Here is a 143,484-nt window from a genome sequence, read left to right on the forward strand (position 1 = left end):
ACGATTATTATAGCGTCTTTAATGCTGTTTTCTCAATCCTGACACGAGTTTAAAATTCTTTCATTGCTGATTTTATTTTTTTTAATTTTTTTTTCGATGAAATATTGTCACTATATTTCCATACAAGTATTCTAATCATCAAATATTCATATTTTTTAAAAGATTTTGAAATTTTGTCTAAAAAATGGTATAATTTATAAATTGAAAAATTCAGGTCATTTTCTATTTTTGCTAATTTTTTGGTTCTGCAAAAAAAATGGGTAGACCGATTTTGCTGAAAATCTAATCAATTTCAAGTTACATAATTACGCGTCGAATGCAATTGGTCCCACATCGATATCATTTTTTGTTCTCGAGATAATCGAGGCGAAAAATAATTCCAAACGCATATGAGTACATACGCACACACGCACATACGTACATACACACATACAGACGTCTACTGGAAAACGATCGTATTCGACTCTGGGGACCTTTAAACGTGGAGATATGTCAAAATTTAGGATTCGCAAAATCGAACCCATCACTATAACTTCCCACTGGGAAGTTAATAACTGGTAACGATTAACCCTGCCACTTTTGTGTATTCAATATATGTGCGGCTGAATTCTATGCCAATATCGACATCCAACACTGATCGAAGTATCACTTGAAGTTCAGACTTGGAATGACATAGAAAAATTACAAGTGACACTAATCGACTCAGGATTCGTCAAAGTTTACCCTTACTAGCATGTAACATTTCCCACTTCTAGCTTGAAATGCCGGAGTTTTTACTGCCGATCTCTTACTGTCATTGCATGACCTTTTACAATGGTTTTCTAAACTTTTCGTTTTCTAAAACTAATAGAGCTAGGAATGTGATTTCAAAGCCAACCTATAAACAATATTACATATATTTATCTTAATTATTTTGCCAATAATAAATAAATTTTTTAATAGTAATGTATTTTTCTTGGCTATAATTAGTAAGTTCTAACAGAGTGACCACTTTTAAAAAAATTCTGAAAAATAGTACTTAATCTGTAGATTTTATTGTTATAAGTTTTATCAAAATCGAATACCTGCAACATCTTCAAAAAAAATTTTTTTATTAGTCAAGTCCCCATTTGTGACTCTACATATTAAACTTTTGAATGATACGTTTAATAATAATAATAAAACAAAATAGAAAAAAGTTACGCTCTAGCCACTCTGCTAACCTCGTAAGAGTCTGGCATGCAGTTAAGGTAGCTCTTTCGCTTCGGGCTGTATCAAAAAATAAGTACAGGCCCTTCAAAATATGGTAACGATTAAACATAAGTTAATAGTGAGATCGTGACAACGTTGCATTTTATACTTCAAGCTGAATATAGTATTCGTTATTAAGTTACTTGTGAACTATACGGAAGAAAGCATTATCAGAGTATTATATGAAAAAAATATGCAACAGAAACCAATGATTACTAAAGATAAAAGAGTTTTAACTAAAATAATTCGTTGTTTTAGAAGTTAATTATAATATTATTTTGGAGTTTGTGATGAAAAGTATTTTTAAAAAATATAGAAAAGAAACCAATAGTTACCAAAGGTAAAATACTTTTAATTAAAGTCATATGTTGTTTAAGAAATTAATTGTGATATCATTTGAAAATTTGTTTTAAAAAATATTTTTAAATAATAACGAAAAATAACTAATAGTTACTAAAGATAAAAGAGTTCTAACTTGAAGAATATGTTGTTTAAAAAGTTAATTAAAATAGTATCTAAATTTTGTTATTGAAAGTATTTTTTTTATAACATGAAAATGTTATTCTCTACTTTTTTGTACCAACGAAAATTTTTTTTACTAGTAATAAATGAAACATATTATATATATTCGTATATTTTAATTTTTCACGCTTGAACTTCGCACCGAATACAACGTTGGCAAGTCATAAACACGTGAATGTCCCGTATTGGGAATAGTGAAAAATTTGTCATAAAAAAATTTTTAACAGCGTATTGACGCGACAGAATAAGTCATTCATTAGTTTAATATACGTGCCATAATTGTGTGTCCTCCCTGTAATTTTTTAAAATAAATCTATAGAACCGTTCTTAAATGAATGGTAAAAAACCTCGCCATGTGCTGAATTTACATTGACTTCAATGTGAAATACTGAAATTTTTAATCGTTAATAACTTCAATTTTAATCGATAAATAATTTTTTTCATTTGAGGAAAAGTTTTCTTTTCTTATTATCTTTATTTCTAGATTGGTTAAAAAAAATCCTAAGAAAATTTTTATAGCAAACGAACTACCTTAAGGCTGCTGGGACAGTAGAGGTTTTATTGCCCAAGAAAATTTTTTAAAAAACTGTTTTCAAGTACCAAGTTTCAGGCCTTTTGAGCAGTCCCAATATTCTTTAAAAAAGTGTATTCTTTAAAAAAATTTTTGTTATATTATTAAATATTATTTCTTTCAAAATATATTATTAATATTATAAATATCATTATCGAAGCCTCTGATTCATTATCATCATGCATAATTAAATTCTCTTTTTTTTCCTTATAAATATGGTTATTTGTTACAAAAAAATTGTTTCGGTCGTACATCATTTTTTACTCTTTTTTAATGTGATTGCGTATAAAATTTGTCCTAAAAAAATTCATTATTACAATTAATTAGAAAAAAAAATAACATTGATAGGCTTGACCACAAAACCTCCGTTTCTGTAGACGAGTGTGTTACCTCTGAGCTGTTACAAGAATATCAAATCGGTTTTATAGCTTCTATCTATGTTGCGAACAGTGCTGGACCTTTTCTATTTAAAAATTTGTGCTTGACAATAAACTGGCTTAGGATTCTTGTAATGAGAGTAAAAGAGAACACAAATCTTTTCTCTCTTAGATTAAGGGGCGTGGCTGAAATAAACCGTTGCAGCGCCATTGCTCGATGGATATACAGAAACTTTCATGTTGTGACCTGAGATTACCGACATGTTGACCGAAACTTCGTCCGGATTTTTAACACAGCATTGGACTTCTATACTGGTCTCTCTTCTCTGTAACTGTGAAATAGTTAGCAAGATCTTTGTCATTTTTTGAAATCGACTATCCCAAAAAATAGGCGGAAAAAAAGTAAAGTGACAGAAATCTTCGTTAGACGAGAGAGAACAAAAAATGTCCTATGAAGTATCATCGATTTCTGCATAACTGCAAAGTTATTAATGAAAATGTGCGGGCTTAAGCAGGCAAAATTTATTTATAACAAAAAAACTTAATGACACATACATTTTTTTTGCCTGCGAATAGTTTCTTCATAATCCTCGTGCAATTCTACATATAAATAACCTCGGTTCAAAATGGGAGGTTGAGTTCGCTAATGAAATTGCACCGCTACTGGACTATATATAATTTTTATCCACAAATCGAATATTTTTATAAAAAACTATGGGATCATTTCTCACAAGATCCTACTTCATCAAGTAAAATTTTACTATTTTCTATTGCGTTATTGAGTAATGCTATAAATAGTAAACTACATTTCTATAACGACTATAAATAATAATTTATACAATACCACTTAAATTGTCCTTGTAATTATTAAATACTAACCAGTGAATACTATCTACTGTGGATTACTAGTTCTTATTTATTATCCTAAGATATTATAGCATTAAAAATAGTTTCACATGATCCGTACAAGTAGTATTCGTACAAATATTTACTTAGAATTAGTAAACAATGCGAAAAAACGTTTCGAATGGGCAAGAAACACAATAATTTTTTAATGAGAGAAATTTCAATTGAAAGAGCATAATAAATTACGAGTTACGCGTCCTAGTAATTTTTAAAATAACAGTAACGACAGTAAACAAAATCAGAATTCAAAAAATTCCAATTGTTATTGATATATCATTCATAGTCACAATAATCACCGAATAAAATATGTTGTAATCAGAGGCTTAATAGTTCACGATTAGTAAAAATATTATTTTTTGTTATCGTTATGTGGGCAAACATAAATATAATTCTTATCAAAGTCACTGATAAACCATTTTTGAGGAAAATTATTTCTGTAATTGTAATATGCGGATTATCCAATGCTAGCATTCTAAACGAATGTGACATATATTTTATCATTTAAAAAATTGTAACATTTTTTTCGCATTCATCTTTAATACTGCGGGAATGGGTATTTCTGCATCTTGAACTCATTTTAATTATGGCTAATAGTCATTATTCTATAGGTGTATAAAATAGTATGCTTGAAAAAGAGAATGTTTTTTTTGGCATTGATTTCGATGTTGTTGTAAAAATTGCAAAGACACGTATCTCGTAATTTTTTATGCTCTTTTGATTGAAATCGGTCCTATTAAAAAAAATAAATAGTTCTTGAGTTACAGTTTTTTTTTGTAATTTTTAATGAAAAAAAAATCTGTATCTGCAAGTTTTATAAAAATGTAAATGAAGATTTTTTCTATTATTTTTTAAGTTGTTTTTATTGTATAGGGTCCGCAAAAAAAATAAATACGTAGTTTATCATTTTCGACGTAGATTATTATATAGATGCCTCAGCTAAATCGACGGTAATCACCTTGCAAGGTTTCCTTGTAAGGCAAGTTGAGAGTGTAGTTTTCACCACGACGAAGCAGTTGTGTTTAAACAAAGGTATAGGATAAGGTACTGTATATGTATAACTGATATTCATCATGTATTATGTGATAAAAACCAGACATCTTATACTGTTCGTCAGACCGGAAAAATTTCAATAAATATCGACTAACATAAAACTTATGAAGGATTTTTCTCCCAAATGAAATAAACTCGTATTGGACAGTTGGTTCTGTAGGACAATATCTCTTACAGTGTGACGAATACTTTCTATCAAACATAATCGTATTAATATTTCATATAAAATTTTAATCAAGCATTTGATCAAAAATGTTCTGCTTATACTTGTTAGGTTCTTTGTATTGACCAATTGCGAGTAAACAACTTTATGATTTTACGATCATGAAAAATAGAACTTAGTGCAATATCATTATTTTGATCATTTTTTACATCTTGAGCAATTTGAAATTATAAGACTGTCAAATGAAGGTAATGTTGGCGCTGTTTTTAACAGATATCAGGCAATATCTGTTTGTTGCGGATAAAAAGTATGATTGAGAACCTCAGAAATTCAGCTAGTTTACATTTATTTTTTTTTGATTTTCGATACTGTATAAACAATGACTTAACCGATTCTGCGGAAAACCTAATCAGTTTTGAGTTGCGTAATTCTGCGATTGTTCTTACGTGTATATCATTTCTAGTTCTTGAAATAGTCAAAGTAAAAAAAATTCTGAACGCACATACGTTTATACACACGTATAGACGTCCACTTGAAAACTGTTGTATTCGACTTTGAAGACCTTGAAACGTTGGGATATGTCAAAGTTTAGGATTTCCAATATCAGACTTATTACAATAACTTTTAGCTGGGAAGTGAACAAGATGTACCTATGGTTATTACTCACCTTAACTCATACTCAATTTACTCTTAACTTACACTCCCAGCTGTATAGTACAATTTTTTCAGTAAATACCTCTAACTATTGTAGTTTTTCTCGATCTCAAATACTAGAAATATTCATTCATAACTTGAAGATCTTCTTCCACAGTTGTTTTAGATATGTATTTGTTATATCTTGATCATCTTTATCAACCCAATAATTATAGATAACTTTCGTAAATTGATATCTTGATCCAGAAAACCACTTTTGATTTTTATGAAACTAGAGGTAATTATTTATTACATTAAATATTTATTCTTATTTCTACTAATTATGAATGATTATCACAATAGATAACACATTAAATTAGAAATCAATTTTATATCCAATCAATAAATCATGATTCATCATTTAATATTTTAAATGTAAAAAATGAGTTCAGGAATTTGTCCATCTTCGATTGTAGTTCCGTTATTATCACCCGCAGCAAAACTGAACTGAAATTTCACTTCTCCTTTTCCAGAATCACCTTCTACTGTTACTCGTCTCATACCCTTTGTTCCGTAATAAGAATCAGGACCTTTAAATGTTGCCGATGCCGTATAAATAGTGCTTGCTATCAATTCGATTGGTTCTTTAAACATCAATCTATAAGTATAATTTGATCCGTCACAACTAAAACTCGTTGTATTTGTTGCTATTAATTTCCCAGACGCTGTGTGACTTAGTTCTATCAGTACTTCATATTCAGCCGGTCCATGAACACTTCCGTAAACTCCATAACCGACTAAAAATATTCTTCGATCAACACTGAACCTGGAATGAGTAATTTTTTTTCAAAAACTTTTCGTTTGTAAAAAATCATAAACAAAAATTTAACTATCGGCTTAGAAACAAATTATCGCAGAAAAATGAGTTTGAAGAAAAATGTCTGGAAGCGACCTTTTTCAAAGTGGTATATTTTTGTTCATTTTGAAGCTAGAAAAAAAAACACTTCCAGTTGTAATGGTAAACTTTACAGCTTGTTTTATAGATTTCTATCAGATTGAATTAAATTACCACTTGGAAAATAATATATCATAGTTGTCTATACCTTAACCAACGGCGTGCAAAGTTTTATCAAAATTCTTAAGGTGCAACATGCTAAGAAAAATAATGAAAGTAAGCCGACCATCTTATGACCACTTTGTTGAAGCTTTCAAATTGTATTGAATCAGACTTAGCCTGCACGTCAGCGTTACTAATAACCAGTGAATACAACAGTAACCTGAAAATATATGAACTATTTCTAGGAAATGTAATAATAGTGGCTCTTTATTGCGGAGGACGACAACGAAAAGAAACATTGCAAAGATGAAGTGCATAAATACAACGTTTTTCAAATGGAGCTATTTAAAGTTGGAAATATTCGGTATCACAAATGTAGTATACTCAATCACCTGCTACTGATAACACATGATTAGAAACTCCCCATATTGATGTAGAAACAGATTGACGTGATATTTCACAATTTGAATTAGCAGACAAAAAAAAAATTATTGTTATGATGAAGATAGAGGCCTTCTTCTAGGCATTAGAAAGTACCTAACTTAAATAGTTTTTAGTACTTATTCCAGAAATAGGGTTCTACATTTATTAATTATTAATTATTTTTTTTTTAATTGTACCATGGAATTTTACTTCGAGTATTTGTTTTTTTTTTGGAAATTACCTAGAATACACGTCATAGTTCTAATAAAGACTTGATAATACTTTCGTTAAAGACAGTAATTTCAACTCATAAATACTGTATTTCGAGTAGTTCAAAATCTAATATCGTAACGATACCAATAAAGGGTCGATATCAAGCTTATGTTAAATGAAAGATTTTCATTCTGAGTGGAAATCGTTGTTGTTCACGACATTTTAAAGAAAACAAGTTTTTAAAAAAGAACTGAAAGATGATTTTCACATGCCTGACGTAAAACTAAAAGTATATACTGGACTAACCCTGGTGAACTCATGTCAACTGTTAAATGAGAGTTGCAATTAGGTTAATAGTAAACTTAATGTTTACTTTGAGTTATTTTAGGGTAACTTTACCTCAAAATAACTATAAATCAACCGTTCGAATGTGCGATTTATAAACTCTAAGTTAACCATATATAAACGGTTGCTTGAAAGTCAATTAAGGGTTTATTGAACGTCACATCAACTTATTTTTTTACAACTGTTGCTTTATGTTCTTTCAAAAAATGAAATGTGTCTGTTGTTTTAAAGTTAACAATTAATTGCCTCAAATCCATCAAGGAAGTTAGGAAAACAACATAGAACTGTCGAATCTTCTAACATTATTAGAGTCTTATCCTTAGCGTAATGTTGTTCAAGCAGCAGTGATTTTCTTAATGAAATTACGATAAGGTATTTCAAATAAAATGATATTTTCATTATTGAAATTAAAATGAAAGCGGCAATTTATTGCGAGCAAATAATATAAAGTTTTGCAGAAGATATTTTATCATTCCATTGTAGTGTCTAGTGCACCAAGCATAAATCGTCGCAATCTGGCCATTCCGTCACGACAAAACACTACCGTGTCTCCATACAAATTATAAGATGATTTTTGCAGGTTGAATTTTTCAAAATTAAAAGATTTTCTATATTCTAACATGAGCATGCGCTGAAATCAAGAATTTGATAAGGAAGCCAATGCTGACTTTCGATTACACACACTGTTAAATATCATTATTGATTTTTTTATAATATATGAAATTGAAAAAAAATTTCTTGCGCAAAAATTGGGTAAAAAGAGTGTTTATTCTGGAGTAATCATACGTTTTTTTTAACAAGTTGGTGATCCGAGTTTTTGATTGCCATGAAGTTCTCCGCCTAACAGATTGTAAAATTGGTAACAAGTTATTCTGATTTAAGCGCGAATTTACAAATAATTAAAATATTTTCTAAATTAATTGGTATTTTTTATACTTATTTTAGTTGAGATGTACGAGAAATCGTGAAATTTCGTCAAAAACAGCCTCCTCCTTCTGGGCTGTACAAAAATGTGCACCAAGCATAAATAATGCAGTAATAGAACTACAAAAAGTTCTCGAATCATTGAATGCTAATTATTTAAATCTAAGAATCAATAATATTAGAAATCAATTGTTTCCTTAGGTTTTTAAAAAAAAAATACGCTCTATTACTCTTATGACTTCGATGAGCTGGTGCAACAAGATGGAAACGAGATTACAGGGTGCGCCTTTGAATTGTCTGTGTACAGTCTTGAGTTCACCGAGATTTGTGATATAGCATTCACTGATATTTCATACAAAGAGTTTACTGATATGGCTAATAATGAGTTCACTGATGAATTATCTAATGAGTAGGAAATCATTGAAAAGTCGTAAGTTTTCTAGGACTGGTCCCTAGAGCAGAAGTAGTCTGGATTTTGTGAATAGTCTGAGTTTTTCTACGTTGGCGTCAGTCACAGAGGCACAAGCGAGTTATTTGTGTGTGGACCTCATGTGTGTGTCTGTCTATGAGGCCGTGAGGCGTCGAAGCTGACATCGTTCGTGCCTTTTGTTAGGAAGGTGCTGATTCGGACCAACTTGAGCTTACTGACCATGTCTGATGAGAGTTAGGCTGATTGATGAGTTTACAGTTATCACTGTAGATGATAGACTGTTAACTTATTCTATGTCTAAGAAATATTCTGTGGAGTTGTCTGGGTTTTCACCAAAGAGTTCGACGGCATGAGTTCTTTGCTAATACGCACGTACCGAGTTAACTGTTATACTGAGTTGTCTGTCTATTGGCATCGTCCGATGATACGTCCGATGATACTAAGAGTCGTCTGAGTACGAGCTACGTACGAATACCAAGTCAAAACAATGACACATCTAACATAATAACCAATAACTTGGCGTGACCGCTACTTATTAATTTGCTTTAATATTTTAAACATGATCGACATTTCATGCTTCTCTAAAATCTCAACAGTCACGCCAAGTCATTGGTTATTATGTTGAATGTGCCATAACGAGTATTTTTTTTTTTTAAGAAAAACCTAAGAAAACAATTTATTTTTAATATTGTTGATTCTTAGATTTAAATCATTAGCGTTCAATGATTTAAGGACTTTTTGTAGTTTTATCATTGTCATTATTGATGCTTGGCGCAAATTTTTGTGCAGCCCAGAAGAAGCCGGCTGTTCTTGATGAGATACATAAGAGATTCCGCAGATCCCTATTATAGAACACAAAGTGGTACTACAATAATAAAAATCATATTAGACGAGTCCCTTGGTTTGAAAAGTCTTTTGCATCAAAATAATCTTATAATTGCAGACCGTGGATTAACGGACGTTGAGTCATACATAACTAAGAAAAGCTACAAACTGCTCATGTCAGTACTAAAAAAAAACGACATAAACTTACAGCTTCTGAAGAAGAATTAGAAAAGTGATGGGTTAACAAAGTGATTCACAAACATTCCGACTCTTAGACATATTTGTCGTATTACTGCGCACATTAGGCTAGATGTGTGTATCCGCTACTTCTAAGTAGAATTATTCCCAGAATGCTCTACAAAGCAAAGTACTCAAATAAAATGTCCTTTTGAGGACAGGGAAACATGTCCGGCTGGTACCTACCAGCTTTCACAAGCCATTTCATATTTAACTGAAATTATGGATGAAGCCACGAAGACATTCAGTATTATTGCTGTAACTCTGCAAATTAAAATTGGCCGGTTGGGCGTTGCTTCCACGTTGCGGCAATTAAATATTTTTTATCAAACACAATATATAAATCTTATATAGTTTGCCCATCACGAATATTATGCAGTGTTTTTCCGGCAAATAACGATTATGTTATAATTAATGAAAATAGTGACGATAACTAGACACATTTTTTTTTTCTTATCAATATGGATTCGACTGTTAGTCAGAAAGGATCATTCCATTTTCTTTCTAACTTTTATGTCCAATATTGAGAAACCAAATATGTCATACAATTTAATTGAGTACTATATTATTAAAAAAAATAAGAGCTGAAATCGTCAACAAGGTTATAAAATGGTCTACTTGTTTTCATTTTTTTTTTATCATTTTGTACCCTATGGATAATAATGAAACTTGACATGTTGTTGGTATAAACAATTATTATATATTTATTTCAAAGTGATAATTCAATTCTATATGATAGAAACTGAGAAAAAATATTATTTTTTTTTTTCATATCATTAATCCGGCTTCTTTTATTAAAGATTGCTATTAAATAAGCCGTAGAGTTTACCATAATAACTAGAAATCGTTTTATTTTCCTAATTCCAGCTACCTTATTCGATCACTAGTGCCATTATATCCCCATCTTTGGCTCGTTTGTTGAAATCGACACACTGTCAATTCTTTTCCCATTGACCTACATCGAGGCATCGCTTCAAATCCAATCGCAGGTTTTGGATTTACAGTAAAATAAAGAAACAACGATACAACCTAAAGATATGTTGCGTTATTATAACTGACTTTTCACACATTTTAATCATGCGCAATTATGATATAATTATTGTAATCAATACTTCTCTGTCAGTAAGAAGACCAGACTGAGCCGGACCTACGGCAAATTCTTCGACGGACATTAACGGGAATCGAACAAGAGAAAGAGCACGTCCTAGAACGGATCGTTGATTTTCTGGAGTTACAGGCAATTGTTGTCTCACACACTCTGCATCAGACCATCTGAAAATGAAGTATCATGTATTTAGTAATTAATAGTTTAATTTTTATTAGCAACAAAGAATCTAAAGAAAATGAACAACGAAATCAAAATTTTTCCACTCTCTTACAATACAAGAGTATTATAGAGACCGCACTGCAAATCGTAGTGTTTCACAAATGTTTTATTTTAAACCACTTTTAGTGATTTCAGACTTGTAGTCTACTTTTAAGCGTTTAATAGTGATTTAGGTTCAAAAACATAGAAAATGTTTCAAATTAAAACATTGCAAATGATTTATTTAAAAACGTTTGTAGTATTTAGCACAGCAAAATATTTTATTAAAATTGTTTTATGTGTAATATAAACAATACAGAAATAATGATATTTTAGAGTAATATAATAAAAAAACATTTCATTCCTTTTTTCAGTATTCATGCTGGCTTTGACAGCTTCTTTCTTTCAATTGTCAATTCTTGTCAATTAGAGTCCCAATCACTTCTTGATCTGAATATTCTAAAATATTCCGATACGGTTTGGGATATGCGACATCCCATACATAATATGAAACCAATAGCGATATAATTATCTTCCCAATTGATGGTTCTTCTATTTTCATTGTAATTTCACTGTCAGCAACAATGTATGCGACTGCAACATTGTCTTCAATAGTATATATAACACTGCGTGGCGATTCTCCTTCAACTGCAGTGAGGTGGTCATCAGATGAACATACCTATGCATAAAAAATATTATATTTTTGATCGAACTTTCATAAATTAGTTAAAGAATCTTTGTAAGAATATTTAAAAAACAATACCTCTTCAATGATAAACAATGGTTTCATTTTCTTTTTTCAATGTTGTTACACGATTATATAGAAGCCCTAAACAAGCTGCTTTTTCTTTATCATTATTTTCTTCAACATCCAACAGTTTGGTTAATTTATCGAACATCTGATCGATATTCTTTGTTAAAAAATCTTCTGTAAGGTTCTTTAAATTACAAAAATCAAAAATCACTTACAATTTAAATAATGAAAAATAATTATTTAATTTATTGAAAGGTTTAATTTTATACTTCGAACGTGTAGTAACGATGTTAAGGAACAGCTAATAAAATTGATTGCAAAACACTTATCAATTCATCGTTTGCCAGTTGGGGATATTTTTTTGATTTTTCAATTATAGAATTTGCACTCTTTTCAATCCATGTACGTCGTGTCGATAAAGTGATCTTTAAGTTAAAAGTACTCGTATATATAGAACGGGTCCCTATTTTTATTGTTTATAACAATTTAAAACTTATTATTTAAATATTACTATGATCAATAATCACTTGTTAGTAACAATGTTCAATTGTTATGAACACAATTTCATATTATTGACTATTATAGCGTCTTTAATGCTGTTTTCTCAATCCTGACACGAGTTTACAATTCTTTCATTGCTGATTTTGTTTTTTAAAATTTTTTTTTTCGATGAAATATTGGCACCATATTTCCATACAAGTATTCTAATAATTAAATTTTCATATTTTTCAAAAGATTTTGCTGAAAATCTAATTAATTTCAAGTTACATAATTACGCGTCGAATGCAATTGGTCCCACATCGATATCATTTTTTGTTCTCGAGATAATCGAGGCGAGGAGGCTTGGAGGTTTTAAAGAATCAGTAGCTGCTAACCGCCCATGTCGGTCTTGTATGATTGTTAAATCAGATTTTCTACATCATTCCAGTGAAAGAACGCTTACTATGAGACGACTAAATAATCATATTGATCAGTTGAATGCTATTGAAAAACCGAATCTTACGAATGCTGCGAAACAATTTTGGCAGAAAACTTATAGAATCAACAGTCGTAGTCCTTTAATGAAAATTTCATATTTTGATATCACAAAATGTTTACCACAAGACTGCATGCATATTTTAATAGAAGGTGTAGCTGAGATAACTTGTAGAAGATTTTTATGGTACTTTATAGTGGAAAAACATATGTTTTCAATTGGTGAATTCAACAAAAAAATTACAGCATTTGTTTTTGGAGAAATAAGTAGAGATAAACCTAGAACAATAGATTCTACTGATTTCAATGTCAACGAACTACTTCGTCAGAGTGCAGCACAAATGATAATTCTTGCTCATACACTTTTGCTATTGATTGACGAATAGTTATCAAATAATACAGATGAAGACCTTGCTGAAAGAGTTGATCATTATGTTTTATTATTACAAATTATGAATCTGAGTCTGGCTTACGAAATTTCTCAACGATCAATTAAAGTGTTAACCCGAATGATAGAAATATTTATAATCCAGTATGTAATTTTTTATCCTGATACTATGGTACCTAAATTGGTTCCCGTGTTTACATAGATGTTTCTGTCCTTTATGATATGCTGCGTAACACGAAGGCAGATTATAGTTCGTCGTACCCCATTTCGTACTACTCTATATAGTAGTCTGAATATGAATTGTTCTTCAAGTGTTTGAAGTATCCAATATTTAAGAATTATATCCGGAAATCTTCTATCAATAGAGAACATTACAAAATTTGGGCCACGTCTCATGACATTTTTTCAACTAACTACTTTTTCAGGTTAAGTAAAATTTGATTGCAAAAAAAATTTATCATAAATTTTCATCGACAAAATTATTTTTTAAATTGTATCAAGAAAATTCGAAAGAGTATTTTTTTACACAATCCATCGAAAGTAACGGAAAAAAAGACTCAGTTTTAGAGAATTTGGTTATTTGTAGAGTCATTTGGAACGTGTACATAGCGTAAATTTTTACTTTCATCCGATGATGGCAGTTTTAGTAGGATACGTCAAACACTTTAAGAAAAATTCTAAATAAGATTTATGCTATCAAATGTTTTTTAATATATTGATCAAACGATATCTGTTTTTGGCGGATTAAACGTACTTTTTTCAATAAGTTTTCATATTGAATTAGATAATATTGATTTCATTAGAAAATTAAGAACTTACAATATCGCGGAATTGCCGTGGTAATTTAACCTTACACGAAAGATCAATAGATAACAATGAATGTTTTTTTTAAAATTGATTTTCTTTCGTCGATAACTTTAGTTTAATTGAAGCTCCTATTTACGGTAAAACAATTCAAATTTTTCGTGATGATCTCGAGTTCGATTTTTTATTACAAATTCTATTAGTATTAGATATAGACGTTTGTCCAAATTTATTTTTCTTTTTTAGCCATGATTACAAAAGGCAAGTTGATTTGAGATAAGTTAAACGAAGTCAAAGTGATACCAATCTTTCCACACTGCAAACCAAAAACTGTCATTCTTGTAGACACTTTTAACACGCTAAGCCTCGTCAATGTTAAATGCCGTAAACAAACTATAGATTTTTCACACACTATGAAATGTGTAAAAAGTGTCTACAAATAATGTATAGTTTGTTTATGGACATTTTACATTGAAAACGCTTTATGTGTGTTATTTGAACACGTTTGTGGAATCTTGGGATTTGCAGTGCACCAGGGTAAAGGGATTAAGTCTGACAAAAGATACAGGATGTATTGGTTTTTTCCTATCTATGCTATGATACGAGCTTATTCTCACAAATTTGTCCGCGTAAATGCTGTTTGACTGGTGTAAACAGTAATGAATTAGGAGAATTGATGAACGGAAATAAGAAACCATTTATTTTTCGCCGAATTAATAGAATCTCTTATTCATTGTAAATAATCGATGTGGTATGATTGTGTTACATAAGAATCGATTGATTGAGTAAAGTTTTGAGAAAGAATTTCGACGTTTAAATGTCCTAATTCTAGATACGTAATACTTTGAGATAACGTAAAAGAAAATGTAATAAATTTGTGTGTATAAATAGAAACAGTAAAAATTCGAATTTTGATGTAAGATTTAATAGATGCTCATTTAAAGCGATTACAATCGTAATTAATAACATGTTCGATTACATATATTCAACATGAGTGATAACTTTTTATCAGTTGAAAAATGAAAAAAAATCCCGTTGAAAAATTCGAAATGATTTCATTTCATTGAGTCATTTTCCATCTATGTAACATAGTTAGTAGCTTCCTTTCAATAAAAGAAAAAAAATCACGTTGAAAGAATTCGAATCAATAGCATAGATTCCGTTTTTAATTATTTATGACTGATTCAGTTGTCATATTCTTAATCTTTTCCAGTTAGTTATAAATAAACATTAGTATTCATATCCAAAAATTAAATAAACTTTCGTTTCACATAATTCATATTTAAAAATAATCTTTAAGTAAATTATATAATTTATATTTTTTATCAATATTAGCGTAGGAAATATATAAACCATTCATTTGCTATATTTATACATTGGGAGTATACCTATATATATCGTAGAAAAATCTTGGCTCCAAGAGAGACGTTTGCGTTAAATGGCATTTAGATAAGACCAACAAAGAAGAGGATAGAAATTGAATTGAAATGTACGGAAAACGGAATTAGGGGCGTGGCTTATTCTGTACCTCAATGAGTACTCACTGAATGAAACTGATTTTGGATTCAAATGAAAGTTAACAGTCATTATCAATTGTACATTACGAATTATTCTGTAATTTTGATTAGTTATCGAGACATTTACAATTAAATATTCCGTCGTGACGACACGAGAGATTTTTCAGTATAGAGTAGCATGTTACTCGGCACTGTAAATGTAAGCCGCTAGAGCGCGTTAGTTTGACGAGGGGTAATAGTTGGATGGACGAAAAGTGCTGGTGACTTGGCGCCGAGTATCTACCGTTACTCTAGATCGTGTGCTTGAAATAGAAATTTTATTTTTTTCTTATTTATTCTAAAAATTGTGTAACACTTAGTAGTTGAGAATGAAAGTTAACTTTCTTAATGCTATTCGGTCACTTTTAACAATATTTCAAACTATGAAAATTATGGAGACACCTATAAATGATGCTGAAAAAAAATTGAAGAATCACTTTGAACAAATCGTTTACGTAGTCAGAAGAAGCTCAGAAAGCCTATAAGAATATCAAATAAGCTCTGTGGAACCATCCTGATCCTAACAAAACCTCTATCTTAGGTACTGGAGGATCTCCAACAGGCATCGGAGCTGTGTTGAGCGAAGAAGAAAAAATGGAGAATGCATAAGACAAAAAGACACAGGAACTACGCCATGTGGCCTTCGCCTCTTGAGTTCTCCAAGACACAAAACTCTGAAACAAAACGAGAATGTCTTGCTTTGACCTATGGGGTGAATCACTTCCGACCGTTCCTTCGGCTGTTATAGTTATAGTTTACACTGATAATGGTTGCATTGCGTGGCTTAGAGACGCCGTCAATTTGATCACTAGAATGGCTAAATGGAAGGTTCAACTCAACAATGTTAGATTCACGGCGGGTTGTACGAGAAGAGTAGGAGATTCATATGCCGATGAATTATCTCATAACCCTCCAAATCGACCAGAACCGGAGGAGGACACGACAGCCTCTAATCTAAGCCATCTGTGGGGACTAGGGAACATTCCCATATATTATTTATTAACGTGAACAATGAATTATTATGTAATTATAAATTTATTCATTTAAGATACGTAGAAAATGGCCGGACATACCTCTGTGATATTATCATATAAGTACTTCAACCACTAGGATGAGACAGGTTGTGAAATGTATCATAGACTTGACGACGAAATTGTTCAGGAACGTGCGGTCTGATATCGTTTGTAGACATATCGCAGTATATGACCTGATGATCTTTTCCATAGGTGAGTTTCTGGAGCTTGAGGGATGACTTTTCATCAGCTAGAAGTTCTTGAAGTTCTTGATCTGTAGCTTGAGCTTGAGCCAACTGGTTAAAATCTATCTTTGTAGGAAATCGCAAAGCATCTATACGTGACAAGGCATCTGTCACACTGTTAGATGAACCGTTGATATACTGGATGTCTGTTGAGGACTGGCTGATAAAACTTAACTGTCGAAGTTGAACTGGTGTAGTCGATTTATCATTCTTACGTCGAAAAGCGTGTATTAACGGTTTGTGATCTGTTCTGATAACAAAATCTCTTGCTTCCAGCCAAGGTCGGAAGTATTTAATAGCTTCATAGATAGCTGTCAGTTCTCTATCATATGTACTGTATTTTTGTTGACCTGGTGATAGCTTGCGTGAAAAAAATTCTAATGGTTGCCAAGAACCATTTGCTGATTGTTCAAGAACTGCACCAACTGCTGAACTGGAGGCGTCTGTAGTTAATCGTAGACTTGCTGAATGAACTGGATGAGCTAACAGAGTGGCTTAAGCAAGTTGACGTTTCATTTGATCAAACGCACTTGATGTTATCGAGGTCCAAGGAACTGGACGTTTATCACCTTTCTTAGAATCCTTGAGAAGGTCGTTCAGTGGTGCTTGAGTTGCAGCTGCATTCTTGATATGTCGTCTATAGAAATTAATTGTGCCTATGAAGCGACGTAGTTCAGCAATAGTTTCAGGCTTTTTGAAGTTGACTAGTGCATTAACTCGATCAGGTAGAGGTGCAACACCATCAAGAGTAATGCGATAACCAAGAAGATCAATTTGATCTGAACTAAAAACACATTTATCAGCGTTGTTACATAGTCTATACTCGTTGAGTCGCTTGAAGACAGAACGAAGGTGTTCTCCATGCTCTTCTTGAGTTGTAGAAGCGATGAGTAGATCGTCGATGTATGCATAAACAAATTCTAATCCTGATAAAACTTCGTTGATGAATCTTTGGAAAGTTTGCGCAGCATTCCGAAGACCAAAAGGCATACGGAGAAATTCAAAGAGACCGAACGGTGTAAGCACTGCGGTTTTAGGCACATCTTCTTCTGCAACGGGAATATGATGAAAAGCCTTCTTAAGGTCGATCTTTGAAAAAATTTTCCTGCCTGCTAAGATTGATATATAATCTTGAATAAGAGCGATAGGATATCAGTCTGGAATTGTCTGGCTATTGAGTTGTCGATAATCTCCACAAGGTCTCCAGTCTCCATCTTTCTTTGCTGCCATGTGCAGGGCATTAGACCAAGGACTACTACAAGGTCTGATGTTACCTGAGTTAATCATGAGTTGGAACTCTGCCTTAGCTTGTTTCAAACGCTCTGGGCGAAGTGGTCTAGCTCTACAAGAATATGGCGAACCAGTTGTTGGAATGTAATGTTTCACTGAATGTTTCTTTGAAGCGTTGTTGAAAGAATTGCCTAAAAGACCTAGAAATTCTTGAAGAATGGATGAGTAACGTGAATTACTGCTTAATGATGTAATTGTATTAAAAAGTGCAAGTGCAAACGTACCTGATGATTCAGCGCCAGTGCTAGTGTCAATGATTTTACTGTGACTTAAGTCGACTGCTATATTATATTTATACATCAAGTCGGCTCCAATGATTGGATGTGGTAGATCAGCGATGGTAAATATCCAGTTAATTGGTCTGCGAAGTCCAAGGTTGAGTGTAAGAGCTTTTTCTCCAAAAACTTGAATAACTTCTTGGTTAGCTGTGTATAAAAATTGACCAGTAGGCTGCTTTTTGTCACTGTGAGCTGGTGGAATGACAGAAACTTGTGCTCCAGTGTCCATGAGAAATTTGATCTAAGATGAATAGCCGGCGAGGACTGTTTACACCATCAGCAGTCGCCGAGTCTATTAATGGCTGGCCTCGTTTTCCTGGTTGCTTTCAAATGAACATGGTCTCAAACATTTCTTGGCCTTGTCGCCAAATGATCTGTGATAAAAACAGACTCTTTCACTAGAGTTAGGAGACTTAGAACGGCTTCTAGACGAGCTTGAATTTGAACTATGTGATCTACCACGATTACCTCCCTTATTACTCACTGAATCTACCCTCAAAGACAGCTTGCGTACTTCATCAGCTAATGCTTGCAATTGTTCAGCAATTTCACTCAGAGGTTCAGACTTAGATACTGCTGCAATTGTGCTAACTTCAGTTGACTTGGGCTTGAGAATCTCGGTCATTTTATCAGCTAGGAGAGCTAGGTCCTTGTTACTTAGAGATTCAGCTGCTGTCAAAGTGATTTGAATGTCTTTAGGTAGCCTATCCAACCACAATGTCCTGATGGATAAAGCGTCTAAAGCGTTGTCAGCAAGACGACACATCTCGGTGTAGGGCTCTGAAGGTTTTTTACCAGTAAGAGTTAATCCTGAGACCAATTTTCTGAAGCTACTCTCTTGAGTAATAACATATCGAGAGATGAGTGCGTCTTTGATGGCTTTGTATTTATCTTGCTCAGGTAGCCTGCTAATTATGTGCTCAATGGCAGTGAGGTGCTCTTGGTCTAACCTGCCAATGACTGCTCCATATTTGCTTTGATCATCTACAACTTGCTTGCTGTTGAAGGTTGTTTCAATTGATGTGAACCACAGCTTGACATTCTCAGGCCAGAAGCTTGCACGAGGAATCACTGGATAAGCATATGGATTAGGTGGTAGATAAAATGGCGGCTGACCAGGTGGTAATGTTGGTGGAAACCTCATTCTCACATCCCCTGACGTGGCTTGATTTACTGCTGGGTTGAACATACCGCATTGATAAGGTGTATGACCTTGTGACACATGAAAATACCCTGACTGTGACACTAATGGTCGTACACTATCTTGATATGTTTTAGTAGATGTTGGAGGAATACCTTGAGCAAGATTAACTTGTGATGATGCTGCTGTTGTAACAATCATTTCCTGGTTCTGAGATCATGAAGAATCTGCTGTCGCGGTGTCAACAAGTAAAAGCGAGTTTAGATTATCTTGATGCGATTGATCAGCTTCAGTGGTACCCGGTGCAGGTGGTTGAGGTGAATGTTGTAGATTAGGCATGATATTTTATCAGTTCTGTACGGTAAACAAGTATTTTTTTTGAAAAGTTAATTGTCTACGTGCACGTGGAAAAAATCACAATGGCCGCTCTGAACAAAGAGTATCTTGCACACAAAAAGTAGATCACGTCGGGGTCACCAATATGTGGGTACTAGGGAACATCCACATATATTGTTTATTAACGTGAACAATAAATTATTATTAAATTATAAATTTATTTATTTAAGAAACGGAGAAAATTAATACCAAATACAAATATAATTGCAAGTGCGTGAAGCGTCACAAGCCTGACAAATACTGAATACTCTCACGCCCGTACGGCGATTGCGAGAACTCTTGTGCTTGTGGGTGTGCCGCGCCGGTAACTTCCCAATTTACCAACTAGCGGTTCCCCACACATCCACAACCACAACTGACCTCTCTTATAATCAACGGAAAACAAGTTTTCTCGGCCTTCCCGGACCATAGCGGATAGGTACTTGCAATTACTTGAAATTAGTATCTATCCAGAGGTCTTAGAGAATTTGATCACTCGATTATCGGAAGCTCGGCGCATGGCGCAAGAAAACTTAATTAAAGCCAAAGAAACATCCAAAGAGTGTTCAGGTAAGAAGATGAGCGAACTCCACTTGAAGAAAGGTGAATACGCATATGTTTACAGAGAACTCCGGGAGGGTAAACTTGACGTGTACTGTACGGGCCCCTTTGAAGTGGGGGTAAGGGGGCTAAGGGGTAGCCGAATGGTAAAGTTCTTTTCTGCTAACTTGTATTTAATATAGCTATACCATAAAATCTGTATTTACATGCATACTAAATATTACTGATATGTGCTTCTACCTATCCGCAGCTACACTTTCCTTGCATCCTTCTCAGCTGCTTCACTATTCAAGGACTTCTCTAAATCGAGTCCAAACCTCAGCCTATTGAGCACATTGATTTTGGCCTACTATGCACTTATTTAAACATTTCCATTATGATCTGGTTCATTTGGTTTTTTTTTGTTGTAAATAGAAATGAGACAGCAGGACCCCCTGCTTCAGCTCAACCCTGGAACAGTGAGGTCGACGAGCGCCGAGGAGGAGGCCAGCCAGAGGGAAACGGGAGCAGAACTATTATGTATCCCCTGCCCTCGCATCTTAGTTGAACTGTCACTCCCTCGACGGCCTTTCTCTTCCAGCGGTAGATTCACTAAGGCTGACGTCCCGGCCCTTGCCATCCGAAACGACAGACCGAAGAGAGGCGGCAGTAGAGGCTTGAACAGGGACCGCCTCAGGTGAATCGGAGGGTGGCCCCTAGCGGGCCAGTCCTCTCTTTGTTCGAGTAGTTACTGCTCTCATCATTCTTCCTCTGCACCACCTAGAATTTTGAATATTCACCAGTCTTATTGTTTCCAGAAACTACTCACTAGCTCCAGGTCAGCGCTGCGTGGGTTGAAGGAGCCTGCTGCCGACTGGGACCTCAGTCATTATTATCCTTATCATTACTTTTATAGTCATCTGATTATTTACGTTTTTTTTTTATTCTTTATGCAATATTTTTTTTTCCATTACGTCATTGTGATCACTAGTTTTGTATTATTATTTTTTATTTTTCATGTATACATCATATCATTATTGTTATCATAGATTGTTATAATTTTTTCTTGTCATCTCATCCATTAAATTACATAATTTATATGATCATGAAATATTTTATTATTATAATTTAAAGTAACTCCTTAACTTTGCTTACTATCATTACTAGTGACCACCATCATTTCCGTTCTTTTATACACGTAGATCCTCTTATAACAATCTAGGTTTTTCTCATTCTGGGTCCGTTTTTGGTTTTTGCTATCAGCTCTATATCCCCCTCCCTTTTCGTTTGTCAAAACTTAAGACAATGAGTCCGAGATACTCTGTCTCTCTTCGTGTGTCGAATACTACAAAACTGATACTTTATATCATTTAAATGAAAATTGCGATATCATGCGTTCCAGGATCGAGTCTACCTAGTTTCATTACATTACCTGAAAAGTTTTTTTCGGCAGTAAAACAACAGCAAAATCATGACATTAAAATATCTATTCAATCATGATCTTTAAATTAAAAATAATTTTTATTAACATATTCCTAGTAGACAGAATCCTTTTTTCCTTCGGTTCTATTGCATTCCAATTTTCAGTATTTTAAGACTCTAATTTAACCATTGTTTGTTGGGTAGCATTCATGGATTAGTTTGAATACTCTGTATTCTTGATAGAACCAAATGTTTAATAAATATTCCCAAATTAATATATATTATTTTAAACCTTTTCTTGACATTCTTCGCATAATCAATAAAAAAAAATAAAATAGATGGATATTTTCATATAATCCGATGAAAACCACTGAATCGATCAATAATACTATCGACATTTCTGCAGAAACAGACAACTTATGCGACTGCTGCAAAGTCCGTTGTTCCTTCGTAAAATTACTGTATAGTCTATATTATTCCGTTTTACTGGAAATAATAGTTTTTTATTTTCAAACTTAAGTTAAAAGAAAAGTGTTTTTATGTGAAATAAACAAAAAAAAGTTTTGATAGAAACATTGCTATTTAAACTTTGTAAACTAGGAGTCGAAAAGGGGAAACTCCATAGTTGGTTAAGTAGCCGCTAGGCGACGTCCTTAAGTCGCATGAGAATGCAAGAACACTCAAAAACATTAATGCCTGGTTGATATCTTATGAGCAATTATTGACGGTGAGAATGATTTTTATTTGTATTAAGTACTAGGGAATGTTGCGCTAATTAATAATTGTAAATTTGTTATTTCGTCGACCGAGTGGGCATTTTATACATGATTTTTGTTTATTAACCTAATAGTTTATTCCTCAGCTATTTTAACGATAAAACAAATTGTAATTTTATAGATGGCTATTGACATCACTGTAAATACTGAAATTTACTCTAGCTTTAGTGTTGGACATTTTTAATGACATTGTTAATTAAAATTCTCGTTTTGAAATCTGTCTAGAGTAACGTTTGAAAGTACTATCGTGAATTACCATACGGACTAAACTTTACTCTATTGCTAGTTGTGCCTTTGGAGAGTGAAGTCATTTTTCAAATAATATTTTTTTGAAAAATTGTCTCTTTTAGAGCAAACCGTTGCGAATAATAATATATTATTTTGTTCTATATCTTGTTCCATATAATTTCGTGCTTGATTTTTGATGAATTTATAGTTTGCTTATATCAGGAGACACGTTTACTTTAGTAGTGTCTCATGCGCCAAGTTCAAATGGCGGTGACGAAGGAACTACCGTGTCTCTATTCTGCTTGAATCACAGTCTGTTGAGGTTATACACTTAAAAATTGCAATATCTTTATTATAATGACTTAAACATGCCATAAAAACTTTAGAAAACCTTATTAATTTACTTCAGAAATAGATTAAGTACGTTATTGTCTTTCAAAATTAATTATTTTTAATAATGAAATTGTTGATCCTGATATTTCTATTGAATTAAATTTTTATTTAATTAAATCTGTCTCATTGTCTTCCGTTGGAAATTCGTTATCTTTCGCGAAACCAGCAAAATATGATGGTTCTCAGACGGGGAAATCTTACTCACGTCAATTTGAGACTATCGCTCGATAACATAATTGGTCGAGTGAAGTTAAAGGTTTAATTTTAGTGTTCTGTTCAAAGGACAACGCTCAGGAAATTTTAGAAAATTTGAACACTGATGATTTAGGAAATTTTAGTTTATTGTCGAAATCTTTCGAGAATCGTTTTGGTAAAGCTTAATTTTCCAGAGCTTATTTCAGTCCTTTCCGAGCTAGAAAACAAATTGCAAACAAAAGTTGAATTGATTTTCCCAATGATCTAGATAAATTAGTTAAATATGCGTATCGGAAATTTCAGGTGATCAAAGAGAACGAATGGCCGTATTACAGTTTATTGCAGGATTAAATAATCCAAAATTTAAATATTTTTTACAATCAGAAAGTTTAAAATTTCTTTAATCAGCAACTCAACAGGTTGCTACACCTACAGGGACTGATAAATTATATTTCGGACCGGAAAAAAAGTTAAAAATAATCTTATTTAAATAAATGATGATCATGAAGATCATAAAAATTGGAACTCTAATAAACAATTTGATAGTAAAAATTATAATAATAATAATTTTAAAAATAATAATAGAATATTCTGAAATAGTAATAATAATAACAGAACCTGTATGGAGCCAGATAAACGAACAACGTGGCAGCAAGCGTGGCTTGACAGGTTGCAAGGAGAACTTGCTAGTAGACCGATGCGTCACAATGGACACACACTACTACAAGTGCAAGTTGTCAATGGCCTGGGTGGATTACAGAAAGGCATTTGATACAACATCATACGAGCTTCTCCTCTACTTGCTCGAATGCTTTTCAGTACCACCACAAATAGTGAGATGCATCGAACATCTGATGCCGCTCTGGAGGACACCGTAACATCTGGTGAAACAAGAGTGTCTACCAGAGCAGTGCCATTTAGGAGAGGCATATACCAGGGAGATACCCTGAGTCCTCTTTTATTTTGCATCTCACTGCTGCCATTATCTGTCACTCTACGCTGAACGCCTGGATATAAAGCCGGACGAGTCTCCAACCGCGTACACAAAGTCACACATCTATTTTATATGAATGACTTGAAAGTGTACGCGGCAAGTCCTGAGAAACTCCGAATAGCCCTAGAGGTTGTGTCCGAGTATACAAGTGCAATCGGCATGGAGTTTGGGTTAGACAAGTACGCAGTAGCCCACTTAGTAAAACAAATATCGCCGAACTGGAGTGATAATGTCGAGCTTACAGACGGGAGCATCATAAAACATCTGGATGCTGGAGAGTCATACCGATATCTTGGACAGGCACAATCTCCTTTACAGGACGTGTCTGTCATCAAAGATACTCTCCGCAGTGACGACAAGTGGCGACTTAAGAGAATATGGGGCTCTGAATTATCAGGCCCTAACAAAGTCAAAGCCACGAATATGCTCGCTGTCCCAGTCTTGCTGTACTTATTCGGAGTTCTTAAATGGCTTCGGAAAGAGCTTAAAGATCTGGACATTATCACAAGGAAAGTGATGACATTATATCGAAGTCATCACCTGCGATCTTCTGTCCAACGCCTATACTTTCCCCGTGATCTGGGAGGGCGTGGACTACTAAGTTTGAAGTGTCTACATGACAGGTTAGTGATAGGCCTGGCTTATGACATCTATGAGAGCTCTGCTCCTCTTCTCAAGTTCGTTAACAGCTTTGAACTATTGTCTACTGGTGAAGGTCCATCGAAAAAAAATTTCGTCAAAACTAAAAATTAATTCAATTGATTTTTTTTATTCTTCTGGTTCTTCTAAACCGAAACTTTGGAGGAGAAATGGATGGTAAAGAATGGATCATGACAGTTGATACTGTCTACTGATATTATGGTTGTTAATTCTTCTTTGTTAAAAGGAAAGATAACTGTTTCGAATAATTCTTTTGTTTCTTATTATATTTATACAGTTTCAGGTGATAAATATGATTTTGATTTTATCGAGACTGTAGAAATAAAGATATCCAATATTAAGGTTAATTTAGAGGTTGTTTTCGCTCAAATTGAAGAAGAATGTATTCTAGGATTAGATTTCTTAATCAAGTCTGGTTTATTTACTGATTTCAAAGATCTTCTTGATAAAAAATTTTCAGAAAGTAATAAAGTTGTTTCAATTAATAAAATTAGTTCTTCTTTGAATCAACTTCCAGAATTTGTTTTAGATATGTTTAAAAGATCTTCAAAATTTTTGGATGTCAATGATAAATTTCGTTTTGAAGAATATGAATATTTGTGCGAAAAATTCTTTTGATTTAGGAAAGTGCAAAATTTTACAACATAAAATTAATGTTGGAAATGCACTTCCTATTAAACAGGCTCCTCGTCGTATACCTTTACATTATAGGGATAAAGTTGATTCAGTTATGATAGAAATGAAAAAACAGGATGCAATTGAACCTTCTTATGGTCCTTGGGCATCTCCTGTTGGTCTTGTTTTTCTAATACAATACATTGGTTATTTGTTTAACACTATTACTCTATACTACATGAAAAAAACAAATTGGACAATGAACTTTAGAATTAAAAAACAAGAACAAAATCAATTAGAAAATAAAATAGAGTATGGGGGATATTGTTATCGAGCAATCTACAAACATGATGAGATTCCTTCATAATCACAGAATCATAATCAGGACAAAAAGACATATGACTGAGAGGAAGGACGAAAAGAATTTCATGGTTTCAGTAGAGAATAAGAATTCTCATCCTTCTGAGTAAAGGATTCAGAGGTCAACTCAAGTCTCAGTCAAAAAGTAGAGATAAACAAACTCTCCCCTCGTTGCTATAAACAATCTAATCGTCAAGCAATCGTCGTCAACTAACAAACTGTCGTTAGTCTAATAGTCATTAGATGGCGACAGATAAATATTTTACATTTCTCCCGATCTTCTAAAAATTGACACTTAGCAATTCCTATTAGTTGAGTGAAGTATTGGATTAGGCTAAAATTAAATAAAGTTTAAAATAAAATCTCAAACTAAATGAACTGAAATTTTAATTCAATATGATTTTAAGAATTACTAAAATTAATATTCAGCCTACCTTCCTGTCTGCTTTGAAATAAATAAAATAAATAATCAGGAGGAAAAAATCCTGCGGCAGGTAAAAACCTCCAAACAGACCAAAATGATCTAAATTAAACTAATAACGTGATTCTATACAATAAAAGATTCCTTAAAAACTAATCGTCCGTTAGTCAAATTAAAAATCTAAATTTGCATCTTTAATTCCCTTTCTTTTCTTTTGTCTCACCAGGAGGAACCACTGGGAAGAACCATAAGAACCCACAGAGTGTAACAACAAAAAGTAGAGAACTGGGACTGTAGTTTGATTAATAGAAATGTTGTAAAGATAGATGATTCAGAGTCAGTTCAAAATTCAGAAGATGTATATACTAGTAATCCTCTAGAGAATAGTAATAATTGTGCATAGTCATTGAATGAAGCGATGTTATAACATGATAGACTAGGCAATACATCATTAAATAAAAAAAAAGAAATTACAGAAGATTAATAAAAAGATAGTGGAAGTGAAATTTAATAAGGCTGTATTAGAATGTGAAATCTGTATGAAGTCAATGATGCAGAAATTACCTTTTCGAGAGAGTTGTAAAAGAGCTGAAAGGCCACTTCAAATTATACATCTTGGCACGATACGTCTACCTACATCACATCCTGGACAAAAGAGGTTCATCAATGTTTGTATTGATGATTATTATATATGATTAAAACAAAATACGAATCTCGACAGTCGTTAGAAAAATTTTTGATTTCCACTCGTAACTTATTAGGAAAAAATCAAAAAGTATGCTACATCAGGTCAGACCAAAAAACCGAATTCACTGAAGGAAAGTTTATAGAGATGATGAGAAGAGAAAAAATGGAGGCAGAATTCGCGCCACCCTACACACCTGAATACTATGGAGTAACTGAAAGGTTTGATGCTACGACTCAAAGAAAAATTAGAGCTTATATGTTCATTTCTGTTTGTCTAAGAGCATGTGGGAAATAGCTTTTGATGGAGCGGTATACGTATACAACAGGACTCCACATAAATCAATCAACTATATGGGTTTATAACCCTTATTCTCAATTACTATCAAACTTCTTTTAGAAACAAATGTTTCTCTGGCTGAACCTAATCGAATTTTTCGCTTCTCATTAAAATCTTCTGGAAAATCAATAGAATTCTACATATTTCAATAGGACAACTTAAACAGGGTACTTTAGTTGAATAAAAATGTATGAGTACTTTTCTTGTAGATGAAATTTACTTTTTTTTAACACTTTTAGGATGTCTTCCTATCGAAATGAATAAAATTCTTTGTAAAAATACTTTAGTGAAACTATAATTTTTATGTAGTTTTTGCCTGTAGAAATAGTATAATTTCCTATTGGAATTGATTCAATGTCTTCTTATAGAAATTAATCGAATCCCATTGGAAAATACTTCAACTACTGAAAAAAAGAAAAACAAATGATCTGTCTTCCTATGAAAATTACCAATTGCCTGTTGAAATGTTTGAACTATTTTCCTTAGAATATTATAAAATCCGATTAGAAAGTTCTACGATTATGAAGAAATTTCGGTCTACCTTTTTCCTTATTAAATTTTTCATTACCCATCAAAGTTTTTGATTTGCTCCATGTACAATTAAAACAGGTCCTATTGGAAAAGATTTTTGACGAAAAAGTTTTTTTTCCCTGTTCATTTATCTACATTCTGTTTGGATCTTTTCGATAGGATTTTCTCTATAGGAATAAAACTTTACTTCCGAATTCTTTTTAAAAATAATATTTCTATATTAATTATTCTCCGGAAGCAAAAGATTCCTCGGCTACCCCGTTATAATTCCTCTTTTCTCATTTAGATGTTATGAATATTTTATAGTATTGGCTTTTTTTTAACAACAGAGTTGAGACTTGAGTAAATCCAACCATTAGAGAACTTAAATTAGGATTAATTATATCTAAAATACGCCGATATCTAGAACAAATTTAGTTTTTCATAATTGAAACTTATTGTAGAAGTAATTATTTCTGTATTGTATCTAATTTGGAAATTATCTTTATAACTACTACCATTAATCTAGTACCGAATAACAGTATATTTTTGTGAATCAATATTAAATCGAAGATCCTGAATAGCATCATAATCTAGAGGCTTCAAGATTATTATGCCACCAGTAACTGATTTTGTCACATGACGGATAAGCGTCTATCTCTTTCTCATTAAATGGCGACCTTTCATAACCTCTGGTGAACATAATCAGTTCTAATGCACCTGTGGAAGACAATACATCGGTTACAGATTCCTATCATAACCAGTAAAGTCACTGAAAGAAAAATACATTTGGACCAAGAGCCGCGCAGAAGGATGGCCTTTCTTGCCGACCATACTATGAAGAACTTCCGCAGAAGTGACTGTTATTAAGGGGCAAAGTCTGTGCGAGCATCGGAAGACCGCAACAACCCGGATGCCACGCGGAAACAGTCAGTCGACGTAGCGTCGAAAACCGACACACACGAGAATCTTTATCTCTCTTAATTGTTGAATACTGCCAAAAGTTGGTGTGGTTTGGTATCAGTCATTTACAGTCGTGGAGGCTTCTGTAAGGAAGTGAACGATGGCACAGATTTCTGAACACCTGTAGCAGATTATTGGTTCATCTCTTACCTGAGAAAGGAGTCCTGGAAGCAGAAAGAGTCTTTGGTACTGAAGCAGGGTTCCACACACTGGAGTTACAAGACAACGGCCCGGACAACATCATCAAGATAAACTCGTCGTCCTCTTTATTATAATGGTCATATGAGTGATGCGCGAGTTATTTTGTAACTTTTTTTTAATCAATTGAAAAATCGACCATTTGAATTTTAATGAGGGCGCTCCTTGATATTACCTATCATGCCCTAGTCAACGATCAAATTTGTCGAAACATAAATCATTGTCAGAAGCATTGCCCGCAAAAATGTTTAATTAGAAATTTAAACAAAACGAAAAGAAATAAATGTTTATTTTATTTTAACCAATCGAAATCAATTATTCAATTAAAAATGTAAAAGAAGGGTAAAGAAGTGAACCTGCTAGCAACAACCGAAAATGTCCTTTAAGTGACACTTTAGTTTTGACATTAAAAATATTAAGACGGGTTAAATTGTTTACATTTAAAACTTCAAATTGGATTCTAAATTATTAATTGGATTCAAATATTAAACATAAATCTTAATATTTATTTTTATTTAATTTTGCCTAGAAAGTGCAATCTCATATTTGTATTATTACAGAATTTTAATTTGATTATTGATTAAACAAATTATTAATTTGCTTTTAAATTTATTTTCAAATTTTTTAAATATCATTATCGATTCTATCCCATTTATTAATTTCTTTAAACTCAAAGATTATTTCATTATTATTTTTTAATCCTAATCCAACAACCTCTTACTCTATCCCAGCTATTGCACTAGGTGTAGGCTAAAAAGAAATGATCTTTATGATGTCTTTTTAATAAATTATGATATCACATAGATAACAAATGTAAAATTTATCATATTATGGCGTCATTATGACTTTGAGAAGTGGTAAACGCAAAAATGATCGTAAGTGACATTAATTATAGATAATTTTACCCATCAGATAGAACTATAATAAATGTACATTTAGCACAGAACGTGCAAACAGTTAAATAATGCTTATGTATTCATGAACACTTATATAATAAACACCTTTTAAAAACTTGTTTTTTAGCAACAGAAAAAATTCTCCCTTGAAAAAAATCGAATTGATAGCGTAGATTTTTTTTTTTAATTATTTATGACAAATTTAATTGTTTTAAACAACTGAGTTCGTTTCTATTTATGTTACGTGGTTGGTAATTTTTTTTCAGTAAGAGAAAAATTTTTTGTTGCAAGTATCTAAATACATTGCATAGATTCTGATATCAATTGTATATAACAAATTTAATCGTTATGAATATTTTTTGGTTGTTAGCAGTAATTAATAGTATTTTATCATCATCTTTACAAAATCATTTATATTTACTTTCTTTTTTTTTGCGTTAATAAAAACAATTTTTAATTATTTAGAATTATTGTCAATTGAGTTAAAATATTCTATTAAATGATTTTCACTATAAATTTATAGAATTTTTGTACTTTTTATAATTATTGATAAGCAACTTTTTCAATTTTGTCATAGTCGCCAATTTGATAATAAAATTGCTGGTAAGTTTATTGATTAGTGAATCGACAAAGTAGTTACCAGACCATATTAATATCATTAGTGTGAAATAGAGTGCAATGTCAGAGAAGAGAGACGTAAATAGAATCACAATGCCGTGTTCCATTTGGGGATCACCCCAGATCACCCCAAACCACAAAGTTATCACCCCAACCGCCAGACGGCGATACTGTACATGTAAGCTTCTGTACCCTAAAACCAGGTGGCGACAGTGTTCTTGGCACAGTCACGCCTACTCCCCTCCAAAGATGCGCACGCATAGAAAAAATGCTTCGCGGCAGAAAGAGCCAACTTGAATTCTCAGATTTTCCGAAATTCTTGGAAAGTTACAACTCAAAATTATCGATTGAATTCATTGCTTTCATTTATATATCAGTATATAAATTTGTTCGATTTTTTTCGAGAGTGCAAACAGTGTATAAGTGATTGTGCATTGTGTACGCAAAAATGCCAGCTACAAATGTATGTGCATTTTTCAAATGCGAAAATGTGTCATCGAGGATGTCGCATCTCTCGTTTTATCGCTTTCCTAAAAACGAAAGGTAAGTTTTTGAATCACTTTTCATTATTGACAGCTTCCGTCTTAGTTCATTGATATATTAATCAATCGATATTGAAAAATATTTGTTTCTATATATAAATACTTCTTTGCGTGTCTTCAACGACTTTATATATGCTGAAGAAAAGAATATTTTTGAAAATTTTTTTTTAATTAAAAGGGTAGTTGGTTAGTTAGATATAAGTCGATCAACTTTTCAGTTAATATTTATTTTTTACCAATAATTCATTGCAGCATTTGAGTGTTATTATATCACGATTTTCTAAGTTTTTTGAATCGAGTTACTTTGATAAAAGTGAAAGTAGTAATATAGAGAGATTTTATAATCAATCAACTTTAATTAATGATATTATCAACCCTCTTTTTGTCTATAGATAATTTTTAAAATAATTGTAACGTTTCTATGAGACATGGGCTAAGCTGTTTTTTTCATTTAAACTTTTTTGTTCATCCCATGAACATGTATGTACATTTTTTTCTTCTCTACATTTGAAGATTGATTGATATAATTATGTGGGAGATATAAATTTTTTTTCTTAGAAAATTAATTTTTTGCGTTGAAAAATCGGAAAAAAGTACCTAAAAAAATATAGCTAGATCAACAGGAAATTAAATTCTCTATCGATCTATATATATATGATTATTGGACCTAAAATTGAAAAATTTTCTCTAACATCTAAAGCGCGTAGAACTTAGAAAAATTCTCGCGCTAATAAAGTTGGAGCTTGGAAAGACTTCTGAAGTAACTAGCATGAGCCCAAAACATCCCCTCTTCCCTCACCGTATAGTGTCTTTGTCACACTTACGGTTCAAGTGATCATTTCACTCGCACTTATGCTCTACTATACTCGGCGCGTGCGCAGAAGTTTTGTGTGAGTGCGAGTGAAGCAGAGAGATATGTATTGCTCTCTGTCACACCCGTTAGCGCCAGAAGAGGAAAAGCGCGCTCGGGGGTCTAAATATTAAAACCTTTGACTAAAATGAGAACGATTTAAATAATATATTGTTCATAAAAATAATGAAAAAATTGATAAAAAAAAAATTTTTTTTCTGAAAATGTACTTAAATATCTCATTTTTCGGAATAAATTGCCACAAAGTAATATTTGTAGCGTTAAGTATTTTTTATTAATTTTCTTAGACGCGACTGGAGCTTTCGTCATTAGTGAAGCTTCAGTCGCGAATAACTTTTTATCTATCATAAATATGAAAAAAGTGTTCAGTACTTTTTTCATTAAAATTAAATTCTGAACAACTTTTATTTAAAACATTTTTTCATATCTATGATAGAAATCGAGAAATTCGCGATGGGGGGTGGTTTTTCGCGATTTACTCCCCCCCTATGCGTGCCAAACATTCTTGACCTACACCATCGTGTTCCTCGCAAAACTTTCGATCTAGTTATCTATAAATCATCACTTTGGCCGCAACAAACCAAAATTATTCCATTTCCCTCATTTGACTGGACTATGAGTCTAGTTTTAACATTTTTACATCTGAAGACGAACAAGTGGTACTTTTTTATGTAGGTTGTGACGTTATTTTTGGGATAACGTCCCATTGACACCTTAAAGAATAATTTAATGAATATTGGAAGCTAATCGTAGCCCATGTGGGTTGCTCTAGCTATTGTCCACGTCATATTTCATTATTTTGAGTCCTCAGGGGCTATTTAACCGATGGTTACAGTGATGGTTCACGTTTTGGTTTATAAACTATTTTAATCTAATGAATTGTAGTTATTTTTATTATTACTTATTTTGAAATATTAATGTAAAGAGAGGTAGCAAGGTTGGAAGATTATGTATTTAATTTTGGTAGTAGAAAAAGACTCAATAGGATAAGGAGGAGCTAGTAGAGGAGAAGTAAGAAATATTTGAGGAGCTGTGAAACCATTATGAGGAGAAGTGGGTCGCTAACGTGGAGATGAGGGCCAAATGAAACGTGCCACCCGTTAGAGGATCCATGCTAGAAGACGTTCTAGCCCTGTGAGTGATCATCACTTGATCTGGCCCAGTAATATGGCACTCCAATGGAAGAGATGGAGGTGTGGAATGGGCATTGTGGAGATGTTGTGAAGCAATTAGTTTTAAGTTGAAGAATTAGATATAAGTTTGCAGGCCTTGTGGGGGGAAGCCTGATCAACCTCACCTCCAAGGAAGCACCTAGGTTAAGTCGCCCTTCCACAATGAAATCTAGGAGAGATCGCGTGATGAAGCTACTAATGGAGAAGTGGTTCTGCAAATAAGAAGATTGATTGTGAGATTGGAGTGGGGATAAAGAATGCAGAGCGTACAATTTTGGAGTTTGATAAAGAGAGAAGTAGTTTGGAGCTTGAAGAGAGGAGTTCGTTTTTGGAGATTGACGAGAGCAGTTCGATTCTGGTAATCGAAGGAAGCAGTTAGAAATTGGAGTTCGAAGATTGAAGATGGCGAGAATTATTGGAGGTTGAAGACGAGAACAGGTCCAGGAAGAGGAAGAAACAATCAAGTAGAGTTATGGCAGACTACAAGGAGGTCCCTGATGCATAGAGGAGGTTCCAGAATATCCAGGAACGTGTCGAGCCCAGTTTACGACACCTAAGTATCCTCTGCAGCTCCTGTAAGTCGTATTGAGTCTGATATTTGGTAATTTTTGGTAGTTTTGTTACAGTTTAGAAGTAGAATAATGAAATGTAGGGAATCTTCCACCCTTGGCTTGCTTTCGTGATTTAGTTAGTTAATAAATTCAGTTTAGAGTGTTATAGTTTAAATTATAAGAGATATTGATGATTTTGCTTCGGGTTTTCGAGTCAAGATAAAAATCAGTGTATTTGAGATTAGGGCCGTTAGATTGAGGTTAATTAATGTTTAAATTTTTGAAACGATAGGTAATTATTTAAAACTTGTTCCAGAATTCGAGTTAGAATTATTTGTTTGTAAAATATTTTTCTTTATTGATGATGCAGAATCGTTACAGAATGATTTATGATTTTTGTTAATTGAATAATGAATAAGAAAATTGATTTTGTTTTAATAAATTAAGCATTAATTGATAATTGGTATTTAAATAATTAGTAAAGAAGAGCCTTCAACTCCAGTTTGTTTATTTAACAATTTTGAATACTTTTGTGGGGTTCAACCGAGGATTATTGCCGGCCCTGACCCTCTCTCCACAACCCACATAACTGAGCTCCAGGAGATCCCCTGTCAGGACCTCTTTACCAGCAGCATCTTAATTAAGTTTAGTTTAAGATTTCGTAATTAGTTTTAAGATTTTTGAGAATTGTGAGAGTTTGGTTGGATTTTGATCTAAGATTAGTTGTAAGCTTTGGTCTAGGTTTAAGTTTTTTTTTTGGATTTAGATGTAAGTTTTGCCAGTTTAGTTATTCTGGCGATAAAAATAACTTGGCGCCCGTCGTTTATAATGATTATAAGCGAACCAGGGATGTTAGCTGATAAATTAGGGTCCTGGAGGAAGGTGAATACTGAGTACACCTACCCCAGTGGAAAAGTATCGTCACAAGGTAATCCGATTTTATGACTGATATGGGTCTACCTTTTTACAATAGCGTTATTTACGTCGAAAAACCCACGGGTTAAGTGGTCAATGTTTGGCGCGTGCTCAATTACTTTTTGATAATTGAAACTCCGCACCCTCATCATTGTCTTCGTCTTAATTTTTCGTTTTATTTAAAAAAAAATTCGAAACAAATCTATCAACTTCTTCGTTTTTTTATTTTTTTCTCTCCTGTTAACATGAAAGAGAAATTTCCTCAGAGAACGATGTTAGGAAACCGTTCGTTTCCCACCACTACATGTCAGAACTTGAGCTCCGCCCTACGCTCAGAAACGTCTCTGAATCGAGACCATTCTGCCATCTGACAGCAACAACACGTATCAAAATTTCCGGCCACATTGTCCCATAAGAAATAAACTTCTATTCACGTCTCTCTTCTCTGGCAACGTACAGTTATTCAATCAACAGACTGACTGATTTCCTAACCTCTCTGGTTAGGTTAGGCCCTTGAGTCAACTTTCTTGTGGCAGGGCACTACTAATAGTACATTTCACACCTAGGAAGGAAAAGTAGACTAGCTTAAACCACGTGTAAAATTACAACCTGAGTCGAAGGCAAGGGTAGTATACACGTGGTTTAAGCTAGTCTAATTGTCTTCCCTAGGGCTAAATATGATTTTGCGTCATACCTGTGTGGAAAGTTCAACCCAGTGCCGTAGAAAATTCCCGAAAGCCCCGCATCTATCCTTTAAATTTCTCCTTCACTAATTAACATACGAGTTACTATCTAGTGACTTAAGGAGCCAATCACCTTTCGAGACGTCATCAACTAGAGAATTGCCAATGAACATTAACTGAGTGACCGGTCAAATTTTGGGGGTGATAGTCCAACCTTCATTTTTGGACTTTTACCCGTTGCTTTCTACATCTCGAGGAGAGAGTACGCTTTATTTTTGTGACATTTTTTACTTGAGGAAAACAAGAGTTTACGAGCATTAAATAGTTTCGAGTGAGTTTAATCATGTTCAGAGATTTATAAAGGGTTCAGTTGAACAATCTGTTCCAAACCAAAATGCAATTTATTGAAATTAAGAGTGATTTTGCTAAGTAAAGCCAGAACGAACGTAATTAAGAATCAGACATCTTGAGAGTGAATTTTCTAGAACAAAGCAAGTGTGATATTTGAACTTAAAGACTAAGTACTGTAGTACAACATAAATTCAATGATTTATTTTAGGTTTAGTGAGTTTATATTCTTTTTGTGTGTGGTAAATCCTTATTCCTCCTCATATTCCATCAATCGAGTCTACTATCTTTCAAGCAGATTTTCAGGGCTTCAAGCCACAATAGTTTTATCAGCTGTTGTATGTAGATATATTAAAAAAAACGACTGATTTCTATTCAGTGATGATAAATGTGTACATTCATCATGCAATGCGGTACTGCCAACTTGTGAAAACAGAAAATGTTCAACTTTCGTCTACGGTGGAAATATTTTATAGAAAACTTGCAACTTTCAATCTTTAGAACTCAATATCTTCTAAATAATAAATAACGATTTTTTTGCGTACGACACTAAGGAGTTATATTTTACAAATTTCGTGAGTGACTCTGGTAACTGTTAAATGATTTTCTAACTTTTGTTCATTTACTTAAGTTATTCAATACATAAGCATAAAACATTAAATATACAAATTCATTCTCTTATCACGTCAGTAAGTCAACTGTCTTTCCTTTCAAAACTTGTGAGTGAGATTTCCGAACGTCAGAGGAATTGTAGCCAATCTTATAAATTGAAATGTACAGACATGTAGGAGAGAGTGGGGCAAATACGGACTCAGAGTATTTGTGAACACCCATGTTTGACTACGTTAGAAGAGATGGAGAGACACATCCCCAGTGATTCAATCAGAAGTTGATCCTGAATGCAAAGCCTGACAAACAGTAGTCAAATGACGAGACGTTCGATGATCAAAATACGTCAAAATACTTCATTGTTTTTCAAAAATCTTCCATGATTTTTAAGTAATATAACAAATGTAATCTATGGGGCCTACGAAAACTTTATGAGTAGTGTAAATTTATGAAAAGGATTCATCTGTAACATAAGTAATGATAGGATCCACGCCATCCGTAATTACCTCACGTGCTGTGAGGTAATCCCAGGCACAAAGGTTTTATGAATCAAAAAATGGTAAACTAGCTAAATGTTATTATTCTTTTCGCTGCGATTTTAGTCGTGTGGACCTTTCGGGTTGCACCCAGGCCACTGAAAATTAACTTCGAAAATAAAATATTGAGCACTACAGAAAAATAAGTGTTTCATTTGGTCAATTAATAGGCCCAAGATTTCGTTAACGAAATGCTGGGATTTACGGGGTGGGTAGCTTTTAACAATATTCTAAATCAAATTTGTGCAATAAAAACAAAAGATAAATAAGAAATCATATTTCAACCAAGAAAACAAAGTAAGGCATCTTCTATCGAAGTTATTTTTTCATATTAACGGCTCCGTTTTGTTTGCAAGATCAAGACACTTATTTTCATCATATTGTCACGGAAAGTAAACTTTTTCAGCAGTTTTCAAACTAGAAAGCTGACGACTTTTTTCTCTTAATGAAGGACGATGTTAGACTACCATGTCTTTTTCAGGAAAAAAATCAATTGCTTTCTTCTTTGAGAACAGAAAAAAAAGTTAACTTTCGGCTAAGATTTAGGAAATAATACTTTTGACATAACTTTAATGAGAAAAGACATACCTGACTACTGCATGGAATAGTTTTGACTCTCTAACTCTCAAAGTATCCCTTTCTAGCACCACCATCAAAGTGTCAATGTCGATGTCTGTAAAACCATCTGCATTGAAAGCATCAGTTGTAAATTTATCAATAGTATCAAGACAAACAGCAGCAAGTTGAGGTTCGTCGAAAAGCCTAGCTTGAGTTAACAACAAAAATGCATTATCACTTGTTAAATTGCTTCTTAAAAAATCTACACAGTGTTTTTCTAATGGAGAAACAGCGTATTTTTTCGCAGTATACAAAGTAGTCATTACAGTTTCAGGATCAATTTGGATTTCATCAGTGTAAAGAAATAAAAGAACAGCTAGAAACGCTGTTGGTTCAACATCGGGAACTTCTATTTCAGCTGAAGCTGTTGCTAAAGTTCCATTAAACATTGCATCGAAGACAGCACTTCCAGATGATAGAACTAGTTTGTGTGCTGGTATTCTTTGTTGTTGTGCTCCTCGTCCAACTACAAATCTTACATCTGATAGAATTTCATTGTTGAATAGAAAAGCAAACCTTTCTTTCATCGTTGTTTTACTTCCTTGCCAGTTATACAGTTGAGGAGGTGGATTGTGATTATTTTCAGATACTGATCTATCATACAGACAAGGTTCAGGATGCGAATTACTGGCCGAATTACTTGGGAGTCTGAAAACATATTTTTCATTTCATTAAAAGCTATAAAATATTTAATATGTTGTATAATGTATGAATAAATATGAATATGTCTTGAAAAAAAACATTCAATATTATCAAAAAGAATTTACTAAGAATACATTTTTTTAACCCTTAACTTAAAGTAATATGTTACTACCTGAAATTCGTATTGATTTGTAATACAAAAGGGGAATAAATTGTATGAGATACGTTAACTAAGAAGAGAGGCTAATGAAAACCAAAGAAGGGGTAATATTCTATGAATTGTTATGAAAGCTAAAGAAAGGGAAAATGCCTAAGGAAAGGAGGTTTCGTAATAGGAGAAGAGCATGCGTGAAGAAACGAGTGATGTGCGTGAGGTAAACTTGTGTTGAGAGTTACCAAAAAGAGGGCAATTTTATTGAAGGAAGCTAAGAGAGGGCAATAGGTACAAGGGCAATATTTGAAGAGTGGAGGTAAATTAGCCAAGAGTTGTAGCAAAAGAATGGTAGCATATAAGCAAAAAATCTGTATAAAAGATATGCGAAAATTGAGCAAAAATGTTAGTCTGAATCGAACACCAGATCCTTGTTGGTCGAAGCTTGCTCTGTTTACACATCTTTTGCAACCGACATTTTATCAATTGTATGCAAAACTTTGTATCAATTCACTCTACACATCTGATAGATCAACGAATATTTATAGTTGTGTCAGCATTTAAAAAGCCAACGTGAGTGATTTATTCATTTACAACTGATCTGTTTGTATCTTTGACCTTGATATTGTCTTTTGTGTGAGTATGCGACTGCTGTAGTAGTGAATCAACATCCTCACATATCCCATTCTTCTACACTAGCTAATCTATGTCGTAAATACCACCAAACTATGAAACTGCGATCCAGTTACGGGACGTAACATAATTTTTAGTATCAGAAGTTGGATATCTCTCAAAAATAAAATAATAATGATGAATAACGGAAATCGGTTAGCCCGAGTGGTTCGAGAAGGATAGAAGAATTATGCCTGATACACTGTTACAAGACGAGTGGAATCATTGTCCATTTCGGACAAGTGGCGCCATCCATGCCGGACAGAGCAAAGTTACAAGACAGAAACTTATGTCGCCCTCTCGGGGAGAACACTAACTGTTCCAGCAACCACGCCATCTATCGCCGACAGGCACGACCCCTATGACCTATACTCCAGGGACCTGTTTTACCAGCCAAGGTCGAATGACGGTCAGCTTCCAACAACATCCGGCAGAACAGCGCTTCGGTCGAGCCAAGAGGGCGTAGTCAACGCATGGTGGGGGTCCCGCCAAAACAAGACTATTACCTCGCCGCACGACACGGGAGCAGCCAGTTAGCAGTTAGTCGCTTGACGGTCGCGAGTTAGTCGCAAGACGCCGACTAGTACGTAACGACGCCAAAGTATAGAGCGCACGCAGTTAGCCGTGTAATCACGCTCTAACCACAGTCAAATAAGTACATTGTTCCCGAGAACGGTGAATCGTGTCTCGCGCACAGTTCCGATCGCCGAAAGCATCGCAGCTGAATCCAGGTGAACGAGTTGGACGGACAAATTCAGGTCGAGGCGCCAGAGCAGTCTCCCGCACAACTTCCTTCATCGAGAGAGTCGCAGTACACATCGCCGCCGCAGAGAACTGGAAAGAGGCAGTCGAAGGTCGTCCAAGGGCAACAGCAGCCGACGGCAGGAATCGCTGCGGTATCCCTGGATTCTTCGTTTGATATCACCACGGTGAGCTCGTACATAATTTTTGTACCTTCTGTAAGGGCATAGGGCGAGCTGCGCCATGATTAATTGTAATATACGATTATAATTACTATCGATATCACTTGGCCCTTCTGGCAACTGTTACGTTCTTGTTCCTCTCGTGCCCGGCTAGTATTCCAGAGATTGTACGTTTATTATAATCTATTTGAATTATTTATATTTATTGTTATAATCTCAATTAGACTGTTAAGTTATATACTCTGTAATTCATGCGAAAAGCAGGTCCGCTTCAAGTCGCGGATTGGTAGAATCCTGCGTACAGGTGTATTAAACAATAAATAAACAGATTGTTCATATTACCTATCGTGGAAGACAATTCCCAAGGGATAACGTCCTCCTGTCCCTTTTGCATGTGTACTTGCAGGTTTTAGCTGACGGCTAAGGAATACTGGAAATAACGTACATTAATTGCATTAACACCGCGTGCCGACGGATCGGTGTTACACGCCGACGCTGCGTGGGTCTTTTTGTCGCTTTGCCTCGTCGTTATCTCGATCAACTTAATTTATATAATTCGATTAATATCAATTAATAATCAATTTAATTATAATCGCTACTTCTTTTCCTCTCGCTCATCGTTGTCTCTCCTTAACCACACCAGCTCTACCACCGAGGGAGATAGAGGTAGGTGAGAACACGCATGACTATATGCATATTATACGCAGAAATCACCAATCAAAAATCTAATTGACTTCTTTGCCCGCAAAGACCCTGGAATACCCAAGCTATTCCTCATTCAAATTCATAAGCTCTCGAACCTGGCGAGGACAGAGACAGATAGAGAGAGAGAGACCTCATACGACCTTTCCCGCGCTTCCTAGTGCATCCCCCATTCCCTAAATTAACTATCCCTTTTCCCTAGAGATCCTTCCCAATCTCCACAATATCCAGGAATTCCCTTATTCACTGTATGAGTATTCTATTTATATTCTCTCCCTCAGATCTCTCCCCCGACTACCTTTACACCCCCTTCAACCATCTCCATCTCTTTCTCCTGGCGCGGAAATAAACCTCTTCGCCAGGAGACATTTCAACACATAGCACAATAGCTAAAAAAGCAAAAGAGCAAGTAGGATTAACAGAACAGCAAAAACAAGAATTAGAACAACGTCAGCATAAAATTTGGAAATTCAAATTATTGATTTCTTATGTAAGTATCTTTGTGATATTCATTATAGAATTAGTAAGAATTCATCAGAAAGTAACTGATGACAGCCGAGGCTCGCATAGCAACAATAAAAGGAATAGAAATGGAAGCACCGAAACGTGTAATTAGTGGCTTGAGACCAGAATACGAGTTGAAGGCACCTAAAGACAAAGATTTAGTAAGCACAATTCAAGATTCAATACCGTTGGAGAAAGAAACAAAATTGAGGAAAGAGCTGCATAGAAATTGTTTTAAGAAAAAAATGATAAGGAGAGGTAAAGCCATCAATACAACAAGGAGGCTCTTGCGGAAACAGAATATACAACGTTGCAAGTGAGGATACACTGATAGGCTAAAGCATAGAATACACACAACCGATGATGTACCTATAAATATGAAGCAATAATGATACCCACCAGAACTAAAAATGAAATCAATAGATAAGTTCAAGAACTGATAGATAATAAGATAATTCATGCATCACATTCACCCTACAATACACCCTAATGGAAAGTTCTGAAGAAACCAGATGCTAGAGGAAATAAGCGTTGGCATATGGGATTAGATTTTTGAGCTTAGAATGAAAACACGATTGGTTATGCATTTTCTTTACTACAGATAAGTGACATATTTGATCAGGTAGAGCATGCAGAATATTTTTAACTTCCCAGTGGGAAGTTATAGTAATGGGTCCAATTTTGCGAATGAAAGGTCCCCAGAGTCGAATACGATTGTTTTCCAGTGAACGTCTGTGCGTGTGTATGTACGTATGTGCGTTCGGAATGATTTTTCGCCTCAATTATCTCGAGAACAAAAAATGATATCGATGTGGGACCGATTGCATTCGACGCGTAATTGCGTAACTTAGAACTGGAAAAGTTTTCAGGAAAATCGGTAAAGCCATTTTTTAGGAGAATCAAAAAACTGGAAAAAAAGGAAATTACTTGGATTTTGCAATTTATAAATTATACCATTTTTCAGACAAAATTTCAAGATCATTGCAGAAATATGAATATTAAATGATTGGAATACTTGTATGGATATATGATGACAATATTTCATCGAAAAAAAAAATTTTAATAAACAAAATCAGCAATGAAAGAATTTTAAACTCGTGTCAGGATTGAGAAAACAGCATTAAAGACGCTATAATAATCGTCAATCACATGGAATTGTGTCCATAACAATTGAACATTGTTACTAACAAATGATTATTGATCATAGCAATATTTAAATAATAAGTATTAAATTGTAATAAACAATAAAAAAAAGGACCCTTCCTATATATATGAGTACTTTTAACGCATAATTTTTTCTTCTACTGAAATGAAGTAACTAACCATATCAAATGAATAAAAACAGACTCATTTCGTTTATACCAATTCCATTTGTTATAAAAAATGGAAACGGGTTTTATTCGAATTGTTTTTTCATTTTTTCCACTGGGAAGTTGGTCGTGTGGACCTTTCGGGTCGCACCCAGACGACTGCAGAGCACTGATATTTTAATTTTTGATTTGGCTTCAGAATTCCATCAGATTAAATTGCAAGAAGAAAATAGACACAAAACTGCGTTCTCGACAGCTTTAGGTCATTATGAATTTTTAGAAATGCCATTTGGTTTACGTGCAGTTACAGCAACATTTCAGCGACTAATGAATAGAGTATTAACTGAGTTACTTGAAACAGTAGTAATTGTGTATATAGGTAACATAATTGTCTTCACTAAAGATTTAAATGAGCATTAAGTTAAACTACATAGAGTAATGTCGACATTCAGAGAAGCAAATTAAAAATTACAGCCAGAAAAATGTGAGTTGATGAAAAGAGAAGCATGTTATCAGGGACATATATTAAGTGAAAATAAGGAAAATATTTTCGTACTCCTAAAAACTACGACAATTTCTTGGTTTAGCAGGATATTATAGGAGATTTATATTTAGATTTTCACAAATATTGACCGACCACCGGTTGATTTGATAAAAAAAGAAGTTAAATTTTAGTGGGGCGAAGAACAGGAGATGGCTTCTAATGCTTTAAAGGAAACATCGTGTACAGCACCAGTGTAACAGTATTTTGATATGTCTCAACCATTTACAGTTACCACGGACGCTTCAGGTGTAGCTATAGCAGGAATATTAAGTCAAGGAACTTTAAGGAGAGATAGATTAATAGCATCGCCTCAGGAGTATTGAAGGATGCTGAGAAAAAGTATAGTACATATGAGGGGGAAGCACTAGCAATTCTTCATTCAGTACAATAATTCTGACCATATTTGCATGAAGAGAAATTTATTTTTGTTACAAATCATAAGCCTCTAGTTTGGTTACAGACCGCAAAGGATCCGGTGTCAAGACTGACACGGCGGAGATTAAAATTAGAGGAATATCAATTTAATGTTGTGCATAAAGCCGGAAAGACCAATGTTAATGCTAATGCATTGTCACGCAATCCACCCGAAGAGTAAAGAGAGATCAGAAGAGGTTACCGAGACGTTAAATCTATTTCAAAACGACCATTAAGTCAGGGAAAGAGTAAGGAAAAGGTAAGATTCTTGAAGGAGACTCAAAAGGGGAACTCACCATTAGAGGACTCGAGTAGTTCGAGTGAACGTAGTAATTCTGATGATAAAAATGATACAGATTTTTGCCCAAAAGGGAGACGTGAATAAATTTTTCCCAAGAGAGAGGGCATTCTAGCTCAGGAGCAATGTGAATCTGGTGGAGATTCTAGTGAAAATGAATTTCCTAAAGAAGAAATGGTTGCTAAAAGGCAATTCGAATCAAGTAATCACTCTGATATTATTAAGGCTGTATCAAGTGCAGAAGATACAGATATAGAAGTTTCTAAAGAAAGAGACAGTAGCGATCAAATTTACATGTGTAAAGCTAATTATTTGAATTTTATAAGTGAAAATAGTGAACCAAGTGATGATGGGTCTAAAAGGTTAAAAGAAAAACAATTGTTGCCAAATTATGGAAAATGTAAACCGGAAGTGATTATAATCCGGATAAGAGATGCGTTGAGGAGTGCGCTGATAAAACTGAAGGTGGGGGACAGAAAGAATCAATAATTTTACGTGGCGGAAAGTGTACGAGCAGATAGAAGGAAGCATAACCGATACAAAAACCAAGCTATGCGTATGCTTAGGAAGATATGTGCTATGAATGAAAAAGAAGTCATCATAAGAGAGGCACATGCTTCATTGATTGGAGGCCACAAAGGGGTGACGAAAACTCATAAGCGTATTAGGCTAAGGTATTACTGGAAGAAAATGAAAGTTACAGAAGAAAAAAATACGTCTGACGTGCTAACACTAAAAATACGTTGTCTGTGCTAACACGACGAACTTTCCATTAGTAATTCTTTATAAGAAATTGATATTCTGATGAACAATGTGTAATTTTTACGAGTCATATTTTATCATTAATAATATTATTTTGTTGAAAGCCTTCAAATTGGTGTGATGTACGCATTAGTTAATCAATAAATTTAATTTTTAATTGTTTATAACAAATTCGTATTGTTACAAACAATATTGAATTGGTGAAAGTCATATTTGGTTGTGAACAATAATGTCTAGTCGATATTGACTTTAGTTTCGAATAAAATTGTTATTCTTTCGCTTAAAAGTATTTTAAATAGTTAATTTTTTCATTTATTTATTACTAGTTTTTTTGTTGTATAAAATAAACGCTCTGACTGAATTTTTCCAATTTCACTCAGGTCTTCTTTATAATAAGAGGGTCGCTCAAGGTCAACCCGGAACAACGAGAGAGATTTCCTGAGGACTTCCCAGTACACTCCGCTGTAGTATCATCAGGGTGAGCTCGAAATCATTCTATTGTACCTACAAAAGAGCGAGCCCCCGTAATTATTATAATTGTAAAGGATCCTTATTGGCTCTTTTGGCAATTGTCTTGTTATGTTAACGCCACCTCGTACCCGGCTAGTATTCCAGTAATTATTGTAAGCTATATCATTAATTACAATTGGACCAGTACGATCAATTGTTGTAACGCGTGTAATTACAGGTCCGCTTTAGGTCGCGGATTGGTGAATCTTGCGAGTTGTACGCAGATATCTTTGAATAAATTTTCTATAATTGTATTACTCGTGGAAGACAATTCCCTAGGATTAAAATCCTCCTATCTATTGCATGCAAATTTACAGGAATTGACTTCAGAACCTCCAAGGAATACTGGAAACCTCCGACGAATATCATCAGCGTGCCGGCGGATACCTCTCACACCCGCATTCTGCGTGCGTGGTGTAACTCATCGTCGTTGCCGAAATTCATAATATTTGCTCGTAATATTATTCTCTTGCTTCGCACATATATTCTCGTTATATATTCCTCTCGCATAAATTACTCTACCACACCAAATCGAGGAATAAGGTAAGTGAGAAACTACCTATACATATTAAGCAGAATCATGAAAAGTTACACTTCATTCCATTATCTACTTTAAGATCCGAGACCCTGGAATACCCGGCTATTCCGTATAAATAATAATAAGCTTTCGTTACGACGAAAACTTCTCTGAAGTAGTTAAAAAGTAGATCCTGGAGGAGAGAGTCAGAGAGAAACTCCATCAAACTTTTCCCGCGCTTTTCCCGGCGCGTTTCCTCATTCCACAAATACCTTCCAGTCCACTGAGGACTTCCCTCCACCTTCAAAATAGAACAGGAATCCTTCAATTCCCTAAAAATCCTAACCTTAACCAATCTTCACCATAACCCCCTCGCTTCTCTACGCTCCTCTCCCATCCATCTATATATATATTATACTATATATATATATATATATATATATCCCCATCTATCTTTTATTTCTTCTCCTGGTGTGGAAATAACCCTCTTCGCCAGGCGAAACCATTTCAACTTTAAATCGTAAGATATGTTAAATGTTTTTTTTTTCTGATTGTGAGTGAAGTCCGTGTATGATTTTTATTGCTCAAAATTATACGTTTTAGAATCACTTTTGTTTTGTTAGGACTTTCAGCGATAAAGATCCACAAAATAGACGGAAATCTATTCCAAAAGCGAAATTAAGAAATTGTAAGCTGAGCTGCACATATTACTTGTATATCAACGAAAAAATTGTTACGGTTGTAAATAACTCTTCAAACTACAACTTTTCACTTTATTTGAAAAAAAAAGTCCTAAATGAGGTCGTGGTAGGGGCTGAAAATCAGGAAAATTTACAGAGACAAAGCAACAGCTTCGTGGATTTCTAGACATACTACCAGCTTAAGAAAGCCATTACAATAGACTTAAGAGTAGAATGATATATTTAACATTTGAACTAAATGCTGCTAGACTTCTTCAATTATATTACAATTCTGTTTTAAACAATTTAAGGATTTTTCTGTTTTATCAGATATTTATTACTAAAAATAACTAAATAATATTGATGAATAATATTAACTTAATAAGTAGAGTAGAAATGTAGAAGAAATATTAATGATATTTCCTGTACGTAGCCAGAGTTTTCTGCCAGCAAACAAAATATTCGTAAGAATTGAAAAAGATATCAGAAAACAAATATTAATTTAAATGATAGTAAAGTATACAGATATTACACAAAAACTGGGAAATATTGCAAAAATCAAGACCGATGGGTAACTTTATGATATTCAAAAATTGGAAGTATATTATAAGAAAATTTAACGTATTTAAAAAATTAAAAATAAATTCCGACTTCGCATCCTTTTTTTTTTTTAATGAAAATCCGACTCTCAAATAAATGATTCAATATCATTAAAACAATCAATTCAATTCCACCTTGCGCAAGGAATTTTCAAAAATAAGTTCAATAGCTTCTGCTCACTGTGCGAACTAAATTAATAAAAATTGGGCTCACAGTTACGCATACTATCCGATCAAAAATAATAGGATACCATGGACATCTAGTACCGCACTTTGCTTCACTTTGGCCAATAAATGGAGAAAAGGATTCCGGTACAATGACTCCAACCGTGTATATCCCACAGTAACTCCACGAGAACGGTCCAGGACAGACATTGTGAATTTAAATCAACAATCAAATGATCAATGAAAGCCAACATTCTCAGACTGGAAGTTACAAAAACCCTGAATTCAACAGAAATTAGGAATCTAGAAAGAGTCAAAATAACTAATCATCTTCATAAGGAGCGAGTCTATTCACATGGACAACTTTCAAACGACCATTCGGAATTTTATGAATTCGAAATACAACATCATTAAGTTTATTTTTGATAATATATGAACCTTCCCACTCACATTGAAGTTTTGGACACTTTCCTTTAACTCTTTTAGGGAAAAATATACATTTCTTAGGATTTATCTTAAGAGAAGCTTGTAAAAGTCTTTCAAAAACATTTTGAAGATGAATAAAATGTTCATTTAGACTTTTACTGAAAATAATAATATCATCCAAATAAACTCAACAAATTTTACCGAGAAGACCTTTTAAAACTATGTTCATAAGTTTAACGAAGGTAGCAGGAGCATTACACAAACCAAAAGGAAGAACCTTAAATTGCCAAACCTCATTCCAAATACAAAAAGCAGTTTTAGATCTATCCTCCGGTAGAAAACCATTGAGCACCAAGAACCATATTTAATATGTCTTCTTGATGAGGAATTAGTGTTGAATCCTTAACTGTGACATCGTTTAATTTACCATAGTCAACACAAAATCTAATTTCATCACCTTTTTTGGAACAAGAACAACAGGAAAAGCCCAAGGACCATTACATGGTTCTATTGCATTCTGTTGTTTCATTTCCTCTATAACTGAATCAACTTCATCCCTATAATGTAAAGGAATACGACAAGGAGCCTGTTTAATAGGAAGTGCATTTCCAACATTAATTTTATGTTGTAAAATTTTGCACTTTCCTAAATCAAAAGAATTTTTCGCACAAATATCCATATTCTTCAATAAAAGTTCTTCAAAACGAAATTTATCATTGACATCCAAAAATTTTGAAGATCTTTTAAACATATCTAAAACAAATTCTGGAAGTTGATTCAAAGAAGAACTAATTTTATTAATTGAAACAACTTTATTACTTTCTGAGAATTTTTTATCAAGAAGATCTTTGAAATCAGTAAATAAACCAGACTTGATTAAGAAATCTAATCCTAGAATACATTCTTCTTCAATTTGAGCGAAAACAACCTCTAAATTAACCTTAATATTGGATATCTTTATTTCTACAGTCTCGATAAAATCAAAATCATATTTATCACCTGAAACTGTATAAATATAATAAGAAACAAAAGAATTATTCGAAACAGTTATCTTTCCTTTTAACAAAGAAGAATTAACAACCGTAATATCAGCAGCAGTATCAACTCTCATAATACATTTTTTGCCATTAACTTCTCCTCTAAATAAAAGTTTCGGTTTAGAACCAGAAGAATGAGAAAAATCAATTAAATTAATTTTTAGTTTTTTGGATGAACCTTCACCAGTAGACTCATTAGAATTATGAATATTTGATAAACGAGTTTGAACAGCTTGAAGAACTTGACAATTCTTCTTAGAATGTTCTTTTTCACCACAAATCCAACATTGGACAATTTGCAAAGAATTTTGATTTTGGGAATTTGACCTAAAATTTCCTTTAAACGAATTATTTTTATAATCTTTTTTAAAATTATTTCTAAAATTATTATTTTTATTGAAATTATAATTATTTTTACTAAAATTATTATTATTCTTATTATTAAATTTATTTTTATTCTAACCTCCAAAGGTCAAATCTTCAATCGACTCAAGCTCTAAAGCTCTCTGAGTTGCTAATTGAAGAGACTCAATTCTCTCTGAACGAAGAGAAAATTGTAACTTTAATTTTTTTAATCCAGAAATGAATTGCAAACCAGCAATTCTATCTCTCTCTTCAAAAAAGACCGAAGGATACGCAAAGTTGACAAGCCTATCCAAATCATTTGAAAAGTCTGTTAAATTTTCATTTTCAGACTGTTTTCTAGCCTGGAAACGACTAAAATAAGCTCGAGAAAATTGAGCTTCACCAAAACGATCATCCAAAATGTTCTTCAATTTATCAAAATTCCCTAAATCTCCTAAACTCAAATTTTCTAAAATGACTTGAGCTTTGTCCTTCGATCAGGACACTAAAATCGATGCTTTAACTTTATTTGTCCACTTATGCAGACGAGCGATTGTCTCAAATTGACGGAAACAAGATTCCCACGTCTGAGAACCATCAAATTTTCCCGGTTTTGCAAAAGCTAAAGAACTATTAACTGAAGAAGTTAAGACCGATTCAACCAAATTATTAGAATTATTTTCTAAATTATGAATTTCCAAATTCATTATTAAATTATTATATATTAAATAATGAAATTTCTTATTTCTCGAAATAAATTTTGAGTCTCTCTTCGACCTTCATCGAAACGTTCCTCCAAACGAATCTGATCACGTTTTAGTCTTTTTTCCAAACGATTTAATCTCATCTCTAAAGCTAGAAGTCCTCCATTAGTATCGTCTTCGACACAATCGGCATATTGAGTTCTCCTTCCAGCTCGAGTTTGTCTCCGACTTGGACTCTTTGGCATGATTTTTAAATATTCTTCCAAAAATCACCAACAAAAATATTCACGGCACGCGAAACGAACCACTTTCTGACACCAATGTAAAATAAGATCCAATAACAACTTCGGCAAATTAATAAATAAATAAAAATGTTTATTAAAGATTGACAGCAATTAATTATAAGAAAGAATCCGTGCGGTCAACTCAAATCTTAGTCAAAAACTGGAGATAAACAAAATCTCCCCTCGTTGCTATAAACAATCTAATCGTCAAGCAAACGTCGTTAACTAACAAACAGTCGTTAGTCTAATAGTCATTAGATAGCGACATACAAATATTTAACAATACATAAATCAATCCAATATATTATTTGGGGACAGGGAACTACTATCCCCCTTTCGATTTTCACGATTCTCGGCCGCACGGAAAAAGAGAAAAAAGTAACCTTGCAAGTACCGCGTATGCAATGACAGTGTACCTTTGCCCTTATTTCACCGTTTTTTGTCAAAAAACAAAAATAAATTCATCAGAACGTGGTGACGTCGTTTCCTCAAAAAATACTTTATATATAAACCAGTGGCTCAAAAAATACGTTGGATACATGATTTTTTTTGGGGACTGTCCCTAAACTGTACAAATGTCCTCAAATAATACCTTGTACTTAAGAAATGTCCCCAAATGACACTCTGATTAGATTTATACATATATATTTTGCTGATTGGTAGATGGTGGCGAATAATATGTATATTCTTGTGAAATTCCGTTCGTAAGAATATTAATTATAATTATTGTGCTTAACGCAGATCAGGCCAACTGATATATATGTACATTCAATTTTTAGTTTTTTACTGTATTTCTTTTTTTAAAAGTAATTTTCGGTAATTATTTAGTTTAGGTTGCATACGCCCGATTTCCTTAAAATTTTAGTATGTTGTAGAGAAAATTATGCTGATTAATTTGATACACATATATGGGGCGCGGAAAACATTCTTTCACATACCTAATCAAGGTTGAAAGTTCGGTAATAACGTGCATTAGATTTTATCTCAGTAGCACTTTATTCGATCATAATGATGTCATCACGCAAGAATTTGCACAACACATCGATTTCTTTGTTTACATTTTTTTGTTATTGTCTGCTTCTATGATTTGCTTCAAAATTTTAGAAATATGATAAATATCGATTTTTTAATTGATCAAAAAGTGCTAAGAGATGAAATAATATGTACAGGGTGTGGTTCATTGCTTTCTATAAATCGCAAGTCTTTCCGTTGTACCAATAGTTATTATCAAGTACATCAAAAACAACGGCGTCGCAGTCCACTTTCTTTAAGTGCACTGACAGGTACATGGTTCCATGGAATGCATATTGACATTCAACATGCGTGCAGAATAATTGCATATTTTCTGGATCACCGACCTCCACATCAGGCCAAATTAGAAGAAGATTTCAATGTTTCATCAGCTACCGCTGTTGATTGGAGTTCATATTGTCGATAGGTTATATCATTCATTTTATCGAGTTGAAAGGACGATTATGTTACCTAAGATTTGTGTTCGTTTTTCAAGGTTTGTGAGTTTTGGGTAAACCGGACGTCAAGAAGAATTGGTGGTGAAGGGCACATTGTGCAAGTGGATGAAGCGCATTTTGGTAAAAAAAAATACCACAAGGACCGTACCATTCGAGAATCATGGGAGTTTGAAAAAATAGATCCGGCGACCAAGAAGTGTTTTATTCAGACTGTTACGAATATATCCGCTAAGGTTCTGCAGGAAATCATTACGCGACGCATTGCTCCTGGAACTACGATTATTTCTGATTGTTGGCGAGGGTATAGCGGTCTTTCAAGAGAACGGTGGATACACCTAACCGTGAAGCACCGATATAATTTTGTAGATCTTGTAACCCGGCTCACACTCAAAATATTGAGCGACTTTGACAAGATGTTCGTAATAACATACCACGTTATGGAAGAAGTAGATTTCATTATCGTCAGTATTTTAGGGAATTTTTATATAAGAAAAATTATTTATATTCGAAAAGAATTGAAGCATTTATAAAAAAATTTCACAAATGTATCCAAAAGAAATTTATGATTATTTGTACTAGTAAATAAATGATTATTATTGGAAAATAATTTGTGTCATTATATTAGTCGTAACTAATTCTATTTGATGTTGGAGAGGATTGAGAGTAGAGCGGGGGCGGGGGGGTGAAACCGGCCTAAATTTTTAACACCCCCATTCTCGCCTCACTCTCAATCCTCTCCAACATCAAGTATTTGCAAAATACCAACTATTCAAAATAGTGTACATTTCCCAATTTTTAAACCTTGAAAACTATGTGAAGGAATGTTTTCCGCAACCAACACATATATATATATATTCTTATTCAGCATAAAAAACTATGTAACATACTGTTGAAAAAAGTCAACTTTTAAATTAGCCAAACCGTTTAAGGATAGGGATAATTGTGCCGGAACAATGCAAACGGAAGTCAGGTTTTATAAAAAATATATATATAATCTTTATTTTCAGCACTAACAGGTACAAAATATACACTGTACAACTTTTTTGTCACTGAACAAAAAGAATGAATGTCTCTAGAAATCATTGAATGTCAATTGTGGTTACTGAATTTTTAATCGAATGTCTAAAAAATGCTCAACTTGGTGAGTTCGGTATTATTGACCTCCCACACGAGCTCAACACGCTTCTCAAGTCAAGAAAATATGATTATGCACGTGGCGTTAGCCTATTAATGCAATGCAAAACAAATTTATTATACTTCCGTGAATTTACTGTGAAATGTCTTGAATTATTAATTTATTTAGTTGTAGAATGAAAAAATGAATATTTCTGTCATTTCAGAATGACACTAGTACTAATGATTGACTCGAATAAGAAAGATTTTAGAGAAAAGAATTCGAATGGCGTGTACACGTGAACGAGAACAGAGAAAGAATGGCGACAGGAACTTCATTAGTCAAAAGGGACACTGAAAATTAGTCAAATAAGTGATTAGATTAAGAAATATTGATTATTTAGTCGATTGGTTATCGACCCAGTCCTAAGATGGCCGCCGAAGTTCCTGTTAGCTGGCAAATTCAAACTGAGAATTGATTAATTCTTAACACATACTAAAATTTCAAGAAATTTGGGCGTATGCAACCTAAACTAAATAATTACCTAGTTTCCATTCGGAAATAGAACTCTATGATCAAAATGACTATACATAAGTCTTTTCAATCAGGATATTCTAGAATTAAGACTTTTCGATTGCTCACTTTCGGAAATATATTTTTTTGACTAAAATATATTTTAATTGATAATAAAATCATGTTATTTCATTTAGGGGTTATAAATACTGGTTATAAGAAATACAATCAACATTATTAATATATTTAATTAATTACACATAATTAATGAGATGTTACACTCTTGCTTCTTCAAAATCGGGTTCTATGCATGTGCATTCCTCATCATCATGATCCTCATGATCTTCATCATCACCAACAGGTTCTCTTCATTGAGAAGGATGTCCTTATAGCAATAAAGTGGTTCTTTTGCAACTAACTCCTTACCAAATTGTTTGACAAGTAGTGATGTAACATCTTTTTTTTTTCATTCACACCAAGCCCTCAGACAGTCGGTCGTAGTTTTATTCTTTAACAATGACGCTTGGCACGTTTTAATAATAATTGCTACTGATCGTGACCTAATTCAAATTGACAGTTTTTATATAAAGAAGCTATTGTATCATTAAACTGACCACCTGAACCTTTCTTGATTTTTAACTTCCCATTAGGAAGTTATTGTAATTGGGTCGATTGGTGAAATTTGAATTTTCATTAAATCTCCACGTTTCAAGATATTTGCAAGCATACTGACATATTTTTAGAATGATGTGTGTGTACGCATGTATGTATGTATGTACGGACGTCAGCATTTTTTTCGTTTCCGATATTTTCGTATATTTTCTTGATGGGCACCGGTCGCATTTGACATTAGAGTTGAGCGATTTTTGTGTGAAAAATAGAATTATTATGTACAGTCTTTATCGTAATTCAACTCACATAACACAACCATATGATTTTGCAATATTTCGAGCATTAAAATATAAATGGAAACAAGTAGTACAAAATCATAAACAAAAAACTCAAAAATCAATAACAAAATCAAATCTTGCACTCTTATTTGAAAAAGCCTTCGAACAGCTTACTAAGGGGACGATAAAAAATTCATTTGAAGCTTGCGGATTGTACCCTTCAGACGAAAATGCAGTCAATTATGACAGGTGTATATCTACAGAAGAGAAAACATAAAGAGCGATGAAAATGATGATAGCACTATAACACATGATGACCTACTATCTACTCAGGAATTTCTTCATCGATTTCTTGGGAATGAACAATTAGCAGAATTTCAAGCTACGAAAAATAAAAATCGAGTTTGTAGTAATCCAGTATATAAAAAATGGAAGACTTGTGTTGATAATTTGGCAGCAAATTTTATTCATATATCCACTACGGCCGTTGTTTCTATGAGTAAAAGTATAGAAGAAAATACTATGGAAATTGAAATTGAGTCGGTGCCTTCCGTTAATAGTACAATGTATCAGTTAATACTGGATGTAACGGCAATAACTTTGATGAATTTTTTTAAATCGAAAATACTCCTTTTATGGATATTAGTTGTTCTGACTTGGTTGGAAGTATTCTACCGACGGCCTTACATTTTTCTCCCCACCGCATAATCAGATAAATCAAGGTCTCCCCTGCCAACTCACTTTCGCCAATCAGACAACTCTAATTAATTCCTAGGCGTATCCCTTCTCAAAGGGCCTAGAAGCTTCAAGAACCAAGATTTTTCGGGAAAAACTGTCTGTATCAGTCAGTATTCTTCGGTTACTGCCAATATTCGTACGGAGTTCGTACTTAGACGACTCTTGGGCATCATCGGATGATGCCAACAGACAGACAACTCGGTGTACACGCAGAGAACTCACGCAGTCAAACTCGCTAATGAAAAACCAGAAAACTCTCCAGGATATTACGCAGAAATGGAATAACTCACCAGTTAATCATCTATAGTGATGATTATGAACTCATTAGGCAGTCTAACTCTTATCAGATTTATCCAGTAAGCTCAAGTTGGTCCGAACAAGCATCTTCGTTGCAAAAGGCACGAACGATGGACGCCTCAGCGGCCTCATGGACAGTCACACACACAAGATCCATCAGAACAACTCGCTTGTGTCTGTGTGACTGACGTCAACACATTGGAAATCAGATGACTCCTGGTGCAGAGACCAGTACAGGAAAACTTACAATTTTCCTATGATCTTCGACTCATCAGTGAACTCTACTGTCATTGGCTCGAATGGAGAAGAAGAGCTAGGATTTGCCGAGCGCTGAAACAAGAGCTAGTATAGGGCGAGCGGATCGGCTGAGCTCGACTGAGCACGAGCTGGGACGAGAGCCAGTCCAACCGACAGGTTGCGATTAACCTCTCGCAACATACTTCCCGTCTACCGCAACGTCCTTGCGGTACTCGTCCACTGGTAGAACAATAAGCTTGGTAATTGGTCTGGTGAGGGTGGTCTTTGAAGTCGTGATTGAGACCATCCGAATGAGTCCATCTTGTCCAGGATGAACATCGATGACTCGAGCTAAAGGCCATTGAGCTGACGGGAAGTTATCTTCAATGAGCAGAACTAGAGAGCCGACTGCAATGTCGCGAGCTGCTTTTCTTCACTTAGAGATTGAGAGATATCTTCGTAAGCACTTTTTGGACCACCGCTTCCAAAAGTGATGGAGCTTTTGTTGGATTAACTCCCGTAGAGCAAGTCGTGACTCAGGGAGATGAGTTAGAGCAGTTTCAGGAAGCACTCCTTGAGATGTTCCATGAAGAAAGTGAGCTGAAGTCAGAGCTCGTAGATCGTCGGGATCATCAGTGAGTGGGGAGAGTGGTTGAGAATTTAAAACCACCTCTATTTGAGTTAGTAGAGTGTTGAAGTTTTCATAGGTCAGTAAGGTTGTCTTTAGAATCTTTACTAGGTGACTCTCCACCGACTTGACAGCTGCTTCTCACTTTCCACCAAAGTGAGGAGGACTGGGAGGTGAGTAGATCCATCTTGTCCCCACCTGAGCTAATGAGCTGAGAAGCTGAGCGTTTTCTGATGAGCTTTGACGAAAAAGATCTTTTAGGAAGGAATCAGCTCCCTTGAAGTTGGTTCCACAGTCATTATAGAGCACAGAGCTTGCCCCTCGACGACTGACAAAGCGTTGGTAGGCTTTCATGAATGCTTCTGTGGAGTAGTCTGACACCAACTCCAAGTGAACAGCTGAGGTCACGAAGCAGACGAAAACAGCTATCCAGCCTTTACATGTTTTTGCGCCTCTTCCCTGGAACGTCTTAAGCGTAAAGGAACCAACATGATCTACCCTAGTAGTGTGAAATGGTCGAACTGGTACCACACGATTAGCTGGGAGCTGGCCCATGAGCTGTTGAGCACGTCGAGCGCGATATCGAGCACAGATCACGCATCTCAGGATAAATGAGTGAATAGGAGCTCTTCCTCCTAGGATCCAAAACTTTTCTCGAACATGAATGAGAGTAACTTGAGTTCTTTCATAGAGCGTTTGTCGATGAACTTGATCAATAACGAGCTGTGAAAGGAAGGATTTTCTTGGGAGTATTCTCGGATGAATTTCATCTTCTTCGAGCTCAGAGTTTGTTAGGCGACCACCAACACAAAGTATACTTTTTTGATCAGTGAAGGCTGCGAGCTTAGAGACAAAATGCGATGATGGTAATTAAAGACCATCTCGCAGAACTTTTAATTCAAATGTAAAGTGAAGTCGTTGTATGATCTTCACCCAGATAAGCTAAGCATCGAGCTGTTCTTGTGGAGCTAGAGGATTATGAGCTCACGAGCTAGTGGTTTTTCCTCTGAGCAAGGCAATGAAGGGTCGACAGAGAGCAGTAATGCGTGAGAGCTTGTAGAGCAATGAATATCTTGATAGAAGGTAACACAATGGATGATCTTCTTCAGATAGAACTTTAGCTGCATGCAATAAGACGCCTGATCTTTCTTCTTTGTGAGCAAGAGCTGAAGGTTTGAACTGTTGAGCTGGCCAAGAAGAAAATGAGCCTTCAAGCCACTCAGGTCCTTTCAACCAGAGCTTGAAGTCAGTTAGTTGGGTTGGAGTAAGGCCACGAGCAGCACAATCCGCCGGATTTTGTTTTTCAAGGACGTAGAGCCATTTAGCGGTTGGATTAAGCTCTTGGATGGATGAAACTCTGTTGCGCCCAAATTCTTTCCACTTGGATGGATGGCTGAGAATCCAGGTTAGTGCTACAGATGAATCAGTCCATAGATAGGTAAGAGCTTGAGCTAATTCGAGCACTTCTTGAACATATTTCACGAGCCAAAGAATCCTCTGAAGATCCCAATCTACTGGATGAACGTTTATCTGTCGAAACATTTTCATTATATCAGAGCTAAAGATAATTTTGTGTCATCTAATCCATAACAAGACGTCGAAGACGTCGACTTGAAGCTTGGCACCAGTATGAAGAACATCATTGAGCGAGAAACTAGAGCTTGTTTGAGCTGATCCATTGAAGATGACTCTCAACTTTGTAGTAATACTCTGCTTACGTAGAACTCCATGATGAGGCAAATAAAAATGAGGCAGACCATTGGGTTGCACCGATGACCCCTCTACCGAGACCCTCAACCCTCCTGATACCGAAGTATCATGTGCCAACGTCATCTCATTCGAGCGATCACCACATACAATACCTGGACGTCCTCTTGAGCTTGATTGAACTTCTGGAGCACGCCTCATATGTCCTAGAGCTTGATATTCGTTCATAAATTGCGTGTAGAGCTGATTGAGCTCAGAGTCATTTGAGAGTCGCTTGAGCATTGATCGAAGACATCTGAGAGCTAGAGTTTTGGATTCTCCAAGAGCTGGTGGTGGTGGAACTATTGGAAGTCTCACAACATATCTTCCGGTTGCATCCCTTAAGTGAGTTTTGATGAAATGAGCTTCACAGTGTTCCTCATCTGGAGTAAGCTTAGAAGAAGGAGCTCGAGCTGTCTCTTCTTGAACCCAAAACTTGGATAGTAGTTCATGAAGATCGTGATCGTGAGCTAATGGTATAGAGCCCAGAGAAACATCAATGTTACCTGGTGTTCCATACTGAGGATCTGCGAGCTGTAAGCCCTTGAGATGAGACCACGATGAGCTGTCGATGTTGTAGGTAGGCAAGATTGTTGTTATCTTGCTAAGCACGTGAACAGGAACTTGTATTCGGTCATCTGAGTAGAGAGATTTAAGCGTGATGATGCTTAGACCCCGTGTACGACCAGCAGCAGCGTTGCCAATACCAGTAAGCAGGGTCGATGATCGTTGTTTTGGGAGCTGGAGTTGACGAGCTAACTTATTTGTTATGGAAGAGAGCTTTGATCCTGAATCCAACAACATTCTTACTGGTTGACGAGCCAAAACAGCAGCAATTAGTTGAGCTTGAGCTATTGCAAGTAAGGCTGTTGGATAGACAGACAATTCTTGAACTTGTTTAGGAGCTGGAGAATAACAAGAACTAGTAGAGCAAGATAGAGCTACTAAAGAGCTTATCGGAAGACCAAAGATCGAGATTAGAGATGATTTTGGAGCTGGAGCTGAACTGGAGCATAAATCAGGAGCTGATGGAGAGCTGAGCTGGAGCACGAATCAAGAGCTGGTAGAGAGCTTAGAGGTGAGCTGAGTTGTTGAGCTAACGAAGGAGAGCCACTTTAAGCTAACAACAAAAGAAACAAAAATTAATTCTTGAGCATAACTGTCAAAATTAATTGGAGCTATTAACCTGATGTGGTTGGAGGTTGTTGAGCTGGAGCTGGATCGGATGAGCTTGAGGCGTTTGGAGCTGCAGGAGCTGGAGCCGAGCTGATTTGAGTGGCCTCGCCTTGATGTATTGTGGTATGATGCTTCATACCACAATGACGACAATGCTTCTCGCTTTAACAAGCCTTGATATCATGTCTGCCAAGGCAATTGCTGCAAAGCCGATACTGCATTGCGAGCTCAAGCCTGTTGGGTGGAGAGAGCTTCCTGTAGTCTGGACAGCTGGCGATGATGTGATCTGTGCTGCCACAAAAATCACAGACGTGGCCCGGATCGGTTGGACCTCTGTACCTTGCCATCCAGGGTCTGAGCTTGTTGGCCGAGCTTTGCTTAGCTGCTGGCTTTGCACTAAAGCCACGACGTTGAGCTTGAAATGCAGGAGCTGGAGATTGAGCTTGAGCGGGGGCAGCATATGACCGAGCTGTTGGTTTTTTAGGTTGAGCAGAGCTGGACTTCGACGGAGACTTGAGCTTTGATGGTTTTTCTGAGGTGAGCTCAATACTCTCAAGAGAAATGGCTTCAGAAGTCAGAAACTCCTGAAGCAAGCTGAGTGATGGATAAGCGGTGTTAGAGCCGAGCGTTCGCTCCCATTCTCTCCTGATGGAAGGATCGAGCCGACGAACTAAGTGGTAGACAAGTGGCATGTCCCACTTGTCAACTTCGGCATCTAGAGCTTTTAGCGAATCGAGAGCTTCTAGAACCCGATTGAGCAAGTCGTGGAGACCCTTAGAGGTTGGTTCTACCACTGGGCTATCGCCGAAGAACTTGTCGAGCTGTGTTGATATCAAGAGCCTTTTGTTCTCATAACGAGATGTGAGCAAGTTCCACGCGATGGCGTAATTATTATTAGTGGTCCTTAAATTTTGTAGGAGCCGAGCTGCATCACCCTGAACTGCACCTTTGAGCAGCGTCATCTTGTGGACGTCGGTGAGCTTAGCGTTGTTGCCAACCATGGTCTGAAACAAGTCCTCAAACTCCTTTCAATCCTGATATTTCCCATTTAAGGGTTTGATCTTAATCTTCTCGAAGAGATGAGCACCAGGAGAGCTAGTTGTACAAGCTTCAGGCGAGCTTGATAATTGAGCTGAGCGAAGAAAGCTGATGAGATTGGTCAGGATAGACCGAGCTTCGTCATAGACCTCTAACGTTACAAGGTAAACTTTCTTCTTCTTGTACGAGGAGCTAAGATAGAGCTGAGAAAATTTTGTGGCGAGGTCATTGTTCAGCTAAGTAAACAACTGCCACGTCTTCTCAAGAACAGAGAGCTTGGATTTGAGCTGAGAGAGAGAGCTTGTTCACATCTCCTGAGCGACAAACATCAAGAGCTCTGGAAAGAAATTCCTTTCTTTCATCTTGAAGAGCTAGTTGAGCTGTGAAGTGAAGCTCGACGTCGGCCTCGAGCATTAATACGTTGGTCATTATTAATGACGAGCTTAGAATCTTCGAGCACCAGCACAAAAACGAACTTTTCTGTTGACTAGCACCAAAGATCCACACAAAAATGTAAATAAGTTCACTGTGTTTATGTGAAGACCTGAAGTTAGTCACTTCTACGAACCACACTGAGCTAAACTCACGACCAATGAGTGTGAGGGAGAGAGCTTCTAAAGTTAATGAGCGCGAGCGAGAGAGCGATACTTCGTTCGAGCGGAAGAGCACAAGAACAAAGAAAATGTCTTTTTTACGAGCACTTTTCAATTCACTGCTGACCACATCCGACTCGGAGGACCAATTTGTATTCTGAGAGAACCGAAAATTATTGATTTAGTTGATTTATTGTTATTATCTAGAGCTAAAAGATCGATAGCGATTGAGCTACGCCGTAGGATGTGGTCAGGAGAGGTGCACACACACAAAAGACAATTTTCTTGAGCTTATTAATCAGTTTTATTACAAAAATAAAGTATTTTTCACGTTAACAATGACTTATTAACAATGTACGAGCTCAACTGAATTTTATTGAGACTGAATAGAATCTGTCAAGAGCTTGAAACAATTAGGTTTTGCGAAATTAGAAAGAGCGATAATCGAGCACGTGTACTTGAGCGTCGCTTGAGCGTTAATGGCTGCAGACACGTTGTAGCCGGCGTCGGTAGACCTAGCACAATGATAGAGTAACTGCCAGTGGCTAGATTGGAGAAGAAAAGCTAGGATTCGCCGAGCGCTGAAACAAGAGCTAGGATAGGGCGAGCGGATCGGGTGAGCTCGACTGAGCACGAGCTGGGACGAGAGCGAATCCAACTGACAAGTTGCAATTAACCTCTGGCAACAAGAAGAGAAAAATCGAATTTCCTGAAACCGAAAAACCATCAACCATCAAAAGTAAGATAAATATACAATTAGGTACTCCAATTGATCTTACTCTTAATAAAAAATAATTTATGAAACTTAATCAATAATGATTTTTTTACAAATAACTTAATTTCAAGCAATTATTATTAATTCAATAAAATTTTCATTTAGTCTAATCAGCTTGTCCATTTATTGGACACTATGTGTCCATCTACTTGTTCTACTCTCCATCTACTGGGATTTATCGCTATTTGATATTTATTATGTAATGTCTGAATGTTTTCTAATTATTTTACATAATCATTTGAAATATATTTTAAAAGAAGCTAAAAATGAATAGCAATAAAACTTAAGGATTGAGGTTAACGATGATTACTCAAGTTATTTTTTGAGTGTTCCTAAGATTTCGTTAAAATAAAAAGGATTTCGAGGAATAGTTGAGAAAATCATTTTTTAGATATTTTATTATCAAGCAAGGGACTTGTAATTATGTCACATTCGACTAAATAGATACGTAAGGTTTGATGCATCAGTCAGTTGTCGAAAAAGTAAGATCGAGATCAGATCGTTATAGAACATCTCTTGAAATCGTAAGTCTTGTTTTGTCTTGAACATTGTATTGATAATATTTCAAAGTTTGTAAATTTTTGTATGAAGTTTATTTGACCGTCAAATTATTTTTAAATTGATATTTAAATTAATTCGCGAGTATAAGTAAATAATTGCGCTGACTGGAACATCGACTAAGGACCGATTATTCCCTCGCGGTTTCTATGAACTGAAAAAAACCAGTTAAATTCCGGTTAAATAATCGAACCGAAATTCAACCGTTTTTTCTCGGTTAAAAAACGGTTCAAAAGCCGTGAAATCACTCGCATATTTAACTGAATATTCACGGTTGAATCCCGGTTAATATAAGGTATTTAACTAAATAAAACAAATTGAATATAGGGCAGGTGACCCAGTTTTGGCCATTTTAAGAATTTTGTCGACTTTGAGGCTTTCTTAATTTATAGTTTTTGTTATCACGAACATATTTCTTGTAAAAAGTCATTTAACATATATTAACCTTGCCTAAGAGAACCCTTCTTTTGAAGAACATTCAATAGAAAAATAATTGTATAAAAAAGAAAAAAAAAAAGGGAGTTTGTGCCATTTTCGGCCAGATTCATGCCATTTCTGGCCACGGTCGTGTGCCAGTTCTGGCCATCAAAAAATGAAATCAGATGAAATCAAAGTAATCAAAATTTATTAATTAAATTGCACATTTTACAAACAATGGTTTTTATTTAGTTAGGAAAATATGAAATATTATAACTTCACTTGAATTTAACTTACAAATAAAGAGATCAACATTTATATGAGGTTGGTAAAAGCTGCAAAGGGAACTGACCTTCCCTTTATGTTAAAAACTGAGTTTCGTCATGATTTATTGGATATTTTTGTTTCGTATTTTAGTATATCGCAGACTTATTATCTAATTCCAAAATTTTATTTAAATGACACAAACACTTTTTCAAAAAACTCAATCCTTACCAATAAAGAGGGGTCTGTTTACTCTGCAGCTGACTTGTACTTTTGATGACATTTTTTTAAAATATTATCATCTAATTATTTCTTATTACTAGCAATAAATATTATATATTTATTTATTCAAAAAAAGGAACTAGTTGTAGCTACCTAGGTACAGTGATCGCTTAACATTAAAGAATACTTTTAGTACCCATTTTTGCAAACTATCTATGCAGTAAAATAGAAAATTAAACTGCTTATCAATTTAATAAAATCATTCTTCTTATTAACTTTATCTTTGGATAAGGTGCATTTATAATAGTAATTGTAGGTAATCATTTTTACTTTTTAACTTCCCAGTGGGAAGTTATAGTAATGGGTCCGATTTTGCGAATCGCTAATTTTGACATATCTCCACGTTTTAAGGTCCTCAGAGTTGAATACGATAGTTTTTACGTGGACGTCTGTGTGTGTGTATGTACGTATGTGCGTATGTTCGTATGTGCGTTCGGAATTATTTTTCGTCTCGATTATCTCGAGAACAAAAAACGATATCGACGTGGGACCAACTGCATTCGACGCGTAATTACGTAACTTAGTACTGATTAGATTTTCAGCAAAATCGGTCCAGCCTTGTTTTATGCAGAATCAAAAACCTGAAAAAATAGTGAACTACCTAAATTCTGCAATTTATAAATTATACCATTTTTTAGACGGAATTTCGAGATCTTTTGAAAAATATGAATATCAAATGTTTAGAACAATTGTACAGAAATATGATGACAGTATCTCATAGGAAAAAAAATTTTTGAAAAACGAAATCAGTAATAAAGAAATTTTAAACTTGTGTTGGGATGGAGAAAATAGCGTTGAGGATAATAAAATAGTCAATGATTATTGTTAATAATAAGAAATTGTGTTAATAACGATTGAACATTGTTAATTACAAATGATTATCGATCATAATAATATTTGAATAAAAAATTTTTTAATTGTTATAAACAATGAAAATAGAGATCTATACAATATATTTGAATTCTTTTAACGCGTAATCTTTTATTTTTCTAAAAAAAAGTTACTAACCGTACGACATGAATGGAAGCTCATTCTTCTTGTTCATAACAATTAAATCTGTTATAAACAATGAAAATAAAGATCTATGCAATGTATTTGGATTCTTCCAACGCATAATTTTTTTTTTATTTTTTTCACTGGGAAGTTGGTCGTGTGGACCTTTCGGGTCGCACCCAGACCACTGCAGAGCACTGATATTTCTTTCTCCTAACTAATCATCATCACATAACCAATCGTCAAAATCTACAACTTTGCAGTAGTCTCACCCATCATTATAATTTGTACTTAAAACTAATTCAGTCACAAAATAGACCTAGACAACGAAATATATAATTGTTAGGTATTCGGCCGTAAAGTCTTAGGTTCAGTCTTAAGAAAATAAATATTGAGGTTTTATATATAAATGTTAGGCAAAAACTTTTCCATTCCAGTGACTTTGAAAAAGCCTTTGTTATTAAGCTTAGCAGGTGAATTTATAATTTCCACAATATCATTTATTTTATACCAAATTTTATCTGCTTTTTCTGGCCATCAGAAAGTATTCTTTGTAGATAACACCATTGTGCTAATTTCATAAGAGCCTCTATCGTTATTTTCGACCCTTCCAGGAAAGTATTCTCCTTCATATTTAATAATAACATAGAATCCTACTTTTAAGTTCTCATCACACTTTTCAGTATTCACTGAGTTTGCTAACTGATTTAGAGGTAATTCTGACTCGGAACTTGTGTTAGTCTCAGATCTTTTCCTTTTTCTTTGTTTCAGATCTTTTTTTAGCATTTTATTTCCTTTTTTCATTTTTTCACTATTCGAATCACTCAAGTCATTCCATTCACTTTCAGTGTGGCCGCCCTCACTGCTATCTTCAGAAGATGAAATTATTCTAGACACTTTTTTCTTATTTGGTTTGATTTTTTTGGCTTGCTTACTTTTCTTTGATTTTTTTTATGTCTTTTCTTTCTCAGCTGCCTTCATAATATCCCTCCATTTATCCGACGTAATAACTGAAGGGACATATATTGCCCCTCTAGTATTTTTAGGTATTACTTTACCTGGGTATAATACACAATCTTTCACTAAATCTCTCGCTGTTTGATAGACAACATGTGTTAATGTTGATTTACATTTGTTTTCGTCAGTGTCAACTGCTGTGATATCCTGTTGATTACAGATTGCTACATTCTTTGAAGACATGTTTTTATTTAGTGTATCTTTATGATGACCACAACGCGGAGAGTCTTGAACACAGCTAGCAAGATAGACGGAAGATGGACCAGGCTCTTCTAATATCTCTCATTCCACAAGAGAAGTATTGCATGAGTTGTTTTCAATGTCAGTTACGTTATCAATATACGTTTGATCCCTTGATATATCATGAAGCGATGGCGAAGGAATTTCTTTGACAGCATTTTCAGAGTTACGAGATGCCAAGATAGGCAGCGACATTGTATCAGTATTTTCTTTTTTAAAAGCTAGCCATATATCATATAACATTGTTGCCTCCTTTTTGCCTTCCCAGTCTTTGCCAGAATTGAATGAAATATAAAAGTCTTTCAGTAAGTTTGAGTCAATTTTACTTTCCAGGTAAGAAATGTAGCTAGATTCAGAAATGGTAATTTCCCTGCGGCTTTCTATCGTTTTTTGGGTCACTATTTTTTATAATCCTCTCGTAGTTAATAAATTCAGCACCAAATAGATATAAACCACACGTCTGAAATCCTGCTTTCACATTTTATGCTAATTTATCTTTGTTATCAAGAAGTAAACTTTGTAGAGCCGATGGCAAAATAAATTTTGTAATTTCTTGTCCATCGTTTTCAATACCCCACTTCTTTACCAGCTGACGCCAATTCTGTTTTGAAGGATAAAACACAGCAACGTCCAAAGGTTGTAACATATGAGTTGTGTTTGGGACAAGAGCGATTACGATAATACCATTTTCAAATTTAACTTAGCTGCATAGTCAAATGTGACTTGTGGCCATCAAGAAATAAGATCACTGGCAATTCTATCTCTTTTTCTTTTAGGTAAGGAATGAAGACGTTTGCTACATATTCGTAAAAAGACTCTCCAGTCATCCATCCTTTATCAGTTTTACCAACTCCATTTGGTGCATTGTCAAGAACTTCAGTACTCATTCTTTTGTATTTGAAGATAGTTAAAGGAGGTGCATACTCACCAGCAGCATTTACAGTAAATAGGGTCGTTACATTTTCTTTGTCGCTGTTTTTTGATGTGTCGTAAACATGTTGTCCTTTTTCTGCTAACACAAGAGTTCCTTTTGGTGCGAGAAAGAAAGCAGTTTCATCACAATTCCACACTCGCGTAGGGTCTTCTAGAATCATTAAATTATCATCACCGAGTAACGACGAAATTTCCTTGAACCAGTTCCGAATTTTTTCCTCAGTAATTAAGGCACGAACTTTATTAATATATTCGGCATGTTTTTGCCTCAAATCAGGATGCCTTGCCATGAATCCGTCAAACCAGGATCTTGAAGGTCTATTATTTATAAACGGTGTGTTAATTTGGCCTTTTACTACTATCTTCTTTACAGAATCTAGTAAACCTTCCTTGTTGATAGGAAACCCAGCACGAGCGCAATCTGTGATCCATACGACAAGTTAATTCTCTATTTCACTTCCAAGAACAGCCTGGGGTCCTACATGTCCAGAAGTTTCAGGTGCTTTTCCAGAAATTTTATGTCGCAAAGTCGTTCGAGGTACATTAAAATCTCTACTAGCAGTGGAAACGGGCATCCCATTCTTAATTGCGTTCAACGCTAAGGTAATTTTATGCGGTGAGTACTGAAATAATTTTCTTTTCGCGACATCTATTTTGTTACTATTTGATTTTGGTGAAGGCATTTTATTGCATCTCTGAAAATGAAAAATATGTATTTGTTGATATGTAAAGCCAAGGAAAAAAAGCCACGATAAAATAAATAAATACGATAAATGGCCAGAAGTGGGGGCTATGTACATCAGTTTTGGCCAGCCATGTGGCCAAAGATGGAGAAATTCATAATTTTGTCTCTGTTAGTGGCCACCTTCTCACAACCTCACTTCAGAAACATATGGCGACAAAATAACTTTAGTTCCACTTAGACAATATATTCTTCATGTAGTATTAACATAAACATCCAAAAAATAAGCAAAGATTTAAAAAATAAAAACTGATTACTCACCCGCTCGCCTTAGCATTTTTGTTAAGATCTTAACAATTTCACGCTCAACTAAAAAGAATGACTTGTTGCATCGAAGTGAAGTTGGACACATCAAAGCTGTCAACGTTATCAGTGTTGCCAATATTCAATATTTTAAATACTGTACATCACAGAATAATTTATTTGTCTATGCCTTAGTTATAAATATTTGAAGGCCCTAATGGCCACAAAGGGGTCGATGGCCACAACCGGGTCACCTGCCCTAAGTTAAAAACTAGTTAAATAACTAAAATATTTTTTATATATCCCGACGTATATAACGGTTGAGTACTGATTAAAAACCGGCTAAATATTCGTTGAATAATGGAAATAGATCTCACGAATTTAACTGCAAAAAATATTTGTAAAAACAAATCAAATATCCTGTAATTGTTATTGACAATAATAAAATGTCAATAATTGTTAGATTTCAGTTTTTCCGGCGAAATACGTCAATATCGACTATATGAGGTCACTAATGACTCTATATCTACTCTCGTAAATTTATTTGTTTACAACAGCCTGTAATTGTTATTGACAATAAAAAAACGTCAATAATTGTTGGATTTGAGTTTTTCCGGCAGAATAAGTTTAATATCGATTAGATGAGGTCACTGATGATTCTATATCTACTCTCGTGGAAATTATTCGTTCATAACAGCCTGTAATTGTTATGAATGATGAAAGAACGTCAATAATTGTTGGATTTGAGTTTTAAAGGCTGATATAAACAAATAAAATTTACGAGAGTGAAAACAGAGTCATCAGAGACCTCGTCTTGTCGATATTAAACAAATTCCGCTAGAAAAACTAAAATCCAACAGTTATTTACGTTTCTTCATTTTTTATATCAATTACAGGCTGTTATAAACGAATTGAATCTGCGAGAGTAGATGGAAATTAATTATTTACCGAAAATTTTTTTTTTTTTTCCAACTGATATTTCATTTGTTTTTATAATCGATCTACAATTTCTTACGCACACTCATGTGATTTGTTTATTAAACAATTGATAAAAACAATTTTATGATTTTGCGATTAGGGCAAGTCAAACTTGGCGCAATTTTATGATTTCAAACATTTTTTGCATGTAAAACAATTTGAAAATATCGGATTTTCATACAACAGTGCCGTGGCGCCATTTTTTTTACAGATATCGAACGATATCTGTTTTTGGCGGATTTTACTTCCTTTTTTCGATGAGTTTTTATGTTGATTAGATATTATTGACTTCAAAAAAAATTTAAAACCTACGGTATCGAGGAATGGCCGTGGTAACTTAATTTTACACGAAAGATCAATAGATGTTTTTTTAAAAATTTATTTTCTCTCGTTGGTTACTTTACTTTAAATAAAGCTCGTATTTACGCTATAACAACTCAAATTTTTCGTGATGATCTCGAGTTCGATTATTTATTACAAATTCTATTAGTATGAAATATAGACGTTCGTTTAAATTTATTTTTTATTGTTATTAATGAATACAGCAAGACAAGTTGATTTGAGATAAGTTGAACGAAGTCGAAGTGATACCAATCTTTCCCCACCGCAAATCCAAGTGTGTTATTCTTGTAGACACTTTTAACACGCTAAGCCACTTCAATGTTAAATGCCGTAAACAAGCTATAGATTTTTCACACACTATGAAATGTGTAAAAAGTGCCAACAAAGAATGTATAGATTGTTTATGGACATTTAACATTGAATACGCTTTATGTGTGTTATTTTAACACGTTTGTGACGTCTGACAAAAGATACAGGATGTATTGGTTTTTTCCTATCTATGCTACGATACGAGCTTATTCTCACAAATTTGTCCGCGTAAATGCTGTTTGACTGGTATAAGCACCAATTAATTAAAGGAACTGATGGACGGAAATTAGGAACCATTCATTTTTTCAGCCAATTAATAGAATCTCTTATTCATTGTAAATAATTGATGTGGCATGATTGCGTTATGAACAAATGGAGTCAATCTCCATCTATGTAACATAGTTAGTAATTTTTTTTTAGTAAAAGAAAAAAAAATCACGTTAAAAGAATTCGAATTAATTGCATAGATTTCGTTTTCGATTATTTATGACAAATTCAGTTGTCATATTTTTTATCTTTTTCAGTTGGTTATAAATAAACATCAATATTCATATCCGTAAATTGAATAAACTTCCTTTTTACATCATTTATATTTCAAGATAATCTATAACTAAATAATATTATTTGTATTTTTATCAACATTAACGTAAAAAATACATAAACCTTTCATTCGCTATATTTATACATCGGGAGTATACCTATATATATCGTAGAAAAATTGTGGCCACGAGAAAGAGAGGTCCGCGTAAGATGGCATTTAGGTAACACTGACAAAGAAGAGGCAGAAAATAGAGTTGAAACATGCGAAAAACGGAATGAGGGGCGTGGTCTCATCTGTATCTCGATAAACACTCAATGAAAAAATCTCATTTTGGATTTAAATAAATTTAAATAAATAAAAAAATTAAATAAATAAATAAAAAAATAACAGTCATTATTAATTGTGTATTGAAAATGGTCCCGTAATGTTGAATAGTTATCGAGATATTTACAATTAACCATTGCGTCGTGACGTCACGCGCGAACTTTTTAGTATAGAGTAGCGTGTTACTCGGCACTATAAATTTGAGCCGCGAGAGGTCGCTAGTTTGACGAGAGACAATAGATGGATAAGGAGCAGAATGTGCAGGTGACGTGGCGCCGAGTATCTACCGCTACTCTGGATATTGTATATAGAATTTATTAGTGATGTATATTATAGCCTAATTTATATTGGAAATTACAAATATTGCAAAGTTCGAACCAATACTACATCCTATACAAAAGTATTAAATTTAATATTTGTTTTTTTTTATTATTCAAATGATTTTTTCGTTTTAAGAATTTTAATTGTTATTTTACATTGCTCAAAAAGTATTTTTATCGTAACAGATTCCTCTACGAACTATTCAAAGACTAGAAAACAGAATAAATTCCAATAGTTCTTTACTTAAAAAAGATATTGAAAAATTATCCAACGTGTATAGTGTGAAAGAACTGAAACATCGTCAATAGAATTGTCTATAGAATTGTACATCTATAGAGAAACTATAGATGTACAATTAATAAATATTAATGGAATTCGAAAGATGCATCACCAAATAAGAGTGTATGATTATGTATGTAAGCGTCCGAATAAAAAAAAAGTTACGTAATATACATGTAAGTTTTTATAAAGTGTATAAATAAATTATTCTTCGTATTTATAATAATTATAAAATGAATAACTTTTTGAAATAAGTATTATATAATTAACATTTTATAATTGTATAAGATCGGAAAGTTTAAGTGAGTTCCATAAAATTTACAAGAAAATCAATGTGGCTTAATTAATGTTCTATTTTAATTATCAATAATGCTACGATCTATTAAACATACTTGCTTCAAGTATATATGGCCATATAAGGCCTCATGAAGATCATTGCTTTCGGGCAGAAAAACGATTTTCGTTCACATATAAGTGTATACGGCTCATATAACCTTAAACGATTGTTTTTTCAGGCGGGAAAATAAATACGATGCATATACAGGCTTATATGTGTCATATATGATCTTATAAATGTCATATGACTTTATACGTTCCTTATATAAATCATGTATCAAGAGTGATCTGCTCGTCACTCGCGCCAAGTCTACGTCCCACTTTCTGTTTCTCACTCTTTTGCACATTATCTCTCTCTCTCGCACTCCCTCATGACAGCGCGCAACAGCAGACACTCTATGCAAGAAATTTTACCCTCCCTTTTTCCTCTCAATTCTATTTTTTCTATTAACTGTTAAAGTACAGCACATACGCATAATTCATCAATAGATTTACCGTACAAATCATCTATGAGCTTTTATTTGCAGCATTAATCATAATTTTTAATCTATTTATTGAAAAGATATTCATCCGTAAAGATTGAAAGTCTGAACTTTTCTGAAAAATATTCGACAAAAGTCTAGATTCTCAGATTTCTTGAGTTGGCAACTCTACATCAATAGACTACATATGAGAAAAAAATTCTATCCGCCATATTGTATTTTGTCCACAGCCAGAAATTTACATTTTCAAACTTTTCAAGTTGGTAATCGGACATAGGTCTAGAGTAGCGGTAGATACTCGGCACCAAGTGCACATTCACCTTCTTTCTTTCTTTCTCTGTTTCTCACTAGTGCGCTCTTTCTTCCATAAGCGCCGAGGCAACCGACTACTCTATACACGAAAAATTTTGTGTGACGTAATCAACGCATCTTTATATGCAAATATCTTTATAATAACTACATACAATGCTTTCATATTTAATAGGTAGTTATCTTATATCATAAGCTTCCGATCAAACGTTAAACAAGCATTTTTCGTTAATTATTGACGGAGTTATAAATAAGCCACGCCCCTAACAGCGATATTTCTGCTATTCAAGATTTTTTCGCTTACTTTTCACTCTACTTCATCGAGCGTTCTATCATGTGTTATCTCTTACTGAATGTGTCTGTTGTCACTCACTTTCACGTTGGAGTTCCTACAGTGCCCTCTTTCTTGTGATGTGTTCTTCTCTCTTGCCTAACAAAGAGACATCTATGTTCTAAAAAATGAAGAATGTTTCCCGCGTGTTACATATCGATTTAAATGATTTTTTTTGGAATTATTGATAAAAAAATGTTTTCAATTTTAGTAGTGTCTCGTGCGCCAAGTTTAAATGGCGGTGACTTGGCCCAATTTTGATGATGCTCTATTTTTAAAATACTTCATGAGCATTTATGATTTAAAAAAATGTACAAATATTCCAGTGAAAAAGTATACGATTATCATCATAGTTCATATTTTCTTCCCGGAATTTTTAGAAGATTGGGCCATGTCATCAATTTGTTCACAAATAAATTTTTTTTTCGGTTAATTTAAATCACTCCAAAAATTTTTGTTAATTCTTAAAATTTTATTCGAAGAATTTTTTTGTAAATAAGATGAAAATGATTTTTAAAAAGTCCTTAGTTTTTCATTATCAGTTGGAAGCAAAAAGAGTCTATTCCATTTAATAAATGACTTGGCATTCCATGTGATTTCAATTATTTTTGGTATCCAAACATTCCAATAGTCTTTCACATATGAATGTTGTTATATTAAAGTCACTTAGGACGTGGACTTAGCACAAACTTTTACCGACATCTGGTGAAGTTGGTTTCGGTAGGATAGAACATATACGATCATATATGCGTCATATATGTTTGTATATGATTCATATATTATTGTATGCGATCCCATACAAAAATTTGTTCCCGGGTTGTTATATATATGGCATATATGATCTTGAAGGCTCCATATACAATCCATATAAGATCATATACGTTCCATATATGAATTATATAAGGCCAATTTCCCATATACGATCATGTACGACAAATTTCCCCAGGAACCTATTCGCTTATAATTATTTCACGTACTTCTGGATTATTCTTGATACGCATGTGGGTTTCCAAATAATAGGTTGAAGTGTGTTGTTCTTGTGGTACGATGAGGTGTTTCGCTGAGATATTGTTGGGCAACTTAAAGATATTTGCACCATTCATTTGCTTTGAGTGGGTTATTAGAGGGATGACAGTTCGATTGACGCGCTCTACTTGCCCATTACCTCTTGGGACTCCTGTGGTGATCTTGATATGTTTGATTTTCTCTTTTTTGCAGTAGTTAGTGAACATGTTTAATATAAGTGCCGTGTCACGATCCGAAATTATTCTGCGTGAGTTGCCGAATACTTATGTTTGTTTCTTCATTCTATCGATGACCTCAGCAGTATCGATGAATCGAGTCACTTACAACCATAAAAACTTTGTGAATGAGTCAATAACTACAAATACATGTTTATAAAGTTTCTTAGTTGAGATGGTATTGGGCCTAGATGATCGATATGATAAGTGCCTTATAGTGTTCTGCCCTTATTGATTAGATTAAGAAATCCTTCATGTTTGCCGTGCTTTCTTTCACTCAATATGCATTTCACACAAATACTTTTCACTTGCTCAACTTTTGCACGCATATTTTTTTAAACCAATAATCCAAAAGAATTAGTGCTTCAGTATTATTTATTCCGAAGTGGTCACGTTCGTTAGTACGTCGAATTATCTGCATTTGCATTCAATCAGGGATGACAGTTAATGGTTCATGTTTAATAATCTTATACAATAAGTTTTTTTTCATTATATATTGTTCATTGAGTTTATCATTCTGTATCAATTCAACAATTCGTTTCATTTGTTCTGTATACATAAATCTTTTTTCCGCAATGTCATTGAAAATGCTTGACAGTCGGTGATAAGTTTAAGCTGGACGCCTAATAAGTATACTCTGAACTTTTTTAAGGACTTTACGATTGCAAAAACTTCCAACTCGTAACTGGAGTATTTTTCTTCGGCTCCGATAGTATTGCCACTGGCACTATAAACTGGGTGAAACTGGTCACCATTCGCGGCTTTTTGCATCAAAATCGCACCGTAGCCTTGTCTTGATACGTCAGTATGCAGTTGCGTCTCATTTTTTGCGCAATAAAGTTTAAGGACCCGAATTTTACATAAAGCAGCTTTTAAGTTTTCTTCATGACCGAATTGAGATTTGCCCTCAATAGATAAGATAAAGGGCGGACTAAGAACGCATATCCGTATATAAATTTTCTGAAATATCCAGGTGGGTTCAAAAAACTTCAGATATCTTTAATATTTTTAGGTTGGAAAAAGTTTACAACGGTTTTTACTTTATTGCTAGATGCTTTTAACGTCCTTTTTTCTACCACATGACCGAAGTATCCAATTCTATTCTATAAGAATTGACATTTTTCCCAGTTGATAACATGACCGAATTGACCTGCAATTGTGGTCTTTTGTAAGTATGATTATATCATCCATGTCAGTTAAAACTATCCGTTTGGCTATAAATTCCTGATAAACTTGCGTTGATAAACTTCTAAAAAGCCGACGGTGAATTACAAAGGCCGAAGGCCTTATATTGACCAATATTGTTACGTCTTGTAAAAGATCCAATTGCTCCTTTATTAATGGTAATGGATGTCTGTCTTTTATTTTTTTCTTATTCAATGCCCGATAGTCAAGACAAACTCGCGTTTACAGTTTTTGTCCTTTACAAGGACTATGGGTCCGTGATATTCGGAAATTGATGGGCGAGCGATTCTCTCTTCGATCAACGAATTTACAATTTCGTCGACTTCTCAGCGTTCAATAGGCGACAGTCCTCACGGACGGGAATCGACTGGGATTGCATCCTTGAGAACTAGTTTCATCTTGATACCGACTTCACGCGATTTTTCTGGCTCGTAACTATTTATAGACTCTAATACTTTGTCACAGAGTTGGTCGTCCTCAAGATGCAATAAGTCAACGATTGGAAAGTTGTTGGTAACATTAATATGAAATATCTCTAGACATATAAACTCAGTAGTATTTTCATTAGCATTACAGCAAGAATTTCTTCGATTTGAGAATACCTAACTTCTGCTGTACATGTTCCTACAACAGTCGATTTATATATGTCCATGCGAGTATCGTGTTCCTCTTCACTTTTAATTTCTTGTGTAAACTCACATTTCGAACACTGCATTATGACCATTGTTTTTAATCCATCTCGTTTGGATTCAATAATATTCAAATGCTTCAATTGACACTAAACGTCTGGAGAATGATCATCAAACTTTTCGTGCAGTTGATCAAACATATACATAAAATCAACAATTCTGCGACCCTCAATAAGTGGTCGTTTTACTTTTTCTTCATCTTCGGGAGTAATTTTATCATTTTCTTCTGAAGATTTGTTTACGGATGCCTCGTAGTTTTCTTTCAAAAATTTTGCAACACGCTGAATACGCACTCTTCAATTAAATGATGTATAATATCATTTTTGTAGTATTCTTTAAAATCATTATTTAAATATTTGTACTTACATTTTTTTCAATTTTTGTTGTCGACTTGGTGCTTTTACGCCAGCCCACATCTTGTAACTTTTGCCACAATGGTTTTTACGCGTTAGTTTCGTAATATAAAAATTAACGAGTGCTAACTTTAATTAAAACAATGACATTAATTTTATCGCGATAAACTTTAATTTCAATAACTCAAAAAACTCGAACAATATATAAACGTTTTTTAAAATATGCACTTTAATTGTTAAATATCAATGTTATCATAACTAATTTTTCAAATTTAGTACTGAATTGAAAAAAAAAGTGTTCAGACTGTGTCTCTATTTAAAACTTTTATTGTTGCCAATATCAACAAACATTATAAATAATAAATGACAGTATATATGTGAACGAAAATAAGAATCATAAAATTCTTTTAGGCAATAAATACCTACTATCCAAATTACTGTGTCTGCAGTTACAGATGTCCGATATGAAATTCATTAACTTCATATTAATTTGTAATAAGCTAATGAATAGCTAGTAATAGCATAACTAGTAAAAAAGAATTACTATGATCTCATGTCGGATAAAAGAGTTCATAAAGATTTAAAGGTCACTATTTTTTAGTCTTCAGAGAACTTTGAACTTTATTAACTCTGCCGAAGTGCATAGAGTTGTATTTTTCGCCACTTTAAAAAGCTATAGATGTCAATTACATGACTGATCTAGTGCAAAAATTATTTTGCTATTTTAAAATAATGTGATAAGTTAATAAAAAATAATGTTAATTTCTTATATTTGTTTATTATTCTTTTTTTTTTGCAACTTAATGAAAAAAAACATTTTTTTTACGTATATCGTCTACGGATCGTACATTCTACCTTTTTCTAAAATTTCATGCAGATAATACCACCAGAACATGGAAATTTGAAGACTCCTTATTTTTGGCCAATTTTCAATTGCGCGTTTCACTCATTCAAGCTATCTCTCTCTCTCTCCCCGCGTGTTTGTCACTATGGTAATCTTTTATCTCTTTTAGTTTCATATCTCTTACTCTTACAAAATCTGTCAAGCCGCTTTAATTTTTTAATCTCCAATATATCTCGTCTCATTCCATGGTTCGTTGTTACGCGAATCTTTTTCTGTAAGTATTTCCTTGTTTTATCTATTTATTCACCTAAAACTGGTGCGCAATGATTCATATGCTTCAATATATCTATATGTTTCCGCTCGTAACGCCTTGAATTTAATTTTATTTAATAGTTTGTTTTTAAGCTGTACTACTTTTTTAAATATTTTGTTTCTCAAATAAATATATTACAATTTCCATTATGTTTTTTACTTTACTTATCTGCAAGATTTTACGAGGTTTTTAAATTAAGTGGGCCTTAATTGGCGCCTGTACCTGAGAGTTAATGTAGCAATTTTTGGTTAATATTCTTCAAATGAGGTAGTGGATTTTTTAAATGTAAATATGATCTCTGTAAACATACTGAAAGGAGGAGGAAAACTTAAACCTTCCGATTTCAGAAGAATTAATATTAATATGTTGGTTAATATTTTAATAGTTAATGTAATCAGGTAATTAGTTTAATCAAATTGAAGTTATGAAATTTTATATTTAATATTTAAAAATTTTCGTATCAGGTAAATATTTCTCTAAATAATTATATAATTTATCTGATCACATTCACATTTTACTACGAAATTTTGAACTATTAATGTTTGCAATATTTTGTTTATATACAATTACCCTATTTTTCTTGAATGTTGTATTATATTCTCTAAATTGAAGTAATTTTAAAAAATGTATGCGAATTACTATGGTGATTTTATTTTAAAGAAATTAATAATTAAATAAATTATCAGACATTATAACATAAAATATAATTAAATGATCGTTATATAATTACACATTGTTACATATTCAATCACCTCTCTGTATATTCTCTTCTTTCGTTTTCCCAGTTATTTTATAAAATTCTAATCTTCCATGTGCTCTTTCAAATTTTTTCAAAAAGACACCTTGTCCGTATCTTTATTTGTCATCAGAAACACTTTTTAAAACTTGTAAAATTCAGTTTTCGTTAAAGTGTCCCAAATTAGAGTAGAAATCGTTTTATTCGATCTAGCAACTCAATTAAATTTCAAGTAAATCTAATTTAAAAATGAAAATAGTTCATGAGGTAATAAGTTTTCACCAGTAGATTTTTTATGACATTTTCAATCAACACAATTTATATTTTTATATAGCTTATCCAATGAAATTATTACTTACAAATCACTATTAGAGACTAGAATATTGCTGGAACTTGCTGAAGAAGAAGCTTGATCATCACTAAAATCGAAATTAAGAGCACGTCGAGTGCATGAAAATGATACGTTCCCAACATTTTGCATATTTTGAGGGGAAGATGCATTATTTTCTTCACTTAAATTTTCATTACTTTCAATATTTATATCTTGTAATCTTCTATTAAGGCTTGTAACATCATCAGACATATACATTTTAATACATCAATAAGATATTGTTTTCAGATTCTCATTTGTTCACATCACGTTAAACTCTACCGTAAATCATTGATAAATTTATTCTTAATTGTTCATTATCAAATAATCAACTCAGGAAATGTTTAAATTATTATTTTTGTGGTGTCAGAATTATCCTCTATATTTTTCTAAAAAAAAATATCAATCGTAGGTTATGAAACAAATTTGATGTTGACATTTCATAAAAAATTATCAAATTCCAACCTGCTGAATTTACTGATAAGTGAAAACTTTTAAGAATTTTAAACCGTGAACTATGCAAAAAAATTCTCACTAATTTTGAGATAATAAAAGTAGAAAATTTATTATTTTATAAACTTTTTCCATTTAATACAATAAAACAACGCTGCGGAAGGTGTAAAACTTCGGTCACAGGAAACGCAGACATCTGTGTATGGACACTCAACGCAGAAATGCCTGTTCCATACTTTAAAAGCCACACCTATACCAAAGAATACTAAGGTATCCTCGTATTCTTCGCCTATACCGGGTCAGCGACATTCTGCCAAAAACCGGGTCAGGAATTTTTTGTTGTTAAGTTGGTAGTTTCGAATTAAAAGTATAAATATTAAAGATAGTATGCTCAATATGAACTTTTGTACCGAGTATGGGTTTACCGGAAGTGAGAATATAGACTAGTACGAAATTTTACCACATGTGGCGCATAATGTTGGAATTTTACCGCTTTGGCACAAAAGTATAAGGCACAAATGATCGCTTGCCAAAAAGAAACCTGTTTCTCAAATCTTGTAGAATCACGACCTCCAATAATAAATCACTCAGATAATCCACTAGATGGCAGAAATATGACATGATTATAAACGAAAAAAATGACTACAAATTAAGTATACAAACTGAAAAATAAATGTACCCAAAATAAAAATTTTTTTTATTTATCCTTAAAACAATGAACATATGTAATGAAATCGTAGCTCAATGTTAAAACCAGCATTAGGGTAAGATAAAGGCGAAAATTCACTCGATTCAACATCACAGATCAAATGTAAATATTTGCAACCTTCGCCTAGACCTAACTGACGCTAAACGTCGTGGCTACGGTATTTAATAATCTTTTTCATTATCAATGCAGTCTAATAGCCGTTATTTAATTGTTTAGTAATATTAAGTAGAACATTAAAAAGAGTCAGGGACAATAATTAACTCGGTCCACCATCATAGACTATTATTTTTAGTATGTACTATTTTAAATTTATACAAAAAATTATTTCAAGAGTATTGGAGACCAATGCCTTCATACTTAACAAGGAAGGTGTTAGATACTGCTCTCATTATCCTAAGTTTATCGAAAATAACTAAAAACCTGATTTCACTGGATTTTCTAATATTTGTCACGAACTTCCTTTTTATACATCCTGTCATAAAACAGCCCTTTCAAAACCTTCCAAAAGAAATCGTCCTAACCTTTTCTTTGATATTGATACAGGAGATATATTTTTGTATGAAGCCTAACGCATCAAGTAATCGTTGACACTTAGTGATTTTTTTACTCTTTAAAATATGTCATTAAATTTTATTTATTTCTCGATATTTTATTATTAATTAATAACATACTTATATAAATCAAATTCTCGAGAATGTCCTCTACCAAAATATGTATTTTGGTTTTTTTTATTAATTATTGGCAGGGTTTTCTTGCTTTAGAGTTTTTATAAAATGAAAATGTACATTCTATTTATACATTTAAATAATTATAATCTATTGTGTCTTACATCACATCATTATATGCCATTTTTAAATCGAAACAGCAAGAAATTATTAAAAAAATGTACATAGCTGGACTCAAAAGCAGGATGCACACGTTTTCACACTGCTCTTGTACTATTCATGATTAGCATCATTTACTACTCTATATTATTTATCATATTTATCAAAAGTAACTATTATCAGCATTATAAATAGTAGTTTTATAGCTTTGAGCTATCAGTTTACAGCTTAGAAATTTTTTATTCAAAAATTAAATGTATTTATTAAATAGTACACATGACATTATTACAAATTTTTCTTAGATAATTATTTATTTTTTAATTAGTAATTTTTTTGTTATAAAACAATCCGATTGATACTAATTAAGAAGAAATTCAATCAAGATCATGAAGATTTTCCACGAGCAATTGCCACATAAGAAAAGTAATGTTAATTTAATTTGAATATAAAAAAAAATCATCTGATTATTTACTATCCATTTTTAAAACTTTTTTGTGTTTTTTTTACTTATTTTTATAATGATAAAGTTATTTAAAGTAAATTGTTAGAAAGTACTTATTTTTTACCGAGTAATCTGTGGAGAAAAAATTGTATGTTGTGTATTCTAGCATTAGAATAAAGTTTTAATTATTGAATATTGAAAAAAAATGATTAAATATTTTTTAAATGTTCACTATTCAAATCCAGTTGTAATTATAATTAATTTGTATACCTAAAACACCATATGACTTAAATCTAATTACAAATGAATGAGTGAGCAGAGCCATCAAAGATAAGTTTAAAAAAACTTGTTTTATTATTTAAATTTACAGGGAATTATACAAATAAAAATTTCTTCTTAGTATTTTTTATAAAAAAAGTGAATAAACTGAAAAATTTTTTATACTGGTATTAGATCACAGTTTGAGTTTTAATTTGATATTATTTTAACTACCTTCTACATATTTTATAATGATTTTTAGATTAATTATTAATTATTAAATAAATTTTTGTATTGTATAAACCAAACAGAATTTATTCTATTTTTATTTTTATTGGAACAACTTACTTTTTTCTAAACAATTCATTATCACTGGCTTATCAAATTTGAATTCTAGCCAAAATGGAGACCGATAGTCAAATTCGCTCATTTCACTATTAGATTTCCTTGGGGTCAAAAGAGTAAATGCTGAATAAATTTCTGGGAAAGTATCACCTGTAATATAAATATCAAATAAATTATTTAGAAATGACTATAGTTTTTTAAGTCTGATATTCGAAATAATCAAAGTGAATTTTTGATTATATCAAATTCAGGGTGACTGCACAAATGGATAAGCAACACCTAAAAGGTTAGTTTATTAATAAAATCATATGAGAATGATAAAAGTGAATTGAGCCGATTCAAATTTATAAAGTTTTATCGATAAATAAGAACTATCAACATAGAGATAAAAACAAAGATGAGAAATTTTACTTTCTGAGATAAGAGGGTCAATACTCACAATTTTTCGGAAAATATGAGTTGTTAAAAATAAAAATGATTAATAATAATTGCGGAATCATAGTAATCAAGTACGTGGTAAGCAAATAGTAAAGCAAGTTAATTAGTTTTGAAATCGAAATCAGACCAAAAAGCAACATTGCCAATTCACAGTTAAATATTATAGGCGTCAAATAGAAAATGAAGGTTCCTTAGTGTAAACATTTGTAACTACCGTTTAATGTTAGTTTGAATGTTCAATATTATGTTGCTCAGTACTTTATTAATCTAAATTATCCATAATTATTTCATCAAGTGAATTTATTTTTAGAATTATTAATCATACTAGTTACCAGATTTAAATTTCCATTAGTGCATTTTATAAAGTTTATTATTTTTTTTAAATGATATAACTCTACTAATTTCTATTGGCATACTTCATTATACCTTAATCACTGAAAATTTTCTGAGAATTTGCTGAGCTCTGATTAAATCAACACTCTGATAACAAGCATTAATAGTAAAAATAATCTATGACGATTTTCGTTACAATACAATTAACAATGTTTGCTTAATAAAAAAAAAATATAAATTTTATACATATTTACCGTTTACAGGATGTTTGGATACTTTAACAGTCTTGATCGGAATAGAAGTATGAGGACTTTCACTCAGCTTTTTAGCCAAAGTCGAAGGAGATTTGGTTATTTTATCATCAGTTGGTTCTCCAAATAAATTGCGCTTTATTGGCACTTTTATTAAACTTTTATCACTATTACTACCTTTAAAAGAACTTTTATTGTCTAATTGACGTCTATTACGTATTGGTGATGTATTAGATAAGCCTCTTTTTCCCTCAAATGTTCCAAAACCCTAAAACAATTTATTTCAGTTACTAGTCATAAATAGATTATTTTTTAATCGTTCAATCATTCAAGTCTTTAAATGTGAATTTTTCGGCGTAACTAAAAGTCCTAGGAAATGTTCTTGAATTAAAAATTTTAAGCAAGGAACAAAATTTTTTAACGATGTGGCTTCGAAAATAAGTATATCTCAACTATCTCGATAACTATAAAAGCAATAAAGAAAAATTCGTAGATTTCCTTTTCTATTTTTCGTAGTTATGCAACGCAACAATAATAAAAATCTTTAAATTGGTTCCTAAAAAAACTTATAATATACATTGAAAACTTTATTTAAGGATGTACGAGCGTTAATTTTTTCACGGTAGAATTTTTTGAAATTTTGATATTCGATTCATTTTTTATAATAAAAATTTTATGAAAATTTCAGCACAATTGTGCCGCTAGTTTTCGAGAACTATTAATTTGAAATTGATTTTTTTACACAGGCTCTTATGGAGATCACGTGATATTTTATTAAAACTGTATTATCACTTAATAGGTCAATCACGTGATCTCCATAAGAGCCTGTGTAAAAAAATTAATTTCAAATTAATAGTTCTCGAAAAACTAGCAGCACAATTGTGCTGAAATTTTCATAAAATTTTTATTATAAAAAATGAATCGAATATCAAAATTTCAAAAAATTCTACCGTGAAAAAATTAACGCTCGTACATCCTTAAGTCTCTTTTAGTTTGCAAAATGATCGCGAAATTGGTTTTCGGAGTAATTCTTTAAAAATTTTACCCTTTATTTGAAGTGGCAATACTGTTTTTACTATTCCTATCTACTCTAGTATTTTCTTAAATTGTTAACCATGCCGAAAAACCTTAATTCTATGTTTTTGCTGACCGAACCTACTTGATAATTATACATCTTACTTGTAATGGCTGTTGACGTTTATTTTTAGATGAAAGATCAACATCACCCAGAGATTTACGCCGATGCTTTTTTCCAGAAGATTGCTTATCACGCTGCAATTTTTCTTGAACCCATCGTTTCATTCTTCTGTAATAAGCAGTATTTACAATGAATAAGGGGAGTTTATTCATTATTATTATATGAAAATTCGTACTATAAAAAATGATTGATTACTTGACAAAAGGAACAACCATGAAGAAAGCATTGGGTCCAACTCCCATTTTAACTTTTGGAGTCATATCTCTAGCCGTGTTTGGAAGATCAGAAAGTGAAAACCATTCAACATTTTTAATTTCTTTTCTAGTTTGAGGTTGAAATTTTGTATCTTTTTGTACCCCACAAATAATGTACAGCCTCACCAATCTATCATTAATGATAGATTCAATATATTCATTCTTATCTATTAATCCAGAGATATCGAATCCTGTTTCCTCTAGCACTTCACGCACAGCACAGTGTGATGGATCTTCATCTTCATTAACTTTACCTTTCGGAAAACCCCAAGAATTTTTAGACCAGTAATTTTGTACTAAAAGAACTTTGCTCATATCTTCATTTAATACTATTGCACCAAAAGTAGGCACATTTTGTTTATATTCCCGCCATTGTTCCAATACAGAATCTAACCGCTGTACGTGAGATTTTAGGAATGGAATGTGTTGAAATATGTGCATAGCAAACTCATCCATTGTACAGGATCGAAGTTTACTAACTTCGTTAGCACAGTAAAAGTCTAAATAAAACCAATGAGCCAATTCTATTTGGAAACATATTCGCACTAAGTCTTTTCGTTCTTCTTCTGGTACATTGATAATAAAACGACTGTCAACAAATAAAATAATTATTAAAAAGAAATGAGACCCTCAAAGAAATCAATTTAATCATTATGATAAAAGAATAAATGAAACAAAAAGATTAAAATTTAGAAAAAAAATAAATAATTGAAATATCACATGAACTCACCTACTTAGATCGTCGAGAATATCAAACGGAATAGCATGCTCAGTCATATTCAGATTTTCATTAATATTTATTTATCAGTAATGATATTTAATAGTGAAATTGATTTGAAAATATTTGTTATTCAATAATTATAACAATTACAATTATTTTAAATTGTTTTGTAGTATACATGTAATCTTAACCAAAGAATACTATATAGTCGAACCACGGTGGAAGATAAAGACCGTTCACACAACCAAAAACTTAAGGGTGTACATACAATCGAAAACTTAAGGTTGTTCGATCATTTAGCGAATTTAAAGGATTAATCTATAAAAATTTCAAAAGTGATAGGTAATCATTAAAAAAAATCAAGTTCGCTTTAACAATAAATTTCACCGTTTAGTTTAGCAATAATGAATGTATAAAATTCAGTTAAAAGTTAGGTTAAACCCAATGGCACGAATAAATTCAGATTTCTTGTAATCAAAACGATCAAAAGTTTCATAAATTTGTATTTAATCAATTCTGTTTGTCAAGTTTTATTTAATATCAAATATTGCCATTTTTCTTTAAATTAAATTTTAACATCGATTTTCCCTATACTATACTATTTATTAGTCGTACTCGAACAACCTTAAGCCGTAAGAGGTACAGTGCCGGACATAAATGCTTTTCAATTTGTTAAAGGTCATAAGTGTGATTTCCCTATACTGTCCTATAGAAAATCACACAGCATTTATGTCTGGTACTGTACAATTTAGGACGTGCGCGTGCGCACTAACATCATAATAAGTCAAATATTGGTTTATGCACATGCGTACGTCTTAAATTGTACGTCTTACGGCTTAAGTTTTTGATTGTGTGAACATCCTTACTTTTTGGAGTGTAGAGGCTACCTTTATATAGTTACACTGGCCAAAAAGTGTTTACTTAGTTTAATCTATAGTGGGATGAAATGAATCTCAGTTGGTTCTCTCAGTTCGACTATATAGTCGGACTGAGAAGAGAGTTCCTCAGATGCTCTTCATGTGTTCTTGTACGCTTGCGCAGTAGTAAAAAACATGGTAGAAGGGGTAGAAAATCAGTGGTGGGGAGCCCGAAAGCATTGAAGCAACTGAGGAACTCTTTTCTCAGTTCGACTATATCAAGTTATCATGGTTAATTCGATCAAATCTGTAAATTGTTTGACTAAATCTTTTCTCCGACTTCAACTTATTAAAAATAAGGTTAACAGCAATTGTTTCAACAATAAGAAGAATTCATCAATTTCACTACCCAATAATAATAGATATTATAATTGTAACATTAGTGAAAACAATAACCTAGTGTTAAATAAACTTAATCTTAACAATTATTCAAGATACGGAAAAAATAATGCTAAAAGTCATATGTTTGTACGAGGAACAAGACATTCGTCTCATGTTAAAACAGAAAATGTTAAATCAAGTCAAAAATCGCCAGAAGCAAATGAAAATATGCTGATTATTTATGATTCACAATGTCCATTATTTGTTGTAAATAAACAGAGCTCTGTCGACAAACCTAGTGAATTCAACTCCGATGATGTTGAAGTTGATGATGAAAATGAATTTCTTATTGACACAACATTGAAGAAATATAAAATACCAGCACCTTTGGAAACTTGTGATGAAGATTTTTCATATTATGCACCATATATGCAACCAACATTCAATTTTGCTACTTATGCTAATCGATCTGAAACAATCCAACAGCTTGTTAAGCTTGGAGTTGAACTCTATAAAATAGAGAGGTACTCAATAAACTTAAGATTGATTTAATAAATAAGTAATGATTACGGAATCTTGTCTAAATAGTGCTTCGATCCTACAGTAGGAGTAAAACTAATCATCAGAATTAGTATAAATTCAGTTTTTTGCGATTATCTTGTAAACTATGGGAGATGAAAAAAAATTTTACATTAAAGTTAAAGATTTGTTGACTTTACATAAAAAAGCCTTTAAACTTTGTCCTCTATTTCTGATAGTTCAGCTGTAATTTGACGATAAGAATGAAAAAATGTTAAAGATTAATTATTTTCATCTTAGTAAGAGCTCTTTTCTTATCGTTACAATCAACTCCAAGAACAATTCTTAAAATTTTTAGCCATGCTGAACAATCATGATTTTACAACGTAGTTGACTTGACTACTTTTCACTCTTAGAAATAAGTTTACTCCTCAAACCAACCCCTCTAACCAAGACCTTTATTTCATTACAGGTATCCAAATAGTATGAAGAGTCTTCTTCGACGTGATTTCAATGAAATAAAACCATATATTCAATTTCTACATGATTGTGGAGTCCACCCACATGACATTGGCCATTGTTTGACGAAGTTTCCACTCATTATTGATGAAGATCTTGATGATTTGCACACAAGAATTCGCTATTTAAGAGCCCATAAATTTTCCATCGATGACATTCAAAGGATTGTGAGTGTTTGTCCTCAATGGCTGAGATATACAACAAAAGAAGTTGATCGGAAACTCGGATATGTCCAAGCAGAGCTTAAATTATCTGGAGAACAAGTGAGAAAAGCCTTCGTGATGCAGCCAAAGCTGATTTTAGCTCCCCGAAGTCAGCTTAGAGAAAATTTCTTTTCAGTTAAAGAAGAAATGGGTTTTGATGACTACCAGATTAAGCAAATTCTGCTAGCAAAGCCAAGTATATTCATAAATGGTGACTAATTTAAACTCAATTGTTTATTTAATTTACTCAAAAGCTCTATATTTAACATTTTAATGCTACATTTTTTCAGAACGAAAATTTATTGCAAAGACGTTTGATTATGTTCACAATCAAATGCAGATTTCACTTGAATTGTTAACTAAAATTCCAGTGATTTTGTTAGCTCCAGTTTCTAAAATTGCAGAACGTCACGAGTTCCTGAAACTTTTGAAAAGAGATCAATATGATCCACGGAAGCCCTTGTATGTTAATTTAGAAGATCTATCTCGTTCATCAGATTATGAATTTTGTACAAATATTGCTAAAACGTCGATACAATTATTTGATATGTTTCTAAAAACTCGTTAATAAATGGTGAAGTATACAGTTATGAAATTTTTTATTTTCACTTAAATTAATGGTTAAAAAAGTTCGATGATTAAGTTAACACACAGCTTTAAAAATAAATATTGTCTCGAGTAATAAAAAATGATCGAGGTGAATGATTTATTTCCTTAATGGTTAAGTAAAAAAAATGGAGAGTAGGAATTTTCAAATACAAAATAATTTTAAAAAATCACTTTTAACTTAAGTTAACTAATTAGTTTTTTGAATCATTTTTTGGTCAAGGAGTTTGATTTGAAGGGGCAAACTTATTTCTAAGAGTGAAAAGTAGACGAGTCAACTAGATTATCAAATTATAACTGAACTATTTAAAATAGAGGAAAAAGTTCAAAAGCCTGTTTTATGGAATATCAAAAAATCTTTAACTTTTATGCGAAATTTTTTTTCATATCTCCCATAGTTAACAAGATAATCGCAGAAAACTGGATCTAGAATGATTCTGGCGGTTAGTTTGATCCTTCTCCTGAAGTTGATGCCTTTTATTTAATACTGTAAATTATTTTCATTAACCCTCAAAATATTTTTTTAAAATTTTAACTATGCTGAACAATCCTTATCTTATAACTCTGCTGACTGAGCTATTAATTTATTATTTAAAACAAAGATAAAAGTGATATCAACCATTTAAAAATTGTACCTTATAAATCATAATTGTCACAAAAATAAGGTGATCCTATGTTTTTATAGAATATTTAATATTTAAATAATATTAATTCGTTGACTTTATTTAATAATAAAATTATTGCAAAAAATATTATGTTATCAGACTAAATGATTTTAACTCAATTACATATTCAATTCTATTATCAAACTCTCACTTTTATTACAATATCTTAATAGGTTCGTCTTTATTAATCAACGTAATAAAAATTATCAAATTTATTATAGAAATTGATAGCAAATTTTATTTTAATTCTTGTTTCAAAAACATCATTATAGCAATCAGACTTTTAAAGATTGTATAAGAAAGCATTCATATACTGATGACTCAAAAAATCTTATGAATACAATTTATGAAATCACGGCAACTGCAAATAATAAAATTCTTATGTAAAACATTACTCCAAGAAATCACGAGATTAATTATAATTTCATTTTTTTTATCAATTCATTAAATTGAAAAACTTTAAATGACTGAAGTTTATTTACTTAACTAAACTTTCCTAATTCTTGTTTTTTTTGTATTGCCCGAACTGAATGATATAAAAGTGTATCAATAAATCCTGCCACTGTAAACACACCGCCAATTATTGCACAAACATTTGTAGCAAAATGTCCAAATGATTTCTGTTTTTCTGTATATTTCACCATCAGCGGACTCAATTCGTAACTGAAAAATATCCCAGGCATACCTGATTCACCTCCAAATGCCATTATTTTTTTAGAATGTCGAGTGATGGAAAATTGATTGGTTTGTAACTGGGCATTGTCTGAACGAAAATACGTTGTTGGAACTATTTTGATGTAGTGTTGGAACATCATTGCACCTTTGAACAAAATAAATTATTATTACCTCTTTACTTCCCCATTAGGAAGTTATTGCAATAAAGCCAATTGTCAAAATTCGTCTTTTTGTTATTTCTTTACGTTTTGTAAGTTTGTATTACTTTTCACAATTGCATATGGTTTATAACAATTTTTATTTGTTGATGTTTATCGTTCTATACGATTTGCGACTATTAACTATTGTTCATGATAATTTGTTGATTGACGACAATCTATTGTTCAAAAAATAATAATACTTTTTACATAAACAATTAAATATCTCGACAACTATTAACTCATCAAAAACATCCCTCTCCTTCTAGGCTGTACAAAAATGTGCACCAAGCATAAATGATGGCAACCCTAGTAGCTAAGATCTGTCGTTAGAATTGTCGACAGACTTACGTACGTCTGTTTCCTTTCTGCGGCAGCATCTGACGTCTGACGTTGATCTTACGTTAGGAAACTAAAAGACAGCAACATACGGAAGTCTGACGGCAGTCTGTTTCCTAATAATAATAATATAATGGCTACTAGGATTAATGATTTAACAGCATTAATGGTGGAACTACAAAAAGTCCTAAAATCATTAAAAGCCAATTATTTAAATCTAAGAATCAACAATATTTAAAATGAATTGTTTTCTTTGGTTTTTTTTTTTTAAAATTCAATACGTTTTATGACATAATCAAAATAACAATCAATAACTTGGTGTGACTGTTAAGATTTTATAAAAGCATGAAATTACGATCATGTTCAAAATATTGAAGCAAATTCATAAGTAACAACGTGTGTCGATTTCCGATGGGCTGATTTCGAGATATTAAATGAAATAAAATATATTTTCTTATGAACAAAAAGGCCACATTTAGCTGGATTATAATTGAAAAATATTAAAAAATTATATAACTTCTATTGATTTGTCAAAGATGTCATGGCTATAATATTCCAGGGCTTATTAATTATCATTATAATTACTATTGTTATTTATTTATTATTATTATCTCCTTTCGGTTCGTCAAAGGTGTCTGGCCAGGGATCCCAGGGCTCCGACCGACCTGGCGCCTGACCAGACGGGATTATCCTACAGACACCCGACTCCCTCAGGTTTGAGGGTGAGCCGGGGCTGCAGCCGTTCAGTCAAAGTTTTTACAATTGTCTCAGGATTCGGAGAGAACCAAGGATGACCGCCTTCTGCATACAAGCCGCGAGAATCTCAGCCTGACAACGGCAGACTGGTATTGTTCGAAGCTCCGTCAAAAAGCGGTCCCTCAATTATTATTATTATTATTATTATTAACTTTATTATTAATTGAAAATAATAAACTCTATCATAACGTATTTGAATTTGTTACTTTTATCATACATCAGATAGCGCTAGTTGAGTTTTCAAAATGGCAGCCGTGTAAAAAGCACACTAAACATTTGTTCGAAATTCGACCGGCGATTTTAATAAAATTAGATAATAATTAAGTAAAAAGTGTTCATATCTGAATGAAAAATAACAAAAAAATTTCATTAAAGTAAATAATTAAATATTTAGTCATAACATTGAGGTTATAAGGTATGTTTTGTTCAGTTTTTTAAACTTTTTCCAATTACTTTGTAAAACACTGATGATTGAAAATAAAAAAATGATGATGAAATATCCAATACAACGTGAATAAATAAAATTTTAGTTGAATTATGCCTGTACCTGGAGCAGTATATCAACAGGGCCCGTCGTGTTGGGATCGAATAAAAATGGGATTTGGAATTGGATTCTGTGTTGGATTGGCATCAGGAGCACTTTTTGGTGGCTTTTCTGCACTAAGGTAGATGAAAAGATCTTTTAAATATATGAATTTCAATAATAATAATAATACAATATGAAACGATTTTTACTAGGTACGGTTTAAGGGGACGAGAATTAGTAAATAGTGTAGGTAGAACGATGATACAAGGAGGTGGTACATTTGGCACATTTATGGCTATTGGTACAGGCATAAGGTGTTAATATTATTTTTTAATTAATCAAATTAAAAGGTGAACCACTGCGCACATATTTATTCTGGATTTTGGACATAATAAACTATTATTATTGATAATCAATATATTCATACCTTGATGAATGCTGATGATTAATCATTTTTAACTGATATTTAATGAATTGGGCGACAAATGAGCTATTTGATTAATATCAATCAACAAAATATTGTTGTTATTATTGATTAATATTGTTATGATCTTCTGAATAAAAGAAAAAATAGTTACTTATGCAATATCAGACTTGTAAAAAATACCTTCTAAACAGTATTTAAATGTAAATACTTGGCTTGATATTTCCCATTGAAAATATATTTGCATTAATACAATTATAATAACAACTTTTTCAACTATTTACACATGATTATATAGTCTGTTAAGTTGAATATATAAATTGATTTCAAACGGCACAAATTATCAAAAGTGTTTGCAAAATCAAATGAAATGAAGAAAAATTTGTGTTTGAACACAAATAAGAAATATTTTCATTGAAAAGTATTTCAAATACTCGAAGAGAATTTTAAATACTTTACAAGTATGTTGAATAATTACTTATTTAGATATTGGATTTGTAATAACTCTAAAATGTAGAGTTCAACCAATGAGTAGAAAAATCAAGATTTCCAAATCCAGTTTATCGCGATTATCTTGTAAACTATGGGAGGTAGAAAAATTTTTTACATAAAAGTTAAAAATTTTGACTTTACATAAAAAAGCCTTTAAACTTCTTCCTCTATTATATCTCTAATAGTTTAGCTGTAATTTGACGATAAACATGACTAACTGTTGAAAATTGATCATCTTTATCTTCATCATCATTTTAAAGGTAAACTGTAAGAGATAGAGGTCAAAGCACGATGATTTTTTTTGTGTAAAATAAATAAATCTTTAATTTTTATTTTAAACTTGTCTCCATATTTTTCATAGTTTACGAGATAATCGCAAGAAACACAGCTCGAGACGTTTTTTTGCTAGGCTTGCCCTTTGCCTGAGGTAAGAGATCCGTTTACCATTACTAATTATTTCCTGATTTCAATGGCTCGATAATTACTTTTATTCACTCGTAAGTGTTTAAACCTAATCATAAATTCATGAAGATAGTTAGTCTTTATATAATAAATAAAAAAAATTATATTAGCTAGATAAGTTTGTTCTTTGCTTCAAGATATTTCATTTTTTAATAAAAATTTTTTAGACAATCACAAACGACAGGAATTATTCGTAACTTCCTGTTGACTCTTTTACAAAATAATAGACAGCTACAATAAATATTTATAATACTATATCTTTCGGTCGAATAAAGTGCATGTGTGAGTGCGTGTGTATACCAGGTTTTTTTTTTCGTTTTTGATATCTCGAAAACCACCGGGGACATCGACTTCAGACAAATTTCATTTTAAAGATAATCTGAAAAGAGTTTAAATACATTGGGCCTGTCACATGACTCTAAACCATTGCTCATTATTTATGATGATATCAATTAGTTATAAACAATTAATAGTGGTTTTAATTTATTTCCGTGAAAAATGAGTTCAAATATGGCTATATCTGATTCGATCAGTATTATGAGACTGTACAGATATAATCGGATTAAAATTTCAGATCTGAATAGACATAACATATCTATTCAGATGATCACAGATGAAGGGTATTCAGATCTGTTTGGATCTGGTCAGAACTAAAGAAAGTTGATAATTTTCTCTAGACCAAAAAATCAGATCTTATCAGATATGATCATATTTGAAAAAAGTTTATTAGTCTGAATCTTAAATCTGAAAAATTTTATCATCTGAACAGATTTGAAGAAAAATATATAATTTTCATTAAAATATAAATCAGATTTAATCAGATCTGAGAACAATTAATCATTCTTGTAAAACATTTAATAAAAATAAATAGCCGCAGTTATACAAATAGATAATTTAAAAATAGCATCTTAAGTTTTCTGGATTAGCGTAATGGTGAGTATGCAAGTCTACGGTTACGAGGGTTCAGGATCGAGTCTACTTATGTTTCATTACTTTACTTTAGGAGTCATTTTCAGCACAGAAACTAAATCATAATCATGACATTAAAATATTATTTATTCAGTAATAAGATCTAAATCTGATAAAATTTTTATTTTAATTAAAATTGTCTTCTAAATTTATATCTGCGCAGATCTGAAGAGGTCTCAAGTAATCAGAAAAATGAGTTCAGATCTGTATTATGAGACTGTTCATATCTGAAAATTAAAAAAAAAATTCAGATCTGAACTCGTTTTTCAAGGGTTGAATGGTCACTATTATTAATATATTCGATAAATATCAATAAAATATTGTTATACATGACTTTATGTCATTAAACAATTGTATATTGTTTATAACATAAGCAATTTGTTATAAACATTAAAAACTTAGAGATGAACAAATTACGGATTTCAATGAAGGGGAAGTTCGTCGTAAGGGCAAAAAGTGAATTTAAAACTTTTTTTTTAATTATATCTAAGTTGATTAACCTAGAAGAAAATGAAAAAAGTATCGAATTGTTCTGATAAAAAATAGAAATTATCGTAATAATTAAGACTACCTTCTTCTGCTATCACAGTTGTGTTATCCATAGGGTTGGTTTTCCCTGGAATATTAACTCCAAAACTTAGATGCCGAATTTTATGGGTCATATTGAATTGACTTGATGCATAAGGCTGAACATCGTGCACTTGACAACAAACACAATATTTTAAAATGCAAATTAAATAATTTTTTTTCATAATTAAAATGTTGGATATTTATGAGATATTGCATTGTAATTAGTTGATTGACTACTTACCATGCACGTGATTAATTGAAAAACTATTTCCCGGTGAAATATGAAAACTCCCTCCGACTCTATTGACTTCCATATACCCATAAATTTGACATCCTTCTGTAAAAGCATTGTTTATTTCATGTAACGCTGAATGAGCACATTGTTTTATTGATGAAGGGTCTGGGAAAGCCCATTTTTTTAAGATATAAGCTTGTTTCACGTCTGTACATGTATTACAGCACCTGCAAGTCAAAGAATGAATTGAATGTTAATTTGGAAAATAAGATTTTTCAGCATGGATAAAATATAAAGATAATATTCTTAAAATGGTTAAAAATAAAAAAAAGGTCTAAGTACACTTTATCTGTGCTAACACGACGAACTTCACATTAGTAATTGTTTATGACAAATTCATATTGTTATTGTTATAAACAATGCGTAATTGTCAAGAGTTATAGCTCAACATTAATAATATCATTTTGTTGAAAACATCCAAGTCGGTGTGATACACACATTAGTTAATCGAAAAATACACTTTTTAATTGCTTACAATAAATTCATATTTTTATGAACATTGCGTGATTGGTGAACGTCACATTCGGTTGTGAATAATAATGTCTAGTCAATATTGACATCATTTTTAACCAAATTTGCTAAAATTTCTTTTAGATCTTCGTTACAATAATATCTTTCGAACAAATTTTGGTTGAAGTTGATATTTTGATCCGTTCTTGAAATATCGAAAACGAAAAAAATGCTGACATACGTACGTACATACGTACACACACATCACTCTAAAAATTGGTCAGTATGGTTGGAAATATCTTGAAACTTGGAGATATGATGAAAATTCAAACTTCACCAATCAACCCAATTTCAATAACTTTCTAATGGGAAGTTAACAATGTATCCGGGAGAGCTGCCGAAAAAAAGTAAAAATTAACTTCGGACCTAGTTTTGAAAGATTTTCTTAAGAATTTAAAATGATATCCAAAACGGTGTCGAACAGAAAGTTGTAGATGCTGAAATTTTACATAAATGGGTCGCTATACTTAAACTTCTATTTCTCATAGTTTAGATCGAAAATAATGAAAAAAAAGGGCAAACAATTTTTAGCGATTTCTACGATTTGTCTATCTTCATTTCCATTTTACAGCTGAACTATTGGAGATCGAGATTAAAATGTAACGACTTTTTTGTGTAAAATTAAAAGATCTAAAAATTTTACGATACTTTTTTTCGCATCTGTCATAGTTTACGAGATAATTGAAAAAAATTAAAGTTCAATAAAGATGACATGATCAAGAAGCTTTCATGTTTTTTTTTAATCCATTAGGAAGTTATTGTAATGGATCCGATTTTGCGAATTTCAAATGTTGATATATTTTGATGTTTTGGGATTCCTTGAGTCGGGTGTGCTCAGGTACATATGAATATATATATATATATATAATCTCTTTTCTTTAAGAATATTTTTTTAAAGTATTGTCTAGACCAAGAGACCATTTAACAAGATTGATAATAATTATTTAAACATACGTAATGTTCAGCTCTACATCTTCAGCTCCATAGCAAGATCCACAGATAACTTCGGTTGTTGTTGTCACAGTCTATAAACAAAGTAAATATTAAAATGTTTTTAATTTACAGGAGTGTGACTAATGATGCTAACCTGATTAGCTAACTTTTTAACTGTTTGATTATCCAAAATATCTGTTTTCTTAGGATCTTCTATTGGCTGACCATCTAAATTGAGCCTCCTTTTGTAAATATTATGGTCTATTTGTAAATGTTGTTCTCCAGTAGTGTCCATTGCATCCAATGACAGCACTAAAAACCGGCATTCATTAGTTAAAACAAAATCCAATTGACAATTATTTCAAAATATCATGACACACAACTTACAATCACATGCTATATTAGGAACAATTATGTCCAAATTTATCTTCAATTTAGAACCTCTTGATGTGTCGACAAATAATTCTTCATCCAAACTCGGCGTCAGATAATCTTTCAGTTCAGACATAAAGAGTGAAAACATGATGATTGAACTCACTATTGTGACTGAAAAATGTAAAAAAATAGAAAAATGTAAACAAATATCTCCTGCCATTGTTATAAATCTTTCTAATTTTGGTTATTGTCAAATATGTTGTGACAATTTGGATCGCTGAATTGTGGTTATATTTTTGCAGTGAGTAAATATTGAAGAAAGCAATATTTTTAAGAAAACGAATTTATTAAGTAATGATGATTAAATTTAGTTGGTTGTATTGATTGCATTCTTAATCATTAAAAAATTATACTTTTAGAGCTAAACATGGTGAATACTCACCCAAAGCACCGCTAAATGTTTTAACTCGAAAATCTTCAAGTGTTTTTGGGTAAGCATCGAACTTTCTTAACATTGCAGTAATGTTCATGATTCAATTAAATGGTTTTTATTTATTTTTTCTGTATAATTCATCAATACAAACATTCATTCGGCGTTTCAATAGTTTTACAACTTATATTATTATGTTTGATAAAAAAATTACACGTAGCAACGGGTACCATACAGTCGTATGAATGTAAATATCAACTGTCCAATATTGTCAAACTAGGAAAAGAGTTCCTCAGTTGCTTCGAAGCTTTCGGGCTCCCCACCACTAATTTCTTACCCCTTCTACCACGTTTTTCGCTACTGCGCAAACGTACAAAAGCACATGAGGAACTCTCTCTGGCGAGCTCTAACAGAATAAGGCTTAGTTTACACCCAGCGTTCCGATCCCGTTTCATTCCGGAATGGAGTGAATCGAGTCACCGTTTATACTTGAATTATTCCGTTCGGAAAGGAATGGAGATTGAAGTAAAGAAACAGGATAACCAACTTTGTAAATTTATACTTCAAAACTCAAAGTATATACCCATAACCTGTAATGTTACAGAAGCATCTGTAATATTTTAAGCTTAAAAAGAAGCTTCAATCGTGGAGCAGACTCTGCAAGTATAGTACAAAATCAGAAAAATCAAGCAGTCATGTCATTAACTTCTCCAGATATTGAGATGTCTGATGACATTTCTGTTTCATTAGATGATGCAGTTCCCAGTTCGTCAAAAGATGTTGGATTATTATCAAACACAATAAAACTATCTAGTCTTCAAAGTATTACTATTGAAGATAAGACTGATATCATAGAAAGCAATATAAATTGCTGTGCAATTGAAAATATTGTGGCTAATAGCAATGTATCCGATAATAATAACAATTTTGATAAAAAAAATGAAACTGATACAGAAAAAATTGAAAAAAACAATTTAAAAAAAACAATCAACGATGCGAAACGATCTGTAGTGCCAAAAAAAAAAACAATCATTTGGTCAAATATTTGATAAGGCAATCGATCGTCTAATAAATGCCAACAAAGAACAGCTACAAATGGCAGTAGATAGCAATAATAAATTAGTACTAGAAATAATGGAAAAACAAAAGGAAATGCTACAAGAGCAAACTCAGTTACTGTTGCAACATTTAAATACTAACCAAACTCATTCAGTTCAACAAAATTTTCCAATATGGAATTCAATGCAATTAACTAGCCAACCTAGAATAATAACACCAAATCATCAACGACCTCAGTTCGTAAGAATTCCTGCTAATATAATTGAGCAAGCTCGTAGATCTTCATTACCAGTTCCAGCAATATCTTTAACTCCTCATACTACCTCAACTTTGCAGCCATCATTAACATCCGATTATAATGACGAATCTACATTTTCTTCATAAAATATCAACAACAAATAATTTATGTTTATAAAAAATGTTAAAGAATATTGAAACACATATTTTTAATTCATGGAAAAATATATTATTTTACTTTTTTCCATAATTGATATAGTTTTGTAACGCAAGGTTAATAAAATGTAATAATAAATATACGCAATAACAAATAAAACGCAAAATAAATAAAATTTGTATTAAAATATTTATTTAATTTTGATTTAATACTTCCTATAAAACTAGTGATTTGTTCAATGTGTATCAACATGTATTACATGGATGGACACAATATTTCAGTTTTTATGTTACTTGAGCAATTTTTAATTTCGGAGGATTTCTGTAAGATAATCGCATAATGCATCTCGAATTCTTCTTGCATTAAGATCATCATATGTTCGTGCCAATTGCCTTTGTGGTTGAGGAAATATACGTTCAATTTCTTTTACATAACTATCCCAATTTATCAAAAATGGATCTTTTTTAGTTTCTAAAATATTATGGAGTGTACAGCAAGCAGCAACTACGTCTGGAACAAATTGATAATCTAACTCTGTACGTTTTAATAATGTTCGCTATCGCGCTTTTAAGCGTCCGAATGCCATCTCAATATGTACTCTTCCTTTATTAAAATAGTTATTGAATAATTCTTCTTGAGCTGTTAGCTCTGAATTTGTATAAGCTTTCATCAACCATGGCAGAAGAGGATAAGCTCCGTCACCCATTATGAAATATGGAACATTTACTTCTTTCACTCGTTTTACATTCTACAAAATGAGAAAATTTATGAACAAATGTATAGTTATCGTTTATTAGTATAGATAAATCTTTTTTAGTTTATTAACTACCTTTGGAATTAAATTATCTGCATTTCTATATAACAGGGACTTTCGAAATACTGCTGCATCATGTGAACATCCTGGAGATTGACAATTCATATTTCTAAACCTAGCAAAAAAAAAAAACACTCAAATTAAAATTATCCAAGTTAAATTACAATTATACAAAAAAATTCATTTTTAAGTACCTCAGTGTCACATCGACTAAACCTTGGAGTACTATTGATGGCCAACCTTTCCTATTTACGTAATCTCTGTAGCCTTCAGTTGGTGGTAATATAGGAATATGGGTACCATCAATTGCACCAATTACTTGAGGTATATGAATTAAATATTCATACATTGATGATATAATAGAACACTCGGTTTCATCTGGCATAACAATATATTTTGGCAGAAGAATAGTATTTATTGCTTCAACCACTTCATGCATACACTTCCAAACAGTGGATTTATGAATACCAAAAAGATTAGCGACTACCCGATATTCACAACAGCTAGCTAAGTAGTATAAAACAACACCAACTTTTTTATCAACACTCAGAGGTTTTCTTGGAGGTTTCATAATAGGTCGAGACGGCTCAAGCATTGGACGTAATTCCTCACCAATATAATAAAACGTTGATTTTCGCATTCTGAACGTTTCAATCCAATCGTTATCATCAAAATGTCTTTTAACAGTCACTTCCTACCAAAATGCATTTCTATTTTTCATCCATAACCGTCTAGGTGTACGATTGACACTGACTGGTCTGTGTCCAAGTATTTCGTGCAATTTATTGTAATATGGACACTTTACTGAAGTACCAGCACCGCTTTGTGAAAGTGCACGACAAGTAGCATTGTAACTTTCTGTAATTTTATTAAATTTTCATAAGAAAACAATTGTGCAGTTAGCATTAAAAAGAAGCCGCCAAGAATGTGATTTATATTATTTTATATGACAAATACACGAACTAAATGTAATTAATACTTACGTTTCAAACTTTTATATTTATTTTTAATTTGTTTAGCAGGTCGTACTACACCCCGATAATTCAATTTTTTTTCAAAAGACTTAAAAACGTCGTCAACTCGACTTTGTTTGGAATCCATAAGATCTGCTATTTGCTCTTCTTTAAATAATTCTAACAACTTATCTACTTCATTTGGCAACCAAATATCTCTACTTTTACTCATTATATATTTGATATATTGTACTTATTGTTAATAATCAATAAACATTACAAGTAATTGTTTAAAAATAAACTTGAAAAAACATAACCTTACAAATGCTCTATACTAATCTAACTTATGCTACATTACTGATTGGCAATACCGAATTCATTCCTGAATAACGCGTTTACATCAGCTTATTCCGGTCCTAAATCATTCCATTCCATCTAAAAATAGAGGAATGAAATGAAATGATTCCGGTCGTGATTATACCCGTTTACATTAGACAAATCTTAGTTCATTCCGGAATGAAACGGGATCGGAACGCTGGGTGTAAACTAAGCCTATTTTTAGTTGTGAAAGGGAGGTGGCTTGCCCTTCTCCAATTGCCAATTCTCCCTCTACGGTAGTGACGCTTGCGCACAACAGTTCAAATGAAAAGAAAGAGACAGACATATTTATTTTCTGTCTCACTTCATAGGCCACGCGCCCACTTACGGGAACTAGCAATATAGGAATATTAGATATATGACTACCGTGAAAACCTCATTAATTTACTTCAGGAATAGATTGAGTATGCTATTGTCTTTCAAAATTAATTATTTTAAATAATGATTAATTGGCCACGCCCCCATATACAAGATTTAAGAAAATACAGATTTATTACGTTTTTTTTTTATTGAATAAATTATTGTATTCACGTCGTTGTCTTTTCTGTAGCCTTACTGTTATTAACGCGTCGTAACAGCCACGCCAAGTTTTTCAAGTTTCAAAATATTACAATTAAAATTACTAAATCTATTTTGATGTGATTTTTTTTTTATATTTCTTAATTTTTCATACAGTGTATTTTCACATTTTTTTAAAGGTAATTTTTTTTTTAAATGTCAAAAATGATTGTGGAACTTTGTAAACAATTAAAAGCTATTTCAAATAAAATTCATCTCTTCAACTTTAATAAATACGAAATGCAATACTTGGCGTTTAATGATTTCACGCTTTTTTATAATTTTTTAAATGATATACATTTACGAAAATAGCATTTTTAGAACAGAGATTATCGTCTTCGTCATTTTAACTGAGCGCACAGTTTTGTACAGTCCGTGGAGCTGTTTTTGGTATGATATATCCTTTATAGAAGAAAAAATTATTTTTAAGTTTACTGAGCGAAAATAGGTTCATGAGAAACAATTGGGACAGTAACCTTACAAGTTATCATTTGTTAAAAATAAGAAAAGTCATTATTTACATTATAATGCAACAGTTTAAACTACTGAGTAGAGATGTGAATCGGTAATTGACGGGTAAATTTACCGTAAATTACCGGTAAAAAACGCGTCAATGACCAAGCCTGTTTTACCATACCGGTCAGAAAAATGCTGATCTCTGATTGGTTAATACATGTCCAATCACAGTTTAGAATTCCCAACGGCATACAAATGTTTATTTGTTCTATCAGGTATATATTTTCATTTTTATTTGTTTATTAAAAATACTGATAATATTTAATATAAGAAAATTCAATTTGTAGATAAGGATTTTCATTGAGAACTTGGTGCAATGGGGGAGAACAAATCAATATATAAACATTTCTCTGCAACCTAACCTAACCTAAATAAAGTACCTGAATGTTTTTATGATTTATATAATCATTTTAATAATGCATTTAATAATATTGGAAATATTTTTTCGGAAGAAGAAAAGCTGAGCATATATACTTGTTTAGAAAATCGTAAAACTATGGCTCTACGGCCCATACATTATGCAGCTAACTTACTTGATCCTCAATTAAAAGGAAAAAATTTAAATAGGTCAGAAATGGTTGAAGCTCATCAATTAATTATAAATCTTGGTGATAAATTAAATCTAAATAGTGATAAGGTATTAAAAGATTTAACAGATTATGTGTCAGAATCAAGTATGTGGAGTTACGACTACGTTAAGCGAGCAAGTATAATCACTTCAGCATGTCAATGGTGGCAAAGTATTTGCCAAAAATCTTCGTTGAGCAAAATAGCTGTGGCTATATTGACTTTACCTGCAACATCAGCTGCAACCGAGCGTTCCTTTAGTACACAAGGATGGATTCATTCATCTAAAAGAAATAAGTTAAGTATCGATAGAGCTGGAAAAATAACATACATTGCAAGAAATTTAAAATTACTTAATCCTTCACCAAAAAATACAGAAGAAGAATGGGAAGAAGATGAGGAAAGTAATAAAGGAGAGGATGAAATAAGTGAAATTTGTGCTGAGCATGAATAAGTTGAATTTTTAGAAGAAGAATTTACTCAAGACTAATTAGTGATGTTGATGGAATTGAATCAGTATTAGACTTGTTATTTCCTAATGAAATATGTCAATTATTATGTGATATTACTAGTTGATAGAAACTATAGATTATATGGTTTTATTTTTTCATAAATAATTTACATAAAAGTTAAAAAAGTCAAATTCTTTATAATATGTAATAACGAAGGATTATCTATTTTATAAAAAAAAATGTACCAAAAACTTAACTAAATAAACGTTTATAATAATTTTCAATATATTTATTATTTCTGTCCTAACAGTCAAAAATGTAAAATATTTTTTTTATTACAAATTACAAAATTTTTTTTTCATCTTATAATAATTAATTAGTTTTAAATTAACAAGTGCAAAAAGCAAAATTAACTTAAGCAAATTGGCAAGCAAGTTCGAAAGCAAGCCATTTCCTCGGTAAAAAGCTCATCATATTCATCTATATAGATGCGAATGACCGGTAATTTACGGTAATTACGCTGACCGACGGCTTGACGGTAAATTTTACATTCAGAATTTTTTGACGTCAGAATACCGTCAGATACCGGTAATTTTACGTGGTAATTACCGAATTTTCTATTACCGGTAAATTCACATCTCTACTACTGAGTATTTAGGCGAGTTTTTTTCAAGTCAAGTTGGTATACGTGACTTCCAACTTAATCTTCCTCAGTGGCATAAATGACAAGTTCATGTGCTGATTGTCGGAGTCTTGTTTTCGTTCATTTTCCTCTAAATATTTCGGTAAGTAATAATAAAAAAAAATTATTATTAAATAATCTAATCCATTAACTCCTTTAGGTTATTTTTTGTTATCTATTAATATTAAATTGATCAAATGTTTCCTAGATTGATGACACTTTTATGCTTCTTTCAGGTTAAGCCGACAAATAATGGGCAAGAAAGAAGATCAATCAGATCAACAACCATCACAAGAGAAGAGTAAACCAGTTTTAAAGCTATATAACAGTTTGACGCGACGTAAAGAAAAGTTTGTCCCTCAAAATGGTAATGAAGTGCGTTGGTACAGTTGCGGGCCAACTGTTTATGATGCTTCACATATGGGTCATGCTAGGTAAACATTGCTTTCGTTTTATTTCATACAATAAAATAGTTGATTTATTATAATTGGAAATTGAATAAGTAATATTTCATTCCAGATGTTATATTTCTTTTGACATCTTGAGAAGAGTTCTATCAGATTATTTCGGTTACGATGTTACATATGTCATGAACATCACCGACATTGATGACAAAATAATCAAGAGAGCTCGTCAAAATTATTTATATGAAAAATACCTAGCTTCTAATTATGACCTTGATGTCATTCTTGAAGATACGAAAAAGGTGATGCAATCTCTAGCAGCTGATATCGAAGGACTAACTGATATTGATAAAAAGACAATGTTAAGTAAAATGTTGATGAGTATAAAATATTCTATTGAAAATCTTGAAACAGCTGTCAAAAGTAACAACAAAGACAGTATTAAAATGCATCAGGATAATTTATTAATGGTTTCACGTGATGCTCTGGCAGACTGGCTTGATCAAAGACAAGGAGAAACAGTGACTGATAATGAAATATTTCAAAAATTATCACAACATTGGGAAATTGAATTCCACAAAGATATGGATGCTCTGAATGTTATGAGACCTAATGTGCTCCCAAGAGTTAGTGAATATGTACCAGAGATTGTGCTATTCATTCAGAAAATAATTGATCAAAAGTTTGCTTATGTTTCTAATGGATCTGTTTATTTTGATGTCAATTCATTCCATAATTCTGATAAACATTCTTATGGAAAGCTTGTTCCAGAAGCTTTCGGTAATGCTGCAAGTCTTCAAGATGGTGAAGGTGATTTAATGACACAAGATAGAATATCTGAGAAACGATCTCCAATTGATTTTGCACTCTGGAAATCATCAAAGAGTGGAGAACCTGCTTGGGATAGTCCGTGGGGTAGAGGACGACCTGGTTGGCATATTGAGTGCTCGGCAATGGCTTCTACTATTTTGGGAGACAGTCTAGATATCCACACTGGTGGTGTTGATTTGAAATTTCCTCATCATGATAATGAATTAGCACAGTCTGAAGCTTGCTTTGGAAATTCACAATGGGTCAGGTATTTTTTGCATTCTGGGCATTTGACTATTGCTGGATGTAAAATGTCCAAGTCATTGAAAAACTTTATTACTATTCAAGAAGCTTTGAAGAGACATACTGCCAGACAGTTGAGACTAGCTTTTTTGTTGCATTCATGGAAAGATACACTAGATTATAGCGATAATACTATGGATATGGCTATCCAGTTTGAAAAATTTGTTAATGTGAGTATTATTTTTTATTTAATCATCGTTTTGTAGCATAGCTAAAAATTTGAGGAAACATTTTCAGAGTCGGTAGACATAATTAAGAATAAAAAAAAAGATGGTTCCACTCTAGGCAAAAGGTAAGATTGGTAAAAAACATTACATCAAAATAGGTTATTCGTTATTATCTCTAAAACTATAAAAGATACGAGAAAAAGTTTGAAATAAAAATTGAAGACCCGTTAATTTCATAAAAAAAAGCAATTATACTTTAATCTTTATTTCTTGTAGTTTTGCAGTAAAATGACGGCAAAGATGAAGATGATCATTTTTCAACATTTTTCCATTGTTTTTGTCATTTTGTGGGTAAAATATTAGAGATATCGAATATAGTTTACGAACCTTTAATGTGTAAAATGAAAAGATTTCCATTTTTTATCTAAAACTTTTTTTGTTAATTTCAACTCTTTTCTAGAATTAGAGTACTTTTTTACTCACGAAAATAATTTATGATAGCTTTAAAAATGTTTCCTAAAATTTTGAGCTATCCTGAAAAATCTTGATTTGTTAGCTTAGTCAACTGAATTTCATGTGTACCAACACAAACCTAAAAAATAACGTTTTCTCATTTTATCAACTTTTTTTAGGAGTTCTTTTTGAACATAAAATGCAGAATGCACAGCCTATTAAACAACACAACTCCTACAAGCTTCACTAAGTGGAAAAATAATGAAACGGAGTTAAATGAAAAATTTTCTTCTGCTCGAAATAGTATCCACAATGCTCTTTGTGATAACATCGACACTCGAACATCTCTAGAACTCATTCGCGACCTGGTTAGCCAATGTAACATATACACGAAGAATTCAACGAATCCAAATGTGCTGCTTTTAAGAGATATTGCAGTTTATATCACCAGAATTCTTAAAATATTTGGTGCTATTTCATCATCAAGTGATGACATTGGTTTTCCTATTGACAACGAATCCAACACTAACGTAAGTAAACAAAAAATGTTTTATAATTAAATAATATTAAAACATTTTTTTTTTTTAGGTTGAAACAGTGATGCGTCACTTGACAATTCTGTCAGAATTTCGGGAAAAGATGAGAAGTATCGGAAAAGAGATTAAATCTAAAGATATCCTTGAAGAATGTGATAAACTTCGTGACGAAATTCTCCCTAATGTCGGTGTGCGGCTTGAAGATGATGAAAATAATCCAAGTAAGATAAAATTAGTCAACAAGGATGAATTACTACGTGAACGTGAAATGAAAAAAAAATTAGACACTGAAAGAATAATGGAAAAAAAGAAAAAAAAAGTTGAATTACAAGCACAGGCCGCAGTTAAAGAAGCGCAGCGGAAAATACCTCCGTCTGAGATGTTTAAAATGGAGACTGATAAATATTCGAAATTTGATGAACAAGGAATTCCTACGCATGATCAAGACGGTAAAGAATTGAGTAAAGGTTTAATTAAAAAATTGCAAAAGTTGCGGTTGGCACAAGAGAAAAAGTATAATGAATATTTGGCAAGTATTAAACAACAATAATTAATTGATTATTTATAATAAATTATTTATTTAATGGTGCGTTTCTTATTAATTTTAAATAGTTTATATAAAAATGATTTTGTAAATTGAATACAAGATCTTCCTCACAAATAGTAACAACAAGAGTCATAATAAATATAATCATTTTCTCAAGAAGAAAAAAATTGTTTTATATTTTGTGGCTGTAGACAGATTTCCCCCTAGAAAGTTCGTAGCAAATTTTTCTCAATAAATGACGGCGTCAAAAATGGATGAATTCAGTTAATTTAGTACTTAATCGAAAGCTTATATTATTCTTCACATCGGAAAACAACAATATAATAACATTAATTACTTTATCACCGTGCGTGTGTGCGTTCGGAATTATTTTTCGCCTCGATTATCTCGAGAACAAAAAATGATATTGATGTGGGGGTGCCATAGAGTGTCCCGAATGATGTCTACGGCATCATTGTTAACAAAAATGAAATCCCCTAGCGTTTAAAATATACACTAACTATTATATCTCGGGAGCGTGACATCCGTCCCCAATAAGATGTCAGTCAAAGGCATTTTTACAATCTTTTAAATTTAAATCTTTAAATGTATAATCTTACTGATTGTTAATCAAATTCTATGATGCCCAGATTTTTTATCTAATGATCATTTTAAAAATAAGCTTTATTCTTTTAATCTTTTAAAATTGGTTTTTTTTATTTTCAATCATTTAATATTCAATCAAATTATAAAAATTTTTCTTTTTTTAATGTTTATCATTTCGTTGAACAGTCAACTTAAGAAATTAGGACTGGTAAGTTATCTTGCGTCGGTATAGTAGAAAAAAAAATTCAACTACCCGTGAAAAACGAGTTCAGATCTGATCAGATCTGATTTTTTCCGTTAAATTTTCAGATATGAACAGTCTCATAATACTGATCTGATCAGATCTGAATTCTGAATCCATTTTTCTGATGACTTCAGACTATTTCCGATCTGCTCAGACATGAACTGATCTGTTTATATTTGAAAAAGAATATAATTCAGATATAAACAGATCAGTTTATGTCTGAGCAGATCGGAAATAGTCTGAAGTCATCAGAAAAATGGATTCAGAATTCAGATCTGATCAGATCAGGATTATGAGATTATCATATATGTATATATATGTCCAGATCTGCTCCAATCTGAACATGCATTTTGAAGGTAAGAAATGAATATAAAATTAATGACGTAAGGAATATGTTGTTTTGTACTTGTGATTAAAGTTATTTATTGAAGTGGATTTTAAATTTTCTTTCTCATACAGATTTAAATTTTAAAAAAAATAATAATATCATAATCATAATTTTTAAGTTATCAACGAAGCTGTCACTGGTTTCTATTTCCATCTTTCTCGCGCCTTCCTTTTACTTTCATTTCGTACAACTTTTGGCTTATTGTCTCATGAATACTTTTGGTTGATATAAACATTTTATTTGGCCGAGCTTTCTTGTACAATGAAGTTGCTTTACCTGTAATATTTATGTGTATTTTATGAATCTGGATAGCAGAGAATAACATTAATAATTATTCAAAATAATATAAGGTAAAAAACTTACTGATAATTGCTGCTACGGCTAGAGGGTGAAGCATTTCACACTCATCCTCGTTTTGCCTTTTATTTCTTCCAGGATTACCTGTTAAAGTACAGTTGAGAACTTCACTTTGAATAAATACACCGTCCATTAAACGGCGAATAAGATGGGTCGGCTTTGTGGACTTTGTTTTTTTGGCATTATCATAAATTTTCCTATTGATGTAAATTCCATCTTTTAGTTCGCGCATCTAAAAAAATATAATTTGTGAGAATCATCAAGAAAAGAAAATTTAAATTGTATAGAAATAATACAAAAATGTACCAAAGGTACAAACTAAGAATACTCACTCCAGGGTCGTCTTTTTTATGTATCTGATAGTTAAGATGATCCCAATTTTCTTCGTCACTGTCATCGACGTCTTCCTGATTGTCATCTTCATCATTATTCCCATTGCTATTTTCTTCATTGTTATCTGCATCATTACTTTCGTGATCTTCTTCTTCATTTTTATCCACATCATCACTCTTATGGCCATCTTTTTCATTGTTATCTGCATCATCACATTCGTGAGCATCTTTTTCATTCTCATCTGCATTATCGCTATCGTGATCACCTTCGTCATTTTTTCCTGCATCATCATTTACTTTGTCATCATCATTCTTATCTACATCACCATTATCTTCGGAATCTAACTCATATACATCATCTCCTTTATTTGTCACATTTTTATTAAGATTACTTTTCTCTTTCTGCATGTTAGAATATTCGCTTTTATTCTGTTTTTCGTCATTGATGTTTACTTTTCCAATACTTTTTTTTCAGCTTTATTTTTGTTATTATTTGCAGGCTTATTATTTTTAGGATTTGTCATATTCTGGTTAAGTTTCTTCAATTCTAATAAACTTTCATTCCTAGTATGAAGATGTTTCTGAAAAAAACCCATGATTGAAATTTATTTCATTTGCAACAGAGTACTAGGATATGAATAATTTACATACACTAGAGTAATTGATAATGTACTGAGTATTTACCTGCTTCACAAATGGTGATGCATCACTATCTTCACTTACTGACGCCAACGATAAGTTTCTATCTGTTATATTTGACAAAGTAGTGATGTTAGAACTGTGTTTGTTTTCTTCTAATGTCATCAGTGATTCCTTCTTTTTTATTAAACTTTGTACTTGATTTCGAGAAAGGACGTTTTCCTTTTCTGGTTTCTTCGATACTTTGTTTTTGTTTAAAACCTAAAAAAACGGTCCCACTCGCTTAACATCATTATGTATATAATAATAAAAAAGTAAAAATGTAATAAACTCTATGTACTTACATTAGCTTTGGGTTTCTTTGGCTTAAGATGGAATGTCTCCGGAGAATAGGGTAATGGTCTAACCCGTTTCCTTTTTACTTCCTTATTTTCATTATTCAACTCCTTTAGATATTCATCAATCTTACTTTCATCTTTTCACACAATAAAATAAAAAAAATAATTACATTCTAATAATTACAATATCACCAATATTAATATCACCAATATTAATATTATCAGTCTCATCTTTGACAATATCACTATCTTGCACTTTATGGTTATTATTATTTACCTTACACTTTAATAGATACATATTTAAATAAATTAAATTTAAAGAAAATAGAATTTGACGATCTTAGAATTACATTACTTCTAATAAATTGCGGAATTCTATACATTTGTGCGTATCATTGTAGAAATGACGCCATGTAGTTATTGTAACCGTTAGTATTTCACTACCACGTGGTAACGGCCGCCTTCTCATGAAACAGTAAGCATGCGCGTCAACTCTTGACGCATTTTCATGCATGCGGCAAATTTTAAATCATATAATAAAGCTAGATTCAATCTGATCAGATCTGATTTTTGACTTAATAAAAATGATAAACTTTTTTTCAAATATGATCCAATCTGATCAGACCTGATTTTTGACTTAATAAAAATGATAAACTTTTTTTCAAATATGATCCAATCTGATCAGACCTGATTTTTGACTTAATAAAAATGATAAACTTTTTTTCAAATATGATCCAATCTGATCAGACCTGATTTTTGACTTAATAAAAATGATAAACTTTTTTTCAAATATGATCCAATCTGATCAGACCTGATTTTTGACTTAATAAAAATGATAAACTTTTTTTCAAATATGATCCAATCTGATCAGATCTGATTTTTGACTTAATAAAAATAATAAATTTTTTTTCAAATATGATCCAATCTGATCAGATCTGATTTTTGACTTAATAAAAATGATAAACTTTTTTCAGTTCCGATCAGATTCAAACAGATCTGAATCTCCTTAATCTGTTTGCATCTGAATATATATGTCATGTCTATTCAGATCTGAAACGATCTGAAATTCTAATCTGATGATATCTGTACCATCTGATCAGATCTGTACAGTCTCATAATACTGATCTGATCAGATATGGCCATATCTGAACTCGTTTTTCACGGGTAGTGTCACTGTTTTCTAATAGATGACAGTAATCACACTGTTTTCAATCAAAAATTAAAAATGCTTATATGATTTTAAATTTTGAATTGTTTAATAGCAACTTTACTTACCAAGAATAAATATTAGATTGATCTTCTTGAAATGGAGCATAATTTTCTTCAAAACCAATTACTTATATCGATATTTTTCATCGTTAGAGATATACCACATCAAGTTATATTGAGTTAATTTCTTTACAATATCAATTACACAATTCAAAATAATAAAAAAATACTTTACTTTTAAATTGAATTTTTCTTCAATATATTTCCTTTTTTTGTTTCATCAATCATTTAAGTTACTGAATTACTTGCTATTTCTTCAGTTAGTTTGTGTTTTAATTGACTATCAGTAAGACAGTCTTCTAGTATTATCGTAATTATAAATAAAATAAAATATATTATTTGTATCATTAATTTACGCTTAGTTTAACTTTTCTAATAAAGTTAGTTTCTTCCATTGTGTAATGAAATTTTTTAAACAGGTTTTTTTTTCAATATAATTTTTATTTCAAACTCTTTTTTCATTAATGACATATTTTTTAAAAAACAAAATAAATTTTCACACAAATAAATTATATATTAAAGAGAAATAAAATTAAGATCATATTAAATTTTTATTATTACTCAATTTAGTTCACACGACAATTAGTTTTAACACAAAAAAGTAATTTTTTGGGTAAATATTAAAACACATTTAATATATATATTTATACATATTCATAATTCTAAATTGAATTAAATTTCATTTTTCAGATCGATTAATAAACATAATTTGTGACAGTGACATTGAATATTGTAGAATAATGAATGAAACTACACGACAAAATCATTCTCGAGCAATTCAACATACAATTGACTTGTACATTAATAATTTACAAGAGTCCTTGAGAAATGGAAGGTACTTATATAATTTGTTAATTTATTCAATCATTTTATATTAAATTTAAATAATTTGTTATAATATCAATTTATATATAGGATGACATTGTCAGAATATTTGTAGGCAGTAGTTGAACGCACAAATATTCGACGGGAGCTGAGACAACGTGGCTCATAATTTGGAAGTGTAGAAAACCAAAGTTAGAGAGATACCAGCAAATGTAAATTTTCTTAAATATAAATAAAAGTTATACTTATAACTTCAGGAATGATTTTTGAATTCTTTAATTGACCCTGATTATTTTATTTTAAAATAATTGAATTAAGTAGTGATTTATATTAAAATTTATTAATAAATTTATATTCATATTATATTTATATTTAAATTCAGTTAAATTAAGGTATTCATTAAAAATACTGATTTATTTTTATAAAAACTTAAGTAATAAAACTTTTTTTTTTCGTTGCACGAAAATCGTTTATGTTTATTAAAGAAGAGAATAATACTGACAGACATTATTTTTGAAGTTTTTCAACTTTTTAATAATTCAGTTTTCAAATTTTTTTCACTTGGATTACGTTATTACGCTAACATTAAGATGAAAATGTTATTATCATTAGATTATAAGCCTAAATATACTTATTTATGTAGTGGGAATTACATGACATTACATGAGCCAGAAAGAAGACTTTTTTTTGTATAAGCATTTTTAATTTTTGATTGAAAACAGTGTAATTACTGTCATCTATTAGAAAACAGTGACACTAGTTGAATTTTTTTCTACTATACCGACGCAAGATAACTTACCAGTCCTAATTTCTTAAGTTGACTGTTCAACGAAATGATAAACATTAAAAAAAGAAAAATTTTTATAATTTGATTGAATATTAAATGATTGAAAATAAAAAAAACCAATTTTAAAAGATTAAAAGAATAAAGCTTATTTTTAAAATGATCATTAGATAAAAAATCTGGGCATCATAGAATTTGATTAACAATCAGTAAGATTATACATTTAAAGATTTAAATTTAAAAGATTGTAAAAATGCCTTTGACTGACATCTTATTGGGGACGGATGTCACGCTCCCGAAACTTTCTGACTTCAGCCCAGCCTTAAGTCTCCCTCCCTATACCGACTAGCAATATAGGAGTATTACATATATGACGGTAGTGCCTTCGTCACCGCCATTTACACTTGGCGCACGAGATACTACTAAAGTAAACGTGTCTCCTGATGACTATATTTTTTAATGGTTGAATATTCATTAGTTAATAAGACGATATTGAAATATTTTTATGATAAACGTTTCGCAAAAGAATATTTTTTAATTTCCAAATAAAATTTACTGAACGAGAATAGATTCATGAGCGACGATTGGAAAATTTACTTTAATTTAAAAAAAAAAAAAAAAATGAAAATAAATTATTAAAAAAATTAAATGCATAGACAGTCATAATTCAGCAAAAGCTCTCATTTAAACATTGTTGGACATATGTAAGCATCAATAACGCCACTCAATCCGCCAGACTTTCTATAGAAATATCTCTCTCTCTCTCTCTTCTTTGTTGGGTTCTGTCTTTTCCTAACCTCTATTAGGTCGAATCGCACGTAAACAAAGCGTGGTGAAGATTTTTCACAATAAAAGTGAGTCTGAATAATTATTTAATATAAAAGAGTGATTAATTTTCAACTTAAATTATTAAAAAAATGATTTGGGATTTTTTTTTTTCAACTTTATGTATATTTTGCTTGTAAATGTGTTGTGACAGATGTCCACGCTGCTCAATTCAAACTTGTGTTTCTTAAACTCAAAATAACCCTCACTTATCATTAAAGTATCTTTAATTGAATATTAAAATTATTTAAATAATATTTTATAACTTCTTTAGGGTGTTCTAACTTATGCAATTTCTCAAGAATTGGTAAAATAGCTGGTGCAAACATAAGTATCATTTTTGGTTAGGTTTTCACCAATCTGTTGATCAATCTATTCATGACATGGAGTGTATTTTTATCATTTCGATATTTAATGAATGATTTTTTATTTTCAGAATGCCATTAGCTACAAACTATTTGTATCCAACTCCTGCTGAGGAGAAAAAGAAGCACAAATTGAAACGTTTGATTCCAAAGCCAAATAGCTATTTTATGGACATCAAGTGTCCAGGTTGCTATAAAATTACAACAATCTTCTCCCACGTCCAAACACGTGTTGAATGTGAGGGATGTCGCATTGTCTTGTGTCGACCTACTGGAGGAAAAACAAGACTCACTGAAGGCTGTTCTTTCAGAAGAAAACCCTGATTATGTACATAACCAAAAAGAAATATGTTTTTTCAAACAAAATATATAATTAAATAACACAAAAAAAGTTCAGTTAATGAAGTTTATGATCATTATAACCTTAATTTAATCATCATTTTTCAACAATTTTATCAAGAATTAATGTTCTGTCTTCGAAAAAACGATATCTAAATATTTTTCTTCTTTCATCACAGTTATCTAGATTATTTAAAGCTAAACGAATGCTACTTAGCTCAATAAGAACTTGATTATGTTCCTTTTTATCGTTTACTAACCAAACTCGATTGAAATAAGAAAAATATGGAATATCGAATGTGTCCAAGTTGGTGGAGGTACAAAATTGTATTGAACTATTTTTAGCTCTCATACAAGTGTTCAAAGTGTCTTGAATAAGTGCACATAGTCTAGCAATGTGCACATCTTTATGTTCCTTGATGGTAGTGTCTGTAATGTAATGATTTAGATCTTCAATCACAAGAACTGATGGGAGACTTGCAAATGTGTGAAGTTCTGCTAATTGTTTTATTAACACCTCATAATTTGAAAGATATCTGAAATAATTGAAGCATGTTAATTTTGTTGTTAGTTTAGAAGTAAATAGATGAATGATAAAATGATCATTACAGGAATTTAATCATGTTGAAGATCACTGGAGTTATATTTCTATCATGATAAGTTGCTGGAAATGATTTCAACGGTTCTGGCGAAATGTAAAATACTTTGTTGCCTTGCTCAGCTAGATGGAGAGTTGCCTGAAAATAATAATGCTTTTAGTGATTTCTTTTATGGTAAGTACAGGGTGATTATTAATTAATTGCTTACCTCAAACATAAAAATTTTACCATATTCACTTTTAGAACATACAAGAGTTGCATTATTTTTTGAAGGAAACATTTTTGAATACACACACACACACTCATGACAATTGAATAATATCATTCAATCGTGAGAAATAAGTTTCACGTCGAGCTGCTAGATGGCAAGATCGTAATAGAATGATTTTTGTTGAATATATTCAATGAAGTATACTTTATCATGTAATTTTTAATATTTACGTCGATATACATTTTTATTTAATTATTAGGAAATAATTTTACAATCATTGGTTTCTAGAAATATTTTCGACGAACAAATTGTAATCATAGGAAAAATCACATATTAATTAAGAATTATGAATAATAAGTTATAACAGTTGAATTAATTTTCTCAAACTTTTTAGATTTAAGTACATTTGATATTCTCTTGAAAATAGTATTTCCTTATAAAATAATCATCATTAGTGCATTATTACAATAATATATTCAATTATGTATTATTATATATTATATATAAATATAATAATAACTAGTGAATATAAATAAGAGTAATTATAAGTGAAATAAATAAATGTTGTGGAAAAAATAAAAAATTATTAACAATAACTAAAATACTAATTGAATAAGTAAATGTTTTATTTGTTCAAATTTTCTATCTATAGGTAAGAAAGATATATATTAAAATATACTATTTTCAATTGTACTAATGAATATTTCTTCATAATTTTATTGAATGAACTTTAGTTTTGGGAACTAATTGGTTCCCAATTTAACTATAAGAACACTTAAACTTCTTCAAACGTTGTGATTTTTTTATTTACTCTTCAAGCAAATACGAAAACATAGGATTAAAAACAATATCACTTATTGAATTATTTTCATTCTCACATACAGCAATTGATGCAGTCATTTTCCTTTCATCTTCGGCTTGAACACATGCACCATATTTCAATAACATTCTTATGATAGGCAACACTGATTCGTTGTATTCTTGATACATTATTTCACAAATAATCAGAAGTGTCGTTTTGCCATTGTAATCATTAATGTTGGGATCAGCTTTATATTCCAATAATATTTCAATGATGTCCTGGTTTCTGTTTTTACAAGCAATGTGAAGGGGTGTTATCCCACATGTATTCCTCACGTTCACTCGTGCATTGTGTGTAAGAAATGTTTTCACAATGTCAATATAATTATGAAAATACGCAAGATGCAATGGAGTGTTACCATAATCGTTCGCTTCGTTTACACATGCTTTATTCTTAAACAAAGTCTCAAATAGTGCAAAGTTCTTATATCACATAGCATCTATCAGCAGTGTATTGCCAGACTTGTCTGTAATATTAACGTCGGCACCCTTATTCAATAGTATTTCGGACATCTTTTGTTTTACGTCATGGTAATAAAATTCAAAATCATTGAGAATACACATTTGTAAGAGTGATTTGTAAGAGTGATTTTCCACTGGAATTCAAAGTATCAATATCACACAAATGATCTAAAAGCAACTCCAAAAATGGGGCTGAACACTTTTTTTGTAGAGCCACGTTGATATAAGGTAAACCGCCCTATTTCCGGACAGTCGTTGTTTTTGTTAACATTAAGCAATAGTTTACTTATAACCGAGAAAATATTGATGTGATTATATATTTTCATCTATATACTTTCTTATCCTGCTACGAAATTTCTAAATTAAATATTTTTTATTTATAAAAAAAATAATTTCGGTCAGAAAGTTCCCTGATGCTATACGCATAAATAGGCTTGTTACGCCCGAAGACAGCTTATTATGGGTAAAATAGTATTTTCAATTGCATCTAGACTGTTTTTTTTAGAAATTTTCCTGCATATTCGGTAGTGAAGCTGTTAATTTCCCAAGTCTAGGCAGTTCCCTAAATTCAGAAAGTTTCCATATTCCGGACAGTTTTTTACCTAAGAGACTGTGCTGTACTTGTTTAATGTGTTACATTTCATTTTTCGTTTCATGAGTTGATTACATTACCAATCAACATGAAGATTTTTCCCCACGACCGAAATTTAAACCTTATTTCCTTTCGATGAAAACAACATTGATTTCACCTGGAATAATTATCGGTACATTTGATAATATAGTGAAAGTGGAAACGATGGCTATGAGTGGCAACAATTGGAAGCGGCCTGATCGGGACGATATTTGTAATTATGAGAAAAAAAATGTGGTATCAAAAATCTCAGCTCCAGAAATAATTAACAGTAGAGGAATATATGAAGTGCCAGAATTAATACATATTAAACAGAAGTTGTTAAGTAAAACACAATAAGACTTGTATTTCTATTTTTATATTTACCTTAAATATTTTATTTTTTGGAACAATTCTATTTTTGTTAAATAATTAAATAAATTATTTTTCTATGCAAAAAATGTTATTAAATTTTCTGTCTAAGAGTGAAGTCCTAAATTGTCAAATAAAAAATATTTGAAAAAACTTCAGGTTTAGATAGGCCGGAATTAGGCGCAGAAGTGTCCGGAATTAGATCGGAGTAAGTTTTCTGTCCGAAATTAGGGATATAAGTTTGTGGTCAATGACACTAACATAAATTTTTATTTAAAAATATTTAGATATAAATAAAAAATATTTTGATGATTGATTAATAATCGCCAAATATTAAAGTTAACAATAGCACGTTTTATTTTGTAAATTGATAATTTAATACTTTTATATTATTAAAATGAATGTGATGTAACTTAAGTGTCCGGAATTAGGACAGTTTAACTTAGGTGATCAAGTTGGAGTCATCATAGCTATGAGTGTCATTCTTCAGTATGAGTTTTATCATGTCCAAATCATTATTTATCACAGCCAAACTCAAAGGTGTAATATTGTTAATATTCTGCCATTTTTGCTTAATTTGTTCATATTCTTGGTCTGCTTTATTTTCAATAAGGACCTCAACTAATTTTTGGTGTTAGCATAATTTAGCAATGTGTAGGAGCGTCAATCCTGTGTATTGATTGATCGCATTTAAATTAATTTTTTTCTCAATTAGCTCCTTGATAACTGCTCTATATTCATTTTTTATTGCTAAATAAATAAAAAAACTATCATTGCGTTCTTCATCACTGATCACAAAATCATTCTCGAATAAAATTTTAATGCAGCCATTGGATACTTGGCCATCCGTTCGTACGTAGTCTTCTGTGATCTTTTTTGTCACTTAATTTTTCGAATTTGTACGAAAGCACCACATATTTAACCACATTTATTTTCCCCTGTTTAACTGCAGCATCTAAAAACCTCTTCACAGTCACTGATGAATACGTTTTTATTGAACTCAATGATAGTTTCATCCTCTTTTCTTCATTTTTTATTTCGATGCTTCTCATCAATGATTCTACCTCTTCTTGAAGATACATTTCCTTCATCAAGAGCAGTTCTGTAGCATTGGTCAACACTAGTCTTCTAGTTGCCGTCTTATCTCTGTGCATCATAGCATTACAAAGTTGTTTGTGTTTTTCAGACTCCTTTAAATTCTTCATGATGATTGCAAGTACCATTAATAATTATGTTTTACTTTCACCAACTTTAAACACTTTTCATAAACAAATTTTCACACGAGTGGAATTAATCAACTGTTTTTGTTCAACTGAACTGTAAAATCGAGCTTCTAAGTGCGAGAAGAGCGTCTCTTTGACTAATGATGTGATTGTTAATAATTTTGGCAATTATATCAATTATATTAGATCCCCACCAACATGATTCATGAGCAACCAATACCAAAGTATTTTAGCACCACCCCTTAGACTCTGCAGGGGCGGGCAAACTTTGACTTTTGCAGAGTACCAGTAGAAATATCTACGTAGTAAATCTCATACCTCTCTCACTTTTACTCACAAGAATGATAGTAACTAAAAATTATACCTTGAGATATCTCCCGAGACAGAATTAAAAATATTTTTTTAACTTCAAAGTCTTCAATTCCAACTTTGAAGTTGAAATTTGAATTACAAGCATATCATCATACATGTAATCTAAGCCCAATTTCCACTTCATTTTTGTTGTTTCGTCCGAAAAAGGAATTCAAGATTTTGGAGTTGAAACTGAATTTTAAATTCAGTCTCGGAGAGTCACTTTCGCTCTGAAGAGCCACGTTTGCCCATTTCTAAGATGTAGAGTTTTCCGTGCTTTTCAATCGCATTACAATTTCAAAGTCATTCCCTGATGAAATTATATCAACTGTTGACTGAGAATTGCAATTGGGTTCCCGGGAAAAAATAAAATAGATCCATACAGATCCACATTTTCGCCATTTTTTAGATCTAATTTGATCTATTCACATCTAAAAAACTAGAGAAAATTTGATCTAAGTGAATCTATGTATATCTAGTGAAATCACTGTATATGTACACAAATTACAGTATATCGATGAAGATCTCCATTGATATTGATAATAAAAAAAAATTCAATACAGAGATCACAGAAGATCTAAAGTGATCAAAACAGATATACACAGAACACAGTTGATCTAATTGTGCCGAAAAATAGATCTCAGTAGATCAATGTAGATCTATTTTATTTTTTCCCGGGTTGATAGTAAACTTAGTGTTACTTTAAAGTATTTGGGAGTAAGTTTATTTGAAAAAAATAGGTCTGAGCACACTTTGTCTGTGCTAACACGACGAACTTCCCATTAGTAATTGTTTATAACAAATTGAAATAGTTATAATCAATGTTTGTTGAAAACATCCAAATACATGTGATATACACATTACTTATTCAATAAATACAATTTTTAATTGTTTATAACAAATTCATATTGTTATAAACAATGCGTTATTCAAGATCTGAAAGAAATTTGAATGAATTCGATCGAGCCGTTTTACATTTTTATATTTTATATTTTTATAACAAAATAATTAAGAAAAAAAATGAAAAGATTAGCTATTTAAAATACTTTTAAGCCAAACAATAACAATTTCATTTGAAAATTGTGTCGATACTGACTAGACATTATTGTTCACAACTAAATATAACTTTTATCAAACATGCATTGTTTATAACAATACGAATTTGTTATAAACAATTGAAAATTGTATTGATCGATTAACTATACATATACATATATATAACAAATAATCTTCTAAGAATTTTAGTCTAAATTGACTAAAATTTCCTAGCTAAAAAATTAAAAACTACTGGTTTCTTTTATAAATTATTATAATTCAGAAATATATTTTATAAATTTAGATATTTATTTTCTATTCAAGATATTCATTAAAATTACTTATATCCTTATATAAGAATATAAGTGACATTGAATATTAAATTTTTTTCACTGCAACTGTGAAAAAATTAATTAATATTTTTGAGTCAAAGTTCTTAATCCATTTTGCTTTAATAAAATATGTAATGTAAATTTTTAGTTTTTCATGATTGTATTTTTCACTAAGCTATAAAATCTCTGTAATATGAATTGTACACGGGAAAGAATTTTCTAATATGATCATATAAGAAAATTGTTCCTTGGGTAATTGCTAGATAAAGCTATTTATGATCATACAATTGATCTGAAGATAGTATGTTTTTCAATTTTTATCAATTACAAACTCTTTTCAGAAGAATAGAAATCAAATTAAAAGCGTGTGAGAATGGAATGACACTAATTAAGTTGCGAAATGTGTATGATATTTGGAATACTTGATGGAATGACATAGAGGTAGTAAGTTGGAAAGAACACAAGATTTATTTGAGCAATATCTTGAAAAAGATCTCCACTTAAAGTTATTTACTCACTTGATATAATTTTTATTGTCAGTTTTATTGTTTTATTGTACGAGTACTTTTAATTGTGAATGGGACTTTGAATTAAAAAACGTAGCCCATACCCGTTTTATGCTACATTGGGAGAAGACCAAAAACTAGCTAAGTCTGTTGTAGAAATTTATGAAGATTTTGGAAATAATTTTTAGATATTTAATCCGAATTAAATATAGGTTCATGTACGAGTTCATCAGGAAGCTTTGGAGGATGAAATTCTAGTATTTTTAACATTTAAAGGAATTGATAAACAATAACAAACATAATATTTTCTAGAAGAATAGACAAAAACATTGAATGAATAATTCTAGAATGTTTAACGTTAAACTCGTATGATGATTGATTTCGTGCTGACTTAAAACAATATTGCCTATATTTTCATGATATATAGCTGGAGTATCACTTTACTTTCCAACAAGATCTCGTCAGATCTGTGTAGGTATAATTAAATCAGATCCAATTGGATCTAGTTAATAGACTATCAAATAGAGAGATCTAAAGAAATCTGGTCAGATCTAATAGTCGATATGATTAGACTAAATATATTCTCATCAAATCAGTGCAAGTTTAATCCATCAGGTCTGTTCAGATACGGTCAATATATAGGTATAATAAGATCAATAATTTTAAGGTAAATAATTCAACAAATATTCTGATTAATTATAAAAAAGTATTTTGTAAAGTATTTTCAGGCTCAGGTCAATAGGAAATTTTTTGCTCTCACGTACAACAAAACCAAAACAGAATTTACTATGGTCCGTGGCAAGAATTTATAATGACCAAAGAGTTTTTTGAATTGTATTTTATTAAATTTATTGAAACTTTGCAGATAGTCCGCTAATACTACAAATCTAAAGTAATTTTTCCGTACATATAATCCTGCAAACCATGTTGTAGATCATTTATAATTATCTTCTACATGTAAAAAACCAATAAATAAATCATGCTCTGTGGAGAAAAATTTAAGCTAATAATACTCAAATACAGCCCAGCTTTAATTAAGACCACAATCGTCGGAAAATTTTTTTTTGTTCAAACTTTAATTTCAGAGTAGAGGCATTGGTCAATAAAGTATTCATAGGTTCGATTTTTACGTGACTGTATACTGCATAATTGTTGTACGAAGCATAAGAATTGTAGTGATATTCGAGAAGTAGAAAGGGCGTATGTTTGTCCCTATAGGATTCTGGCCTGAACCAATAAAAATAAAGATCTGCCCATTGGTTGAACAAAGAAATGGAGAAGCGTCGTTAGAGATATGAATAAAAAATCTGATGGAAAATACCTGTAAAAACATTCTTCAAATATCAAGTCAAATATTGTCTTTTACTTATATTTCATATTCCTTCTGAATAGCATGAGAAAAATCAAACAGTGGTCAGAACAGAATGAAACTAGCGTTTTCTAAAATATTATCAAAATTGTTGGTAATATCTAAAAGTACTAAAAAGAAAGATCCAACCTCAGAGACTTTTCGGTTTTGTTTTAATTTTCCACCATTTACCTGAAAGCATCCACAAAATCCCAGCATTTCCAACTACTATTATAGTCCAAACAAATCTATTAGTAGTGACTAGACAATTACTTAATGGGCACTCGTAAATCAAGTAATCAACTAGAATTGAAGTAAAATTGTATTTGCTCGTCTAGTATAATAATGTACGTACCTGAGTCGTAATCCGGATCGTCAATAGCTTTACTGCTGGTAAGTCCCAAAGTTTATTCATCAGGTCTTGTTTTGATTTAGAGAGGATACCATGGTATTGTTTAATTGCCTTTAATAAAGTCCAATAATACTTTCCAGGTACGCTTCGGCCGGTTACATTAAGACTGAGTAAGAAAGGCACTAATTCTATGTAAGATCTTTCATAAATTTTTCTTTCTTTGCTTTGAATTAGTTAAAGCTGATCCAGTGGTAAGTACTGCTGAAATTTACCAATTATTTCGCTTCAAAGAATGAAATGCTTAGTCCAGAGGTTAGGAAACTTTGATTTTTGCCGCTACCTAGTAAAATCTTGTACTCCTCTTACTTACTTTGTCCACCTCTGACTTAGTCAATCTTTATTGGAGAACATTAGTCCCAACCCTGTTCTTTTTACTCCCTAGTTCTGTTTGAATATTTGCGTAGGAACAAAAACATTGTAGTAGGAGTCAAAATATGTGAAAGAGGGGAAATGGATTATTCAAATAACTTGTAAGAAAATTGTTTTTCAGTTAAACGCTAGTATTTGCCGCTCTCCTTACTCGCTCCAGAAAAATTATTAATATTTGTGTAATATTCAATTATTAGTGTCAGTGATTTCAAAGTAAAATTGATTGAAAATTAAACATACTCTCACTTTATATTAAATCAAAAAATGCCGTGCTGGTACTTTGAACACGAAGACTTAAAAAATACACCCTCAATTCAAGATGGAATGGATTATGGGACTGAGTGTCAGTACAGAAAAGCAGGTGCCAGGTTAATTATTGATATTGGTTTTCAAATGAACCTGAATTATAATACAGTGGCTACTGGAGTTGTTTACTTTCATCGGTTCTACATGCTCCAATCATTTAAGCAATTCCCAAAATATGTAAGTATATATATATATATATATATATTATAATGAAGGCTTAATTATAAATAAGTATTTTGAATGAATAAATTATTTACTTTTACATGAAAGACCAATTAATTAATTTTTTTATGATTTCTATCTCTAGGTCACAGCATGCTGTTGCTTATATCTAGCTGGAAAAGTAGAAGAAACTCCAAAAAGATGTCGAGACATTTTGGATACTGTCAGATCACTATTACCTCCACATGAAATCAAGATTTTTGGAAAAGATTCCAAGGTATATCTATAGATAAATGATTTATCTCAAAAAGTAATAAAATAAATTATAATTTATTAAATATTTTCTATTCAAGTAAAATTATTAATTATATTGAGAGACGAGTTTGATTGAATTAATCAAGTACATTAAATTGATTCCTGGCTAATAACATTCATTAATTTATAAGAAATTTTGGTAAATTTTATGATTAAAAAATTGAAAGTTTGTTAAACATTAATCGATTTAATTTGAAAACTACATTTTTAGTGACGACAGTCTTCAGTAAGCATCTGTAATCACATATCTTATTGTGCTTTTTTGTTACATGTAGTTTTTTTAAAGTTTTTTTTTAATCGGAAGCATATTTGTAAAGCAATATGTATTTAACAATTTGGCAAAAATCCGGTAAATTATCGGTAACATATTTTTTCTGTGTAAATATAGTTTAACTGTACAGTTCTTTAACTTATATAACTCTGTATTATCTCAGTACAGGAAAATCATGGTGATAACTTGTTTTTTTTTGTAATTTTTCCACTTAATTCTTTCGAGTTAAATATCGAAAAATTCCGGTACACATATTGTATAAATTTATCAATATCTATAGATTTTTTATACTACCATTAATAAAAATAACATGTATTTATAATAATTTTATGTTTACTAAAAGTCACTTCTGCAAAAGTGTCAACTTCTTTTTAAGTATTAAATTGTTCAACCCGAAAAGAGCTAGGATTTTTTCGTAAAAGAATTTCATATTTTTCTAAACTCAGATTTTTCCGGTAAAAAACCAAGTTTTTACTGTATATTCTTTATAAAAAACGGATAAAAAGTTGGACAAATTAACTGCAAAAATATCTCTTTATTCTAACATTTTTTTAGTGATTTTACAGTTTTTTCTCCAATTTTCTGGAAACTGTGAGGGAATGTATGACTAAATACATAGATTTTCTTTAAAAAAATTATCATTGAAATACCTGAGTCAGTTAAGACGTTAGTTTTGAAGTGCTTGCGTTGTAGTAGTCATAGTTTTAAATCTTCACAAATGAAATTATATTATAACATAAAAAAGTAAATTAAGATTTTTCACAAATACATTAGAAATAAGAAAAAATTCAACCAAATTTTTTTCTTTTTTTATTAAGCATGCAAATAGGCACTTGAATTGAATGATATTGACATAATTATAATTTTATGTTGTATTCTTACAAACTAATAATTTTTCGAATCGATAAAATACTTGGTCATCCAAAATAGTAATTTGGTAATTGAATATTTATTATATCACATTCACGTATGTCCTTCGTTAACCATAACTAAATCTTGGTTGATAGAAAACACTCTTTAACACTCTTTTTTTAGAATTCTCTCAGTATACCTCAAGTCACTTAATATATTAACATATGTATCAATGAATTTTTCTTTATGTTTATTTCAGCAAGAGATATTAACTCTCGAAAAGGTTCTACTTCAGACGATCAAATTCGATCTTGAAGTTGAACATCCCTATAGTTATTTGCTAGAATATGTTAAATCGTTAAAAGGAGACAAACTCACACTAGAAAAGATGGTTCAAATGGCTTGGACTTTCATTAATGATAGTTTATGTACAACATTGTCATTACTTTGGGAGCAAGAGATCATTGCGATAGCTGTGATACATCTGGCTAGTAAGTTAAATAAATTTGAAATCGTCGACTGGAAAGGTAGGCAACCAGAACAGTCTAGATGGTGGGACATGTTTGTTGAAGATTTATCATTGAATCAGATTGAAGGTAATATTTAATTCCATCCATGGTTCTCTATTTCTGTTATTTGAAATTAATATTAAATATATTACATATGGTTTATTGTAACATTTTTTTTTTCAGAGATTTGCCGTCAAATTTTGGATTCAGTATTCATAGATAAATGAATGATATTACCTCATTCAACGTTTGATCTTCCACGACTTCATCTTCATCATCTGCATGGAGAATATAATATATATTATATTCTCCATGATCATCTGCTTTATCTGGATTTTAATATTTATCGCTATTTTAGCATTTAATACTTGTACAATGTGTTGTAATTAATCTAAAAAAATTTTGAAGAATTTCTGTTATGCGATTATTATTGTCTATGTAAATATTTTTATTTAAATTTTTTAATAAAAATTTTACCATTTTTTATATTAAATTATTGTAATTTTGTTGTGATATCGAAATAGAAAATTAGTAATAAATTAAAGTGTATTGACGATTGAAAAAATAAGGTCATTCAGTAACATATTTTTATATTAGAAATTTTGTTTTTCAACTTAAAAATACTTTTTTCGAAAACAATTATCGCAAATAGTGTTGTTTTATTTTTTTATTTTATAAAATTACAACATTACGACGTCAGCATTTTTTTCGTTTTCGATATCTTAAGAACGGATCAAGATATCAACTTGAACCAAAATTAATTCGAAAGATATTATTACAAAGAAGATCTGAAAGAAATTTGAACGAATTCGATCGAGCCGTTTTTTTTTTAATAACAAAATAATTAAGAAAAAAATGAAAAGATTAGCTATTTAAAATACTTTTAAGCCAAACAATAACAATTTCATTTGAAAATTAAGTCGATATTGACTAGACATTATTGTTCACAACCAAATATGGCTCTTAATAATCACGCAATAACTATTTAAATTTGTTATAAACAATTACTAATGGGAAGTTCGTCGTGTTAGCACAGACAAAGTGTGCTCAGACCTATTTTTTTTTAAAAAACGGCATCAATGAACACGAGTGCATGTTGGTATCATGCTTATCTTGTATGATCTAGTTTACCGGCAGTAAATTGTGAAGAGAGCACCAGTGAATGCCGTGTGGGGCGAAATTAATCATTTTCATTAAGAATAAACTTATAACTAATGCATTCAATACATTTTTTTCAATTTATTCAATTTCAATCAATCATTTATCGTAGCAATTGTACAAAATAAAACTTTTTACTTTTACACTTTCTATCGAATGTAAGGAGTTAACAATACTTCATAATAGTTAGTGTATATTAAAACCGTCAGGGGATTCAATTTCTGTTAACGAGAATGCCGTAGATGTTTCTGGCATTCGAAACACTCTATGGCACTCGTTTGTTACAATAAAAAATTCATTTAATTATAAAAATATATAAAAAACTCTGATTTTTGATTTATTTTTAATTGACAAATATTTGATTTGTAAATTTAAGTTATTGTTTAGAGAAGAAATGAACAAATGACTTTTAAAAATGGCGCAGTAATTATTTATCTGCGTTGAAGTACGCAACAAGCAGCAAGTGACTATTCTCAATAAATGTATACTTCAGGTCATTGTTGTCGTTGCCTTTTCATACACCTGATGAGATATTCTTGTCAAACTTCAGTTGATCACGACTTTTCGTGGGCGATTCATTCATTATTTATAATTGTAAATCTTTTTTAAATATTTTTTAAGACAAAAATGTATTTTTTACTCACTTTTCGTTCGAATAGTAAGTGATAACTGTAATTATGTGGATTTGAAAGTTGTGAAATATACCAACAATATGGTATATGTGAATAATAATGAGTCCATTTGGTAATCGTTTGTAGAGTGAGTGTTGCAATAATACAAAATGAAAGTTTCACTCTAAACAAGAAAAGTATTATTAATTAATAGTAAAAATAATGATGGAATTTCTGAAAAAATAATTGATAAAATGTTTATTTGATGAAATGAAAAGGCATAATCCATTTTTAACAATAAAAAATAATTGATAATGGCTGTTGGGTATCAAGTATCATTTGAGACACAGGTGTCTGTGAATAACAAACAACAGCAATTATTGTCAAGTACAAGCAAGTGGAGTCCAATTTACTGCTATTTTTCATGATAACTTGTTAAAATAATTTTTTATGCCCACTTTTTATGCTTTAATTTATTTTTATATAAATCATTTACACCTGTGTAAAAGAGTCTTCCGTGTTATTTTTGCATAAAAAACAAATATTTTGAAAAATAATATTAAAATAAATTTTAAAAAATGACTTTATACTCTCTACTTTTAATCTTAATTCTTCTGGTGACAATTACGTATTCAGCTGACTTGGCTATTGAAATACCTGGAAATTTAAGTCAGAGAGAGTCATGGTACCGTTTGGATTATAGTCCACCTGTCGGATATCCACCACCAAACACAACTATCGCAGCAACAGACATTGGAGACGTGATAAAGTTTCAAAATGGTTTACCAGGTACTAAATACGAGTTCTGGTTATATTACAGCAACGGAACACTTCACGATTGGTTAACTTGGACAGCATCAATCACAACAGCACCAGATCCACCATCAAACTTGACAATTCTTGTTAGAAATGGAAAAACAGCTATTGTTTATTGGGCACCACCAAGTCAAGGCAACTATACGAGTTTTAGAATCAGAGTTCAAAGCTTTAATGATGCAAGCAATCCACCATCAACTACTAGAACAAGTGTTATACAACCAGATAATATTCCTTATACCTTAAGAGATTTAATTCCTGGTGCAACATACTCACTTCAATTGTTTACCGTGCTAGATGCTAAAGAAAGTGTAGCATATACCAGCAGAAACTTCACCACGAAGCCAAACACACCAGGAAAGTTCATCGTTTGGTTCAGAAATGAAACGACATTGCTTGTTTTATGGCAGCCTCCTTATCCAGCTGGAATTTATACTCATTACAAAGTGAGTATTGAACCACCAGATGCTATAGAAAGTGTATTTTATGTTGAAAAAGAAGGTGAACCACCTGGACCAGCTCAGGCAGCTTTCAAAGATCTTGTTCCTGGTCGAGCTTACAACATATCAGTCCAAACAGTGTCTGAAGACGAAACATCAGCACCAACAACAGCTCAATATCGAACTGTACCACTTAGGCCACTTAATGTTACCTTTGACAAAGCTTCAATTACCTCCAGTAGCTTTAGAGTCTATTGGAGTCCACCAAATGGCACCTCAGAATTTGATAAATACCAAGTGTCTCTGGGAAGCAATAGAAGATTTTCTCCAGTTACCAGAAATAGATACGAGGAAAATAGCAACATATGGAAGTTTAAAGACTTGGAAGCTGGAAAGACTTATCAGGTTGTTGTTAAAACCGTTTCTGGTAAAGTCACCAGCTGGCCAGCAAGTGGAGATATCACACTCAAACCACTTCCTGTGCGTGACCTACGTGCCAGCATTGATGATCGTATGCTTGAAGTCTCATGGAAACCTGACAATACTTCCACCCAGGACAGCTATCGTCTAGAGTACCATGAAGTGGATTCCATCACTTCTATCAGTGGTGACAGCAACAGTTTGACTACCGAAAAAACCAACGTTATTCTTGAAGCGTTGCTTCCTGGAAGAAATTATACTATTATTGTCCAAGCCATCAGTAATAAAGTAGAGTCTAATGAAACAATCATCTACCAAGTGACGAAACCTTCAAGTCCGATCATTGAAGATTTGAAATCAATTGAACGTGGATTAAATATCTCTTGGAAAAGTGATGTTAACTCGCGTCAAGAGAAGTTTGAAATTACTCATACAAGAAACGACACTGGAGAAAGTGCGACAACACTCACAACAGAATCTCATATTATTTTAGAAGATCTTTATCCAGGTGCTGGATATGAAGTTAAAGTATTTGCTATCAGTCATGGATTAAAGAGTGAACCTCATGATTACTTCCAAGCAGTGTTACCACATCCACCGCAGCATCTTAGAATTAACAAAGTTAACAATAATAATTCAGTGTTTGTCCATTGGAGTCCACCAATAAATTCCCTGTTCTCTGAATACACAATCAGGTACAGAACTGAAGACGATTCCAGATGGATTAAACTTCCAAGTGTGAAGGAGACTGAAGCTGAAGTCACTGACATGACACCTGGAGAAAAATACACCATTCAAGTTAATACTATTAGTTTTGGCGTTGAAAGTTTGTATCCTCTTCAAGTGAATCACACTATTCCACCAAATCCAGTTGTCAACATTACCCCCGTCGTCGACTCAACTAACGTAACGCTAGAATTCTGGAGACCTGAGGGTAGGATTGAGCTTTTTATCATCACCTGGTGGCCTGTGGACAACCCAAGTGACTGGAGATCAAAAAATGTGTCAGGAATAATCAACGTTGATGATGAAGATGAAGAATTTTTTGCTGAAGAAGAAAATAAACTTGAAAGATTCATCATAGAATCATTGATGCCAGGAGTAAAATATGGTTTTTCAATTTCCACAACTTCTTACAACCTCTATAGCGATCTTATCAACATCACCGCTCGTACGATGCCGTTGATTCAATCAGAGGTAGTGATTGTTGTTGATAGAGATCTGCCTGATTCATTGACCCTTCGTTATACTAGGACTCCAATTCAATCATCAAGATTCGACCTGTACCGATTTAGAATCAGCGACAAAGAAAACACCACCAAAGAAAAGCTTAGAGATGATGCTGATACCAAAGTGACCTTCAACAATCTCACTCCAGGGAAGCTTTATAATGTGACAGTATGGACTGTGAGCCAAGGAATTCAATCAAGACCTTTATTCCGTCAAGACCGACTTTATCCTGAAGCTATCACGGAAATCAGTGCTCTTGACATCAACGACACCAGTATTACGCTGACTTGGGATGTACCTGATGGCGAGTTTGATGCTTTTGAGGTTCAATATATCAATAGTGATGGGGGTTATAGTCAGAATATCACTTTAATCAACAGAATCACCATTTCAGACTTGAAACCTCATAGGAATTACACATTTACATTGGTAGTTTGTTCAGGACACTCTGAAAGTCATCATCTACGACGTTCTCATCCAGTGAGCGCAAGTTTCACCACTAGTGAATCATACCCAGGAAAAGTCGAAAAGTTTTATCCAACGGATATTCAACCGAGTGAAATCAGTTTTGAGTGGTTTTTGCCAAGCACTGAATTCAATGGAATTATCAAGAAGTTTACTATCACTTATGGTCTTGATGGATCAACGCATACTCAAGTCAAGGATTTTAAGTCTAATGAGTTAAGGGGAGTTATCAAAGGTCTTGTGCCAGGGAAAGCATATTTATTCCGAATTCAAGCAGAAACCAGGGTTGGATTTGGTCCGGAAACGATATGGAAGCAAAAGATGCCGATTTTAGCACCACCAAAACCTCCCACTCAAGTCGTACCAACGGAAGTTTGTCGCAGCAGTACCACAATACAGATTCGATTCAGGAAAAATTATTTTAGTGAACAACATGGAGCTGTTACTTCATACACGATTATTGTTGCTGAAGATCACAGTAAGAATGCCTCTGGTTTAGAGATGCCAAGTTGGAGAGATGTTCAGGCTTACAGTATTTGGCCTCCTTACCAAGTAAGTCATTAATCATTAGCATTGATGATGAATCAGAATTTTTCAGCATAACCATTAATTTAAATCTAGTATTTTATGATTATCTTGAAAAATATTAGAGATATAAAAGCTTCAAATAAAAATTAAAGAGAATTTCAATTTTGCACTAAAAAGTCTTGAGACTTGGTTCTCTATCTCTTATAGTTGGATGGTAATTTGATGATAAACATAAAAAAAGATTAGAAATTGATTACCCCCATCTTTACCGTTATTTTATAGCTCAACTATAGGAAATGGGAGTTGGAGAGTAATGACCTTTTTTGTATAAAATGAATAGACCTTTAAGTTTTATTTGAAACTTTTTCCTGTATCTTTCATAGTTTTTAAGATAATCACAAAAAATTTAGTTTAAGACGCCTCGAGCGGAAAAATATAGATATATAAAAGTATATGAACTTTTGCGCACTAATTTTAGGCAAATAAATAGATAAAATAAGAAAATATATATAGGAAAAGATTCGCGCAACAGCAATTTATGGAATGAAACGAGATGAGGACGATTGGTTGAAGAATAAGCAAAATATCCGAAATTAAAAATCTAAAGCAATTTGACAGATTGTTTTTCATATTTCTAACTCTCACTCGTTTACATATGGCCGAAAAACAATCTGTCAAATCGCTTTAGACTTTTAATTTCGGATATTTTGCTTATTCTTCAACCAATCGTCCTCATCTCGTTTCATTCCATAGATTGTTGTTGCACGAATATTTTCTTGTCGATATTTTATTATTTTATCTACTTATTTGCCTAAAACTAGTGCGCAAAAGTCCATATACTTTTATATATCTATATTTTTCCGCTCGAAGCGCCTTAATATGATTTTTTTTGCTAAGATAATTGATACCATAAACCTGTCTTTTGTATTCAATGAAATTTCATTAATCCATTTATTCCCTAGGTCATGGAACCATATTACCCATTCAAAAACAGTTCAGTGGAAGATTTCACCATCGGAAGTGACAACTGCGAGAAAGTTGTTGGATATTGTAATGGACCTCTAAAATCTGGATCAACATATCGTGTTAAAGTCCGTGCTTTTACTGCTCCTGATAAATTTACAGATACAAGTTATAGTTTTCCAATTCAAACAGGTAATTAAACCGTTTTATTTCACTATTCTGTAGCTTTTTAATCTAAAAATTAATAAAATAAATTAATTCACTAAGGATTGCTGCTTATGGCAGCAGGTGAGGGCTTGAAATTTGTTTCTTTTATCACATAAAATCCATTGGTGTTCTTCATAAATTTAATCAAAAAATTACTTTTTAGACAAAGACAATACAGCCATAATCGTTGGTATCACAGTACCAATTGTTTTATTGCTGACATTACTGGGAATCGGATTATTAGTACGTAGACATCGAAATCAGTTACGAAAAATTACAGAACCACGTGGAAATGGGCCGACAGATAACCTATCACTTCCCGATAGTGTTATTGAGACTAATAGACCAATTAGGGTGGAAAACTTTGCTGAACATTATAGAATCATGAGTGCAGACTCTGATTTTCGTTTCTCAGAAGAATTTGAAGAATTAAAACATGTTGGCAGGGATCAACCTTGTACTGCTGCTGATTTGCCCTGTAATAGACCAAAGAATCGTTTTACGAATATTCTGCCGTATGATCATAGCCGGTTTAAACTTCAACCTGTTGATGATGAAGAAGGATCTGATTATATTAATGCTAATTATGTTCCTGGCCACAATTCTCCGAGAGAATTTATTGTTACTCAAGGTAAACTATTGACATCAAATATATGTGATAATTATTGTCATTCTTCAAGCAAATTATAGTGATGAATCAATGTAAATGTCAGAATACAGTTGATGGTAAGTTGTAGTTGGTCTAAAGTGTGATGAATACTTACTGAATATATTTAGAAAATTGGAGGAGGTCAAAAAAATGTTTGGAATCAGTAAATAAACTGCTATACATTTTTTAGTCTCTTGTCAGCAGAGTTGGAAAATAAAAATTTTCCAGCATGGCTAAAAATTTCATGAAATATTCAAGGAATCGGTAAAAATGATCAGCAGCAATCAAAACAGTGTTTCACACAAAAAAGGTTCTTAGACTTTATTATTTATTTCTAATAGTTTCGCTGCAAATTTTGATCTTCATTGTCAGTTTACAGTTAAACTATAGAAGATACCGAATAAAGTCGAGGAATTCTTTTTTTTAAATTAAAATACCTGTAATTTTTATTCAAAGAATGTTTTTATATTTTTTATAGTTTTTACAATAATCACGAAAATCTGGGTTCAGTGTAATTTTTTAGTCTTACTCTTTGTCTGGGATGAAAGCCGTATTTTTACCATTTCTCACTATTCCAACAATCCTAAAAATATTTTCCGAAATTCCAAGCAATACTGAAAAATGCCGATTTTAATAGTCATTAAATTATTATTATTCGAATCCTACAGTATTATTATGATGTACACAATAAGTAGAGAATAAAATTAAATATTGTTCAATTAATCTTCAGGTCCACTTCATTCCACACGAGATGACTTCTGGAGAATGGTTTGGGAAAGCAATAGTCGTGCTATTGTCATGTTAACACGATGTATCGAAAAAGGAAGAGAAAAGTGTGATCATTACTGGCCTATGGATACTCTTCCAGTCTATTATGGCGATATTTGTGTGACTATTTTGAATGAAACCCGATATCCTGATTGGAGTATTATGGAATTTATGCTTTGTAGGGTAACGTATTTATTTTATATATAATCAATTATCTTTTTTTAATTTCAAAAGTAGCAGATGAAATCATTACATTCAATTAAATCTAGGATTTACAGCTTTTTTCAATGAAAAAAAATTATGAAGAATAATTTAAAAACCCGAAGCTACTGGCACTATGGAGAAGAAATCGATAGATTAAAAAATTGATATTAATCGATTCAAGTATATTCGATTAATCGTATTAATATTGATTTTTTGAAAAAATAAATGATTATCAAATATTTTGTAATTCAATTTTTGAAAAATTCGATAATTGATTGTTATTTAATTGATCAATATCAATCAATTGATCTTTTAAAATATTGATATCTTCGATACAATTAATTTGTAAAATTACAATTTATGAATGTATGTATTCGATTGTGAACGATTGATTATTGTGACTTAATTTTTTGCAAAACTTGACCAAACTCGCGAATATCTTTATTTATTAAGAAATCATTTGTTTTATAAAAAGCATATTTTTAAATTTTCTAATATTTTTATTAAAAAAAGAAATTTCTTTAATTTTAGGGTGACGTCAAGCGGGTTATTCAACATTTCCACTTTACAACCTGGCCAGATTTTGGAGTACCAAGTCCGCCTCAAACACTGGCGCGTTTTGTGCGAGCATTTAGAGAACGAGTAAGACCAGATCAAAGGCCTATAGTGGTTCATTGCAGTGCAGGAGTAGGCAGAAGTGGTACTTTCATAACTCTAGATAGGATTCTACAGCAAATTCAAGTATCAGATTATGTTGATATTTTTGGTATCGTCTGGACTATGAGAAAAGAACGTGTTTGGATGGTCCAAACTGAACAGCAGTATATTTGTATCCATCAATGTCTTTTAGCTGTGCTTGAAGGACAACAGGATACTACTGGACCTCCTAGAGAAATTCATGATAATCAAGGATTTGAAGGTAGATATTTGGATCCTCTTCTACAGTTTTTTAAGAATATTTTTAATAAATTTTCTTCTTTTTTTGATTGTTAAATTTTATTTAGACTTTTATTTTTCAATTTTGATTATTTGTACAAACATTGAGTATTGGTATTATTATTTTTATTTATTTGCTGTGTAATTATTTTTTTATTCTCATAAGCATGAGCTTCATTTTGATTTCTTTTTCGTTGAAAAATACTAGGTGACTTTTGAAAAATTTATTACATGTCTCATGATCTTGGATCATACAATTTTATGTGGATAATAAGTTGTTATTGATATTTATTACTGAACACAGACATTTGGAGTCCACCCAGTAATTGTTGTTGGTCACTTTTAGAGGAGAGTCACTAATATTGTGAAATCGGGACTTTTCAGTATGGCCAAAAATCTAAAGAAGCATTCTCAAAGTTATTAAAAATCAATTACCTTATGGAGAGGGTGAGACTAACTTTAAAAGAAAAAAAAAAAACAAACCAAAATCAATTATTGAGACTGTATGTTGTATTTTTCATGGTTTGGTTGCAAGATAACGATCAAAATTGCACAGTTTATTTTCTATCTTTATAATTTTTTACCAGCAAAACAATGAAAGATAGAGGATCAAGTTTTAGGATTTTTTTTGTGTAAAATTGAAAGATCTATAATTTTCATTTGAAATTTTTTGACACTAATGGAAAAAAATGGTAACGAAACCAGTTTTTTCTAATTATTGCTTAAACTATAGATGATACAGAAAAAATCTATGAATAAAAGTTGTAGATCTGTTGATTTTACACAAAGAAATCAACACTCTTCAACCCCTATTCCTGATTGTTTAGCTCCAAAATGGCGACAAAGTTGAGGATGATCGATTTTCAACCATTTTTTATCTTTATCATTGACTTGTAGCTAAACTACAAAAGAGAATGAAAACTAATAACCTTTTTTTCTGTAATTCATATGGTTTTAGAACATTTCTTGAAATTTTGAACTATGCTGAAAAATTCCGATTTCTACACTTGGCTGGTTAGTCAAATAATAACTTTACATTTATTAAAAAATATTCATAGACTCCTATGTATAATTATTCCTATTATATTATAAATAAGAAATTAATGTATGTTAATGTATAAGATCAAGTGTGGTGATGGTGATAACGAATAAGTCAATTCCCAGCTTTTTATTCAAAATTAATAATTTATTTATTTCAATATTGATTAGAATTTTTTGTAAATATCTGTCTATGGAATAATTGTCGGTTATTGTGGCTTAAATAGTAAGATAAATATCTGTTTCCTTGTTCGAAATGTCCTTGGAATTTAGGAAAAAATCAAAGCTCGCCTGAGAACTCAATCAATCAAGACGAGGAGGAAAGGTGATGGCCTTCAGAGCCTGGGTCGAATGAAAATGTGGGTAATTTGGGATTTCTATTTATGATCTTGGTATTAACAACATTCTCTTTTCCTTTCCCTTTTGCATGTTTGTATTAATTCATTTCAAGTTTAATTAACATAAATTCACTTCAGCTTGCTTATTTCACACAAAAATTACACTTTTAAAAATGTTTTGTGATTAACTTTTTTCTTTATCATTTTATTTTTTCTTATCTTTATCCGTAATTATTAATTTAATTGAGCAGAACTTTCATTATTTCCAGCTGTTTTTCCACTAATGTAGTGTAATATGATTGAATTTTATCACAATTTTTTTTGAGAATTTCAACATTAACAAAGAGTACAGCTAATATTATTCATATAAAATAAATTAATCCTTTTTACTAACAATATTTAATTGATAAATAATAATGTTATTTAAATCATTAAAAATGAAAAATTATTAAATATTTTTTTAAATTATTTTATTAATGATATGTATATATATATATATATATACATATATATTTTGATAAACAAATATACTGCATTGAATAATATTTATTTGTGTAGGGTCAACGCACTAGCAAATAATTGAGCAAGGGTATTTTTTTTTTTTCGTTAATCGTTAATATAAGCATTATCGTCATGGTTCCTACAAAACTTGAAAAAATCTGTAAAATCAATGAAAAAATTTAAAAATAATATGATGGTTTGACGGTAAATTTGTGCAATTTTTTGACCAATTTTCTCTGCAGTATATACAGTAAAAACTTGGTTTTTTTAAAAAAAGTTTTCTTCATGGAAAAATTAGAGAAAAAACTTAGTATGCGAAAAATGCATTTTATTTTTAATTTCTTACATATTGTTTAATTACTATACAATAGGCTTTATCTATATCTTAGCGAAACATAGAGTTCGATTCCAAAATTACATGCAATTGTATTTAAGAAAACTGTACTGGCACAGAAGTGCCTTTGAGTTTACATAAAATCATAAAAAACACCTTTCATTGTTGTTATTGATAAGTAAATAAGCTTGATTAACATAAGATAACAAATCTTATGTTGAGGCGAAGAATAATTCCGAACGCATATATGAACATCCGTACATATCCACAAACATACATCTACTCAAAAACTATTGTATTCGATTCTGGGAACCTTGAAATGTGGAGATTTGTCAAAATTTGGGATTCGCACAATCGGATCCATTACTATAATTACTGTACTTCCCACTGGGAAGTTAAAATTACAGAAAAATTCCGAGTTTTTAACGTAATTTAACAGAGAAAATACGGTCATATATCAGCTAAAAAATTCCGCAATAAAACTACATTTATACGGTAACTAACTTTAGGAGTGCATAAAATATAAACGATCTTTTGAACGACCTATCTTCAAAACTCTAAAAATAATTAATAAAATTTTGAAAGAAAATCGAATACACCAGTAAATGATTAACATGTTTAGTAAATCAATATATTACTAATATATTTTTGCGTTGATCCTATGAATTCATAAACCAGAAGTGAACCCAAAAAAATTATTTTACCCTGGAAGAAAGGGTAAGAAACTAAGAGAGAAAATTACTCTTAATTCGGCTTTTTTAGGATTTTCTTGAAAATTATGAAAGACATGAAAAAATGTTTGGTACAAAAATTAAAGGGCATTTAATTTTACATAAAAAAGATGACTACACTTTATCTCTTACTTTCGATGGTTTAGCAAGTAAATGAAGATAAAGACAGACAAGCGTTGAGACTGATGAAAAAAGATAATCGTAAATCTCGTTTATTATGATTATCTGAAAAATGATGAGAGATACAGAAAAAAGTTTTGAATAAAAGTTAAAGATCTTTTAATTTTGCATGAAAAATTCCCAAGATGTGGTCCTATATCCCTAATAGTTGGATGGTAATTTGATGGCAAAGATGAAAAAATGTCTTTGAGTTATCTACAAAAGAAAGAGGCCAAAGTGTTATAACCTTTTCTATTCAAAATTACGGGCCCTATATATATATATATATATATATATATATATCATTCAAAACTTTTTTTTATATCTTATGTAGTTTTCATGAAATTAAAATCAAAGTGATTTTTTTTATTAGTTTCTCTTCTTAAAGCTGGGCTTTACTTTGGTTTCCCTGAAGAAAATCCCAAGGAGTCGGGAAATAACTAATTTATTAGCCAATGTTCAATTATATCCATTGATTTCAGCATCAAAATAAAGCCTATTTCACGTAGAATACCGCAATTCAACATTTTATTCTATTAATTTATATTTTAATATAATTTAATTAGAAAGAAAATTGTCATTGAATTATTACTAGATTTTTCATGCTTCATCGCCGTCAAAAGAAAATAATTAATTTTTTTCTGATTTCTACAATTTTTTCGCTGAAAGAAGTTATCTGCCGACATCCTTGCCACTTTCTATATTATAAATGAAACCATTTTACATAATAAAACGCAGTAATTAGGATGTATTTTGTCATATCATCTTTCAGGTGTTTTTTACTACTGCTAATAGGAAAAAGATTTTAAGTAAAGCCTAGCCTTGAATGGGGCGGGAGTATCCCTTTTAGCAGTAAAAATAATTTCGAACAACTTTAAGGCTGGACTGCAGCCAGATTTCTCCGAGAAAATATTTAGCAAAAGTTCTTGACAGACTACGTCATCAAAAATAAATGTTTTTTCTCGATTCAAGTATTAATTGAAAGTCAAATTTATATTCGAAAGTGTCAGACGCCAATCTTGTTGACATATCAATATAAAAAAAAAGAAGTAAAAAATTTATATAATTAGTCTATATTAATTAAGAAATAAAAACATGCACCCATAGAATTCTGAAGTGTCATGACGGATGTACTTGTCATCAACTGGCCAATGGAAAATGAATTAGTTGGTAATAACTACTGCATTATAAATTATTGTTTGCCACTCTGCATGCCATTTTTTTATATATGAATAAACAACTTTTACGTGATAAGAACGAACAAATAGCCAAGAATAATTCGAGGTGATGTAAGATTACTATAGTCCAGCCTTAAGGGTATTTCTCAAGAATTTAAGTGATGCTGAAAAGTCCTTATTATTCAAGGGCTAACATAACTAGACCATTCAAAGTCAACCGTGATAAAACTTTGTGTTTATTAATTCTTATATCACAAGATGTTACAATTTATCTCAGTAGAAAAATTAAAAAAAATAAATAAAAAATGAATTAATTTATTTCAGATGACGAAGGAATAGCAGAATCAGGAATGTAAATTAACGGCAAGATATGAGCTTAGAATATGATAAATAGCAAAGATAAAATGCATAAAGCGTATCTATTCATTATTTGAATTAATCGTTGAACTTTACGTTAAACAGATATGTCTGAGATTGTGTAGTATTCGATCAACTCAAATCTCCGTCCAAAGAGCGTAAAAATTGACAAAAAAGCGATGGATTTGATGAGTACTTAATAAAAACTGCATTTTTTTATAATTTAATTATTGTTTTACAATGGTTGGATTTATAAAATCGTCACATGTTAAAGGTTGACATGGCTCGATGATATTTTGTAATAGAAATTTATTTATGATAATCAGAGCCTACCGAAAATGACAATTAGTTGAATAATTATTACTTTTAGTTAAATGAAATTTGTTAATTAATTATTAATAAAGAAAAGGAAATGAATTTGTACATATCAACAATCACATTAACTATTGTTATGGAAAATTAGTGTTGTAAAAGAAACAATCGATTTAGTAAGATAACTATTGTGTCTCTTGAACAATCGATATTGATTAATGGATTTAAGAGCATTCGATTAATCGAATTAAAATCGATTACTTTGATAAAAAAATTTTTCAACAAATCTCTCATAATTGTAATTTTTTTCAAATACTTGGTTAAAAAATCGATTCATTGACTCTTTCAGTACATCGATTATTACGAGTTCATTATTTACATCATAAAATTTCTACGAATTTATATTCGCTCAATAGGTAATCGATTATAATAATTCAATTTCGATAACATTAATAAAAATAACAATTAAGAATCTCAAATAAAAACAAAGAGACGTTGCAATCACAATACTCTTGTTATAAATGCGATAATTTTTTATTCATTATTAAGTAGTGGGAGAAATTGTTTATGTATTCAGTATGATAATAGAATGGTATTATGGAAAGTATTCAAAGTATACATATATTCCATTGAGATTGTGCCAATTTTGAATAATATTCGGCAAAAGATTGGTTATCGGTTACGTATTATTATACTATTAGTTATTTTATATTAATAGAATTTATTTTAATTATCTGACGTTCAATCAAAGTATTTAACATAAAACTTCATTGCGACATTTATTATGATTAAGGTAGTGTTGCCGAAGATGGCCGGGTTTCTAGGATAGCCCACTTTTAAAAAAAATACAATTATGATTATTCGAAACATTCGAAATTTCGCGGGTTTATGCTACTTGTCTCATAGACAAATGTTTCGAATAATCATAACTGTATTTTTTTAAAAGTGGGCTATCCTAGGAGCCGGACTATCTTCGGTGACACTACCTTATAAATTATCAATTTTTTTCAAATGTTGTTAGCAAAGTATTTGTTTAAGATATTTTATCACTTCGATTGTAAGTTGATATATTTGATTAAAATTTCACTAAAACGATTGTTTCAAGGACAAAAATGGAGTAAATTTTTTTATTACTAATTGTAATTTAGTTATTTTATTGATAAATGTTCTTTTGAGATATCTTAAGAATTATTAATAGAGTCATTAAAGTTGATAAATCGAGATTTTTCAGCATCGTTAAAAGTTTCTAGCAAAATTTATGAGTTGGTAAAAACAATCGGTAATATTTTGCAACAACTCGTATACTATAGAAGATACAGAAAAAAGCTTAAATTAAAAATTTCAGATTTGTTGATTCTACACAATTAAGGTCATTACTATTCAATCTCTATCTTTAGTAGTCTAGCTGCAAAATGACGATAAAGTTGAAGATTATCAATTTCAACATTTTTTTATCTTTATCCTTGATTTTCAGCTAATTTATAGAATATAAGAAATAAAGACTAATAACCTTTTTTGTGAAACGTTAAAAGATCTTCAACTTTTATTTATAGCTTTTTTATAGCTTTCGCGATGATCATGAGAAATTAAATTACAGTCATTTTTTTGTTAGTTTTATCCTTTGACCAGAATGAAAGCATGATTTTAAATATTTCCAATTATTTTGATTAATGTCAAAAACATTTCTTTAAAATTTTAGCTATGTTGAAAAATTCTACTTGACCAGGCAATAAAACAACAATGCAATCAAAAATCTCTTATTGGAGTAGGTGCAAACGAAGTTTTAATTCAAACAAATACTTTACTGTTATTCGATCGCAAATATTATATTTTTTATTTGACAGTTGCAATTTTATTTATTTATTTATTTACAACTTGTTGTTAGTAAATAAGTAAATAAACACATAGAATCTAAATTTAGAATCTCTTTATTTTCCTTTATTTGTGATTGTTCAAGAACAAATATTTCTAATTAATAATTATACAATAAACTACAATTTATTAATTACTATTAGTATAAAGCAATTGTAGATTATACACAACAATTAAGTTTGTAAACCTGTGATAAATTGATCATTTTTTCCTTTTACTCTATCATTATATGAATGTTTAATTAAACATTGCGATCCATTACGCTTCATTATTATTATCATTGACTATGAAGGACGTAGAGAGTTATTTGAAAAAGGAACAAAAAACTCATTAATTATTGAATGTCACAAATTTATTACATAAACCACTAATAGATGTAGTTATTAATTTACTTACGTTTAAATAAGTGAAAACTCCAAACAACCAACATTCTATATTATGCAAACATCTTTATTATTATGGCATAAATTACATAATTTTGGTTTTATCATTTTATTTCAATACTGTAAAATAATTTAATAATATTTTAACAATAAAACAATTTATTTCTTTTTAATTTTAACATAATGGAACAGAAATCAACAATAATGTATATTATAAAATAAACATTTTTATTTTAAAATTGACAATTCTTTTTACCTTACAACATGCAGGAATGGAGAGATTTAATATGTAATAGAGGTGATTCTGTTGAACAAGAATGTAGGAAAGTCCTCATTATATAGATGGTTTGAGGCTACAGTAAATAACTATTTAAAAAAGAATACTTGGACTCTAGGTAAGGGCAAATTTCTCCGTTGAATCTTTTGTTTCAATTATCTACAATACGATGCGAGGTACGGGAAAGAGTTTTGGTCATTTTATACTTACGCGGTCCCCTCGTTTTTTGGCTCTAGAAAATCGAAAAATCATCCGATTTCAATGATTTTTTTTTAAATCTTTGTTTTTACGGCGGATTTATAAAAAATAAATATGGGAAATATATCACTTGAAGATTTTTTATTATTACAATTTTTAAAACAAATAAAACTACCCATTTTAGTATTTTTATTTATTTTCAATTGTTCACATGAAATTAGAGAGAATTGTGATGGTTAAAAATTCATAACAAATGTTCACATTTGGTCTGCAAAATGTTGATTTTTCGATTTTCGAGAGCCAAAAAACGAGGGGTCTGCGATAGGATAAAAATTACCAAAGTTTTGAATAAAAGCAAAAAAATATTAATTTTCACGATACTCTTAAAAAAAGCATTGTTTCTTCCCAGGGATGTAATCAATTATTTTCCAACTTTATTGTTTTAGCGCTGTTTTGCAAATAAATCATGAGAGATATCGAATAAAGACTATGAGCTTTTTTCGTGTAATATTCAGAAATATTATACTTCTATTTGAAACTTGTTTCTATATTTTTAATAGTTTTCGAAATAATTTCGAAAATGTGGACTTAAGAAATATTTTTTCACTAAGCGCTGTAGGAGCTCAAAGTGAAGCCATTGCAGTGCAAGATTTCTCTAAATATTTAAAGAATACCCCAAAATTTTTCCCTCATATTTTTTGTAATCCGGTCATGAAAGCTCACTTCTCCTCCCAAACCCGAGTGAAATTTATTTTAGGCATGCCTAAAGACCTATTGAGCCCTTATTAAAAATTAAATGAATTATTGAAAATGAGGCATTCCCAATCTATGCCCGATAAATTTGTTTTTAGGATGAAATAAGATTTTTTTAATTTCGCACTACCCAACTATCCAATTACAACCGTATAAATGTTAATCCGGTCTTTAATAAATAAATTTGTTACGATATAAAAGATTTACATGAGACTAGTAAATTCCCGTAACTTTGTCTGCAAATAAACCAATTCCAGAAATCAATTACTGCGTGATACGATTAATAAAAAAAATATATACGTAAGAAATGAATATGAAAGGCAATAATTTGAATTCTATCGTAAGACTCAATTTCTGCTCTTTTACAACAAACTTAATTATTATAGACAAAAGGAGTAGGCTTCAATACATTTTACGTTGTTTGTAATTTTATTCTAATAAGAGAAAAAATTCCTCTCAGGAAAAGTTCGAATATATAAAATAGATCTTGTTTTCCAGTGTTTATAACAAATTCTATTGCTAAAAACAATTTACATAAACAAGACGTAGCCTATAACGTTCGTCACAATGCCCTCTACATGTTTGCAAAATTTGGTTGCAATTGGATGAGCCGTTTCGAAGATTAACCCAAACAGACAGACAAACACCAGAAGTTTATATAGTAGTATCGATAGATTAAGTATTTTCTTTAAATTCTAATAACAAAGTCTTTTAATAATAAACATATTTTCAAATAACTTTTTTTCTTGAAATAATAGTTAATAATTTTTATAGAACCTTAATTGGATGATACACGGAGAAAAATCAGTCAGTAAGTTAGACTGCAGAAAATCAGATATTGTTTTTTACTTATTTTTACTATTTTTGTTATCCTATGAAACTTCCAATGTCAAAAATTATGACTGTTACTCTGTCAGTAATCGATGGAAATAAATTTACAGACCAAAGAAGTAATTCTTATTACTAAAGAAACTAATATTTAGAATAATTAAAAGTAATTTTTGTTAATATTATTCAACCAACTCAAATAGTAAGTTTTACTGATTAAATATATATATTTTATACTTCTAACGAACAATACGAAGCTCCCTTCCATGTTCTATGTAGCAGAGTTACTAGAATTCTCTAGTAACTTTTACTGCTTTAATCGACAAATTGACTGCTCAAGTAAACTCATATGTACATAAAAGATTGAATCATATTCAATTATGTTGGATAGCCGAGCAGGCTAAAGCATCGGTTTAATTGCATGCGTTAGGCAATTGTAGGTTCGAATCGCCCTCCATAGAATATTCTTTACCAAGTCCAAATCAACGTTTCCCGCAATCTTTAAACTATGTAAACGTAAAATGGGTGTTTAACATATATAAAATCTAATGAAATAATTATTTAAATTATTTTTATTCATTAGTTTTAGCCATTACTGTTTTTGTCATTTGCCCATCGGAAGACGCACTAAACCGCATTCGTCTTATTTACAAACTTGAATTCATTTATATAATCAGTAATAGATGAAGATAAGTAGATTCTGATTGTATACTTAAAAAATAAATGTTATCGACATCAGTAGTAATATTGACTGCATTTTTGTGTGAAAATTACGGATTTGAATAAAATTGACTGACCATTTTTCTCCGTGTACTGACTGGAAATATATTGTAGTTCTATAAAAAATACTTAATTGAAAGGTATGAAAATATTTAAACCGGCAATATTATTTATTCATGAGATTTAAGGTAAATCATGATCAATATAAACCTTTTAAAAATTATACATACGGATTCGTTCATATTAATATAAGAGTAATAATTTTTTAATTGAATGAATAGCCGAGCGGGTAAAGGCTCTGGTCTCAGATGCGAGTAAACTAGCGATCGTAGGTTCAAATATCCTAAGAAACAAATTTCAGCATATGTATTTTCGCGGAAATTTTATGTAAGTACGTTTAGTAATTAAGTATTTCAACAATATACAATTATAAAAAATGAGATAATCTAACAACTTCATTTTTATATTCAACTTGCCTGAATTGGCTTTCCTCACTTGGTCGAAATTCGAATGGGGTGCTAACTCTTTTCTAAAAAGAAATTCTACTCGGAAAGTATGTAACATTCCACACTAATATCATAAAAACCACCTTTAATAAATTCATTGATGAAATACTTTTTTTAGTGACTGGGTTTACATTAACGTTAATGGACTATCAATTGAAAATATGTCATTAATAACAATCAATAACTAGTAATAATTGGTAATATTCGACGATGTTGACTTAAACATTTACAATTATATTATTATTTTTTGTACAGAACTCTTGCATGTTTTGTATTAAGTAATTCAGGTGCATAATCTTTCCAATACGAAAAATCAATAGATGGCAGTTCATCACAACTCACAAGTGGATTTTTATCTGATAGACGTTCAAATGCCCGTCGTTGTATTGAGATTATACCATCACTGTTATCACACATGAACCGGGCAAGCGTTGTTTTGCGAATTTCCGATAATTGTTCTAGAAATAATTGTCCTCATTAATTTTAATTATTATTACATTTCCTAAAGCATTCAATTTTAATCATCGCTGTGTTGTATTTTACTGCACTAGTACAGATAGAATTCTGTTATGAAATTGTGTTTTACTGTCTCGAGGTAAAAGAATCCTTTACTGTACTAGTG

The 143,484-nt window shown here is 31.7% G+C and overlaps 16 protein-coding genes and 1 long non-coding RNA gene across 24 annotated transcripts in view; 8 read left to right on the forward strand and 9 right to left on the reverse strand.

The window, feature by feature from the left end:
• Positions 1-5,823: 5,823 nt before the first annotated feature.
• On the reverse strand, positions 5,824-77,930 carry LOC118070037 (BTB/POZ domain-containing protein 1-like). The gene is made up of 6 exons (XM_035088451.1): positions 77,530-77,930; positions 77,054-77,453; positions 37,660-38,337; positions 11,019-11,178; positions 10,778-10,935; positions 5,824-6,278 (listed from the first exon to the last, which is right to left on the reverse strand). Exons 2-6 carry the CDS (start codon positions 77,281-77,283, stop codon positions 5,882-5,884), a joined length of 1,623 nt encoding a protein of 540 aa, XP_034944342.1. The 5' UTR covers positions 77,284-77,453; positions 77,530-77,930; the 3' UTR covers positions 5,824-5,881.
• On the reverse strand, positions 18,037-19,269 carry LOC118070038 (uncharacterized). Its single transcript, XM_035088452.1, has 2 exons — positions 18,462-19,269; positions 18,037-18,386 (listed from the first exon to the last, which is right to left on the reverse strand). The coding sequence occupies exons 1-2, from the start codon at positions 18,742-18,744 to the stop codon at positions 18,100-18,102; spliced, it is 570 nt and encodes a 189-aa protein (XP_034944343.1). The 5' UTR covers positions 18,745-19,269; the 3' UTR covers positions 18,037-18,099.
• A 2,133-nt stretch (positions 77,931-80,063) lies between the features above and the next one.
• On the reverse strand, positions 80,064-83,948 carry DCP2 (decapping protein 2). Its single transcript, XM_035088560.1, has 5 exons — positions 83,300-83,948; positions 82,511-83,158; positions 82,297-82,423; positions 81,121-81,385; positions 80,064-80,245 (listed from the first exon to the last, which is right to left on the reverse strand). Exons 1-5 carry the CDS (start codon positions 83,344-83,346, stop codon positions 80,082-80,084), a joined length of 1,251 nt encoding a protein of 416 aa, XP_034944451.1. The 5' UTR covers positions 83,347-83,948; the 3' UTR covers positions 80,064-80,081.
• Positions 83,949-84,085: 137 nt separating this feature from the next.
• mTerf3 (mitochondrial transcription termination factor 3) lies at positions 84,086-86,364 on the forward strand. 2 transcript variants are annotated; one of them, XM_035088559.1, is made up of 4 exons: positions 84,086-84,269; positions 84,425-85,052; positions 85,520-85,980; positions 86,060-86,364. In XM_035088559.1, exons 2-4 carry the CDS (start codon positions 84,436-84,438, stop codon positions 86,335-86,337), a joined length of 1,356 nt encoding a protein of 451 aa, XP_034944450.1. In that variant the 5' UTR covers positions 84,086-84,269; positions 84,425-84,435; the 3' UTR covers positions 86,338-86,364. The 2 variants fall into 2 exon arrangements, with proteins under 2 accessions (XP_034944450.1, XP_034944449.1); XM_035088558.1 differs by lacking the exon at positions 84,086-84,269 and having other exon boundaries at positions 84,279-85,052.
• An 896-nt stretch (positions 86,365-87,260) lies between these two features.
• On the reverse strand, positions 87,261-95,296 carry LOC118070128 (endoplasmic reticulum-Golgi intermediate compartment protein 3). Of its 2 annotated transcripts, XM_035088562.1 has the most exons (8): positions 95,006-95,296; positions 94,576-94,734; positions 94,343-94,500; positions 94,210-94,280; positions 92,692-92,912; positions 92,452-92,580; positions 87,726-87,860; positions 87,261-87,602 (listed from the first exon to the last, which is right to left on the reverse strand). In XM_035088562.1, exons 1-8 carry the CDS (start codon positions 95,091-95,093, stop codon positions 87,523-87,525), a joined length of 1,041 nt encoding a protein of 346 aa, XP_034944453.1. In that variant the 5' UTR covers positions 95,094-95,296; the 3' UTR covers positions 87,261-87,522. The 2 variants fall into 2 exon arrangements, with proteins under 2 accessions (XP_034944453.1, XP_034944452.1); XM_035088561.1 differs by having other exon boundaries at positions 87,263-87,860.
• Positions 89,253-90,047, forward strand: LOC118070130 (reactive oxygen species modulator 1). The gene is made up of 3 exons (XM_035088563.1): positions 89,253-89,422; positions 89,538-89,672; positions 89,746-90,047. The coding sequence occupies exons 2-3, from the start codon at positions 89,545-89,547 to the stop codon at positions 89,852-89,854; spliced, it is 237 nt and encodes a 78-aa protein (XP_034944454.1). The 5' UTR covers positions 89,253-89,422; positions 89,538-89,544; the 3' UTR covers positions 89,855-90,047.
• A 1,555-nt stretch (positions 95,297-96,851) lies between the features above and the next one.
• Positions 96,852-97,938, reverse strand: LOC118070131 (protein ALP1-like). The gene is made up of 3 exons (XM_035088564.1): positions 97,455-97,938; positions 97,276-97,375; positions 96,852-97,194 (listed from the first exon to the last, which is right to left on the reverse strand). The coding sequence occupies exons 1-3, from the start codon at positions 97,898-97,900 to the stop codon at positions 97,003-97,005; spliced, it is 738 nt and encodes a 245-aa protein (XP_034944455.1). The 5' UTR covers positions 97,901-97,938; the 3' UTR covers positions 96,852-97,002.
• Positions 97,925-98,676, reverse strand: LOC118070132 (uncharacterized). The gene is made up of 2 exons (XM_035088565.1): positions 98,244-98,676; positions 97,925-98,118 (listed from the first exon to the last, which is right to left on the reverse strand). The coding sequence occupies exons 1-2, from the start codon at positions 98,443-98,445 to the stop codon at positions 97,955-97,957; spliced, it is 366 nt and encodes a 121-aa protein (XP_034944456.1). The 5' UTR covers positions 98,446-98,676; the 3' UTR covers positions 97,925-97,954.
• Positions 98,677-99,775: 1,099 nt separating this feature from the next.
• Positions 99,776-100,790, forward strand: LOC118070105 (uncharacterized). Of its 2 annotated transcripts, XM_035088529.1 has the most exons (3): positions 99,776-99,880; positions 99,953-100,093; positions 100,134-100,790. In XM_035088529.1, the coding sequence occupies exon 3, from the start codon at positions 100,162-100,164 to the stop codon at positions 100,684-100,686; it is 525 nt and encodes a 174-aa protein (XP_034944420.1). In that variant the 5' UTR covers positions 99,776-99,880; positions 99,953-100,093; positions 100,134-100,161; the 3' UTR covers positions 100,687-100,790. The 2 variants fall into 2 exon arrangements, with proteins under 2 accessions (XP_034944420.1, XP_034944419.1); XM_035088528.1 differs by having other exon boundaries at positions 99,953-100,790.
• Positions 100,791-101,372: 582 nt separating this feature from the next.
• CysRS (cysteine--tRNA ligase, cytoplasmic) lies at positions 101,373-105,189 on the forward strand. The gene is made up of 5 exons (XM_035088482.1): positions 101,373-101,469; positions 101,603-101,800; positions 101,886-103,053; positions 103,683-104,033; positions 104,092-105,189. Exons 2-5 carry the CDS (start codon positions 101,619-101,621, stop codon positions 104,587-104,589), a joined length of 2,199 nt encoding a protein of 732 aa, XP_034944373.1. The 5' UTR covers positions 101,373-101,469; positions 101,603-101,618; the 3' UTR covers positions 104,590-105,189.
• A 642-nt stretch (positions 105,190-105,831) lies between these two features.
• Positions 105,832-107,913, reverse strand: LOC118070106 (protein PFC0760c-like). Its single transcript, XM_035088530.1, has 5 exons — positions 107,476-107,913; positions 107,177-107,392; positions 106,493-107,073; positions 106,167-106,392; positions 105,832-106,079 (listed from the first exon to the last, which is right to left on the reverse strand). The coding sequence occupies exons 3-5, from the start codon at positions 106,898-106,900 to the stop codon at positions 105,937-105,939; spliced, it is 777 nt and encodes a 258-aa protein (XP_034944421.1). The 5' UTR covers positions 106,901-107,073; positions 107,177-107,392; positions 107,476-107,913; the 3' UTR covers positions 105,832-105,936.
• Positions 107,914-109,270: 1,357 nt separating this feature from the next.
• On the forward strand, positions 109,271-109,770 carry LOC118070100 (uncharacterized). The gene is made up of 3 exons (XR_004690720.1): positions 109,271-109,351; positions 109,429-109,573; positions 109,654-109,770. It is a non-coding gene; the product is annotated as an uncharacterized lncRNA (long non-coding RNA).
• A 1,007-nt stretch (positions 109,771-110,777) lies between these two features.
• Positions 110,778-111,933, forward strand: LOC118070103 (40S ribosomal protein S27-like). Of its 2 annotated transcripts, none has more exons than XM_035088524.1 (2): positions 110,778-111,201; positions 111,609-111,933. In XM_035088524.1, exon 2 carries the CDS (start codon positions 111,610-111,612, stop codon positions 111,859-111,861), a length of 252 nt encoding a protein of 83 aa, XP_034944415.1. In that variant the 5' UTR covers positions 110,778-111,201; position 111,609; the 3' UTR covers positions 111,862-111,933. The 2 variants fall into 2 exon arrangements, with proteins under 2 accessions (XP_034944415.1, XP_034944416.1); XM_035088525.1 differs by lacking the exon at positions 110,778-111,201 and adding an exon at positions 111,413-111,515.
• On the reverse strand, positions 111,927-112,822 carry LOC118070102 (uncharacterized). Its single transcript, XM_035088523.1, has 3 exons — positions 112,684-112,822; positions 112,486-112,613; positions 111,927-112,412 (listed from the first exon to the last, which is right to left on the reverse strand). Exons 1-3 carry the CDS (start codon positions 112,798-112,800, stop codon positions 111,974-111,976), a joined length of 684 nt encoding a protein of 227 aa, XP_034944414.1. The 5' UTR covers positions 112,801-112,822; the 3' UTR covers positions 111,927-111,973.
• Positions 112,823-120,703: 7,881 nt separating this feature from the next.
• On the forward strand, positions 120,704-123,298 carry LOC118070060 (cyclin-K-like). Its single transcript, XM_035088476.1, has 4 exons — positions 120,704-121,050; positions 121,181-121,312; positions 122,733-123,069; positions 123,166-123,298. The coding sequence occupies exons 1-4, from the start codon at positions 120,832-120,834 to the stop codon at positions 123,207-123,209; spliced, it is 732 nt and encodes a 243-aa protein (XP_034944367.1). The 5' UTR covers positions 120,704-120,831; the 3' UTR covers positions 123,210-123,298.
• Positions 123,299-124,657: 1,359 nt separating this feature from the next.
• On the forward strand, positions 124,658-137,427 carry Ptp10D (Protein tyrosine phosphatase 10D). Of its 4 annotated transcripts, XM_035088545.1 has the most exons (8): positions 124,658-128,674; positions 129,613-129,805; positions 129,881-129,901; positions 129,984-130,451; positions 131,200-131,420; positions 131,973-132,360; positions 133,689-133,774; positions 136,981-137,427. In XM_035088545.1, the coding sequence occupies exons 1-7, from the start codon at positions 125,330-125,332 to the stop codon at positions 133,742-133,744; spliced, it is 4,692 nt and encodes a 1,563-aa protein (XP_034944436.1). In that variant the 5' UTR covers positions 124,658-125,329; the 3' UTR covers positions 133,745-133,774; positions 136,981-137,427. The 4 variants fall into 4 exon arrangements, with proteins under 4 accessions (XP_034944436.1, XP_034944438.1, XP_034944437.1 ...); XM_035088547.1 differs by lacking the exon at positions 133,689-133,774; XM_035088546.1 differs by lacking the exon at positions 129,881-129,901.
• Positions 137,428-143,043: 5,616 nt separating this feature from the next.
• LOC118070120 (peroxidase-like) overlaps positions 143,044-143,484 on the reverse strand; it is a 10,628-nt gene continuing 10,187 nt past the window's right edge. The window contains exon 11 of the mRNA XM_035088549.1: positions 143,044-143,320. Coding sequence (XP_034944440.1) covers positions 143,103-143,320 — 218 coding nt within the window. The 3' untranslated portion in view covers positions 143,044-143,102. The remainder of the gene's footprint in view (positions 143,321-143,484) is intronic.

The sequence above is a fragment of the Chelonus insularis genome, unplaced genomic scaffold (genome assembly GCF_013357705.1).
Source record: "Chelonus insularis isolate UGA/USDA-ARS -01 unplaced genomic scaffold, ASM1335770v1 contig_50_pilon, whole genome shotgun sequence".
NCBI classification, from domain to species: domain Eukaryota; kingdom Metazoa; phylum Arthropoda; class Insecta; order Hymenoptera; family Braconidae; genus Chelonus; species Chelonus insularis.

Bases quoted from the DNA above. Each gene is read 5' to 3' on its own strand.
- Ptp10D (XM_035088545.1), top strand. From the start codon at position 125,330: ATGACTTTATACTCTCTACTTTTAATCTTAATTCTTCTGGTGACAATT. The intron at 129,806-129,880 runs GTAATTAAACCG...TAATTCACTAAG, and splicing joins TAGTTTTCCAATTCAAACAG to GATTGCTGCTTATGGCAGCA. The intron at 130,452-131,199 runs GTAAACTATTGA...ATTAATCTTCAG, and splicing joins AGAATTTATTGTTACTCAAG to GTCCACTTCATTCCACACGA.
- CysRS (XM_035088482.1), top strand. From the start codon at position 101,619: ATGGGCAAGAAAGAAGATCAATCAGATCAACAACCATCACAAGAGAAG. The intron at 101,801-101,885 runs GTAAACATTGCT...ATTTCATTCCAG, and splicing joins TCACATATGGGTCATGCTAG to ATGTTATATTTCTTTTGACA. The intron at 103,054-103,682 runs GTGAGTATTATT...AACTTTTTTTAG, and splicing joins AGTTTGAAAAATTTGTTAAT to GAGTTCTTTTTGAACATAAA.
- LOC118070038 (XM_035088452.1), bottom strand. From the start codon at position 18,744: ATGGACACTGGAGCACAAGTTTCTGTCATTCCACCAGCTCACAGTGAC. The intron at 18,387-18,461 runs GTACGTTTGCAC...CCATTCTTCAAG, and splicing joins CACTGGCGCTGAATCATCAG to AATTTCTAGGTCTTTTAGGC.
- LOC118070037 (XM_035088451.1), bottom strand. From the start codon at position 77,283: ATGTATATGTCTGATGATGTTACAAGCCTTAATAGAAGATTACAAGAT. The intron at 11,179-37,659 runs GTATGTCTTTTC...CTTCATTTTCAG, and splicing joins CTATTCCATGCAGTAGTCAG to ATGGTCTGATGCAGAGTGTG. The intron at 6,279-10,777 runs GTAGCTGGAATT...TACTCATTCCAG, and splicing joins GGCACTAGTGATCGAATAAG to GTTCAGTGTTGATCGAAGAA.
- LOC118070102 (XM_035088523.1), bottom strand. From the start codon at position 112,800: ATGATATTATTCAATTGTCATGAGTGTGTGTGTGTGTATTCAAAAATG. The intron at 112,614-112,683 runs GTAAGCAATTAA...TATTATTTTCAG, and splicing joins GTAAAATTTTTATGTTTGAG to GCAACTCTCCATCTAGCTGA. The intron at 112,413-112,485 runs GTAATGATCATT...CAATTATTTCAG, and splicing joins TTCAACATGATTAAATTCCT to ATATCTTTCAAATTATGAGG.
- LOC118070132 (XM_035088565.1), bottom strand. From the start codon at position 98,445: ATGAGTAAAAGTAGAGATATTTGGTTGCCAAATGAAGTAGATAAGTTG. The intron at 98,119-98,243 runs GTAAGTATTAAT...ATAAAATTACAG, and splicing joins TAAATATAAAAGTTTGAAAC to AAAGTTACAATGCTACTTGT.
- mTerf3 (XM_035088559.1), top strand. From the start codon at position 84,436: ATGGTTAATTCGATCAAATCTGTAAATTGTTTGACTAAATCTTTTCTC. The intron at 85,053-85,519 runs GTACTCAATAAA...ATTTCATTACAG, and splicing joins GAACTCTATAAAATAGAGAG to GTATCCAAATAGTATGAAGA. The intron at 85,981-86,059 runs GTGACTAATTTA...ACATTTTTTCAG, and splicing joins GCCAAGTATATTCATAAATG to AACGAAAATTTATTGCAAAG.
- DCP2 (XM_035088560.1), bottom strand. From the start codon at position 83,346: ATGACTGAGCATGCTATTCCGTTTGATATTCTCGACGATCTAAGTAG. The intron at 81,386-82,296 runs GTAAGATGTATA...AAATTGTTTTAG, and splicing joins AACGTCAACAGCCATTACAA to GGTTTTGGAACATTTGAGGG. The intron at 80,246-81,120 runs GTAAATATGTAT...TTTATATTACAG, and splicing joins ATCCAAACATCCTGTAAACG to GTGATACTTTCCCAGAAATT.
- LOC118070131 (XM_035088564.1), bottom strand. From the start codon at position 97,900: ATGCGAAAATCAACGTTTTATTATATTGGTGAGGAATTACGTCCAATG. The intron at 97,376-97,454 runs GTACTTAAAAAT...TTTTTTTGCTAG, and splicing joins TTAGTCGATGTGACACTGAG to GTTTAGAAATATGAATTGTC. The intron at 97,195-97,275 runs GTAGTTAATAAA...CTCATTTTGTAG, and splicing joins CAGATAATTTAATTCCAAAG to AATGTAAAACGAGTGAAAGA.
- LOC118070105 (XM_035088528.1), top strand. From the start codon at position 100,162: ATGGCTCTACGGCCCATACATTATGCAGCTAACTTACTTGATCCTCAA.
- LOC118070060 (XM_035088476.1), top strand. From the start codon at position 120,832: ATGCCGTGCTGGTACTTTGAACACGAAGACTTAAAAAATACACCCTCA. The intron at 121,051-121,180 runs GTAAGTATATAT...TTCTATCTCTAG, and splicing joins TTAAGCAATTCCCAAAATAT to GTCACAGCATGCTGTTGCTT. The intron at 121,313-122,732 runs GTATATCTATAG...TGTTTATTTCAG, and splicing joins TTTTTGGAAAAGATTCCAAG to CAAGAGATATTAACTCTCGA.
- LOC118070128 (XM_035088561.1), bottom strand. From the start codon at position 95,093: ATGAACATTACTGCAATGTTAAGAAAGTTCGATGCTTACCCAAAAACA. The intron at 94,735-95,005 runs GTGAGTATTCAC...TACATTTTTCAG, and splicing joins AACATTTAGCGGTGCTTTGG to TCACAATAGTGAGTTCAATC. The intron at 94,501-94,575 runs GTAAGTTGTGTG...GCCGGTTTTTAG, and splicing joins TCCTAATATAGCATGTGATT to TGCTGTCATTGGATGCAATG.
- LOC118070103 (XM_035088524.1), top strand. From the start codon at position 111,610: ATGCCATTAGCTACAAACTATTTGTATCCAACTCCTGCTGAGGAGAAA.
- LOC118070106 (XM_035088530.1), bottom strand. From the start codon at position 106,900: ATGCAGAAAGAGAAAAGTAATCTTAATAAAAATGTGACAAATAAAGGA. The intron at 106,393-106,492 runs GTGAGTATTCTT...ATATTTTTTTAG, and splicing joins ATAAAAAAGACGACCCTGGA to ATGCGCGAACTAAAAGATGG. The intron at 106,080-106,166 runs GTAAGTTTTTTA...TAAATATTACAG, and splicing joins AGCCGTAGCAGCAATTATCA to GTAAAGCAACTTCATTGTAC.
- LOC118070130 (XM_035088563.1), top strand. From the start codon at position 89,545: ATGCCTGTACCTGGAGCAGTATATCAACAGGGCCCGTCGTGTTGGGAT. The intron at 89,673-89,745 runs GTAGATGAAAAG...GATTTTTACTAG, and splicing joins GGTGGCTTTTCTGCACTAAG to GTACGGTTTAAGGGGACGAG.